Source organism: Apostichopus japonicus, chromosome 1, assembly GCF_037975245.1.
Source record: "Apostichopus japonicus isolate 1M-3 chromosome 1, ASM3797524v1, whole genome shotgun sequence".
NCBI lineage: Eukaryota > Metazoa > Echinodermata > Holothuroidea > Aspidochirotida > Stichopodidae > Apostichopus > Apostichopus japonicus.
This window is the reverse complement of record NC_092561.1, coordinates 3,172,632-3,294,527: the sequence shown is the minus strand read 5'-3', so window position 1 is coordinate 3,294,527 and position 121,896 is coordinate 3,172,632. Positions and strand designations below refer to the sequence as shown.

General features: G+C 36.5%; 2 protein-coding genes and 1 long non-coding RNA gene across 17 annotated transcripts in view; all 3 read left to right on the top strand.

The window, feature by feature from the left end:
- The first annotated feature begins 718 nt into the window (after positions 1 to 718).
- LOC139982412 (uncharacterized) lies at positions 719 to 60,631 on the top strand. Of its 14 annotated transcripts, XM_071995375.1 has the most exons (10): positions 1,355 to 3,987; positions 4,304 to 4,375; positions 7,277 to 7,419; positions 8,207 to 8,381; positions 10,331 to 11,524; positions 12,055 to 12,144; positions 54,597 to 54,884; positions 55,565 to 55,636; positions 55,766 to 55,858; positions 56,878 to 60,631. In XM_071995375.1, the coding sequence occupies exons 7-10, from the start codon at positions 54,740 to 54,742 to the stop codon at positions 57,081 to 57,083; spliced, it is 516 nt and encodes a 171-aa protein (XP_071851476.1). In that variant the 5' UTR covers positions 1,355 to 3,987; positions 4,304 to 4,375; positions 7,277 to 7,419; positions 8,207 to 8,381; positions 10,331 to 11,524; positions 12,055 to 12,144; positions 54,597 to 54,739; the 3' UTR covers positions 57,084 to 60,631. The 14 variants fall into 14 exon arrangements, with proteins under 14 accessions (XP_071852267.1, XP_071852188.1, XP_071852032.1 ...); XM_071995662.1 differs by having other exon boundaries at positions 1,345 to 3,987; positions 7,277 to 7,443; positions 10,331 to 12,144; XM_071995489.1 differs by having other exon boundaries at positions 1,351 to 3,927; positions 10,331 to 12,144.
- Positions 60,632 to 100,748: 40,117 nt separating this feature from the next.
- Positions 100,749 to 108,937, top strand: LOC139983088 (uncharacterized). The gene is made up of 2 exons (XR_011798507.1): positions 100,749 to 102,330; positions 102,405 to 108,937. It is a non-coding gene; the product is annotated as an uncharacterized lncRNA (long non-coding RNA).
- Positions 108,938 to 117,340: 8,403 nt separating this feature from the next.
- LOC139981788 (interferon-induced very large GTPase 1-like) overlaps positions 117,341 to 121,896 on the top strand; it is an 11,251-nt gene continuing 6,695 nt past the window's right edge. The window contains exons 1-4 of one of the 2 annotated variants that reach the window (XM_071994348.1): positions 117,341 to 117,466; positions 118,947 to 119,056; positions 119,731 to 119,988; positions 121,013 to 121,896. The exon at positions 121,013 to 121,896 is cut by the window's right edge and continues 6,695 nt beyond it. In XM_071994348.1, the coding sequence (XP_071850449.1) occupies positions 118,990 to 119,056; positions 119,731 to 119,988; positions 121,013 to 121,896 (1,209 nt within the window). In that variant the 5' untranslated portion in view covers positions 117,341 to 117,466; positions 118,947 to 118,989. Of the gene's footprint in view, positions 117,467 to 117,886; positions 118,027 to 118,946; positions 119,057 to 119,730; positions 119,989 to 121,012 lie in introns of those variants that run through there. The other variant, XM_071994316.1, reaches the window with a different exon arrangement.

Sequence of the window (121,896 nt, the reverse complement as noted above, 5' to 3'; positions counted from 1 at the left end):
CCGCTTCCTGTATAGTCATGATTTGGTTTTAATTCCATCAATGCAACTTACACTTATCTAGCGTCATACTTTCATTGTGTTAGTATATTTTGTACTTTTCATTCGACTGCCAAGTATTGCTAACGAAGGCCCCAAGGTGACCGAAATTCTAATATATTTTCTAAAACTTTACTCCTTATTTTTCAATTATGAGTCATATCTTATTTCTCTGGTTTTCTATAATAATAATAATAATAATAATAATAATAATAATAATAATAATAATAATAATAATAATAATAATAATAATAATAATAATAATAATAATAATAATAATAATAATAATAATAATAATAATAATAATAATAATAATAATAATAATAATAATAATAATAATAATAATAATAATAATAATAATAATAATAATAATAATAATAATAATAATATATATATATATATTTATATATAAGTATATATATATGTATATATAAATATATATTTATGTATATATATATATATATATATATATATCTGCAGCCTTATTTTCAATGAAATGCATCATATATTATTAATGCAGCTTATTTGTTATTCCCACCCATCCATACCTATACACGTACATGCATTGCATACATACATACATACACGCATGCACACATGCATACACCATGGAGGGAAAACTGTTTTTACCTCCATGGAGGTTAAACTGTTTTTTACCTCCATTTTACCTGGGTTTTTTTACCTGTTTTTGACCTCCACGCATACACATACTGGTAGGTATATAAATGATCCTATTCGCCAAACACACTGTTTTCTTTATTTACAACTATAGTTCTAATTAAAGGCTAAGGCCATGGCATGTCGTCAACTTAAAAAACGTTAACCTTCATTTCCTGTGTGAGAGAACGCAACGTGATAGGAATGATTACGTAATATCATCTTTCATCGGCCCTCTCGATGTTGACCGCAAACGTGGAGATGTTCAACCAGACTTTGTTGTCTTTTTTCTACCACAAACATCCGCACTATTATTTGATATCGTAAATTTTCACTGTCGTACTTGCATACACATACGTATACGTTTGTTAGACCAGGGAGTTGTTCAGACCACCAACGTATTTGTACCCTGACAAGGTTAGACTGCTCATGCACGGATGCACCAAACGCAAAATCGTAGAGCCGAAGTTGCGAAAAAGTTCGAAACGCCTAAATAATAATTTTATAAAATGACGAGACCAAGAAATTGGTGTGTGGCAGAGGAAGACTGAAGATTTTTCTTTTTTCGGACTTGTCCGAAGTCTACTTTTGGAACCAAAGAGCCCTTGTCAACAATTACATGAAGATTCGAAATATACCGCCGATCCCAAACTGCATTAAGGTGAGGAAAATTTTTGGACTTATTTCCGTATAATGAAATATATTTTGTGTTAAGAATAACCAAGTGGAGTTTTTGGTTCTTGCATGTATATGGGTATGCTTTTAAAATAAATTGAAAGTGCATAGCCAATCTCCCCAAATCATAGCACGCTAAAATTGCTAGGCGTTTTCAAAAAGCAGTGGCGTAGGAAGGTACTTTTGAGTGGGGGGGGGGGGGCTGAAGACTGATGGCCGGCCTGGGGTAGGGGTCTAAGGAGAGGGGGTGTCCCCCTCCCCTTTGGAATTTTTTGCATTTCCAGGTAGCCTCAGATGCAATTTGGTGCAATATAGCACACTTCAACACCTACTCCATTTTGTAAACTTAATTTTGTATTTTCACCAGGCCTTAGATGCAATTTGGTGCTCCAAATGAGATTTTTTTCTCATTTGGAAATGAAAAAGGGGTTTTCTGACTTGCGAAGCGGGGGGGGGGGGGCGGAATGATACTTCCGCCCCTCCACATTTTTCACTGGGGGAGCTGGCCCCCCCCCCCCCCCCCCCCCAGCCCCACGGTTCCTACGCCCTTGCGGAAATGAACAAGCGCTTCTCCACAGAAAACTGCCAGATCATGAGAGGGATCCAATCACTGAATCCAGAGAGTATATAAGGATTTCCTCTCGATGGAAAGCGTCGAACAGTTTGGCCAAGTTTTCGATGCGAGCATGGAAGACCTCAAACACGAGGTTCCGCAAGCACAGAGACTCCTCCAGCGCTAGTTCGCTAACACGGGAGAGACGCCACCACCCAACCTTCTGTCGCTGACATCGTTTCTGGAGCCATATAATAATGTCTTTGCAGAGCTGTTACGCCTTTGTAAAATTGCCATTGCGATTCCGGTATTGAGTGCTGGATGCGAGCGCAGCTTCTCAACATTGAAGCTCGTCAAAACCTATCTGCGGAACACAATGTCAGACACTCGCCTTAGTGATCTCGGAGTTTTACATATCGAAAGGGAACTGTCCGAGGGGATCAATTTGGACGAATTCGTCGCAGACAGTCATCAGAATAGGCGAATTAACCTTCGCTAAACTGTTTGAGTGAGCCCTAGACAGTGCAAAAGAAGGGCCCGAAGGGGGAATGATAACATCTTTTGTTGATTGGGGAGGGGGGGGGGTGGTTACACTCCCAGGCCAGTCAGATATCATGCTGATCATCTTTGAATACTGACAGAAAGAGCATAGTCTATTCAGATTTTTAAAGAGAACTATCGATGACTTTTTCAGTGATCTGTTTTATCGTTAATAATACCTATGTGGAAATAACATAAAACGTCAGCTAACTAGAGTGACCATCTGTGCCCTACATTGCTGACACAATACCCGATTTGCCACAGTTTGTCATGCAAACTGTTTGGTATGTCTTTTGTACTAGCTTAGTCTGCCCCACCAATCAGACCCTTCGCCCCCTCCCTTTGCCCCCCCCCCCCAGATGAAAAAGTCTGGCTACGCCACTGAAGCACGCACAGCGTAAGTAAATTAATGATTATGTTAATTCATGAAAATACGATAAATCTTTCAATAGTGCAATCGTTAACTTGTCTGTGCTTGTTGATTAGTCACTATGGCTTATATACATTCTCGTTAAAGTTTGAAATGCAATGCAGATACGGTCATAAGCAATGTATTTCATATATTTTCCGAACACATTTGACAGTTCATGAAATGTCATTAAAAGTTGCACATCGTGCAATTTTTAAACATTGTTATAGTTTTATAAACCTTTTTACACTTTCCTTACTTATCCAAGTGAACCAAAAACGGATACTGGCTATTAAATTTATTTATATTATATTAATATCATTATAATTGCTTTTATAAAGAACACTGATTTGTGTACCATTCCGCTTTGAGGAAATACAGACAATTTTCAGATACATTTCTTTAGAGCAATCATTTGCATGTTTATGTGTTTATGTTAGAAAGCAAGGCACATCCTGTTGTGAATTCATCTCATAGTTTACCTTTCTTGCAGTGAACTACAAACTAATAAGCTGCGTGTTCTTTCCCCTGATGTGTTTGCACGTTTACCTAACCTGGAAACTTTGTAAGTAATACGTATGTTAACAAACTAAATATACAAAAATACTTATAGGAACAGTGGAGATAAAGAGGCCTATACGGGTCCACAAAATATAAAGAGTTTGACTTTTAAATCAATCAGGATCTTCCTTTAGAGGCAAAGTGGTCAATGCAATTGCAGAGCTACATCAAACCAGTAACAAACCTAGACATGTCCTTCTGGAGCTTCATCAGCGGCTATACTTAGTTGTTGTTGTTTTTTCTTCTGATATTTCGTTTCTGTATAATCCCTAAACTATCTCCCTTGAATTGTCAAATATTTGGCTGCATTCCTTGTAAGCCGGATACAGCTTTGCAATTCTCACATATCTATTTATTATTACATATCAAATATAAGGAAGTATTACTCATTTCCGTGACGTGATTCAATTCTCAATCCCGTTGCTAGAAGCTAATGTTATTTTACTCAGTCGCAGAACGGTCCAACATACCAAAGCATAAAGTTACCTCAAACAAAGTAATTCATTTTGTGCGTTCATACTGCGAAATCCTGTATTTGAATGTTTGTCAACAAAAGGTCACTCATAGATTTAGACATTTTTTTAACAACAATAATATTTAATTTTTCAACAAATGGAGTCTTTTTTACAATAAGGGTGCACTTTTGAGGGTAACGTGCTCCTTGTGCACCCCCTCCCCTCCTCGCTTCTACCGCCTCTGTATGTGTCTTAACAAAACCGGTGGGTGTGTTAAGAACAACTCCTAGATCATATATAGAATGCCAAATCAAAGGTGCACAGTCAATCGCTTCAAATGGAGTAATAACATGTTTGAGGTCGCTTTACGTTTGCATTACAGATATAAATAATTTGCTTTCTCTTTCTTTGTTGCAGGCGATTGGACCACAACCAACTCCAGTCACTTTCTTCCAACATCTTCGAAAACTTAACAAACTTGAAATACTTGTAAGTACATTCCATCAGCATAATATGTAGTTGATGTTACCATAGCTCTCAGTGGCGTAGGAAGGTACTTTTGAGTGGGGGGGGGGGGCTGAAGACTGATGGCTGGCCTGGGGGAGGGTCTAAGGGGAGGGGGTGTCTCCCTCCCCTTTGGATTTTTTTTGCATTTCCAGGTAGCCTCAGATGCAATTTGGTGCAATATAGCACACTTCAACTCCCACTCCATTTTGTAAAGAATTTTGAATTTTCACCATTTTTGGCCTTAAATGCAATTTGGTGCTCCAAATGAGATTTTTTTCTCATTTGGAAATGAAAAAGGGGTTTTCTGACTTGCGGAGCGGGGGGGCGGAATGATACTTCCGCCCCCCATATTTTTCACTGGGGGGCTGGCGCCCCCCAGCCCCCCGGTTCCTACGCCCTTGTCAAAAAGTACTTTCCTGGAAGCATTCACTCTCCATTTGTTCTCAAATATTCTAAATGAACACCCAAAGCCATTCTTACCAAGGAAGTGATACTTCCCATGTTCGTACACTACTTGCAGGTACAACTTTCTCAGACAAATTATTCCATAACCCTCTGAGAATAAAAAGGAGTTTTGACAAATATATGGTACTTATAACTTCTGAAGTTTAAGACATTGATCTCTGGTAATTCTGCTTGGCAAACCTGAAAACAAGGTCAGTGAAGGATAAAATGTCTAAACCATACCATTCTTGAAAACCCGAATCAAGTCACCGCGTAATTAACCGACCTATAACCTCCATTGTGGTGGGTTAACTGTCAGAATGCACATTATCAGTGTTTTTTATCTTCATACAGAACTGACATCAACAGTGAATACTATTGTTCTCTGACTCGAGTCAAAGGACGCTTGAACCGCAGTGTGCTAATGTAACTGCCAAGCGTAACTTATTTGTGATTGCAGGTGTCCAACCGCAGTGTAGACAAGCATTTAACGTTATACCTTGAATTCGAACTTCTTCATGATCTGTCGTCATATTTTGTGTATTACTATTTTTAAGTTGTTCATGCAAACACATAATGAACACCCTATACATTGCTCTAGACTGACTTTCAAGAAAAAACCGTCGGTGTCATGTAGTGTGGCTTGTCTACAACCCAAACTGATTAGAAAAGATATTTCAATCAATTCTGACTTGATTGTGAGTGAAAAAATGCTACTTGAAGCAAGTGCAATAACAAGCAACGCTGACAGCCATTTAACAAGTCAACGAGTGACACTCCTGACGGTTTCTACTACTACAATCTGTTTCTGTGATATTTTCCGACGAACAAGAAAACGGCGACCACAGTCGCGTAGTAACATACAAGTGCTACCTCCTTAAGCTTATATCAACGAGGTAAATGAATCTGGAGAAACTATCACACAGTAAAAAAGCGCGTACGCGCGTACCATGTATGGAGGGTCATGTGATGTGTTCCAGGGTGGTACTAATATACTACTCTCCCTATTACGCATGATGATTTCACCCAACTAGTGCGTAAATGTGTTTGTGTGCTTAGAGCAGCAGACGACACCCGTTACCTAGCAATAACCGTGCCTGTAGCCTAACGTGATAGCTATATTCCCGTCGAGCAGCATTAGGCTCTGTTCCATGGAGAATTCCGTGGTTGCATTGAACTAAACATTTCCCCACATTTCCCATTTCTACATTCACTTATAGCGTGTAGTAATAACGTTAGGCCATATGAGACAAAGCTTGCCCCTAGAGCTGTATTAATAAGTAAGATTATGTAGAAAGCCTGCCTTCATTCAAGAGAATAAGGTTGAACGTTAGCATATTAGCACTATTTCGTAGGCCTGAAGTACCAGTACCTTCTTATGCCGTTAGTTCCCATGTCCGAACCGACCAATCTTTCAAGAAGTCAATAACACTGTTCTCGAACTGCTACAGAGAAATATCAGTATAGTACCACCCTGGAACACATCACATGACCCTCCATACATGGTACGCGCGCACCCAATTGACATGAATCCTCCAGATTCATTTACCTCGTTGGCTTATATTATGTACGTACGTGAATTTGACAAAAACTTGAGGGTCAAAGGTGAAAAAGTGAAGTACACTACATGATGCGAGTTAGTATTAAACGTTAGGCCTACTTCAAGTTGATTCAATGACTAGGATATACCGGCATTTTAAATTTATTATTCCTCTCGACAATTTACGGTACAATTAAAGGCAGGAGCCCAGGAAGTTATTGACCAAGCGATTTTGCCAATTTTTTGACAAGTTCGGTTCGTTGTAATACGCCTCAAATAGAACTTAGAAGAAAAGGGGCCTCTACGGGCTCTAACTTAGGCCCTAGGTAGCGTGCACACTATTTCTAGACTGAAGTCTGTGTTGATTAATTCGATTGATGCTTCATGTTCCTTAACCTTCAGCTTTCATTTAAAAAAAAAACGTGTGTCTTTGTTGTTTGCACCTACAAATCTGTTAAAATTTCGTAGAAAATAACATTGTCACGTCCAACTCCAACTTAGCAAGAGCTAGGCCGTAAGCCTATTTAATCAGTGAAGCCAGGATAGTGTTAACATATTAACATTGTTAAAACGTGAAGTGCTCCTAAATCCTAATTTCGTTCCTGTTGTCGGCTACTCCAAAATCCTAAAATTTTATGGCAACTATATAATTAGTTTTGAATCAATATAATATAGTAACAAGGAATATTATTGCTTCAGAGACTGACATGCACCAGTGCAGTAAAATGCTTACAGTCTTCAATTTCATGGGGGTGAAAGCCTCATGTGTACCCCTTCTCCCCTCTGGGTCAGACATTGGGCCAAGATTGGGGTTGATATATTGGAGTCCAAGGAGTCAAAGGACACTAGCATATTATCATATTCAGGTTTACTAACTGCTCTTTTCCACTTTAAAACAGACCTTCAACATCAGGAAGTAAAGAGAAAAGAAAGGCTTAGCACAAGTTACCTGTGCTTCACAAAAAGAGGAAGAGTAATAAGGATCAGCCAGTTGTCAGCCCTTTAGAATTCATCAAGAAGGAAGTCAATGCAGCATTCTTAGGTGAGAACCCTTAGAAGCTGTCAGGTACGGAAGCAGTACAATATACTGCCTCAGGAATTGGAATTGTGGTTTTAGAACAGGGGGCCCCTACTAGCCAGATTGAGCATGCCAGACAATCTAATCTGGCCCACCAAAAAACAAAGGGAAAAAAAACCCAAACTTTTTGGTTCACCAATTTACTGAACAAAAAAAAAAATTGAAGAGAATTTGAATAAGCGTTAATTTTCAACACGAAAAAACATTGATCAAAGTTTGTCATAAATGCTAAAACAATCATCTTCCATTTTCAGCAATCTATTTTTGGCCTTTTGTTAGTCAAAATTTCTTCCTGTGGCTACCATGGTGGGCCCGCATACTGTATGAGTAATATTCAGCAGCCCACAACTAAACGGACAGTAGGCAGCTGTTAAATTCATTTTACACCAGTTTCTGTGCAGTGTCCTTCATACTGAGCCATCTGTATACCTCCTACTGCATGCCCATTAAGAACTGCCTCGACTGTTGACTTTTCACCAGAAATTTACAACATCAATAGAAGTATCAGTTTTTATTTGAGTGTTATCGGGGAGGGGTCAGAACCCCATTAATAATGTGTTCATTAATTGAACATTGCTTCTCAACATACTTTAACAATCATTATAGTCACTGTGTACATTTGGTTTGAATAGTATTTTTAGCTTTACAAAGTTTACGGAAAACCTTTTGCATACCTACAGTGTGGCATTCCCCTGTCAGTTGATGTTAGCTTTGCAGAAATTTACTTACCATCGTTTTTACTTCTCCACAGGTGTTGCAAATATTGACATAGAAAATCTAGAAGTTGGTTGGAAGTTGAGAGAAGTGAATGTGTAATTTCTCACCAAACTAAAAGAGGCTATGTTAGATTTTAACAACCACAATATCAACCACTGACTGTTATAGCAACAACTTTGGAAAACTTGGAGAATTTTTCAGAACCCACGGTGAGTAATCAGCACTTGATTATAAAGTGATTTTTGTATGGAGTGCTTCATAATTGTTTATCAAAAACCATGCAGCAGTGACTGCTTGTGTGTGCATATGTGAGAGAGAGATGCCTTAGCTCAAATTTTGAAAACTTTGATAATTCAACAAGTGCAATATGCATGAAGTTCATACTTGGTAGAAAGCTACCCCTTAGCAAATTCTCAGCTGCAATTGTTATTTAATTGCCAGTGGTCAACCGTAAAAAACCCTATAAATGACCTTACTGAAGTAAAGGTTAAGTGAAATTAGTATGCTTATCCCTCAACCGAGTTCTTACCACTTGCTGTTACTTAGTACGTCAAAAATTGTTTGAGGTCCACACCACCTAAAAATCTGAAACTTTGTTAACAGGTTATCTCACCATGTACAGCTTACATAAAGTTCACACTTTGAACAATTAGAAGAATGTATTCGGTATCTACCACCTTAGTAAATTCTTCACTGTTATTGCTTTGGGAGGGGCCAAAGGTCATATGAGATAACCAATGGTCTAAACCTGAAAACTTTGTGAATGAGCTAACTCAAAGAATAAAGCTACATAGAATGTCAAATTTGTTCCTCTGATTGAATACTTGCCATCTATAATGTTAACTTTTTTTGAGGTCAAATGTCATTTGAGGTCAATTTTAGTTAAATTCTGAAGACATATCTCACTAAGTACAGCTTGCATGAAGTTAATGCTCAGTATGAAGACACTCTTAGTAAATACTCAGCTGATAGTGTGTTGGGAGAAGTCAAGGTCATTTGAGGTCACTAGCAGGGTTCTGGTTAGTAGCCGGGACCCGGGGCAAATGACTCGCTTACTGCACGTACAGGACCCGGCTACTTTGCAACGCTCAGTAAAAAAAAAAATTAAAAAAAAAAAAAAAAATTAGACGCAAAAAATCGAGAGAAATAAATACTATATAAATACTAAATTCTATCACAGACCTAGTTGGGTATTTTTTGGCAGTAAAATCCTACTCACTTTGTAGGTACCGTAGACCTATTATCATTTTGTTATGATGGCACTTCATTTAATGCAGCAAGTGCGTCACACCCTTGCTAAGTTCGGTTCAGTGGCATAGCTACCTCCCTAGGCTCCATGACCCGAGTGTTAATAAAAAAATTCAGGAGAAAAAAAGAAAAATAGGACAGAAGAAAGGGGTGATTGGGAGGGGGCAATATCATTGACCAAACAACTGTATATTGCACCATTTTGCATCTAGAGACTTTTTAAATTGCAATTTTCCGGCAAAGGGGAGGGGGAGGGTTAGACCCCTCCCCCATGTCCGCGTACAGACAGTCCCGCCTACTTTTCAACTTGACCCATCTACTTCATTTCTCAACAAAAACCCTGACTAGTAGTCAACAACTGACAACTTTTCTAGCTGAAGAAGTGAAGTTTTGGTAAATTTCAAATTTGATAGGAATGAAGCATTTGTCTTCTATTTTTTTGGCTGTTTCGGTCAAGGTCACTCAAGGTCAGTTAATTTCAGTCTGAAAAACTTCTTAAACATGGTACCTCACCATGCACATGGCAATATTAGCCCTAGACAAGAAGAACAACATGAACAGATCTTTTACTTGACATGTGGATTCCTACACACATCATAATATTAAAAAATTTGAAAACATGATAACTCAGGGTTGTCCACACCATATCATTGAGTACACATTTAGTTCTCCTTTGCTAATAGTTGCAAGAGATTTTTTTTCATTTCACTGTGGATCCCATGTACTCAGTAGAACTCTCCCCTCCAATGCCCTACAATAACAATAGGCAAAGGAATCACTAAGCCCTGTGGCTTTCTGTTTGCATGTCAATTACACCTGATCTTTGAGGACAAAAGTCTGACATTACGCTACTTTGACTTAAGTTACTGATATATTCATTCTCACATTTTGTAACAAATTTTTCTTTCAGGCAAATGGATACCATTATGAAGTTATTGGTGGCATCCACAATCCAGACAAGAATGTAAAGATACAAAACTTTGGTTAGCAAACAAGCACATCAAAATAGGGGAAACCAGGCATCAGATGAGCATTGAGGTAAAGGTGACTACTATGAATGTTGTTTTTGGTTTCTTGCTTTAGCAAAAGGAACCTATGCAGTCAGGTTGGCGTGTGTGTGTGTGTGTGTCTGTGTGTGTTCAAGTTTGATACCTTATGGGGTACTATACGAGTTTCAGCATTACTTACAGGGTACACATTCCTTACGGGGAACAAATTCAGTACCCCGTAAGGACACTGTACATTTTCAATGCAACTATCAGGCTGAAACATCTCTCTGACAACCCCTCTTTGTTAATGCCTGTTCACACACCTCCATACAATTGACCTTCACGCTTGACTGAACTTGAGCAGGTTCTTAATTACTGCCACCATTTTGCCTTGTGCAGTTCTAATCTGCCCCAAACTATTGCTTTCAATGCAGTGTAGAAATTGTGCTGTTGGAATAATGACAGAGGGAAAAGGATGTATTTACTCTGCATCCTTGCTTACCTGTCTCCCCACAACCTTAGCACTAATGCTCTACCATGCCTAGAGTGATCTGGTAACATTTCAAGTTACAACGCAAAGTGTTATAACTTCTTTAGCAACTTTATATAAAGTGCTTTCCAAAAGTCATTGTTTTATAGATCCATACAGCAGAGAAAAAATGTTTATCCTGAATCGGTAATTGGTGAGAACTGGCATTGGTGTGCAGTAAAGAGATAGAAGTAATGTCATTACTGTAACAAGTTACATTTGATGTATATCCTAGACACTAGCGTGGTATTTTCAGCACTTTTTTGTCCTCGCCATATGTAGGCCTGCATCATGTCTGCACTTGGCTTAGGTTGGTAAACGAATGATACACATTCAACAATGATACAACTGGTCATGATTTATTTGTAACTAGTAACATAGCTTGCAAATATAATCAATTAAATTTCCAGAATGTAGGCTTTAACTAAGGCATTTATAAATACATCGGTTCTTCAATACAAATCGTAACTCGAAAACCCCGGGCACTGGTAATTGAGGAAAAGATTAGTGTAATTTGTACACTAATTGCATGGAACTGCCACGAAAAATATACAAGAAAGTATGGGATCATTTTGAAGCTGTGATGGTGAGTGTTCCTCTTATCTTAATTAAGTATGTAATAAGGCCTATTGAACACTTTGGTGAAGTAGGCACTTTGATTAATAGGGAGCTCCAATGATTTGCAGAGATTCATCAATTTATCATTTTAAGTAATTCATATTTTCTTACCTCCAAATGGTTAATTTTGTGGGGCCAAGAATCTCTTCATCAAGTAATTACCCATTCTTTTTCATATGTCTGGCTACTTAACTTGAATATTTTGTTTGAAGAAGTACAGAGCACAATATTGCATAAAACAATAGTTTGCTTTATTAACTCAAGTATGTTTCATTAAGCAGGGAAAACCATTGATCACCAAGCCAATAACAGCAAACTATTATTGTTTATTTAGTATAATACTTCAGTAATTTGTTACAGTAGGCAAAGGACTTAACATTTAGGGGTCTTGCATTATTACAAAAACTGTATGCATCATTGGAATATAATTTTGTATGCACATCACTGAGAATATAGTTATGGATATTGCATTGAAAAATGTTTGTTTGTATTACACAGCCGTGGCAGAAATTTGTTACAAACTGAGAATTCCATTGGTCATCAATTATGAATGGCTGACTACCCACAATTGGCTATAGATATACTCTGGTAAGTCACCTTTAATTGTTATTGATGCATGCACAAATAATCAAGTAGTATGGACATGAATTCACCTGAAAATGTTTTGCCAAGAGTGGTGGCATTTGAGTGGTGTATAGTCAAACCATTTGAAAGGCTTTTGCGGGAGGTTACAGGGACTTTGTGTGTTCAGATTTTAGGTGCATTTCTCAACCATTTAACACCTTGTAAAATGGGTTTTGAAACAGTTGCTCATAAGTAACATTGTGCTATATTCAGAAAGCTATACATACCATATCTATGGATTTTTTAAGCTTTCAACTTTTGGATGTCTAAGTTTATCTATACATTGACTAATTGAATAAAATTCATAATATGACTGTATTGCCTCCAGTTTTGCAAGGCAAGAAAAAGGCTGGATTTAATACTAGGTTGATTTAGTGTTGATATGAAGGCAAAAGATTTTGGGCAGTGTAAAGAAGTTTATAATACAGAAGGTAACATTACCAATGAGAACTACACTGAGGAGTTGACTTCAGCACTTAATTCATTAAAAATGCATTCATGACATTGAGTATAGCTTAAATTAACATACCTAAAAAGGCTAGAAGATTGAGTATTCTGAATTGCACAAAAATGCTCTATTATTGTGACATATCAAAGCAAAACATCAGCTTTAAATTAAAAAAGTGTCTTAGTACATTCTGCTGAATAACTGATTGCTATTTGTCATAAACAACATTTGGGAATGGACCTTTACAATTTATTAATCTACTCACACAATTTCATATGCAACTTGTAGAATTTAATTACACTTTTTCAACATGTCCCAGAGTGGATACTGTATGTTGAAATTGATTGACAAAGTACAAATGTTTATGCAATAGAAAATGTGATCAAGATAGATGTTGGTGTTATAGGTTTCACATTTCACCAATATGCAGGATTTTAGAATGAACTCACTAGCATGTAGTAAATCTGTACATTATTTTATAGCAACAAAATTGTATGACAAACTGAATTTAAAAATATTGTTAAGGGAAGTAGAAAATGAGGTATCAGTTTAATTCCCAGCTCTGTCAAGCAATGCTTACAATTTTTTCATGTAGTTTTCCTACTGGGGCGTACATATTTTTCCAGGTGGGGGGGGGGGGACGCTATAGATGATGAGACTGACTGTTGTGTATGGCCTAGTTAGAAACCAAAATAAATGGGGGAGGTGAGAGCTACAGAAGTCAGGGAGAGGTAAAAGTCATAATATATCCACACATACAGAGAAGTTATATAATCACACCCTACTGTAGAAAAATTATAATTACTGTTGATTTAGTAACTAGAAATGGGATACCTTCATGGTAAATTACATGGAAAGGGTTTAAGAGATGTCTTTGTTGCTTAAGTGGGTCATTTGGGAAGCTGTTGGTAGTAAAATTTGGTGTCTGAGAGTGGGGCCAGGGGTGGGGGGGGGGTAAAGGGTTCCCCTTTCCCCCTTAAGAAATGTTTGGAATTTTTGTAGCAATTAGATGCAATATTTACTGGTTCTCTCTCAGTACAAGTCATTGCATATTTGAAGTTAATATCTGCAGGTAGGGAAACTTGGGGGAGTGGTCCAAGGGGGGGGGGGTAGGGTGTCCACCTCCCCTTTTGGAATGTTTTGGATTTTATAAGGCCCTTGATGTAAGATGTTGCAATGTTTATTGGTCATTTCCCAGTGTTAATTGAATCATTTGAATTTAGTATTTGCAGAGATGTGGACCTTGGGGGGGGGGGGGATGCAGTATTTTGGATTAAATCAGTTGGAAAGTATACAGGGTCTATGTGAACTGCAAAGCAGTATGAATAGTGTTATCCTTATAGGAGGGAAGAATTACAACTGTATGAGTTTTTAACTTTTTTCCTGTAGTTAATAATTTACAAATCATTTGTAAAGCTATCAGTAATCTTCTTCAAAATGGAAAAATAGCCTTCAGAACTATGGGTGCAGGATTTGGTAAAGGTAGTATGAACAACAAAATTGATTCATTGATCCAGTTCCTTCTTAATTGATCAAGTTTCTTCAAGGATTGGAGTAGTGTTTAATCATTGTTATTATTCAGTTGTTTCAAAATACTACTTGAGACAGTACATAACATACCTGTACAAACAGGGGATTCTTGGGGTTCAGACAACCTGCCCCCCCCAAAAAAAAAAAATTGTAATAAATAAATAACAAATAATTAAATAAATAAAGAAATAAAATGATAATAATAAATAAAAATAGCAATTAAAACAATGAAAAGCAAATAAATGAAAATTAACTGAATAAGTATATAAGAAACTTTCCACGTGTTACATTTTGTTCTTTCAAATTGCTTTAAATGTACTTCAGTATGGTTAAAATATTCCATTCTGTGTTTTGCAATAAAGTGCCTCCCAGCTTAACTTAGTTCTACTTTGATGTTAGCCATAATTAGTACCCCGATAATTTAGGGAATGCTTTGAGCTATATTTTATATTTGCAAGTACTGTATGCAAGGGTTTCATTAAAAGCTGCTAACTGGTTATTTTTTGCCTTTTATGCAAAAAACAAGACATAGCAAACCTATGTGATATTCTAATCATTAAATGTAAGTTGTTAGGATAACTTGTGGATTTTAGCATTTGAATGTTTGTAACATATATTTTTTGAGTGCTTGAAAATATAAACACTTGAACAATAGGGAAAGCAAGAAATAAATTTGGTAGAGGCCTATAGCATACTGAAGTATATCTTCTGCCACTTTGCTAATGTGTACGTTTACTAAATTCAGTTCCTCACCAAATTATCAGTTGTATAGGATCCTTGACTTCATTTACATGTCTCTGATATATGTCTAATGACAGTTGGATACAGTATAATGCCTGAAATTGTTAATTTTGTTTCATTGTTTGATATTAGTTCACACTACAATGGACCACTTTAAACTATATGGTGTAAATCTGCTGTCTAAGACTGAATCAAACAGGAAGTAACTTGAATGGTCCGCCGTTATTGCTTTGTTTACTATGGATTAAGACTTAATTGAGATGAAGGTTAATTATAACTTGTCAATGCTTAGCAGTCCTTTTACTGTTAATCCTCCCAATAAATGTCATGTTAATTCTTGAAATCAAATGAAGTTTTACCAGATAATTTATCATTACAAGAAAATTAAGAATAATAGGCATTTAAGTACATTTGCTTTTCCAATTTCTGTTAGGACTTGTACATTGCACTGGTCATCAACTTTTCATTTTCTTACACTGCATAAATATCATGTGAAGGAGCAAAGTCCATCACTGATATATGTTAAAGCAGCTTTTTGAGGTTGATTGTCAAATTACCAAGAATTTTCCAGGCACAATACTTCTGTAATGGTAAAGTGTCCCTCAATCTGCCCTCCTAGAGAGAGTCCCTGCCACATCTGGGTAGGATTAATTATAGGCCTACCCAGAACACCACTTCCCCCCAGTACCATTATCCAAATGCATTTTCCTCGATAGTGCAATTCAATCAAATTGAAATTAGGAGGCAATACAAAGCAATATCTCCATACATCTTATGTACTAAGGACTCGGGCCAGTGTGGCAATATCTTCTTACATTCTACCTATTTAGGCACTGATTTGATTTGATTTATTTTGTGTATGCATGCAAGTACAAATACATAGTTAAGTATAATTAAGCATATATACACAGGTACTAGAAAGACAAATAATAAATGTTTAACAAAGCTAGCAACCTTAACAAAAATTAGGAAATGAGAAATAACAAAAAAACAACACTTGTGATAATGGTCCTATTGCTGTACCTGCTATGTATGTGTTGAGACACTGGCCGGTGTGACAGCACCTCCGTACAGGTTATGTTTAGAGACAAAGCTCAGTGTGACAACATACCCAAGGATGGATACATGTTAGATACAATGGCCATTGTGACAGTATTGTAGAGACGCGCATTGAGTTACAGGTCAGTGTTAAAATACCTCCATACATGTTGTATTCAAACACTGGTCAGTGTGACAGTATCAATATGCATGTTAGTGTATAGAGACAATTAAACCATTGTGACAATTTATCTCTGATACATGTGAGTGTATTGAGATAATAGAATGTCATTATAATTTTAATGTGTTGAGACACATGCCAGTGTTGAGAATTGGCAAATGTGACAATATCTCCATCCATGTATTGAGACAATGACCATTATGATGATATCTCCTCACATGTTATTCTTAAAGACAAAGGCCAGAATGACAATACTGAAGTTAAATGTATTGACACGGGCCAGTGTGACAATATTTTTATTCATGTTTTGAACACAGTTCATTGTCCCGGTATCTTCACACATGTTATGTAGACTGACAGTAAAGAGAGACAAAAGCCAGTGTGATCATTAAATTTGTACAATATCCTCATGCAAGTCATGTATTGAGAACATGGCCAAATTGTGATCATGAATAGTAATTCATTGAGACACATGCCGGTGTGACAATATCACTTTACATTTTATGTATTGAGACACTAGTGTGAGAGTATCTCCAAACATGTTTTGTATTGATCACCCCAACTGTTGATTAACCTTCACTGCTCTCATGTTAAGGCTCTAATGAGCTCCCCTTTAGTAATAATAATAATAAATGAGACTTAAATAGCGCCAAATCAGTAAACAACAGTTACTGCTCAAAGCGCCTTATAAAGAAAGTAAATTAATTTACAAAAGAACAAGTGAAAAAATGGGTCTTTCCCCAAGTCTGGATCCTCAACCCTGACTACATTCTAAAGTACCATAAAAAAGACAACACTGCAGTATTCTGTTTTTGTCTGTTGTCACAGAATTAACATAAAGGAATTATGGTCTCATTACCTCATTTTTCCTGTATACTGTCCTTCAGTGACCCTTTATTTTTGTACTCTCCTGAATTGCAAGAGCAACATGTTAAACATTTATAAAAGTTGTCCATGTATTATCCTCCTCCCCCCTCCCCTGCATGTATTATGTTTTTTTTTGTCACAGAGCATACCCCCCTCCCCTGCATGTAGTATGTTTGTTTTTCACAGAACATGTGGCCTCATTGTGACCTAAATTTAGCTTTAAAGGAGGATAGGTAGTTGAGAGATACATTTGGACTTTCTGTACAGTATACCTCCAAATCAGCTATAAATATGCAACATAGATTAAACATATATTTTTTAAGGTATTCCTCCCTCCCTCCCCTTAAATTGAACTAGAAGATATAAATTGCACCATACTAATGGTAAACCTTGCATAATGTAATTATGCTATTGATCTTTAAAATGATTACATAACAACTGGAAATAGCCCTCTCTATTGTACAGTTCATTTACATTTTGAGTTACAAGCCCTATGGAATCCCTGGGGTACCTTGCACTAGTTATTTGTTATTAAAAATTAATTAACACAAATAAGCAACACCATATGACTTTGAGCTGTAATGAAAGAACCCAGAAACTAGAGTCTTGTTACATGTTAATCTATTTAGTGCAACATGCAAAGTTTGAGGACATATTTTAATGTGTTTTGGTTGATCGATCATGATAGTTCGAAGTACTTAGGTTTTGAGCCTTACAGTAAGTGCTAACAATACATGCAATGGATTGGATCGCACAGATTGCAAGAATTTGATATGAAAACTTGATGTGATTTGGGTCAAAGTCAAAGTTCCAAAAATGTAATATTGACAATGTTTGTTGTAATATTATTGGACGTGAAACAGGACAAGTCAAGCTAATAAGCAACATTGTTATGGGATAAAAAAGGAGTACCAAATATTGAAAACCAACACAAAATGCTCCTTTAAAGACTTTGGAGTCTCTTTTCGCTCAGGCACAATACCTTCTGTAATGGTAAAGTGTCCCTCAATATGCCCTCCTAGAGAGAGTCCCTGCCACATCTGGGTAGGATTAATTATAGGCCTACCCAGAACACCACTTTCCCCCAGTACCATTATCCAAATGCATTTTCCTCGATAGTGCAATTCAATCAAATTGAAATTAGGAGGCAATACAAAGCAATATCTCCATACATCTTATGTACTAAGGACTCTGGCCAGTGTGGCAATATCTCCTTATAGTGTTTGCACGGGTATAAAAGGGATAACTAAAAATAATAATTGCAAGTGGTTTTTAACTAAACGTTTATTCCAAATGTGATCATATTGTGGGAATCACGCAATTGTGTGGCTAACTGTGCAAACCCTGGGCTTGCATAATAGATAGTAGTATTTAAAACTGTTTAAGAGCTAAATTGGATATTTATATGGGAGAGCAAACATAAGTAGCGGCTGCATTGCGATGTTAGTAGTGATGTTAATTTATTAACAAGTTAATGACAGAAACAAAAGCAAATAGAAATTGTTGAGGAAGGTGAAAACATGGTCAGAGGAGAATATAATTCATTTAGTATAGCACCCAATATGTAGTTTCTTGTAAATCGCGATACACAAGGGTAATTTTTTCCCCGGGTACCCGGATACCCAGATACCCGATGGGTAATAGCTCTCGGGTACTCGTTTCCTGATTTTTGGACCCTTGTTAACACTAATATTAACAATCATGGGCGGCGATCATGGGGGGGACATGTCCCCCCAATATTTTAGGTGGGGGATATAGTATCTAATATCCTGCCCAATATTTGATGGCATATTTTTTTTTAAGCATATGTTTTGTATTTTTTTATGATATCAAAGTAATTTCAAAATAGAAAATGCTTAGATGCAACTTACAAGGCCTTGGAAGTGCCATTTCCAGCGATCTGGGGGGCATTTTCGGCCAAAATTTTCTTTTGCGCTTCGCGCCAACTTATGGTGGCGCTACAATTAGAAAGTTTGGGAACAAGCTTTGCCCCTCCCTTGGCAAATTCGTCGCAAGGCGCCTGTCTAACCGTGTCACAATTTGTTACTATATATGACCGAAAGTAGTTTTTACTTTTTTCTCTCGAAATGAATAGCTAGACGGACTGCATCCGTAATGAAATTTGGTTTGCATCTTGTGTATGAGTTAGGCCAAGAGCCTGTCCCATATGATTTCACCCCATTTAGCCCAGAAGGTTTGACCCCTTAAAGTTACTTAGACCATCTAGGTCATTCACAAAAAAATTGTCAGCTCAACCCCAGTGGTCGGGTTCGGACCCCAGACCCCCTGAAAAAGACCCCCCGGGCGGGTTAATTTCACCCCATCTAGCCCATGGACCAAACTTTGTCAGAAGGAAGTAGTATGGTTGTACATTACAAAAAAGGCAAAACTGACAAAATTCCTGGTCGGGAAGGGGTTGTCACACCCCCCACTAAGTCACCCCCAGTCGGGTTGATTTCACCCCATCTAGCCCATGGACCAAACTTTGTCAGAAGGAAGTAGTATGGCTGTACATTACAAAAAAGGCAAAACTGACAAAATTCCTGGTCGGGAAGGGGTTGTCAGACCCCCCACTAAGTCACCCCCAGTCGGGTTGATTTCACCCCATCTAGCCCATGGACCAAACTTTTGCAATACCAAACTTTGTCAAAAGGTAGTTGTATGGATGTACATTACAAAAAGTGCAAAACTGACAAAATTCCTGGTCGGGAAGGGGTTGTCAGACCCCCCACTAAGTCACCCCCAGTCGGGTTGATTTCACCCCATCTAGCCCATGGACCAAACTTTGTCAGAAGGAAGTAGTATGGCTGTACATTACAAAAAAGGCAAAACTGACAAAATTCCTGGTCGGGAAGGGGTTGTCAGACCCCCCACTAAGTCACCCCCAGTCGGGTTGATTTCACCCCATCTAGCCCATGGACCAAACTTTGGCAAAAGGAAGTAGCATGGTAGTATGTTACAAAAATGGAAAAACTGACAAACTTGTTGGTCGGGAAGGTGATGTCAGACCCCCACAAAGTTTACCCTGACCCACCCCCTAAAAGGCGGGTTGATTTCACCCCATCTAGCCCATGGACCAAACCTTGTCAGAAGGAAGTAGTATGGCTGTACATTACAAAAAAGGCAAAGCTGACAAAATTCCTGGTCGGGAAGGGGTTGTCAGACCCCCCACTAGGTCACCCCCAGTCGGGTTGATTTCACCCCATCTAGCCCATGGACCAAACTTTGGCAAAACCAAACTTTGTCAAAAGGTAGTAGTATGGATGTACATTACAAACAGTAAAACTGACAAAATTCCCAGTCGGGGAGGTGTTGTCAGACCCCAACAAATGTCACCCTCACTCACTCCAAAAGGTGGGTTGATTTCACCCCATCCTAGCCCACAGACTTAACTTTGTCGAAAGGAATTAGTATGTCTGTACATTAAAATAAAGGAAAATCTGACAAAATTGCTGGTTGGGAAGGGGTTTTCAGACCCCCCAAAAGGTGCCCCCACCCAGCCAATTCAATTCACGCAATCTAATCATAGACCAGAATTTTGTTTAAAGAAAGTATTCAAGACATTGTATTATAAAACATGGAAAAACTTACCAAATGGTCTGAAAGCAAAGATGTACCCATTCTGGTCACATGGGCCACTTTTGTATTTGTGTAACATAATATATACCGTAAAAGCAAGAAATGGATACATGTAGAACCAGGAACAAATGTTAAATATGAAAAGTTTCTTCACTTGTAAAGCAGATTCCTTTGCATGAAAAATGTAGAAAATAACAACATGCTTTCAACAGGACCAGTCCCAGTTCATGTTGGTAGAATAAGTTTGCTTGTTCAACATGGTTGTTTGGACTGGCAATTACCATACTTGTGTCTTCAATATGACAAACAGTCATGGAAAACTATAATAATTATTATTTAACAAGATAATTTAATTTAGGAAATACCATCCACAAAAGAGGAAATAGTTACAGCTAGAACCCCACCAAACATTGCATTTGAACAAACATGGCGAATGTGGCCTCACTCAGTTTTACGGCCCTTCTGTTATTGGGCACAATGCGCTTTAAAGGTTTTATACAAATGGTTATTCTTAAAAGTCTATATTGTCTTTTTGATTAGTTCCTATGATACAGTACGTCTCTGTCATTGTTCACCATCATGTCACTTGCATAATTCTGTTGTGTCCATCTTATCAATCCACCTCTTCTGCAAATATTTTAAGTAAAGTGTGATTTGTAAACAAATTGCTAAGGTAAAGCTTACCAGTTACAGGATTTTCGACAGATAAACCGCAGTTATGAAGCCCCGATCAAGATTGATTTGCCAAATTTGGGTTCAAAATGTGAAAATTATTAGATATAAAAATAAATGGAAATCCAGATATCTGATTTTTCAGACAAGTAGTGTCTGCACGATTTGAATAATGCACTTATTTTCCAGCATTCTTGTCTGGAACACAACTTTTTTGGGGTGGTCTGAAAGGGGAAGGGTACACCCGCCACAACACCCCCTAAATCAGACACTAAATACAGATCAAATAGTTCAAATATGCTCTTGGTTTTTTTTTTTTTGGGGGGGGGGGGGGGAATACTGCCTTTTCACCTATGATGTAAATCAAATTAAACTTCCAGATTTTGTAAATATTCCTTGATTTCAACCAAATAATCTTTATACTGGCATATGTTACCAATTGTAGGTTTAAAAAGAAACAATATGAGTACTTAATTATTGGTTGCAATAGTACAATGTGAGCTACTATAGAAATCTAACCCATAGGATACATATATATTTAAGGAAATGCCAAAAATGAAATGAAAACAATTGCACAAGGAAAGTATGCATTCGTAACACAAAAACAGCTGATGCAGGGGAGGGGGGCAGCTTCAATAATATAATTGAGTGGTCAAGCCCCCCCCCCCCAATAAACTTCTTTGATTAACCAATTATATACCTGGCATATCTATAACTATTTGAAAAGGCTTCAGAAATTAGAAGAATGTTCCTATTAACGATATCTAATATGCCAAAGGGTCCCCAATATTTTTTTGTTCCACCTCTGCTGTAACACCATATATTATGGGACCAAGCAGATAACTGGGTTGCAGGCCATTAACTATAGCAGGTCTTATTTTTTACATGAATAAAACATGGGAATAGAGCAATTTGGTGAAAGTGGAGGACCAACTATGGTCACATAACAGGATGTGGGCAAGGTTGTACAGTAATACAGACATAAGACAAAGAGGGTCAATGTATTGTCTTATGAATTAAAACATTTCCAGCAAAAGGCAGGAGAAACTCCTCCCACAAGATTCTCATCTATATCAGTATGTTTATTAGGCCAGGGATGCCTACCCATAATTTGCCTACCCATAATAAAATGCCTACCCAGGAATTTTGCCAGTTTTACACTTTTTGTAATGTACATCCATACTACTTCCTTTTGACAAAGTTTGGTCCATGGGCTAGATGGGATGAAATCAACCCTACTGGGGGTGACTTAGTGGGGGGTCTGACAACCCCTTCCCGACCAGGAATTTTGTCAGTTTTGCCTTTTTTGTAATGTACAGCCATACTACTTCCTTCTGACAAAGTTTGGTCCATGGGCTAGATGGGGTGAAATCAACCCGACTGGGGGTGACCTAGTGGGGGGTCTGACAACCCCTTCCCGACTGGGAATTTTGTCAGTTTTGCACTTTTTGTAATGTACATCCATACAACTACCTTTTCACAAAGTTTGGTATTGCAAAAGTTTGGTCCATGGGCTAGATGGGGTGAAATCAACCCGACTGGGGGTAACCTAGTTGGGGGTCTGACAACCCCTTCCAGACCAGGAATTTTGTCAGTTTTGCCTTTTTTGTAATGTACAGCCATACTTCTTCCTTCCGACAAAGTTTGGTCCATGGGCTAGATGGGGTGAAATCAACCCGACTGGGGGTGACTTAGTGGGGGGTCTGACAACCCCTTCCCGACTGGGAATTTTGTCAGTTTTGCCTTTTTTGTAATGTACAGCCATACTACTTCCTTATGACAAAGTTTGGTCCATGGGCTAGATAGGGTGAAATTAACCCGACTGGGGGTGACTTAGTGGGGGGTCTGACAACCCCTTCCCAACCAGGAATTTTGTCAGTTATGCCTTTTTTGTAATGTACAGCCATACTACTTCCTTCTGACAAAGTTTGGTCCATGGGCTAGATGGGGTGAAATTAACCCGTCCGGGGGGTATTTTTCAGGGGGTCTGGGGTCCGAACCCGACCACTGGGGTTGAGCTGACAATTTTTTTGTGAATGACCTAGATGGTCTAAGTAACTTTAAGGGGTCAAACCTTCTGGGCTAAATGGGGTGAAATCATATGGGACAGGCTCCCAGACTAAGTGTAAGTACATACAATCATATATATGATCCACATCGATATGGGTTCACTGGGTTTCCATTTGGCCTGTTTCCTACAAGATTTCTAACTGCAGGTGCGTAGCCAAGGGAGGGGGGGGGGATGAAGGGTGGAGACTGCCCTCCCCATGGAGCATATTTTTTTTTGATATTTTCTAAGATATCGAAGTTTTATGGTTTTAATATTTGTACACCAATAATTTAACTGTGTCTGAATTTTCAAAAATTCCTTGACCAACATTCTTCATCATAGTTCCCTCTACTCGTGCAATTGACCGGTCTATTAGGGGTTGAGGGGGGGTTTTCTAAATTGGTTGTCCATAGATGAAATTTTGTGCAACATTATGGGTATGTTTTGAAGTGAATTTATTATTCAAATTCTGAACAAATAATGGGCTTAAAACCTTGAAAAGTGGGGCGGACGGGTATTGTGAGGTGTTACATAGAATTACCTACAAAGGCAATGATCCACAGGAGATGCAATGAGGTCGAACATGATGTGTGACTGGTGACAATCTTGAAAAAAAGGTTATGAATGAAAAAAAAACCTATTAGGAAAACTTGGTTTTCAGGCAAAAGTGTACATCTGGTTGGTCATTTCCAAGCCCGAGAAGTGCCATTTCCGGTGATTTGGGGGGCTATCAAAACCAGAAATTTTCTTGTACGCTGCGCGCCAACCAATGGTGGCGCTCCGCTTTGATAGTAATTTGCCTGCATCCAAGCAAATGTCCCCCCCAATATTTGAAACGGATCGCCGCCCCTGTTAACAATGATTATTAAACAGTGAAAACCACCAATTCAATTTGGAGTTCTCAAATATTGACTCTGATAAAAACTAACTGAACTTCAATAACATATTTAGTTTTAAGCCATAATTCATTGGGAATAAATTATTGTCCATTTCTCAACAACTCCGTAGAAAACTTGAAATGACCATGTTCATTCACCACATTTGGTGCTTCAAGTTTGACTTAAGTTATACCTTGGTAGCATAATTGTCTACATTATAAGCATGATTATACTGTATGATAACTCACGTAACATGGTAACTCATGTTACCATTTGCATCACCTACCCTACTTAACATAGTGGGGTGCACATCATTTCTTTACTTGTTTCACATTTCGGGGTGATGAGTAGAAACCCAAATCCAATTATGAGATTTTTAGTAGTGTCATATTTGATGTATGGGGAAAAATATTAATTTTGGTTACTCACGTTACATCAGCTAATAGAGGTTTGAATAAAGCAAATATTGATTATTTTTTATTATATATTCAAAAGGTTGGTAGTGATATCTGAAGTTAGTGCACTATGTAAGCAATAAATAAACAAATCAGTTGAGTATTACCATTTAATTTCTTAGGAGAACAAAAACAAATCTGTTAATAATTTGTGCACAAAATTTGCATTACAGCATCCTTCCACTTCATATGCAAAATTCTACAACAAAAAAATCAATATTTAGGAAGGTATCATATTGATTCCACAAACTTGGATATGTTTACAACAACATTTAACCAATGACAAGATGTGACGCAGAATTTATATTTTTAGCCCATGTCCACTTTTTCATGGAAATGCCCTCCTTCTTTAATTCTTTTCTTGAAGAGGGCAAATTTCATCTATTAAGCTCTGGCATCTGGTTCTATCAACGTTGCCTTCACGTAAAGTGTACTGTATACACCTATACTGCGTTTGTTTTCCTTGAGTGTGGTTTTCACTGCGCTGTGGAGATTGCAACGATCACAGATTTTACCCTTCTGTGTTTTATAATGATTCAAGTGCTCAATAGTGTTATGCAATACTTTACTTCCTGCTCATTGGCTGATTGAAATTCTAACGAATTACCAACTAGGCTGATGGACATTGTGTGGAAATTTACATATGAAAATGCCACAGAATTAGTAAATATGCATGAGAAACTGGACAAATAAGTATTTGCTGACAGAGTAGTGATCTAATGAATGCCAGGAACTGCCCTGATAGCATTAAACACTGAATCCTACTGTAATATACCGGAGCTTGCAGCAAATAACTGGAATTTTTCCTTATAATAGGGGTAGGAACCGGAAGGGACGAGGTGGCCCTTGCACTGTACGCCTGTAGGTCCAAATGTGGGCTCCACCTTAAGGTTTGGAGGACTACTTTGAAGGATTACTTGTGCCTAAACTTTCACTCGTCAGCTTAAAAAAGCAGTTTAACCCCACTTATGGGCCCGATACAGGCAATCCCTGTTTTTTTATTTTTCAGTTGGTAAAGATTGCCCGACACCCCCCTTCCCACACCCCTATGTATAATGCTCTGGCAACATCCCTGTGAACCAACTACCAAGTAGTACTGTAAACAAAATAACACTATAGAGATCATTTGTTGGACAATAGCCTACTTATTGACTGGTCAAGCGGTAACGGAGGGACATTTGACTGTATTACTGACACATTTTGTTTCTCTCTGCATTAGCTTGGGTGATTATTTTGCAATTTCTTGTGTGGTTATCTAGACACATAGGCGTAGGAGGCGGGGGGGGGGGAAGGGGGGCTGTAGCCCCCCAACCAAAATTTTTGGAGAAAATTCGGGCAAAACGCTGAGAATTTTCAGGCACCTACTGAAAAAAGAATAATTTGCAGTGTAATTTCATTTTTTTGGGTGAAAATTCGGCAATATGCTGAGGATTTTTCGGGCACCTACTGAAAGAAGCATATTTTGCAATGTGTTTTTCGATGGTTAAACTTATATTCTTATGATCATTGTTGTTGTAACAAATTCCCCAATAATTTTAACAAATATGGAAAGGTAATAAGATGAAAAATGAATGTATGTTATTGGCATGTGATGTTATAACCGATGAATGCCCATATGATATGCACAATAACATGTTGAACGTGCGGAGCGCGCGAAAATTTATATTATTTTTTATTTTATTTTATTTTATTTTATTTTTCGGGCAAGTCTTTACAGCCCCCCAATCGAATTAGGCTACTACGCCTATGTCTAGACATGTAGTAACTTGCTTCATACCCATATATTTAATTCTTGTGGCTGTTACTGTAGGAAAAATATGGCATGAAAAACATCACGGTAACAGAGGGACACGAAATGAATATGTGTTTCACACTTTCTTTTGAAGATGTCAAATTCACTGTTCTTAAGTTTACACTGACAGTGGCGGAGCATCCATACAGTCAGAGGGGGCAGATCCCCCCCCCCCCTTCCACCTGACGGACTCAAATGGACTGCTGGCGCCCTTTTCGGCTTTTTACCACTTTTTACTTATTCGTGATTATTGACTTTATTGCGCTCTCAAATACCAATCACAAAAAAAAAATGACATTTTGTTGGTGGCGATGACACCTATTTATTCTTCGTTTATCTGCAAATTAGCAAGGCCCCCTGGGAAGGGTCAGTTCCGGCGATCTAGGGAGTATCTTTACTCAAAACATTTCTGTACGATCCGCGCCAACCTGTGGTAGTGCTCGCTTAGATAGTGTTGCAAGCACCCCTACAGACCATTCTCGCCCCCTGACCAATACCTATAGCTTCGCCACTGTGCACTGACCATGTAACTGATATCTTGTGTTGGCTGGTGCATTGCTTCACATATACCAAGGGAAAATTAGATGAACAGGCATCAACTGCCAAATCTACATTTGATCTTCTACAGTAATGGAGGGACAATTCTGATGGTAACGAAGGGTCACAAAATATTCGGTGCTGTTTAGTGTAGTCTTTTGCCTGTTTTGCTGCTATAGATTCAATATTTTCATTGCTATTAGACTAACAGTTATATTACTTAGCGAAACAAGGATAAGAGTATTAAACCAATAGCTTTATTCACCAAACCATTAGCATATGTGGTTACTAAAAGATTTAAGAAAAACGTAAAAAATAATAAGAAATTGGTTTAAAGGACAAGTTTAAGCTGAGCACTTTTCATCATTTAACACTGTCTAACTGCATTATGAGAAACTGTGAGGGGGGGGGGGGGCTTGTACAGTTCGAAACAAGTCAATTAATCACGTGTATTTACAGTAGACAGTTCACAGGTACTGCACTGTACCATGTGCACAAATTTGTTTCTGTTTCTTGCCAAGATGCCTACTGACTTCACATTCTGAGGAATCATTTTATGCAAGCTATCGTTCTCTTCACATAAACAGGAAGTCAAGGAATCTATTCAAAGAACACAACAATTAAGTAGCAAGTTAACTCCCAGGAATCCTGTGCACAAGAGCATGTGGTAAACAACTGTCCCTCTGTTACTGGTACGGAGGGACACTAGTTCACTTGTTCTTTACTCTAGCATAAAATTAGCTAAATCCATGGTTTAACATTTCTTGACTGGTTAATTCTAAGAAAGTGTTTTATACAAATTATAAAATTTTCCCAACATTTAATGACTAGGAAATAATATAAAAAAATGTATTTTTTGGGTAACGGAGGGACATGTAACAGAGGGTCAAATCAGGTAATTAGCAATTACTGCTAATTGTCAAGTTATAAACATTGAAGGGGAATTATTCCTGTGGTACGCATAATAATGACCATGACAGATATTGTATATAGATTGTGTACTAGGAAAAATCTGGTTTTAAAAATATCCCTATAATTCAATAATGTGGGGCACAACATAAGTGAAATTGGCATGTATTATATATGTCTATAACTTTTTATTAAATTAGTATATTATTATTATATTTTTGTTATGCAAGCACAGTGGTAAAATATAATTCATTAACTATCTTAACTATCTTAGCCATACCACATTTGACCAAGTTCTGTACATTTCAACCCAAATGTTACATTTCCCTTGACCCTGCCTAGCAGGCAATACAGAAAAGGTAAGAAAGAAAACCTAACGTTTAATTTTAATATTATGAGTTTTAATAGACTGAGGAATGAAAGATAAAGGATAGTGGGGGTTTTAGTAACAGAAGGAGGCTGTATGAGCCTACTACTGGGCGGGATTGCTTGTCTCATAAGCTGGACATGCAGGGGGGACTCCCTGCAGCTTGCTACATACAAGGCATTGGTAAACATAGTTCACCTCCTCCTGCGCCTCACCAATAACTCATCCCGCCCTCCTATAAATACATTAATTAATACACTCCTTTCCAGTAATTGTAGGATTGCCTCCCCTGCAAATTAGGCAATAATGCCACCCCCTTACAAAACAGGTTTATTAAAAATTTGGTATCTACATGGAAAGAATTCAATTTCCTCATTTAGAGATTAATTTGTTAATGACGCCATTGATATTAACAAACCAATCCAGTTTTTGATTGATATAAACACTTAAATACTAGATCAACACGATCGACTCAACAGTTATTAATGTCCGGTGAGGGTCTTATGACGACGAAAGTCTAACAAAGTCCCAATAAAAATACACCTTATAATTAAGTACAAGAACTAGAGAAAAATATAGGGTGAAACAAGTATAAAATCTAACTTTCTTTTCATTTACTGAAATGACCAAGGAGGTGAAGATCTTTAGGATGGTTTTGCAATATGCCCCATTCTCAAACAATGGAAACTTTGGTTTGGCATAGTCCCAGGCATCATGAATGGCTGCTGCCAGACATGTTAAGTGATGGGAATGCTCATCAGACTCGACCCCCAAATGCCCCCCATCTCCAAATATTTGGTCGGGCTGGAAATATTTGGTCTGGCTGGAGAACCTACTGGAAAATGTTTGGCATACAGTTTAAAGTATGTTTATTGTCAACAAATTCCCAATTTCTGGTGGACTTTATTAATTCTGACAATAAATTCACTATATTTGGGTCAAATTTTCCTAACTATTTTGGAATAATTATGGCATTTTCTCAACTCCTGATAAGAGATAGGGTGACATATTTGAGTTGATTTCAACTGCAACTTTTTTTTGGGGGGGTCTATTGATACTTTTTCATGGGGGGGGGTAAAATAATGGTTTCAACACGATTATATTGTTTTTTGGGTGACCACCCCACTCCCCCTTGACACCTATGAATTGCATTGCTGAGATTGGTCACCCATTCATAGATGCTCTACCACTTCCTTAGATCTGACATGGTAGAGCTCAGTATACCTAACACATGTTAGGTCTCAAGTTGTTGTGTTTTGAAGTGAATCCTTGATCCTAAATGGTTCCATGAAAGACATCAGTTAACTCCGATTATGTAATAACTTCAACCGTAAACTGGCTTTAACATAAATAAGATTAAAATGCATTTTAAATCTGTGTTCCGATGTTGCAGGCTTTTCATATGGCTTTTTCCCTAGGCAGTATGCTATGTACCCCCATCCTGCCCTAGTGTGCCTTATATGTCTGGTTATTGATGTAACAATTGTAACCAAAAGTAAATATAAAAGCTTATTAAACTTTTATTTTATGGATGTCTAAATATTTAAAACATGAGATGATGTCAAAATACAGAGGGTTTAGCTGCAACTGACAATGCATGGGAAGTGCTGTTTCTGGCAGTCTGGAAGGCATTTTTGGCAAAATATTTCTTTGTTATATGCTAAAGGCCAACCGATGAAGGTGTTCCACTTAGTTAGTACCACAATGATGGTCAGGGCCTTTTTTGAGAAATTCTAAGTGGGGGGGGTGGCCATTTCACAAAAGGGACCATCTAAGCGAAGGGCCACAATCAGTTGGCGAATATAGTGTACCAAGAAAATCTATGCCAAAATGCCCCCCAGGTGGTGACAGCCCGATATTCATTAGGTTCTATATCCATGAGGTTCATTGTTCATAAGGTTCGCTATTCATAATGAGCCAAAAGGTTCATTGTTCATAAGGTTTGTTATTCATAATGAAAAAAAAGGTTCGTTGTTCACAATTGGTAAAAGGGTTCGATATACATAATGATTAAAAAAGGCTCGTTATTCATAATAGGACGAAGGGTTCGATATTCGTAATAGAGCAAAGGGTTCGTAATCCATAATAGATATATATAGATTCATAATGGAACAAAGGGTCCGTTATTCATAATAGGCATAGCCGAAAAGGTTCAGTATCATTCACGATGAGGAAAAGGACCCCCTTTAGGAAACGTACAAGTTTATGCCATTAATATGTCGAAAATGTAGGTTTTGCTGCAGGGGGTATAGGGTGAAGCATGGTCTTGATAGTGTGTGGCTCATATTCTCTGCAAAATTATGCATCCGCCCACCATCTGGTGGTGCCCCCCATAGGACAGTTGTGCCCCCTGTGTCCCCCCTCTATGAATAAAAAGTATGTTGAGGCCAGTGGTTGAACACTATAGGCGTCTGCGAAAATAGAGGACGTCTTTTGCACTTGTATGATGCACTTCTCTCCTATGATGAATAACGAATCTTTTTTCACATCACAGATTTCGAACCCTTTGTTCAATTATGAATATCGGACCCTTTCTCCTTTTATGAATAACGAACCTTTTTTCCCATTTTGAATAACGGACCCTTCGCTCCATTATGAATATCAGACCTTTCTTTCCATTATGAATAACGAAACCTTTTGTCTATTATGGATTACGAACCCTTTGTCCCATTATGAATAACAAACCTTTTTGCCCATTATGAATATCGAACCTTTGTTTCCATTATGAATACTGGACCTTATGAATTATGATCCCTTTTTATTTTGAATAACGAACTTTATTTCCATCATGAATAGCGAACCTTTTTGTAAAAATAATGCTTGTTATGAATTACGAACCTTATGAACAATGAACCTTATGAATAGCGGACCTTATGGATATAGGGCAGACCCCCCCCCCCCCCCCCCCCCCCCCCAGGTTGCCTGTAATGGTGTTACATGGTACTTCCCAGGCATTGCAAATTGCATCAAAACTTTTTTAAAGAGATGACATGTTTTATGAGAATTTTTGGGATTTTAGAAAGCTCCTAGATGAAATGTGGTGCAATATTCATAGGATATTCCTTAGTACTATGGTTGTGTGTGGGGAGGGGTGTCCTCTGAGAAATTTTTGGATTTTAGAAACCTAGATGAAATATGGTGCAATATTTATAGGATATTCCCTAGTACTATGGTTGTGTGGAGTGGTATGTCCTTTGAGAAATTTTTGGATTTTAGAAACCTAGATGAAAAATGGTGCAATATTTATAGGATATTCCCTAGTACTGTGGTTGTGTGTGGAGATTGATGTCCTTTGAGAAATTTTTGGATTTTAGAAACCTAGATGAACTATGGTGCAATATTTATAGGTAATTTCCCAGTATTTGTTGTGTGGAGAAAAGTTGGGGGAGGGGTGCAAGGGGATTAAGGGGTGTCCCCCTCCCTCTTTGAGAATTTTTGGATTTTAGAAAGCTCCTAGATGAGATATGGTGCAATAAAATAGGTTATAAGACAGTACTGGTTAGGTGTAGGAAACGTGGGGAGGAGTATAAGGGGAGGGATTCCCCTTTAGCACCCCATTTTGAAAATGTTATTTACTAGTACACTATGGTTGTGTGTGGAGAGGGGTGTCTATTGAGAAATTTTTGGATTTTAGAAACCTCCTTGTATTTTGGTGCAATATGTATATTTCCCAGGCCAGTAGTACTTGTTTATTTGAAAATGCCGACTCAATTGTTAAAAAAAAACATCAACTTACAATACTCGCATTTTTATAGTAGTAGTAAAAGCATGCTAGGCGGCCTAGTAATTTTTTTGTTGCGAAACTGAAGGTGGCACTGGAGTGTCATAGTATCATACCGATCTGGAGGTCGATGAGGTTTAGTCATTGTTATGGCAACAACGAAATATTAAAGTTTGCTATGGCATTCTGATGGTAGACATAGCTTATAAATGCCATAAGATGTCATGTGTAAATTAATTCTTAGGTTTGTGTTATCTTTTAAATTTTCTTTTAAATGCCGAAATAGGGACCTTTATTGGGGGTGGGGCCAAATGAGCTGACTGGGGGCCATGTAGGGGACTGGGGGGCCCTGATGATGGTCCCTTTTGTTAATATCTGAGTTTGTGGTGCATGGTAACTGGTTGTTTCCAAACCCCACCAGCTGTCATTGGCACTGGACCTCTTGCAGGAAAGCCCAACTTTAGTATTTTCTTCGTCTGCACTATACCCAGCAAATAATTTATCCAGTATCCCTTCTCATTTTGCTACACAATCTGGTCAAATTCCTACACCAATGGAAAAATTGTGTAGCAGTTTTTTGCATGCATAACCCTAGTGTTTTCAACGATTTTAAGCTAAAGAAATGAAAAACCTCAGAACTGCTACGCAAAATTTGAGCACTAAATTATTCCCTGGTACCCCCATTCTCCATGCTCTAAATATCAAAGCTGTAGTCTGGACCTGAGTCCCGACTCGGGTCCACTTTTGCTGGACTGGGACTCGGGGGGCCTTGGACTCAGCAGTCCACTAAATGAAATGCAAGTACTCAGTTATAATTAATTAATTGTAACAATAATGTTATATCTGCACATCCCACATCAGCACTATAGTAAGCCTATCAGTTCTTCACCAAAGGTATATATAAGGATCTGCATCCATTTATATTAGTACTGTTAATGAGGTTACATCTCTATGTTCTGACATCTCTATGTTCCGACGTCTCTATGTTCCGACAATTTTTTTGGACTCTTAATTTTTTTTACCCAAATTTTTTCGGACTTAACTTTTTTTGGACCCAAATTTTTGACCAACATGTTTTCGGACCAACTTTTTTCGGACCAAAACAAACTCATAACAAACTTTGGGCCCTTCTTTTTCGTGAAAAAAATTGTGGTGCGTCCAAAAAATTGTGTCCCCCAAAAAAAGGTAGGTCAGAAAAAATGTTGGTCCAAAAAAATTGAGTCCCCCCAAAAAAATTGGGTCCCCAAAAATTTGGGGCCCAAAAAATTAAGTCCCCCCAAAAATTTGGTCCTAAAAATGGGGGACCAAAAAGATTGAGTCTCCCAAAAAAAATTGGGTCAGAAAAAATTTTGGTCAAAAAAAATTAAAGAGTCCAAACAAATTGTCGGAACATAGAGACGTCGGAACATAGAGACGTCGGAACATAGGGATGTCACCGTTAATGAGGATAAAATGAACATGCTATGAATTTATCTATGTTTTTCTAGCTCTGCACAGGTTCACTACACTCTTTAACAAATTAATCACTATATACAATTGCTACCATGCAGTACCAGTTAATCTCTTTAAAAATAGGCCTCTGATTCCACTTTAGTCATATATGTACTGTAGTTAACAGAAAGTAATAGCAAGGAACTGAAAAGTCTGTATAGGCCCCAAAGTAAAGCACTCTATAATTGCTAGAAGTTTCCAAAGAGTACATTCCTGGAGGTCTTTACTTGCCAAATTGTTCTCAGATATTTGAAATGAACACATAAGAAGACTGAATGTCCCAGTGAGGTACATTTCCTCCAAGGTGGTAATAAAACAGTTTAAGAATTTTGATCAAATGTGACCATATTAAATATCTGGCATATTTGGGGCCAATACAGCATAACATTAAGAATTTAGAAGATTGGGTTCTGAGAAGATTCTGTGCATCCCAAATGAACACTATAGTAAGCCTATCATTTCTTTGTCATAGGTATATGGATCTGTTTTCAGTGATATAAGTTGGGAAAAGTAAAACATTTCAACAAATATTTTCAAATTATTACACGTCTTAATTCTTTCAAATATTTTAGGCACCATAATACACGATTGTTTGCTTTGAATTTATCTACAGTAAAATCTAGCACTGTACACTATTTAACAAATTATACACTAAACACTTGCTAACATGCAGTACTAGTTAGTTTATCTCTTTAAATATAGGCTCTCACTTTAGTTTTATTGTTGACAGAAAGTTAGCCAGAACTTTAAGAAGCTTAGCAGATTAGTTGTCTGTGAGCCACACTAAATTCAGTAGGGCTAACAGTGGGTTCTTTGTTATGCCTGAATAGTTTAGGACAGGCAATCAATGTACCTATCCATAGGAGCCAGATGAACCTGTAACAATGGAACTTGAACTAGTAAATGGTTGTGATTTACCAGGCTACTTAAAGGTAGTCTGTATAGTCCCCAAATTGTAGCACTCTACTTACTGTAGGATGATCAATGTAGTAGTAATGTTGCTTTAAATGTTGCCTTTATTGCATAGGCGTACAGGACCATTTCAGTTTGGGGGGGGGGGGCAAAAATTTTTGTGCCCGAAAGTTCCTGTGACACTATCTCAGCGGAGCACCACCATCGGTTGGCAAGTAGCGCACAAGAAAATTTTTGGCAAAAAATGCCTCTCAGATTGCCGGAAACGGCACTTCTGAGGCCTTGCAAGTTACATCTAAACATTCTTCATTTTATATTTTATCTCACGTTTTAGAAATTTACACTTCCCCAAAAATTTGGTAAATTAGAAGAATAAAAAATTGTAACATCACTTTGCAGGGGAAAAATAGGACAGTATATTTTTTAAGCTGCTACTTAGTTACCGTATTTATTATTTTAACACAGTACTCAGCTACCTCCAGAAAAACATTCATTGCTCAACAACACGTAGGCAGGATAATGTCGCTGTGTCGGGTGAGACTGAAATTTGTCTAACAAAAAGTATAAAATATAACAAAGAATATGATAATCCTGTACTTCTAGGCTTGTAGGCACCCCCCCCCCCACCATCCATGAAAAAGAAAATGTTTCTTATATACACTCATGTCGGGGATGTCCTGGTGGTTATACAGTTGGCTAGTTAGAAAAAAATTTGATCGTGCAAAAAGTGTGGTAGCCCAGATGAGCTGCTCTTACGGTGGTGTTACACGGAAATATTCGGGCATCATGATGCTAAATAAAGAAAATCATGGAAATGTCGGGCAAAAATTTGAAAAAGATTCAGGCAAGCTACTGCATATTTATATATATATATATATATATATATTTATATATATATATATATATATATATATATATATATATATATAGCAATTTACAGCAATTTTGTCAGATTTTCCTTTATTTTAATGTACAGACATACTAATTCCTTTCGACAAAGTTAAGTCTGTGGGCTAAGATGGGGTGAAATCCACCCGCCTTTTGGAGTGGGTAAGGGTGACATTTGTTGTAGTAGTGTCTGCACGATTTGAATAATGCACTTATTTTCCAGCATTCTTGTCTGGAACACAACTTTTTTGGGGTGGTCTGAAAGGGGAAGGGTACACCCGCCACATCACCCCCTAAATCAGACACTCAATACAGATCAAATAGTTGAAATATGCTCTTGGTTTTTTTTTTTTTGGGGGGGGGGGGAATACTGCCTTTTCACCTATGATGTAAATCAAATTAAACTTCCAGATTTTGTAAATATTCCTTGATTTCAACCAAAATAATCTTTATACTGGCATATGTTACCAATTGTAGGTTTAAAAGAAACAATATGAGTACTTAATTATTGGTTGCAATAGTACAATGTGAGCTACTATAGAAATCTAACCCATAGGATACATATATATTTAAGGAAATGCCAAAAATGAAATGAAAACAATTGCACAAGGAAAGTATGCATTCGTAACACAAAAACAGCTGATGCAGGGGAGGGGGGCAGCTTCAATAATATAATTGAGTGGTCAAGCCCCCCCCCCCCAATAAACTTCTTTGATTAACCAATTATATACCTGGCATATCTATAACTATTTGAAAAGGCTTCAGAAATTAGAAGAATGTTCCTATTAACGATATCTAATATGCCAAAGGGTCCCCAATATTTTTTTGTTCCACCTCTGCTGTAACACCATATATTATGGGACCAAGCAGATAACTGGGTTGCAGGCCATTAACTATAGCAGGTCTTATTTTTTACATGAATAAAACATGGGAATAGAGCAATTTGGTGAAAGTGGAGGACCAACTATGGTCACATAACAGGATGTGGGCAAGGTTGTACAGTAATACAGACATAAGACAAAGAGGGTCAATGTATTGTCTTATGAATTAAAACATTTCCAGCAAAAGGCAGGAGAAACTCCTCCCACAAGATTCTCATCTATATCAGTATGTTTATTAGGCCAGGGATGCCTACCCATAATTTTTACTTAGGTGCTATAGTAAAAAAAAATCAAAATGTTTTAAACTTAACAAAAACAAGAGCATCATTGTGTTTCAGTCACTTCCTTGCCTAGCAACTTTGGACCGCTTGTCACCAAAAAAGATGAAGCAATTAAGAAAGGCAAGCCATAATGGACATTGAAGGCTCTTTTGAATTACATAGAATATCTCCTCTCATAAATATAATCATTAAATATTTATTTTTGTAATAATTATGTTTATATGTTTATCATCTCAGTTCATGGGTAAAAGACACTGGGTTGGGGCTCTTTGTAGGGGTCTGACAACCCCTTCCCGACCAGCAATTTTGTCAGATATTCATTTTTTTTAACGTACAGACATACTACCTTCTTTTGACAAAATTTGGTCTATGGGCTAGAAGGGGTGAAATCAACCCGCCTTTTGGGTTGGGTGAGGGTGACCTTTGTGGGGGTCTGACAACCCCTTCCCGACCAGGAATTTTGCCAGTTTTACACTTTTTGTAATGTACATCCATACTACTTCCTTTTGACAAAGTTTGGTCCATGGGCTAGATGGGATGAAATCAACCCTACTGGGGGTGACTTAGTGGGGGGTCTGACAACCCCTTCCCGACCAGGAATTTTGTCAGTTTTGCACTTTTTGTAATGTACATCCATACAACTACCTTTTGACAAAGTTTGGTATTGCAAAAGTTTGGTCCATGGGCTAGATGGGGTGAAATCAACCCGACTGGGGGTGACCTAGTTGGGGGTCTGACAACCCCTTCCAGACCAGGAATTTTGTCAGTTTTGCCTTTTTTGTAATGTACAACCATACTACTTCCTTCCGACAAAGTTTGGTCCATGGGCTAGATGGGGTGAAATCAACCCGACTGGGGGTGACTTAGTGGGGGGTCTGACAACCCCTTCCCGACCAGGAATTTTGTCAGTTTTGCCTTTTTTGTAATGTACAACCATACTACTTCCTTCTGACAAAGTTTGGTCCATGGGCTAGATGGGGTGAAATTAACCCGCCCGGGGTTTTTTTTCAGGGGGTCTGGGGTCTGAACCCGACCACTGGGGTTGAGCTGACAATTTTTTTGTGAATGACCTAGATGGTCTAAGTAACTTTAAGGGGTCAAACCTTCTGGGCTAAATGGGGTGAAATCATATGGGACAGGCTCCCAGACTAAAACAATCCAAGCATGTTTCTCTGTGTTTACAAGCTGGGTGTCTACCTCATTGAAAGATGGATTCCAGCTATGTGGGCATGTACTGTACTGTGCTTCTCTGTGCTGTGAATGGGGGAGGGGGAAGGGAGGGGGAAACAGAATGTTTGATTGTCACAAGGCAAAACCTTTCACTAAAAGGGTGGTATATCCATGGGCATCCGCAGAAAGCTTGCATGGCAGGGGCAAACACATTTCCAAGGTTAAATAAAAAATGTTTTGACTTATGCTAGCGACATAATGTCATTATCACATTGAGTGTCAAAGGCGCAAAGCCCTTGCGTGGGGACTGGGGGTCCTCCCTGAGAATTTTTTTATAAATTAGATTGCTTCTGTGGCAATTTCCAATGCCAAAATCTTTGTGTTCCAGGATATTTTTAAGTAAACAATATGCCTTTGATTAAAGTTAAATATCAGATCACAACATTTGTGGTACCTTTTGTTTGATTTTGTGGGGGAAGGGGGAGGGGGAAGGGGAATTCCCAAGATGCATTTCCCAAAATGCATTTACCAATATTCAAATGATTAGCAATAAGTGGGAAAAATCAGCCCTTGATGCCAAAAATAGCACCATGTTGCATCTATGCTTCTTAAACATGAAAGAGATTATTCTAAAGGAATACAGACCTTGAAAGTGTCTTCTACAACCTATATTGTTAGAACTACTGTAGGTGAGCATAACATGTGTAATTGTCATAACCCCAAAATGTCTGCCTTGTTCCAGGCGGAATACCAATTAAGCCTAATTTTAATTATATCTTTTCAAATAAATGAAAGGGCATGTATACAAATAAGGGTCAAGAGACCCGGCAGAAGCTCTCATAAAAGGTTAAGTCTATATAGATGATGCTAGGGGCTCAGCGGGCCGTGGACCCTACTGATGCATTTTTCATATATAGTCAAGCGGGGTAAAAAAAACAATTTACCTAAAGTTTGCTCTAAAAATTGATGAGTAAGAGGTACTGTTTCGGTTCCAATGTTCAAGTGTGTGGAGTAGGATTCTCTTAAAGAGAATCTAAAAAAATTCTCTTTGCATCTAACAAAAATTCTCCGCTTCCTGTATAGTCATGGTTTAATTGGTTTTAATTCCATCATTGCAACTTACACTTATCTAGCGTCATACTTTCATTGTGTCACATTTTGTACTTCTCATTCGACTGCCAAGTATTGCTGACGAAGGTCCCACAACTACCTTTTGACAAAGTTTGGTATTGCAAAGTTTGGTCCATGGGCTAGATGGGGTGAAATCAACCCGACTGGGGGTGACCTAGTGGGGGGTCTGACAACCCCTTCCCGACCAGGAATTTTGTCAGTTTTGCCTTTTTTGTAATGTACAGCCATACTACTTCCTTCTGACAAAGTTTGGTCCATGGGCTAGATGGGGTGAAATCAACCCGACTGGGGTGACTTAGTGGGGGGTCTGACAACCCCTTCCCGACCAGGAATTTTGTCAGTTTTGCCTTTTTTGTAATGTACAGCCATACTACTTCCTTCTGACAAAGTTTGGTCCATGGGCTAGATGGGGTGAAATCAGCCCGCCTTTTGGGGGGTGGGTCAGGGTAAACTTTGTGGGGGTCTGACATCACCTTCCCGACCAACAAGTTTGTCAGTTTTTCCATTTTTGTAACATACTACCATGCTACTTCCTTTTGCCAAAGTTTGGTCCATGGGCGAGATGGGGTGAAATCAACCCGACTGGGGGTGACTTAGTGGGGGGTCTGACAACCCCTTCCCGACCACGAATTTTGTCAGTTTTGCCTTTTTTGTAATGTACAACCATACTACTTCCTTCTGACAAAGTTTGGTCCATGGGCTAGATGGGGTGAAATTAACCCGCCCGGGGGTCTTTTTCAGGGGGTCTGGGGTCCGAACCCGACCACTGGGGTTGAGCTGACAATTTTTTTGTGAATGACCTAGATGGTCTAAGTAACTTTAAGGGGTCAAACCTTCTGGGCTAAATGGGGTGAAATCATATGGGACAGGCTCTTGGCCTATTTGGGTTTAATTGTTATTTCAAAATTTCATTAATGTGAAGGTGTGACATTGCAAAGAAATAAAAGACAATTTGCTTTCCTTGTGAGGTTATTTTACAATAAAATGCATAATTGGACTTAACTTACAGAAAATATTTATCATTACAGGCCTTACAAGTAGTTTGTGTCAGTGAAGTTACTTGGTGCATTCAAACTATCCATGGGAAAGGCAATTCTAGGATGAACAGGAAATTTTCCCATTTGGTAGTTATTATGTAGACAACAGTATACTCCCATCTTATAAGGAAGAAACCATGGAAATAGTGCACTTGTTTTCTTTGCAACTTCGAAAGGAATGTATCAGATTTCATTTATAAACATGCCTTACAGCAAGATTGAACTCTCATGAATTCACTGTGTATAGTCATTACAAGAAGACCATAGGCCTATGTGAGAGCTGGATGGGATCATATGTCTTGCTACTGGGAACAGTCACTAGAGAGGAGGAATGCATATATGGTATCACTACAAGCATGTACTGTAGCCCATTTGCACAGTGATAAAGCTTATGCATTTGGAAAGAGTCTGCATAGAGAAAATTCATGCTCTGTCCAGGGAGTTGTTATGGACAACTCCCTGGTTAGACCAGGGAGTTCCATAACAACTCCCTGGTTAGACATTGCAAAGTGTGTGCAAGGTGGGGTGCAAGGGAGGGGAGCATGTAATTGATTAAATGCCAAAGAAAGTGCCTCGATATATATTGCCAATTAAACGTTGCATTTTCTGATGTCCCACTTCTTATATCTCATAAGTAATCTAATTAAAGAAAGCCATCAAGGCTTTTTTTAGCTCAAGTTGTATTTGGGTCACCAACGGTATGAGGATGGCCAGATTTAAGGGGGAAAAGTGCCTCCATGTGCCTCCCCCCTCTCTCCCCCACCCCTCATTGCCACTGACCATATGCACATGACCATTTTTGAATTGTACTGAATTCAGTTCTCCTTTAGTCATTTACAGTGGTCACACTAGCCCAGTGGTGTGTGCAAAGTTGTGTGGGGGAGAGGAGCTGTGGGGCCTTGGCCCCTACCTCCACGGTCAGTATAGGGAAAACTTCAGTTGGGGTAAATCAAGTCTATTGCCTTCAACTAGCCACACCACAGGAGCAAATATAATACGAATCTGGTTCTGTCTGTTGCAGCATTTTTCTGAAAACAATTGATAACAATTGATAACCATTTGGCCATACAAAAGTTACTATATTATATTGTTACCCTGTACGTTTACATTTAATCATTTATCTTGTTTGCCAACTAAACATCTATAATATGGGAAGGTGTGATGGTGGAGGGGGGGGGGGGGAATTGGATAACAGGGGAGGGAGCAGGGGAAGGGAAGAAGGGGTGGGCAATTGCATTTTCACAAAACTAGAGTTTTGTTTTTCCGATTCATTTTATGCAGACAGCATAATTTCAGTTTCAAACACATGGTTAAATCTGGAAAATAAGCTATGGGCACCCCTCTCCCCAGAACCCTCCCCTCTTTCAGACATTAATCCCCTGATGCTCTGTGCAGCTTTATGTGTGATCCATAGAAAACAGCATGCATTGTGCTACACTTAGGTACTTGTAGGTACTTGTTAAGTGAGAAGATTCAAATTCGGCCTCTCCACTTTCTGAACCCACTGCTGAATGTCATCAAGTGATCCAAATAATTCACGAATCTACACAAAATCTATCAATATGAATTATTCCTTAACAATTACCAGCATGAATCTAATCATTGATAGTACCTTTTTGACATTTTGAGTCTATAGCTAGTTTTCCTCAGGCTTGTTGAAAACAATTCTCCTCTCCTTATGACCCTCCCCATTTAGTAGGCCAGCTGGGGCAGGTCTCACCCATCATGCCCAGGGGCCATGAGGCAAGTGCCCATGCAAACATTTCACTAGTGAATAAAATGCTTCATTTTCCTGTTGTGGTGCCAATGAAGAATAAGATTGACGAATTAAAAATGATGATAAAAAAACCTTAATTCTTAAAACTTGAATCTAAAAATGACACATTTGCTAGACATTACGAATGCATATCTTCCATTAGTAACTAAATTGAGTGAAAACCCAATTTTTCCTACTCTATAAGCATGTTATGATTTTGTAATTGTCTAAGGTTAACTTTCTAGCTAGGCTGACTCCTACTGGCTCCTGCTCAACTGAGTGTGTCTTAATTTAACCACATGCTAGAGTAAACAAATTCTTACTATCATACTAAATGCATAAATTCAGCCATTACATCTTAAGAGCAAAAATAGTAGTGTTTCACTAAAATGTCACCAAAAAAAAATTGTGTAAAAGTAAGTTGGCCTGAGGTTTCGATCCTAGCATGATCTTCTTCAAAGGCTAAATGACAAGAAACAGCATGAAGGTAAAAACAGACCTCCATGATAACAGTAACAGAAGGGACTAAAACACGCACAGAATACAGACAGGTTAATGAGCATGGTGAACACAAAGAGAAAGATGTAAGGGAATTAGTAAACAAGGGATGGAGAGAAGAAAGAAAGAAACCAACAGAGGAAGAGGAGAGGTAGGAGATAAACAGTGGAGGGACAAAGAGAGGATTAAGGGAAGGGAGTAGGGAATAAACCAGAGAAGGTCAAAGACAGAAAGGTGTGGAGAAAAAAGGGTGGAAGAGAGCTATGAGAAGAGGAGTGAAGGGGGGGGGGGAAGGGAGAAGGGGGGATACTTATGTTATGACAGTTGCATTGTTTTATTACTGAAACATTTAGGAAAACAAATTATTTATGAGCGAGAACAATTTTCATTTTTCATTAGTATGGACTTCATTTTATAGAAGTACAGATGCCCAGTAACATTATTTTGAATGGTGTCATTTCTATAGATAGAATTTTATATTTAAAGGCAAAGGTTTCTATGTCACAAGCACAATATGGTCCTTTAAGAACGGCCATGTGCTGAAAGAGGACCCTTGCATTACAAAGTAAAGTTTATGATCAAAGTAAAGATTATAATGTGTCTTTTGAAAATTATAAGACTTGACTTTGCCAACTCGTGACATTGAATTTTGGAATAGGAATTCTCTGGTAGTTTGGGCTGTTACACTATATTAACAGGGGTTCTATTAACTTCAACACAGTTTAATTCAAAAGCGATTCCCTTTTTTCCTATATTCTGGTTCTTAATCCCCCAACCCTAAAATTGTTCAGGCCATTTAACAAGCTGTAACCATTTCCTGTTTGTCCCCCTTGACCAACAAAGAGCTTAATTGAAGATGTGCTGGACCCAACTTTAAGCATTAAAGCAATTGCAGTAGCCTGTGTCTGTCAGCCTATGGAAGTATTTCAGGGTAATATCTATAGTCAGCCCACAGTGTAGTTTGTGGATTGATTGATTGACAATGCTCGTTGTTCATTGGTTGAAACTGAGCATGTCAGATCAGGGCCGTCCTAACGCATGGGCCCACTGAGCCCTGGCCCAGGGCCCTGCGATGTCAGGGGCCCCGCAATCGTAGTAACCCCATGTCTTAATCTGAGAGGAAAACTTATTGAATAGGCCATTATGCCTGATTGAATTCGATACTTGACATCTTGTGACGAGAGTTGGTGAAACACTTGAGAGTTTGACATTAAATATTCGAATCTGAGTTGGCAACCCTGGAATATACAATGCCCCGAAGGCTTACAACACCAGACAACTCGGGTCCGCGGTCCGAGCACCAGTCATTTTTTCAATGCAATTCTCACCCAGGAGAATATATCCGGTAAATTGCCCTCCGAATTGTCCTATGCATGATGGTTACAAATTGTAATGGGGAACGTTCATTTTCAAGGTTAAAACTAATCAAGAATAATCTCCGGAACAGAATGGGGCAACGGCGACTTAATAGGCTCTCTCTCTCATGTGCATAGAAAGTGACATCCTCAAAAAAGATTGACTTTCAGCCAATCATACAACAGTCAGGCGCGGCGGAAAGGAAAATTATTGGGGGGGCAAATGTGTGGAGACTATCTAAGTGGAGCGCCACCATCGGTTGGCGCGGAGCGTACAAGAAAATTTTGGGTTTTTCAAACCCCCAGATGGCCGGAAACGGCACTTCCCGAGTGTTTTATGCTGCGAATACCTAGCCCTAAAATATGGGTCTCAAGCCTGCAATTTCTCAGATTGCACGTAAAAATCTGTAAAAGCATTGTAATTTGTATATTCAATGGTGTTTTAAGAGAGTAGCTATTACTCGTAGTGTACTCGCAAAGACGTTTTTGAGTGTAGTAAATTACTACTTGCAATTAAATGCAATAATTTAATAAATGTCATAAGAAAAAACTGAAAGCATTTCTTAATGTCAACAAATGGGTAATTCCAAAACCATGTGCAGTTGCCAACAAATTTCTATGAACCAAGCACTGTCACGAATGCATGTACCCTATACAGTACAGGTGAAATGCTAATATTGTGTTTTTGTTATCACACTTAAGGCACTTTACAAGGATATACCCTACGAAAGATACATCTCCAATTAGAAGGAAATGTCCCTGAAGGATATATCCATGGGAAATGTTCTACCAATAGAAGGCATCCTTCAGAGGATGTTGGAGAACTGGCTGAAATGAGGCAATTAGTCATTGGCCTAAGACGAAGTTGTTTTGTGCTTACCGGTACTCACACTCACTGCTTCCACTTTTCACGGGGAGTGAAGACGCGGTTGGGGTGACAATGTGGTCTATAGCCAGGGGACGGGCCGAGGGTCCCCCCAGCATTTACTAAACTTATTACACCTATATATATAGTATACGTGTGCATCGGACAGATCGACAAGTATGCATTGAAAAATGGGCAGATGCACGTTTCAGAGCCTTGGTAAATATAGGGGGAGGGGCTTATCATGCATTTGCCCCCTCAAATTTTTCATTGGGGGGCTGAGCTCCCCCAAGCCCCCCCCCCCGGTTCCGCCGCCACTGACAACAGTTTACGATCAAGAAATGCCGCAAGTTCCGTTAGTTTCCCCAGTTGAAAGACTCAACACAAGGGTGTTACAAATGGTGAGTCCAGTATTGTTAGGGAAGGGATGGAGGGCAACTGGAAGATTACTCTTCTATAATGTATGAACAGCTTTTAGATATATCACGTATGTTATTCAGCTCAAGTTTTATGCTTTATGCGCGACATAGGGAGGGGTGGTAAATGCAGGTATGTCTATGCTTGAGTGATTGTCAAGGATGTCAATTTTTCACGCAACTTTTTCGAACTCACTTGATTGAGGGGCCCCGCTCCATTGCCGGGTCCAGGGCCCGGTGATCTCTTAAGACGGCCCTGTGTCAGATGCATGTAATCGGGAGGTAAAACTTTTTTGTGTTATATAGCTTGCTCAATTTTTGGCGAATACAGAAACCTTTTTATTCTGGACAAGAGTCGCAACGGATAAATCTCTCCCATCTCATAACTTGTGGAAAAATGGCAAGTCATTCTGAACACAGTTGCTTTTCTTAACTTAATAAAATCTCTTTGCAATATGTTAACCAAAAAAAATCAGTTGCAAAATCAACATACTGTGAGTAAGTTAAAATTGTGAGACACATAAATCACTGGTAGAAGCATAGATCATTAATTAGCCTATTGTAGAAAACTTGGACTGAATAAATACACTGCTTTGGAATTGATGCATCAAAAGAGAAGTTATGACAATAACTTGGAGAGCATTTATTGGAATGTGCTAACAAATATTGAAGATACTTTTCCACAATGGTCATTGTCTTACAGTCAGCCATTATTTGCCTTAATTGTACAAACAAGTATTACTGCACTTTTTACGTTAACACTGAAATAAAATGTTGTTACAATGCTCAATGTTTGTGTGAGTACATATATAGGACTTATCACAAACTAGTATCACATTCTACAGGATTTTTAAAGGTTGTTCTCATTTTTCTTAAAGGTGAAATGATTTTGTTTTATCTGTTTGCAAACTTCTTTCATTTTCAATGTTTTGGGGCACTTTTTTTGCTTTGTTGTATCATATAGGTTAGAACTTTTACCAACTTTTACCATTTTTTTTCAGTTTTTTTTTTTGTACTTTCAATTGTCATTATCCAGTAAATATAGTTAATTATAAAAATGTTGAAAAATAAATATTAAAACCTTGTACAACATGACTTTTGACAACAATATCTTTAATACGTTTTAAAAAGAAAAAAGTACATAATCACTGCCAGTAATACTGGCAAGTTAGCTAATCAGGAAATGTAGGATCTGAAAGATATTGCAGGTCATTTTTTGTCTAATCAACATGAATTATTGTCTGGCAGATCGTCGATTAAGAATATTGTCAAAGACTTATGGTATTTCCTCCCCACCACCAGGTGCCCCTTATTGACAACCACTTAGCCCCTTCAAGTATTTTAGAAAATTCGTAATTTGTTTCGAATGTACTACAGTACTGATTTCGCTTAACTCCCGTTGAAAAAAAATCAACGATCGATAACAAAAGTTAAAAATCGATAAAAAAAGTTGAAATTCGGTTAATTTCGTTGACAAGATTTAGACTACTGCGGGCACGGTTGTCAACGAAGTTTCAACGAAATTTCCACGAAAGTTATCGCGATCAAAAACCGCAAAGGCAATTCTAGACATATCAAGGTTGTGACTTGCGTTGAATCCTTAGTGTAACTACAGCCGTTTTCAGACTCTACCAGAAGTTGCCGAGGAATATTACAAACGTTGCAAAAGTGTGATTGTATATAAGACGGAGTTAGTTCTGTACTAGGTGTTTAAAAAATGATTTGGCTAGGATAATAAAAACTAGTCTTGGTCGATCGTAGCAAGCACATTCTATGACTCTTAAGTTATAGGCTAGTATTAAACTAGGATAAGTTTAAGTTAACTCACCAAGGAACGCAGTGTCAGAAAAAACAAGAAAAAAATATCAACAATGAAACAGTCGTAGCTGGATATCAAAGAGATCTTTATTTCCAAAAAATTCCTGTGTTACTTGACGTACTACGGTACCGTTTACTACAGAACCGCACTCACTTTCAAACTTTTCTGAGAGCGCATTCCGTCCAAAAAATCTCCCCCGACTTCAATGCACGCAAAAAAAAAAAAAAAAAAAAACTTATTTCCCCCCTAACCCGTTACTGTAAGTTGCCCGCGAAAGCAGATGGACTGCCCTGGTAAGGTCGCAGCCTGGGTCTGGGCCACCTGTAGTATGCTGCTTACATGTGCATTCCCTACCCTGGATATCCCCACCACCAAACTTTTTTGAAAGGCTTCGTCCAATCATAAACTTGGCTTTGTCAAATTCACGCCTACCTTATGTAAATTAGCATAGTATTTATCTTCGTGGGGGGTTTAGCACCGCAGAACCTTCATGGCTGGCTGCCTCTAGAAGCAAACATTATTTTACCCCTACTGTTCGTAATGGAATGGATGTTATCTGTTACTTAGTTAATTGAAAACCAAATATTCATTCATATATATATAAGTAGAACAATCCAGCAGGGATAGAAAGTTTATCTTGAATGAACCAATCAAAAGTCGTGCTATTAATAAAACTTGAAAACACCTGGCCAGCAAGAGAGTTGCAAACAATTGTTTCCATGACTACTAAGAAAATAAAGCAGTGTCTTGGGGCCCACGTTGGGTAGATTTCTGTGGAAAATGAATATATTTTCATTGCTTATTTGAGTATTGTATATTGGGAAGAGCTGATCAAACATTACTGGGAAGGGCTTTCAACTGGCCTGACGGCATGTATAAGTTTATTTTAATGAGTAGGGGGAGTTTTTATGAGTCTCCCGGTATGCGTCACATGAGAAGTAAATGTTTTGTTTTTCGGTTTTATCATCGTTTTTCAAGTGGAACAACTCATAAAATCATGTCAAATGAAAATAATATATATTTGAATATCCTTCCTTAGTTTTACTAATCAGGAATGCTTGATAAGGCATGCAATGCATCGTTCGAAAATGTAATTTTAAAGTAGAATTGAAAAATGAACGACATAAAACAATATCTGTGAAGCGTGTGGAGCACAACTTTGAATATTCGTTGTGAAAGAAAACATAATGAACGATGTTTACTGCGTAAATAAATTTCGCGGAACTGGTACAGAGAAATTACGTACTGCAGCTTACGTCAGAGAAGCTCATAAATGACACAGGTGGATAGAGCGCATCAAAATTCGGTTTAGGAAATCCCTATACAGCCGACAAAAGTCGATGTCTCCTTCCGTTTTCGAGTTATAAGCGATTTTGTGTTTTTGCGATATGGTTTTCAGTATATTTTCATTGAATAAGGGCGTTTTGTTGTGTGTGTTTAAATAAGGGTGTGACCTATCAGATATTTCGCTAACCGTTTCACCGTATCCCCTGCCGGTCGGTTAAACGTTTAAACGCCGTTTCCCGCCGTCCCCCTCCCCTTAGACCCCTCCCCCATTTCAGTCACCACTTCCAGATCCGTCGGCAAGTCAAATTTGACTTAAAATATGCACCAGATTGCATCTAAGGACGTTTCAAAACTAAAAATTTTCCAAAGGGGAGGGGGTGTCCCCTTAGACCCCTCCCCCATTTCAGTCACCACTTCCAGATCCGTCGGCAAATCAAATTCTCCACACCCCCCCCCCAACAACAAAAAACCCTTCGCTACGCCCCTGGTCACATACATGATACAGTACCTTACATTTGATACAAAAGTTACTTCAAACAACAGCTTCCCAAAATTTGTGTCGCAATAGGTTAAGATTTAACCACGCTGCGCAGTACCATTCATAATTTGCATATTACACTCGGCGTCCAGATGGCGGGAGAATATAACATCATGTTCAATGTGTTGTGTCGTTCCCATGGTGCGATGAACTTGGGCAAGTTGCCAAGTTCGAATGTCAATGACCTACTTATGTTCTGTGACCAATGTCAGTTGGAATTATGTGTGTAAAAACTCGGGTTTTCCATTTGTTATATATATAGAAGTTTTTCCGTAAGCGGAGCGAATTTTAGGGCGGCTCGTTGATTGTGAGGAAGCACTTATCTAAGCATCAATATTTGTGAAAAAATATCGTAAGTTTTTCAGTTTCATTCATTTTCTTTTATGTTTGCCGCAATCGCGCCCGCAATGCATGCACAGCATAATATCATGTGTGAAAAAATGGCTGTACACGTGCGGACCTGAGAGAGCAAACTGGCCTTGTGTTGTTAATGTTATGACGGTACTTTCTAGAACGGCCATTTGCGTCTTTTGGGGTCAACATATTTTCACACGGGGTTTTCACCATGCCATTGATCGATGTACACGGGTGATATGTCGCAAATATAAACTGAGAAAACGAACTGACGACACTATCATCATGAGCTCATGACTATTGGCCTACTACTTTAGTTATATTAAACACATTATTCATGCCTAAAACATCGTTTTTTTGTTTTTATAGATAGTTTGCAGTACATTACTAAGTTCTTTACATATTTTAAAATAATTTTCATGTTTAAAAGTAAACAAAATAGAAAAAATAAAAAGAGAAAACGCCTTTTCGAAAAATGGAAGCGTCCTCGCAGAATGGGCGGGGCATCTTTATTTTGCTTCAAGTTACATGTTTTCGCTCAGAAACAAAGTTTCATACTCCAACTCTAATAAAAAACCAAATTTACATCTCTAAAAAATAACTATTTTTCGTAATCTGCAAGTAAACCAAGTTTATATGTCCATTCATTGTTATTTAAATGGTTAAACAGCACTCATAATTTATCTGGAAGGGTGCCTCGTGGTACATAGCTTTGACTGCAACCTCTCTTACGTCCTGGCGAAGTTAAGACTTATGTCACTGTGTTTGGGGTTCACAGTTAGAAAACGTCCCCCGTCAGTTTCACTACATGTTTCTTTGAGTGTCACTACTCAGTAAGTACAGGAATGTTCTTGAGAAAATTCCTGCCTTCAAACGACTGTTCTAAAGTCTAATCAATACTAATAAACGAAGTTGCTCGTTTTCCGACGTTTCTCGTAACCACACACTGACCTTCTATTTCGTTTAAAAAAGAATTTCAACGTATCGTTGAAAATTCCACGAAGGAAATGACCGAAATAACCAATCGTTAAAATTCGTGGAATTTCGATAAAAATCGGGGAATTTCGATGACAAAACGTGGAAATTCGGTTATTTTCCTTTTAACGAATTTTAACGGGAGTTAAGCGAAATCAGTACTGTACATTGGCGTTTTCCTGCATATTTATTACCCTTCTTTTGTGGATGTGATTTCAAGTCTCAGCTAGACACCTTATTGGTTGTTGGGATTGATGGAGTGTGTACATCAATAGCCTGTGCTGTCTTAAGTAAATTTTTCGTGTGAAACATGTCCTTTATTACAGGTTTTTATATATCATAACAATGAAACTAAAACTTCAGTTGTTACTGAAATCACAAAAAATGTATGCACGTTGGTGACCCATATTTGGCTTTCACCACTTCTCAGCAATATCGTACCTATGATATTCCGCTCTAAATCTGCTTAACATGCCATTTGTCACAAATATTTGAGTGTTATTCCTAATATAACAGCATTTGGCAATTTTCGAAAGTACAAATTTGAAAGACAAGAGGGGGCGTCGGCGAACTGCTAGGTACTTGAGGGCACAAAAGGATTTGTAGTTGGGAGCAAACTGGTTGGGGACAAACTGGTAGTGGGACAAAATGACCTGTTACCTTTTCAAAACTGCCAAAATGTTGATGAATTAAAACATAGTATAGAAACTTAGAGCTCTTAAATGCATTTTTATATATTTTGATCATTACTTCAAGAAAATGTAACAGTATCTTCCGTCCCACACTAAAACTACAATTTCTTCTCACATTTACTGTGCAAATAATGTTTGTATACAGTTAATTGTCACTTGTATATTCCCAGTTAGTACATGCTGAGTCTCAATAGTCATTACTTTGTTTTGAGGTACCGATCTTGTTAGGTCTGTAAACAATATCTCTACATTTGACAAATTTCACCATGATGTCTCTGTTTGTATTTCAACAAAACTCACAATTTAATTTGAAGCAAAACCCTGCAAAAGATTTTGAAGCTGCAAAAACTTACCTTTTACATAAAGCCAACAGTTTCTGACAGAGAACTGCAATATCAATGTACCTTGAATGTAGGGAGCTACCAAGTTTCTAAACCAGCCTCTTACTGTTAACCTCAAAATAACAAATTAAATGAACTAATCATTCAAATTAACTTATTTATTAATAAAAAAAGTTGATGTGAGTCTTAACTACTCTGGATCACGTTAGTTTGTACCTTTATTTGACAGGCATTATTGAATATTTTTTCAATGATGTGTCTTTCTCAAACTGTTTTACAGTATTTCTTTAAATCACAAAATTATTTAATAAATATTCACTTTGAGAGCATCACATCTCATATGCTAAAAGGAAAAAAAAAGGAAAAAAAATCATACAAGTCATATTTTAGAGTTCTTCTATTTACTTTCTACCTATTATTAAAATAAACAGTTAATTATTTACTTATGGGACATAATCCAGCCGTTTCATTCTGAGAATATTTCTGATAATTAAATGACCATCTATATCACAGTAGTACCTAATTTAAATTGGTGTGTGCATGGGAGCTGGTATGACTGTGACTTTGTGTACTTGACATAGGAATACACTGTATGCCCCCCTCCTACAGTAGTCTCATTTTATTCACAACAAATGGGCACTTTATGAATAAACCATTTACTTTTTTGGGGGGTCATGTTGGGGGTGGAGGGGGGTTTCTTTTAGTTTTGACTTCAAAGGTTTGTTAACTGCCAGGTACATTGTATTACTGTAGCGCTTCCATGGTATTAGCACATACAGTCTGCTTTATAGATAGTCAAGTTATCTGATTAAAATGTGAAACTCTCAGTACAGTCTAAAGAAGAGAAGTTTATTTCACTGGTAGCATTGTATCAGACCTTAAATGTTTTGGTTCCTTGTATATCATATTTATTAACGGGGTCACAGCCTCACAGGGTCAAATGTGTGAATATGCAAATTGTAGAACTGCAAATTTAAGTTAGATTTTAACAGGTACATTACATGATGGTTACATTAAACTTGGTATCATGCATATTACTATTACAGAACTTGAGAAACCACAGTGGTTATTAACCTTTAACACACGGCTAAGTACTGTTGTCTTTGAGATATTGCTGCTCTTGTTGTTTTATCTTATTTATTTTTTGAGTTAGTCATAAACTAACTTTTTTTGTCAAGTTTTGCATTTCCACGGTAATATGTTTTTCGTCTTCTCTTTGTACCATATATTTTACTAACACAACATTACTTCTTCTATAGTAGTTACCACAATGCTGACGGCATACCTAAGTAAACAAAAAAAAAAAAAAAAAATCAAAACTTTGCTTCATGTAGATTGTATAGGGAAAATTGAGTCGGTAACTCACGTACATATCTAAAAGCGCCAAAACTGGTAAACAAATTTTACTTAAAAAGTGTCCTCATACTAAGTGAACTCTAAGACAAGTGAAATTTGGTAGTTATACCTTACCTACTATAGTAAACATATAGGTTGCCAAAAAATTCCTATATCATTGTCCGGTTGCATAAAAATGATGCAAGACACGGTAACTCACGTTACAATTTGTCCACGCATAACAGTTAATAAAAAATAAGTTGCTGACACAATTCAATCTTACTAATTTTTATGTAACAGTTTCAAGCTTTAATAAAATTACTTCTTGTGTTCACTTTGTAACACAGTGTAACTGTTATTAACTTATTTGCAGTTTCATATTATGTAGGAATCACTACAGTGCTCCATATCATTCAACAGTAGAGCCAATGAACACTGGAGGAAATGGCCAAAACAATTGACATCAATGATAAAGTTTGTTAAATTGCAAGTGGCGAGGTTAAATAGGCCCTGTGATAGTATTGAGGAATATTTCATGTTGGATGTATCTATATGGTTATGGGTTACTATGTCTAACACTGTCTAACAGCATTAGCAGCCCCCGTTTCTTATATCTGGCCTAGCTTAATGTACCAAAATCAAAATTCCTTTTAGCATACGAAAGGGTTAAATTGTAAGACATTAACACGCATATTAACGAGTGTTTGCAGGGGTATCCGGGTACCCACCCGTCGTGATACTACCCGGTTCCTAACTTATTACCCGAATCCTATGCAAAGTGTGACATTTTTTTTTGCATACCGATGGTTATGCAAGATTTTCCCATTGACTTAGTGTGGTGTTAGGCTACCATGTGGTCGAAGATAATAGCAATAATATAAGTATTCCATAGATATCTTATAACTGTGTCACAATTTCAGCAAATAAACAGATGGTTAGGCTAGATTACCCGATTGACTTAGTGAGGTGTTAGGCTACCATGTGGAAGAAATTGAAAGAATTTTCACAATTATTATTTTTTCATTCATTTATTTCATAAATGGAAAGACTGACATTTACCAGATGTTATTAATGGATTATAGACGGGATAACTAAAAAATAGTAATAATCGCAAGTGGTTTTTAACTAATTGTTATTCCAAATACGATCAAACTGCGGGAATCACGCAATCGCGCGGCGAACCCTGGGCCTGCATATTAGATAGTAGTGGTAAAAACTGTTTAAGAGCTAAATTGGATATTTATATGGGAGAGCAAACATAAGCAGCGACGGCAGTGCGATGTTAGTAGTGATGTTAATTTATTAACAAGTTAATGAAAGAAACAAGCAAATAGAAATTGTTGAGGAAGGTTTTATATAGGTCTAATCTTACACGTATTTGGACATGAAAACATTGTCAGTGGAGAATATAATTAATTTAGTATAGCATCCAATATGTAGTTTCTTGAAAATCGCGATACACAAGGGTAATTTTTTTGCCGGAGACTCGATGGGTAATGGCTCTCAGGTACCCGGTTCCTGATTTTTGGACCCTTGTAAACACTAATATTAACAATGATTATTAAACAGTGAAAACCACCAATTCAAATTTGAGTTCTCAAATTTTGACTCTGATAAAAACTAACTGAACTTCAATAACATATTTACAGTTTTAAGCCATAATTCATTGGGAATGAATTATTGTCCATTTCTCAACAACTCCGTAGAAAACTTGAAATGGTCACGGTTGTTCACTACTTTTGGTTTTTAAGTTTTACTTTTGAGTTATACCTTGGTAGCATAATTGTCTACTACACTGACATTATAAGCATGATAATACTGTATGGTAACTCACGTAACATGGTAACTCATGTTACCATTTGCATCACCTACCCGACTTAAACATAGTGGGGTGCACATCATTTCTTTACTTGTTTCACATTTGAGATGATGAGTAGAAACCAAAATCCAATTATGAGATTTTTAATAGTGTCATATTTGATGTATGGGGAAAAAATAATTTCAATAACTCATGTTACATCAGCTACAGTACATAGAGGTTTGAATAAAGCAAAAAATATATTATTTTTGATTATATATTCAAAAGGTTGGTAGTGATATCTGAAGTTAGTGCACTATGTAAGCAATAAATGAACAAATCAGTTGAGTATTACCATTTAATTTCTTAGGAGAACAAAAACAAATCTGTTAATAATTTGTGCACAAAATTTGTATTACAGCATCCTTTCACTTCATATGCAAAATTCTAAAATTCAATCAATATTTAGGAAGGTATCATATTGATTCCACAAACTTGGATATGTTTACAACAACATTTAACCAATGACAAAATGTGATTGCAGATTTTATATTTTGAGCCCATGTCCACTTTTTCATGGAAATGCCCAATGGACATTTCTGTAATTTTAGTTGAAGTGGCATTTCTTACATTATTTCAGTACTTCTCACTTAAAAGATGAGCTAGCTACTTGGAACTACATGGAGCCAGTATTGGGTGACGTATGTATAGGTTTATTTCAGGTTAGGATGTCTAAAACATCATTTTGCTTCTGCTTTTAACTGCTCTCAAAGTCATTGCATGTGTTTTCATGATGTTATATGTTTTGTGATGTTATCTCTTTTTGTGTAGTTTCATAAAAGGATCACCCCACACCAGGACTGCGTCCATCATGTTGAACTAAAGTGCGATAAGGAAGGCTTTGAAGTGAGGTACAAGTGTTTGCCCTGGGGGAGCACCAAGCTCAATGGCTTGCTGAGCACTCGGGCCATTCTATGGCTGTTCACCATCAACATTATAGGCTTCCAAGCAGCACCCTAGAAAAGGCAAAAGTAGCAAAACTACTCATGGCAGTCGACTCGGGCAAGTCTTCAAATTTTGTTGGGAGGACCTTAGACGAGATCTCGTTGGACGAAATAGGTATGTTTACAGAAGTTAAAACTGCAGTGAGATGGCTGGGCTGTATAAATAAATCACCGCACGTAGGAGAGCAGAACTACTGCACAACTATCGTATATGTGTAGATTTTGACTCACAGATGAAACGCACCAAAACAAAATATGAAATAAAAGTGACATCATGCAAAAGTCTGCTGACAATGCTGGGGCATTTTGTACTACAGATCTTTGAAGATGACACCACCTATTTGAGAATGTATTTCTGATACTAGTCTTTACCTTGGGTCATTAGTTTTAAAGACATATCCTTCATTCTCTAGATTCAAGTCACTAAACTGCAATATAGATGGTAGCTGCGGGTTGAATTTGTTGTTTGTGTGGAAAATGTATATATAAAAAAAAAAAGCATGTTCATAGGTGCATCTTAAGTTTGCCTAACATTTATGTTTGGATCAATTACTGTTGATGTACTATTGGATTCAAAGTTTGCTAATATGAAAGCTGGGTAAATGTTAAAGAATGAGGGCAGTGAACCAATTAGTCTACTATAAGTATGACATACTTAACAACTCTTATAACATTAGTTAGGGTCTTCCAAATCTTGTATAAAACAATCCTTACATTTTATGAGAAATCATGTTACTTTCTGAGTGTTATGTAGGTTGCTGAGCTAATTTCATAGAAAAAATGTTTCCTCTACAGAACTTACTCAGGTCTTGGAGGAGGAAGGTGAAACAATTGAGCAGAATGAAAAGATGGATAAAATGACTTCAGGTGAGAAATGTCACTTGTTGTGGCTTTGATCTAAAGACCTACTTCATTGAATGAATCAAAGTTTTGATGTGTATTAGTTTTATGTGTGCTGCTGTAAATGTAATGCATAATTTTATTTCTGTTTTACAGAAATTCCTGAACATTCTGAACAGATGTGTAATAGAGCTAAGGATGCTCAGCCAAGTACCTCAAAAACAGAAAGGAAACCAAAAAACACTTCCGGTAAGAAATGTTAGTTGTGGCTTTGATGTATATTGAGTGATGAAGGCTACTGAGTAGACAGATGGACTGTCTGCATACTTTGTATGTTTATGGATTTCTTTCTCACCTGGTGATGGAGAAAAAATGAGAATAACTAACTAACTTTCCAAATGCTCATCTTGGAAACACAAATTGAGAAGCACTAGCACAGCCTAGTTTCATAACAAAATGCTTAAACTTGAGGCATAAAATTTGCTATGGTTGGTGATAGTCGATTGAAACAAACTTATTTTAAGTACATTTATTTTTCTATATCTGTCCTGCTTTTTGAAGAGTGGTTAGCTCCTTTGCAGCAAACTTTAAGCAGCTTTTTGCATTTTGTCGCCATTTTCCACCCTTGTGACATGTCCATCAAGTTTTCTACATGTATCAATCACAAAAAAGCAAACTAAGATATTCAGCAATTCTTTTTCAGAAAATTTCTTTGAGACAATGTTGAAAGTTCTAACTTTTTTCCTTTAATTTCACCATTTGAAGTTAGATTTCTTCTTTTGTATGACGTTATGGCATTGTGAGGTCAATGAGGTTGTGAAAATCATACAAAAGGATGCAGAAAGTTGCAAACTTCTATTACCTAAATATTGATATATTTCTTGTTTTCAAGTATTATATAGATACTGCATACTTACTAAGACATGTCCTTGTTAAGTTTAAATTGTTATCTTGTCCTTTGATAAGAGAATAGTCTATCATATGCGTCCTAGCCACTTCATGTGTTGTTTCTGACAGGAATGTGTCATAAACTATGAATTCCACCTTCTGAAATTGATGAGTATACAGTATGAAAATATTAATATCTCAAAGAGTCAAGGAATTTGTTTTGGTATGTTGCATGACTGATAGAAGTTATCCATTTATGTTTTTTGCAATGCCACAAAAATTTTCGACCTTGAATCACTGTCTAATTTTGAAAATAACAATTATATTGATAAATGAAGTGACTTAGTTTTCCTGTATTTTTGCATTTCTCTCTTTAAAAGGCATTCCAAGAAAGTGGCCAGAAGAAGACAAGGATATTTTAACTAAACACTTCAAGAAATACATCAAGAGAGGGACCCTTCCTGGAAAGGATAAGATTTTAGTATGCATGGAAAATTATCCAGCCAATTTTTCAGGAAGGACCTGGAAAAACATTAAGGATTGCATTAGAAACATTTCGTCATCATTAAAACTGCCAAGCATTTAGACGCCACATTTTTTTATTTTTTGGCTTTGTGTAGATGCCAAAGTATAAGTATTTTCCTAGAGTGGCAATGGTTTATTAGAGAATACTGAGTACACTTTTTGAGTACAATATCTGCTATCTTTCTGCTACATTTTTTCTGTTGAGAAAATAGTCCAGAATTGTGTCTGAGAGTTTGTGGAGGGGGGGGGGGGCGGGGACATTGGGGACAAGTATTATACAAAATTGGGGACAAGCATTATTACAAAATGACAAAAGTCCAGCGTATTTTCATAAAGTGGCAATGCCAGCTGCACTGGCATTATTAGAGAATACTGAGTACAGAGAATATACAGTTATGCATTAAGCATATACACATTCCACCATATTCGTACAAAATGACAAAGTCCAGAGTAGTTTCCTAGATTGGCAATGCCAGCTTCTCTGGCATTATTATAGAATACACAGTAAGGTTTTTTACTGAGTACACTTTCTGTTCCATTTTTTGCTGCAGAAAAAAAGTCCAAAAGTGTGTCTAATCTGAAGTATGTACCTAGACTGGCTATGCCAGCTTCAGTTATAGAAAACACAAGCATTATAGGAGAATATACAGTTTAATGCATTAGGCATATATACACATTCCACCATCTTTTTACAAAATGACAAAAGTCCAGCATATTTTCATAAAGTGGCAATGCCAGCTGCACTGGCATTATTAGAGAATACTGAGTGCACATTCTGAGTACACTTTCTGCTACAATTTTTTGTTCAGAAAAAAAGTCCAGAAGTGTGTCTGATAGATTGATAAATTATTAGAGAATACACAGTTAGGTATTCACTGAGTACACTTTCTGCTGCACTTTTGTTTTTGCAGGGAAAAAATGGCCAGAATTGTATCTGATAGCAGGTTGTGGGGGTGGGGGGGGGGGCATGAGCATTATATAGAACAATACACAGTTGTGCATTTGGTTTTGAAACAACTTTGTTTGTCATGGCTGCACTGCATTGATGTCAAATGGGGTGCCTTTGCCTACCTCAGTATTTGAGACAGTGGTCAGATGCTGGGGTATACACTGTAGTCCGTAGGACGGGGACATTAAATGGCCATCCCGGTAGCAGGAATGGGAGCAAAATCACACACCTGCCTCGTTATCCTTTGAACACTTATCGTAAAGAGAAGGCTTGAAATAAGCCGGTGTTCATCCACGATCTAACACGTATATATGGCCTCAAATAAGCTAATGTCAGGCTTCTTCATCTTTGGTCTCTAAACTAAACTATTTAACATAAACAAGAGCATATACGCTTTCCATTATTTTTGTACTAATGACAAAGTCTAAAGTATTTTCCTGGAGTGGCAATGCTAGCTGCATTGGCATTATTGGAGAATATAATTTTTTCAGAAACAAAGTCCAAAAGTGTATCTGATTGTGTGTGGGTGGGGGCACGATCATTATAGGAGAATATCCAGTAATGCATTCCATATGCATTCCATCATCATTGTGCATTGGCATTATTGGTGATTATAATTTTTTTTTTTTCAGAAATAAAGTCCAAAAGTGTATCTGATTGTGTGTAGGTGGGGGCACTAACGTTATAGGAGAATAAACAGTTATGCATTGAGCATATTCCACCATCTTTGTACAAAATGACAAAATTCCAAAGTATTTTCCTAGAGTGACAATGCCAGCTGCATTACCATTATTGGAGAATATAATTTTTTTGGAAAAAAAGTCCAAAAGTGTATCTAATTGTGTGTAGGTGGGGGCACGATCATTATAGGAGAATATACAGTAATGCATTAAGCTTATATGCATTCCATCATCATTGTGCATCAGCATTATTGGAGATTATAATTTTTTTTCTTCAGAAATAAAGTCCAAAAGTGTATCTGATTGTGTGTAGGTGGGGGCACGAGCATTATAGGAGAATAAACAGTTATGCATTGAGCATATTCCACCATCTTTGTACAAAATGACAAAGTCCAGAGTATTTTCCTAGAGTGGCAATACCAGCTGCACTGGCAATAATGGAGAATATAATTTTAATTCAGAAAAAAGTCCAAAAGTGTATCTAATTGAGCGTAGGTGGGGGCACGATCATTATAGGAGAATATACAGTAATGCATTAAGCTTATATGCATTCCATCATCATTGTGCATTGGCATTATTGGAGATTATAATTTTGCATTGAGCATATTCCACCATCTTTGTACAAAATGACAAAGTCCAGAGTATTTTCCTAGAGTGGCAATACCAGCTGCACTGGCAATAATGGAGAATATAATTTTAATTCAGAAAAAAAGTCCAAAAGTGTATCTAATTGTGTGTAGGTGGGGGCACGATCATTATAGGAGAATATACAGTAATGCATTAAGCTTATATGCATTCCATCATCATTGTGCATTGGCATTATTGGAGATTATAATTTTGCATTGAGCATATTCCACCATCTTTGTACAAAATGACAAAATTCCAAAGTATTTTCCTAGAGTGGCAATGCCAGCTGCACTGGCATTATTGGAGAATATAATTTTTTGTTTTTAGAATAAAAGTCAAAAAGTGTATCTAATTGTGTGTAGGTGGGTGCACGAGCATTATAGGAGAATATACAGTTATGCATGAAGCATATGAGCATTCCACCATCTTTGTACAAATGATAAAGTCCAGAGTATTTTCCTAGAGTGGCAATGCCAACTGCATTGGCATTATTGGAGAATATAATTTTTTTCTGAAAAAAATCCAAACGTGTATCTGATTGTGCGTAGGTGGGGGCACAAGCATTATAGGAGAATAAACAGTTATGCATGAAGCATATACACATTCCACCATCTTTGTACAAAATTCCAAAGTATTTTCATAGAGTAACAATGTCAGCTTCACTTGCATTATGCGAGAATAGACAGTTAAGTATTCACTGAGTACACTTTCTGCTACCATTTTTTTTTGCAGAAAAGATCAAAATCATGTCTGATACTGGGTGATGTGGTAGGGGAGGGGGGTGGGGGACACAAGCATTATAGAAAATACACAGTTCTGTATTGAACATAAGCATATATGCTTTCCATTATTTTTGTACAAAATAACAAAGTCCAAAGTAGTTTCCTAGAGTGACAATGCCAGCTTCACTTGCATTATCCGAGAATACACAGTTAGGTATTCACTGAGTACACTTTCTGCTACAATTTTTTTGCAGAAAAGATCAAAATCGTGTCTGATAATGGGTGATGTGGGGGTGGGGGTGGGGGAAACGAGCATTATAGGAGAATACACAGTTCGGCATTGAACATAAGCATATGCTTTCCATTATTTTTGTACAAAATAACAAAGTACAGAGTATTTTCCTACATTGGCAATGCCAGCTTCACCTATAGAAAACACAGGTATTGCTGTATTTTGTTTCATTTTCCCCTGTAACACAAAGAGTACAATGTTTTTCACATTTGTTATTATGGTTATTATTAGTTATCACTTGTTTGTATTTGCTATTATCAGTTATTTTGGTTTTTATTGAACATAATTGAATATATAATTGAAATATATTTAACATGTGTGCAAAGTAGTTACCACTTCTTTAATGCTTTGTTGTCATCTTTCTATCTCTCAAATGTGTTGAGCTGCTAAGCTATTAATGCTAATTCAAGATTCACTTTGCAACACTGTGTTTGCAACACTGTAAAAGTGTTTAATGTAACAAAGTTAACTGTTATTATTTCTATGTGGTTTTCTGAGTCTAAAACAATTTTGCAGCCGCTCCATTTCTGAACCTTTTATTCTGAAACTAGTACTATGTATTTATGATGAAGCAAAAAGAAGTTACTATTTGGAGTTGATAAATCTGTTCTTTTCTATGACTCTTACACGGTTTTAGGGATCAAATGGCCCAAATCGGGCTCAAACACAGTCTTCATGAACAATATGTGTAACTTCATTTCTATGGTTACTCAAACACATGTTTACCTGCTCGACTTCAGTTGCCCAATCAGATCACATGAACAACTGAAACAAATGTCTACAGGAAATCTGTACACATGGATTATCTGTGAATTCCTCAAATTGCTTTCTGGGATAGCTGACGCATTTGTATCATGCAACCGGTGTCAAAGCTCAACCTCGTAATATTTCAACCAAGTTAGTGTACAAAATGTTAAAACGAAGTGGACTGACAGTATAAATTGAAACATTTCATCATATGGGCTATTTTTTAAAAGTGTGCTTATATTTTTGCCCCTAACCCATAAATAATTCATCAGGGCAATGCAGTGTTTGCAATTCCCACATCTGGCTATGCAATCCCACAAAGAACATTTGTCTGCTGACGAAATGCCCGAACTCTTTTCTTGCATATATGCAATTATTTAATGAGCAACTGATCCACTTGTTCATTAGCCTATATACACATAAAAAATTTTGAAAATTGATCAGTCACACAGAAATACGTCTTAGAAGAAAAGAAGCTTGTTTACATATCTTCTAGTATGGTTAGAAAATTAGACCTCGTTTCTTCAAAATTGGCAACACAATACTTAAGTTCAAGACATAATTAGGTGCAATAACTTTCCCATTCTGAAATACTGTCCAAACTAGTAATGGAGAAACATTTGCAGGAATTTAATGTCTCATAAATGATAACAAGACTGAAGTGAACAAAGCTTTCAAGAAGACAATTACATTTACAGCACAACATGAGACTGATGATAAATAACGCTCAGTGATTTTGTATTATAGAATATTGAGAATCTGCAGCAATTGCTACTATGTTTCCATAAATTGTTTAACAGTCTCATTCAGGGTTTGCCAAATTTAAACTTTGACCATCCCAGTTTATTGCACTGAAATGTCAGTGAAAATAACACATTTCTGTGCATTTTTCATATCAATAGTCATTAGTTTTATTGAGTTATCTGTCGTTAAAAATGCTGAACTGAATAAATGCTGCCATAATTTTTAAGGAGGGTGTAGATTCTACAAACTTCAATCAATATATGCAAGTCCCGCCAAACAGATAACCCGCCAATCAAATCTCTCTGTGTTGTTTATGACCGTTATAAACCTAGGCCTTTACTATCACTTTCATGTTTAAGCTGTTCCTTCTCTTGAAAGGTATCTTTCTATCGGTTTTACCGATGTAGCTTGCAAATTGTGTAATTTGCTTCCATTGCAATGAATACGCAGGTGATTTCAGACGTTTCCTCCGTGGAATTTTAAATAGTGTTCGATACGAATGGGACTGCATTGAAGACTATTTTGTTTACATTTGTGTAATGAACCTTACTAAAATAGGCAGTCACAGTGATATTAGGGTAAATCGATACCGCCATAAGGGCAACAGAAATATTTCTTTCGATTGTGACAGCTTTTCTCCATATACCCACCTGGTCAGAGTGAATTTAGGTTAACAAACATTGAATCTACTTCGGAAGTTTGTTTTCAGAAATTCATAAGCAAACTGTGAATTGGACTTTAATTTGATATTACCAATTGTAAGCTTGAATTGAAATACGATAGGCATGCAGATAGATAATACTGTTCAGTAAAATTAATTCCCAGAGAAAAGTTGTTTGACACAAGCAGGGAGCTGCTAGTAGCAGCTCCCTGACACAAGTACTGTCCACTGCCACACAGTAATACCTAATAAAGTAAAACATGATACGTACCCTCCCACCAGGGAGCTGCTACTCTAACAGCAGCTCCCTGCTCCCACCCTCACCCTTCTGCCAATCAAGGTAGGCCATGTGTAGTTAATTTGAATCCCCTTGCCTACTGAAATAAAGGACTGAAGTCTTTGTGTTTCAGCTAATAAAAGACCTTAGCAGAAAGCTAATCCACCATGAAAGGGTCAATTACTTCCCCTAAGGCAGCTTTAATTGCTGTGTGTCCTTATGTGAGGACATTGCTACCTTCTATATGTGCAATATCAACAAACTGAGTTAAGCCACAAATTTGATTGTAACTTTGTGACTCTTTCAGCTCAAGCTTTTGAATGCCATAAGTTCTATAGGATCTCTGATTGGTCCTTCCTTGGTAGGCATGTACAGGGCAAACAAATGAGATCAGGGGATTCATGAAATAAGAAGAATGCAGTATCGTTGTGAAGAACTCATCACCCCCAGTACCACTGTGGATACTGTTGATAGGCTTGTTTTACATGCAATTTTTATGCACATTTCTAGTTATTAACTCTCACTATTTATTCCCATAGCTACTTTCAGATGAAATTGTTAATACTGGTGGATCCTGGGGGCCACGAGGGGGCTTAGCATACTAAAAAACTACCAAATTTATAGAAAATTCAAACTCTCTTAAATGCAGCAACTTTCCAAGGGGGAAGGATTGTCCCCTTCTCTGAGACCCCTCTTCAGGACCACGGGTAGATACCCCCCACCCCCACCCTCCCGAGGGCAATCAAAATAACTTAAAAAGATTTTTGATTTTGGACTTAACATATTACCAGTTTGCATGTAGAAACCCTGAAAATTATTTCTTGAACAGTTCTGGGGGGGGGGGGTTCCTGCCCCTATGCCCCTCTACCAGTACCTGATCACTATCACTTCAGTTTGGTCTTTTCCAAACGTGAATTCTGGAACCACTGATACCAGGAGCCCTATTAGAAGTGGCCCAATAAATGGGGATTGTGATTATAAAGGAGGCAGTGAGGCCTTGGCCCCAACACTGGTCGGTTGAGGGAAAATCACTTTCAACAGTTGGATAAAAAATATTCACCGGTGGAGGAGGGGGGAGCATGGGCTGAGGTAATTATTTTCTGGATATTCGATTTCACATTCCGCATTACAAACACAACCATTCCCAATGATCTAATTTGCCAAATTTAATGGGTGGAAATTATGCCCCGCCAAAATGTCATATTTAAGGCGCATTTTGTGGTCCATAGCATGGGACTCTCATGCAGAGACTGTTGCATTATTGCATTAGTCTCCGGTTGGCTACATGAAGTTTTCCTTGTTCTCTCTTACCTAGGTAAGATTGTCCTAAATTTCTACCTTTTGGTCAAATTAGGTAATAATAAGCGAACCATAAATGTCTTCAGATCTTAAATGTGCTGGTTTTCTGCTGGTGTATATACTAAATGGTTAGCGAGGCCACAGCTGTGGGGTAATTTATAGTGATGTCACAATTGACGTCACTTCGGGATTCCCCCAAATTGTGTCGTCCAGCCGCTACAGTTTGGCATACTTTGTATGTATGTCTTGGCCACATTTTACCATTCTTCGTTTCTATGATCCAATACTGAAACAAACTGTCGCATTATTGCCATTAGTCACTGTTATTTGAAGATTTCCTTGTTCTCTCTCCCGTAGTGTCCTGACGTAGGAATACGCATCTGACTGTTCGATGCAGGGTTTGTTGCAATTAATACACAATTCATTCTGTTAAGTGTAATTATCTCTATCTCGATATTCAACAATTTCAGTTGATACTATGGTCTTGTACATTTATCAGAAGCCTTCCTTTGATTATGGCAGATTTGCTGCGGAAAAGTGAAGAAGCCAATCAGGTTTGTCAAATGGGCTCATTTCCCCCAATATGGTATCCAAGCCCTCCATCCTCCAGTGAACTATCACTTGGTCTTAGATTGTTTTCTACAATGCAAGACGCATGACGTAGTATCATTGCCAAAACCTACATATAACATATTTCAATCAGAGTTGGCCTTGAATTTATTCCTCCACATGTCCTTTTTCCATAACACTCCACAGGATTTCTTGGTTTCTTCAAAGAAGTAGAATTTTGTTCTTTTCTCTGCGCAACTTACGTGATGCGTACTTAAGCATGCTATCTCATACAGCATGAGAGTAGCTAAACCAATTGTCATGACACAACTGCAGATTGCCAAGGCATAAAGTAAATATTTTTCTGACTTAAGCGACATGTCCGATTGAGGAGGAGATCGATTTTTTTGGGTCAAATTTGGCTCTAACGTGGAATGGCCCATGAAGTCATCTCCAGTTAATACTTTATTTATCAAAGTAATATTTGCATTGTTTGCAAGGTTGAAGGTTAAGGTCATGAGAAACAAATGGAATCTCACTGTCTGTATCCCACAAGGTAAATGAAGGTTTCTACTTTAGGGTGCTATTAGATACATTAAGGTATACTAATATCACATTATAGTTCTGTACCCCACAAGCCATACACTGGTTCTCAAATTATATTTAGGTCCTATAATTATGCAAATAATAAGTATTTTCCTGTACAGATTATCGCTATCAATTAGATGAATTCATATCAAGGAATTTCCATTGTTTGCTGGGTCGAAAATTTAAGTTCTTTAGAGAAAAATTGTAATTTAATTTCACTCTCTGTACCCCACAAGGTATCCTGGCACTCATACAACATGACCAGAATACAGCATCAATAGGTGAATTTTCATATTCCAGTATAAAACCTCGGTCAAAGTTATTGTTTGGCATCTTATAGCAACGAAGGCATCTACTTTAGGCTGCAACTTAGATGCATTAAGGTATACTTATATCACATTTGAATTTTGTACCCCACAAGCTACACTGGTACTCATATAATATTAGGTCCTACAATGCGAATGATAAGTTTTATTCTGTATAGATTATCGCTGTCAATTAGATGAATTTATATTGAAGAGTTTTCATTGTTTGCTAGGTAGAAGGATTTAGTTCTTTTGAGCCAAATTGAAGTTTTATTTCACTTTCTGTACACCACATGGTATCCTGGCACTCATACCACATTACCAGAATACAGTATCAATAGGTGAATTTTCATTATCCAGTATAAAGCCAGGGTCAAAGTTATTGTTGGCTTCTAATAGCAATGAAGGCATCTACTTTAGGCTGCAACAAGGATGCATTAAGGTATATTTATATTACATTAAAGTTCTGTACCCCACAAGCTACACTTGAACTCATATAATCTTAGGTCCTACAATGGGAGTAAAAAAGTATTTTCCTGAACAGAATACAGCTGTCAATTAGATGAATTCACATCAAGGAACTGCCATTGTCTGCTAGGTCGAAAGTTTAATTTCTTGTTAAGTTCTTGAGAGACAAATTGTAATTTAATTTCACAGTCTGTACCCCACAAGGTATCCCGACACTCATACCACATGACCAGAGTACAGTATCAACAAGTTAATATTTATTATCCAGTATATTAAGCACTGTAAAAAATATTGTTGGCTACTCATAGCAATGAAGGCATCTACTTAAGGCTTCCACTTAGATGCATTAAGGTATATTTATATCACATTAAAGTTCTGTACCCCACAAGCTACACTTGTACTCATATAATCTTAAGTCCTACAATGCGAATACAAATTTTACTGTACAGATAACCGCGGTCAATCGGTGAATTCATATCAAGGAATATCCATTGTTTGCTAGGTAGAAGGATTTAGTTCTTATTAAGTTCTTGAGAGACAAATTTTAATTTAAATGTCTGTACCCCACAAGGTATCCTGGCACTCATACCACATGACCAGAGTACAGTACGACAAATTGTAATTTAACTGTCTGTACCCCACAAGGTATCCTGGCACTCATACCACATGACCAGAGTACAGTACAACAACTTGTAATTTAACTGTCTGTACCCCACAAGGTATCCTGGCACTCATACCACATGACCAGAGTACAGTATCAACAAGTTAATATTTATTATCCAGTATATTAAGCACTGTAAAAAATATTGTTGGCTACTCATAGCAATGAAGGCATCTACTTAAGGCTTCCACTTAGATGCATTAAGGTATATTTATATCACATTAAAGTTCTGTACCCCACAAGCTACACTTGTACTCATATAATCTTAAGTCCTACAATGCGAATACAAATTTTACTGTATAGATAACCGCGGTCAATCGGTGAATTCATATCAAGGAATATCCATTGTTTGCTAGGTAGAAGGATTTAGTTCTTGTTAAGTTCTTGAGAGACAAATTTTAATTTAAATGTCTGTACCCCACAAGGTATCCTGGCACTCATATCACATTACCAGAATACAGTATCAATAGGTGAATTTTCATATTCCAGTATAAAACCAAGGTCAAAGTTATTGTTGGCTCCTAATAGCAATGAAGGCATCTACTTTAGGCTGCCACTTAGATGCATTAAGGTGTATTTATATCACATTTAAGTTCTGTACCCCACAAGCTACACTGGAACTCATATAATATTAGGTCCTACAATGCGAATGATAAGTTTTATTCTGTATAGATTATCGCTGTCAATTAGATGAATTTATATTGAAGAGTTTTCATTGTTTGCTAGGTAGATGGATTTAGTTCTAATTAAGTTCTTGAGAGACATATAGTAATTTAACTGTCTGTACCCCACAAGGTATCCTGGCACTCATACCACATGACCAGAATACAGCATCAATAGGTGAATTTTCATTATCCTGTATATAAAGCACTGCCAAAAATATTGTTGGCTACTCATAGCAATGAAGGCATCTACTTAAGGCTGCCATTTAGATGCATTATTTTTAATTTATATGACATTTCAGTTTTGTACCCCACAAGCTACACTGGTACTCATATAATATAAGGTCCTACAATGCGAATGATAAGTTTTATTCTGTATAGATTATCGCTGTCAATTAGATGAATTTATATTGAAGAATTTTCATTGTTTGCTAGGTAGATGGATTTTGTTCTTATTAAGTTCTTGAGAGACAAATTGCAATTTAACTGTCTGTACCCCACAAGGTATCCTGGCACTCATACCACATTACCAGAATACAGTATCAATAGGTGAATTTTCATATTCCAGTATAAAACCAAGGTCAAAGTTATTGTTGGCTTCTAATAGCAATGAAGGCATCTACTTTAGGCTGCCACTTAGATGCATTAAGGTGTATTTATATCACATTTAAGTTCTGTACCCCACAAGCTACACTGGTACTCATATAATATTAGGTCCTACAATGCGAATGATAAGTTTTATTCTGTATAGATTATCGCTGTCAATTAGATGAATTTATATTGAAGAGTTTTCATTTTTTGCTAGGTAGATGGATTTAGTTCTAATTAAGTTCTTGAGAGACATATTGTAATTGTAATTTAACTGTCTGTACCCCACAAGGTATCCTGGCACTCATACCACATGACCAGAATACAGCATCAATAGGTGAATTTTCATTATCCTGTATATAAAGCACTGCCAAAAATATTGTTGGCTACTCATAGCAATGAAGGCATCTACTTAAGGCTGCCATTTATATGCATTATTTTTAAGGTATATTTATATGACATTTAAGTTTTGTACCCCACAAGCTACACTGGTACTCATGTAATATAAGGTCCTACAATGCGAATGATAAGTTTTATTCTGTATAGATTATCGCTGTCAATTAGATGAATTTATATTGAAGAGTTTTCATTGTTTGCTAGGTAGATGGATTTAGTTCTAATTAAGTTCTTGAGAGACATATACCCAGACGAAAATAAATCCTGGCTTTTAAGCAAGAGTCAAGAAAACCCCGGGTTTCCCTGGATATCCAAGCTTTATTCCTGCCTCAGGTAGCCAGGAAAAGCCAGGACTTTGAAAGTCCAGCCTTTTCCTGGCTTCACCCAGCCTAACAAGTCCACACTAGGCAGGAAAAGCGAGGGCAATGCTGTCCTGGCTAGGCAGGAAAAGCCAGGACTTTGAAAGTCCAGCCTTTTCCTGGCTTCACCCAGCCTCACAAGTCCACACTAGGCAGGAAAAGCGAGGGCAATGCTGTCCTGGCTAGGCAGGAAAAGCCAGGACTTTGAAAGTCCAGCCTTTTCCTGGCTTCACCCAGCCTCACAAGTCCACACTAGGCAGGAAAAGCGAGGGCAATGCTGTCCTGGCTAGGCAGGAAAAGCCAAGCTTGCCTTTTACCCAGTATTAGCTAGTTGTAAGATGGTCAGCTCTTACATAAAGTTTTCTTTTGTACCATAGTTTTACTTGTTTATTAGTGCAGTGCTCACTGTACAGAGGGCTATACATTTGTACAGTATATTTGTAAGTTGTTTTGTGGTCGGGGGGGGGGGGGGGGGATTAAGATTTCTCTCTTCTGGGTTGCTAAGCAACTATCTTTGTTCTTCCTGGAAATTAGCTCTCACAGGAAAAGGGGTCTGTGTATATATATTATAGGAACAAAAGAGTTTTGTGAAGGTATAGGGAGTTAGGCAGTTGGCCATGAGTATCTGAGCAAGGCAGTTGCAAAAGACGAGAAATATAGTTTTAATGCTGGATAGTTTGTTTTAAACCTTAATTTATAAAATCAAGTTACTGTAGTCATTATTTTATGGAAGGAGTGATATTCACCTGACAGTCTGGCACGCGTTTTACTATAAAGGACATTATTTACTATAAAGGATATTACTTACTTAGAGGATATTATTTTACCATAAAGGATATTCCGGGACACCATTTGTTATAACTGACATTATTTTACTGAAAGGACACCCTGGGACACTATTGCTTATTAATTAAAGGATACTATTTTGTTGGGATCGGACATTTATCATACAATTTATTCTGTTCAACTATACTGATGTCGTGGAAGATCTGATGTCGTGGAAGATCTGTACCTGATGTCACCAGCACACCAATCACCAGAACAGATTTATAAATTAAGTGTATTAACTTTAACATTTGGGTGCACCTCTCGACTTTAAGTCGTTTTATTTAATTCTTTGACTGGGATCAGATCAGCTGTGTATTGTTTGTTATTCATAATTATAATTTATTTATATTTATAATTTATTTATTATAATTTATTTATGATCCAATCCAGTTGAGTGTTCCATATTTATGTGTCTTGTTCTGTGTTTGGTCATCACACCAAACCCAGAGTTCTCTGATCAAGAACAAACGTTTATTTTCAGTCGCTAACACCCTTACATATACATATAATTCATAATTTTAAAGTTATGAAAATTTCCTATACCACAAACACACTAACCTCCTATAAGCTAAAAGTAACTGCCAACTTAAGCCAGCAAGATAATTTATATAGGGTAAGCATGGACACCTGGCTTTTTCGGTTTAATACTGGGTATGTATACCTGGCTTTTCCTGGCTCCTCACTGATATAAACAGGGACCTGGCTTTTCCTGGGTAATCCTGGGTGTGCATATACCAGGCTTTTCCTGGTTTTTCCTGGCTCTTCACTCACACACTAGACACCTGGCTTTTCCGGGGTAAACCTGGGTTAACCATCCAGGCTTGTCCGGCCTTAACCTGGCTCTAAATGAGTTATATAAACCAGGCTTTACCAGGCTTTTCCTGTCCGAATTACCATTTTCAAGCCCAGGAATTTCCCCGGATTTCCCTGGGTTAAATCCAGGCTTTTCCTGGCTTATATTCCAGGGAATTCCAGGGTTTTCCTGCCTTAAATTCGTCTGGGTTGTAATTGTAATTTAACTGTCTGTACCCCACAAGGTATCCTGGCACTCATACCACATGACCAGAATACAGCATCAATAGGTGAATTTTCATTATCCTGTATATAAAGCACTGCCAAAAATATTGTTGGCTACTCATAGCAATGAAGGCATCTACTTAAGGCTGCCATTTAGATGCATTATTTTTAATTTATATGACATTTAAGTTTTGTACTCCACAAGCTACACTGGTACTCATATAATATAAGGTCATACAATGCGAATGATAATTTTTATTCTGTATAGATTATCGCTGTCAATTAGATGAATTTATATTGAAGAATTTTCATTGTTTGCTAGGTAGATGGATTTTGTTCTTATTAAGTTCTTGAGAGACAAATTGTAATTTAACTGTCTGTACCCCACAAGGTATCCTGGTACTCATACCACATTACCAGAATACAGTATCAATAGGTGGATTTTCATTATCCTGTAAATAAAGCACTGCCAAAACTATTGTTGGCTACTCATAGCAATGAAGGCATCTACTTAAGGCTGCCATTTAGATGCATTATTTTTAAGGTATATTTATATGACATTTAAGTTTTGTACCCCACAAGCTACACTGGTACTCATATAATATAAGGTCCTACAATGCGAATGATAAGTTTTATTCTGTATAGATTATCGCTGAATTAGATGAATTTATATTGAAGAATTTTCATTGTTTGCTAGGTGGATGGATTTTGTTCTTATTAAGTTCTTGAGAGACAAATTGTAATTTAACTGTCTGTACCCCACAAGGTATCCTGGCACTCATACCACATGACCAGAGTACATTACGACAAATTGTAATTTAACTGTCTGTACCCCACAAGGTATCCTGGCACTCATACCACATTACCAGAGTACAGTATCAATAGGTGAATTTTCATATTCCAGTATAAAACCAAGGTCAAAGTTATTGTTGGCTTCTAATAGCAATGAAGGCATGTACTTTAGGCTGCCACTTAGGTGCATCAAGGTGTATTTATATCACATTTAAGTTCTGTACCCCACAAGCTACACTGGTACTCATATAACATTAGGTCCTACAATGCGAATGATAAGTTTTATTCTGTATAGATTATCGCTGTCAATTAGATGAATTTATATTGAAGAGTTTTCATTTTTTGCTAGGTAGATGGATTTAGTTTTAATTAAGTTCTTGAGAGACATATTGCAATTGTAATTTAACTGTCTGTACCCCACAAGGTATCCTGGCACTCATACCACATGACCAGAATACAGCATCAATAGGTGAATTTTCATTATCCTGTATATAAAGCACTGCCAAAAATATTGTTGGCTACTCATAGCTATGAAGGCATCTACTTAAGGCTGCCATTTAGATGCATTATTTTTAAGGTATATTTATATGACATTTAAGTTTTGTACCCCACAAGCTACACTGGTACTCATATAATATAAGGTCCTACAATGCGAATGATAAGTTTTATTCTGTATAGATTATCGCTGTCAATTAGATGAATTTATATTGAAGAATTTTCATTGTTTGCTAGGTAGATGGATTTATTTCTCTTTAAGTTCTTGAGAGACAAATTGTAATTTAACTGTCTGTACCCCACAAGGTATCCTGGCACTCATACCACATGACCAGAATTCAGCATCAATAGGTGAATTTTCATTATCCTGTATATAAAGCACTGCCAAAACTATTGTTGGCTACTCATAGCAATGAAGGCATCTACTTAAGGCTGCCATTTAGATGCATTATTTTTAAGGTATATTTATATGACATTTAAGTTTTGTACCCCAGAAGCTACACTGGTACTCATATAATATAAGGTCCTACAATGCGAATGATAAGTTTAATTCTGTATAGATTATCGCTGTCAATTAGATGAATTTATATTGAAGAGTTTTCATTGTTTGCTAGGTAGATGGATTTAGTTCTAATTAAGTTCTTGAGAGACATATAGTAATTTAACTGTCTGTACCCCACAAGGTATCCTGGCACTCATACCACATGACCAGAATACAGCATCAATAGGTGAATTTTCATTATCCTGTATATAAAGCACTGCCAAAAATATTGTTGGCTACTCATAGCAATGAAGGCATCTACTTAAGGCTGCCATTTAGATGCATTATTTTTAAGGTATATTTATATGACATTTAAGTTTTGTACCCCACAAGCTACACTGGTACTCATATAATATAAGGTCCTACAATGCGAATGATAAGTTTTATTCTGTATAGATTATCGCTGTCAATTAGATGAATTTATATTGAAGAATTTTCATTGTTTGCTAGGTAGATGGATTTTGTTCTTATTAAGTTCTTGAGAGACAAATTGTAATTTAACTGTCTGTACCCCACAAGGTATCCTGGCACTCATACCACATGACCAGAGTACAGTACGAAAAATTGTAATTTAACTGTCTGTACCCCACAAGGTATCCTGGCACTCATACCACATTACCAGAGTACAGTATCAATAGGTGAATTTTCATATTCCAGTATGAAACCAAGGTCAAAGTTATTGTTGGCTTCTAATAGCAATGAAGGCATCTACTTTAGGCTGCCACTTAGATGCATCAAGGTGTATTTATATCACATTTAAGTTCTGTACCCCACAAGCTACACTGGTACTCATATAACATTAGGTCCTACAATGCGAATGATAAGTTTTATTCTGTATAGATTATCGCTGTCAATTAGATGAATTTATATTGAAGAGTTTTCATTTTTTGCTAGGTAGATGGATTTAGTTTTAATTAAGTTCATGAGAGACATATTGTAATTGTAATTTAACTGTCTGTACCCCACAAGGTATCCTGGCACTCATACCACATTACCAGAGTACAGTATCAATAGGTGAATTTTCATATTCCAGTATAAAACCAAGGTCAAAGTTATTGTTGGCTTCTAATAGCAATGAAGGCATCTACTTTAGGCTGCCACTTAGATGCATCAAGGTGTATTTATATCACATTTAAGTTCTGTACCCCACAAGCTACACTGGTACTCATATAACATTAGGTCCTACAATGCGAATGATAAGTTTTATTCTGTATAGATTATCGCTGTCAATTAGATGAATTTATATTGAAGAGTTTTCATTTTTTGCTAGGTAGATGGATTTAGTTTTAATTAAGTTCTTGAGAGACATATTGTAATTGTAATTTAACTGTCTGTACCCCACAAGGTATCCTGGCACTCATACCACATGACCAGAATACAGCATCAATAGGTGAATTTTCATTATCCTGTATATAAAGCACTGCCAAAAATATTGTTGGCTACTCATAGCTATGAAGGCATCTACTTAAGGCTGCCATTTAGATGCATTATTTTTAAGGTATATTTATATGACATTTAAGTTTTGTACCCCACAAGCTACACTGGTACTCATATAATATAAGGTCAGGACTACAATGCGAATGATAAGTTTTATTCTGTATAGATTATCGCTGTCAATTAGATGAATTTATATTGAAGAATTTTCATTGTTTGCTAGGTAGATGGATTTAGTTCTTATTAAGTTCTTGAGAGACAAATTGTAATTTAACTGTCTGTACCCCACAAGGTATCCTGGCACTCATACCACATGACCAGAATTCAGCATCAATAGGTGAATTTTCATTATCCTGTATATAAAACACTGCCAAAAATATTGTTGGCTACTCATAGCAATGAAGGCATCTACTTAAGGCTGCCATTTATATGCATTATTTTTAAGGTATATTTATATGACATTTCAGTTTTGTACCCCACAAGCTACACTGGTACTCATATAATATAAGGTCCTACAATGCGAATGATAAGTTTTATTCTGTATAGATTATCGCTGTCAATTAGATGAATTTATATTGAAGAGTTTTCATTTTTTGCTAGGTAGATGGATTTAGTTCTAATTAAGTTCTTGAGAGACATATTGTAATTGTAATTTAACTGTCTGTACCCCACAAGGTATCCTGGCACTCATACCACATGACCAGAATTCAGCATCAATAGGTGAATTTTCATTATCCTGTATATAAAACACTGCCAAAAATATTGTTGGCTACTCATAGCAATGAAGGCATCTACTTAAGGCTGCCATTTATATGCATTATTTTTAAGGTATATTTATATGACATTTAAGTTTTGTACCCCACAAGCTACACTGGTACTCATATAATATAAGGTCCTACAATGCGAATGATAAGTTTTATTCTGTATAGATTATCGCTGTCAATTAGATGAATTTATATTGAAGAATTTTCATTTTTTGCTAGGTAGATGGATTTAGTTCTTATTAAGTTCTTGAGAGACATATTGTAATTGTAATTTAACTGTCTGTACCCCACAAGGTATCCTGGCACTCATACCACATGACCAGAATACAGCATCAATAGGTGAATTTTCATTATCCTGTATATAAAGCACTGCCAAAAATATTGTTGGCTACTCATAGCTATGAAGGCATCTACTTAAGGCTGCCATTTAGATGCATTATTTTTAAGGTATATTTATATGACATTTCAGTTTTGTACCCCACAAGCTACACTGGTACTCATATAATATAAGGTCCTACAATGCGAATGATAAGTTTTATTCTGTATAGATTATCGCTGTCAATTAGATGAATTTATATTGAAGAATTTTCATTGTTTGCTAGGTAGATGGATTTTGTTCTTATTAAGTTCTTGAGAGACATATTGTAATTTAACTGTCTGTACCCCACAAGGTATCCTGGCACTCATACCACATGACCAGAATACAGCATCAATAGGTGAATTTTCATTATCCTGTATATAAAGCACTGCCAAAAATATTGTTGGCTACTCATAGCAATGAAGGCATCTACTTAAGGCTGCCATTTAGATGCATTATTTTTAAGGTATATTTATATGACATTTAAGTTTTGTACCCCACAAGCTACACTGGTACTCATATAATATAAGGTCCTACAATGCGAATGATAAGTTTTATTCTGTATAGATTATCGCTGTCAATTAGATGAATTTATATTGAAGAGTTTTCATTTTTTGCTAGGTAGATGGATTTAGTTTTAATTAAGTTCATGAGAGACATATTGTAATTGTAATTTAACTGTCTGTACCCCACAAGGTATCCTGGCACTCATACCACATTACCAGAGTACAGTATCAATAGGTGAATTTTCATATTCCAGTATAAAACCAAGGTCAAAGTTATTGTTGGCTTCTAATAGCAATGAAGGCATCTACTTTAGGCTGCCACTTAGATGCATCAAGGTGTATTTATATGACATTTAAGTTCTGTACCCCACAAGCTACACTGGTACTCATATAACATTAGGTCCTACAATGCGAATGATAAGTTTTATTCTGTATAGATTATCGCTGTCAATTAGATGAATTTATATTGAAGAGTTTTCATTTTTTGCTAGGTAGATGGATTTAGTTTTAATTAAGTTCTTGAGAGACATATTGTAATTGTAATTTAACTGTCTGTACCCCACAAGGTATCCTGGCACTCATACCACATGACCAGAATACAGCATCAATAGGTGAATTTTCATTATCCTGTATATAAAGCACTGCCAAAAATATTGTTGGCTACTCATAGCTATGAAGGCATCTACTTAAGGCTGCCATTTAGATGCATTATTTTTAAGGTATATTTATATGACATTTAAGTTTTGTACCCCACAAGCTACACTGGTACTCATATAATATAAGGTCAGGACTACAATGCGAATGATAAGTTTTATTCTGTATAGATTATCGCTGTCAATTAGATGAATTTATATTGAAGAATTTTCATTGTTTGCTAGGTAGATGGATTTAGTTCTTATTAAGTTCTTGAGAGACAAATTGTAATTTAACTGTCTGTACCCCACAAGGTATCCTGGCACTCATACCACATGACCAGAATTCAGCATCAATAGGTGAATTTTCATTATCCTGTATATAAAACACTGCCAAAAATATTGTTGGCTACTCATAGCAATGAAGGCATCTACTTAAGGCTGCCATTTATATGCATTATTTTTAAGGTATATTTATATGACATTTAAGTTTTGTACCCCACAAGCTACACTGGTACTCATATAATATAAGGTCCTACAATGCGAATGATAAGTTTTATTCTGTATAGATTATCGCTGTCAATTAGATGAATTTATATTGAAGAGTTTTCATTTTTTGCTAGGTAGATGGATTTAGTTCTAATTAAGTTCTTGAGAGACATATTGTAATTGTAATTTAACTGTCTGTACCCCACAAGGTATCCTGGCACTCATACCACATGACCAGAATTCAGCATCAATAGGTGAATTTTCATTATCCTGTATATAAAACACTGCCAAAAATATTGTTGGCTACTCATAGCAATGAAGGCATCTACTTAAGGCTGCCATTTATATGCATTATTTTTAAGGTATATTTATATGACATTTAAGTTTTGTACCCCACAAGCTACACTGGTACTCATATAATATAAGGTCCTACAATGCGAATGATAAGTTTTATTCTGTATAGATTATCGCTGTCAATTAGATGAATTTATATTGAAGAATTTTCATTTTTTGCTAGGTAGATGGATTTAGTTCTTATTAAGTTCTTGAGAGACATATTGTAATTGTAATTTAACTGTCTGTACCCCACAAGGTATCCTGGCACTCATACCACATGACCAGAATACAGCATCAATAGGTGAATTTTCATTATCCTGTATATAAAGCACTGCCAAAAATATTGTTGGCTACTCATAGCTATGAAGGCATCTACTTAAGGCTGCCATTTAGATGCATTATTTTTAAGGTATATTTATATGACATTTCAGTTTTGTACCCCACAAGCTACACTGGTACTCATATAATATAAGGTCCTACAATGCGAATGATAAGTTTTATTCTGTATAGATTATCGCTGTCAATTAGATGAATTTATATTGAAGAATTTTCATTGTTTGCTAGGTAGATGGATTTTGTTCTTATTAAGTTCTTGAGAGACATATTGTAATTTAACTGTCTGTACCCCACAAGGTATCCTGGCACTCATACCACATGACCAGAATACAGCATCAATAGGTGAATTTTCATTATCCTGTATATAAAGCACTGCCAAAAATATTGTTGGCTACTCATAGCAATGAAGGCATCTACTTAAGGCTGCCATTTAGATGCATTATTTTTAATTTATATGACATTTAAGTTTTGTACCCCACAAGCTACACTGGTACTCATATAATATAAGGTCCTACAATGCGAATGATAAGTTTTATTCTGTATAGATTATCGCTGTCAATTAGATGAATTTATATTGAAGAGTTTTCATTGTTTGCTAGGTAGATGGATTTTGTTCTTATTAAGTTCTTGAGAGACAAATTGTAATTTAACTGTCTGTATCCCACAAGGTATCCTGGCACTCATACCACATGACCAGAGTACAGTACGACAAATTGTAATTTAACTGTCTGTACCCCACAAGGTATCCTGGCACTCATACCACATTACCAGAGTACAGTATCAATAGGTGAATTTTCATATTCCAGTATAAAACCAAGGTCAAAGTTATTGTTGGCTTCTAATAGCAATGAAGGCATCTACTTTAGGCTGCCACTTAGATGCATTAAGGTGTATTTATATCACATTTAAGTTCTGTACCCCACAAGCTACACTGATACTCATATAATATTAGGTCCTACAATGCAAATGATAAGTTTTATTCTGTATAGATTATCGCGGTCAATTAGATGAATTTATATTGAAGAGTTTTCATTGTTTGCTAGGTAGATGGATTTAGTTTTAATTAAGTTCTTGAGAGACATATTGTTATTGTCATTTAACTGTCTGTACCCCACAAGGTATCCTGGCACTCATACCACATGACCAGAATACAGCATCAATAGGTGAATTTTCATTATCCTGTATATAAATAAAGCACTGCCAAAAATATTGTTGGCTACTCATAGCTATGAAGGCATCTACTTAAGGCTGCCATTTAGATGCATTATTTTTAAGGTATATTTATATGACATTTCAGTTTTGTACCCCACAAGCTACACTGGTACTCATATAATATAAGGTCCTACAATGCGAATGATAAGTTTTATTCTGTATAGATTATCGCTGTCAATTAGATGAATTTATATTGAAGAGTTTTCATTGTTTGCTAGGTAGATGGATTTAGTTCTAATTAAGTTCTTGAGAGACATATTGTAATTGTAAATTTACTTCGTTCCCCACTTACCTGTCTCCCCACAACCTATGCACCGCATTCTACCGTGTCTAGAATGCCCTGGTAATCTTTTAACACTGTACACCCTCATTGGCCCTAATGGCCTTCCTTCATTTTTCTACCCACAAAGTGTCTCAATGTGTTTTTTGGAGTTAAAAAATTTTTCGCGATATTCGCCCGGATTACCTTGGATTTATACTCTAGAAGTTTCCTATCAGGACTTCTGCACTTCCAAGGATCTTTTCCAGCCTGATAAGTATCCTTTTCTTGTAGGGAAGGGTGCTTTTGGGGGCTGTTTTTAGTGTACACTCTCGCCCATGCGTTCGTTTTTTCTTACGTAACGTTTTTAGGGTAACAGGTAGTAGCTCTGCGAGACTACTTCGTGAGAGACAAATTGTAATTTAACTGTCTGTACCCCACAAGGTATCCTGGCACTCATACCACATGACCAGAGTACAGTACAACAAATTGTAATTTAACTGCCTGTACTCCACAAGGTATCCTGGCACTCATACCACATGACCAGAGTACAGTATCAACAAATTGTAATTTAACTGTCTGTATCCCACAAGGTATCCTGGCACTCATACCACATGACCAGAGTACAGTATCAACAAGTTAATATTTATTATCCAGTATATTAAGCACTGTAAAATATTGTTGGCTACTCATAGCAATGAAGGCATCTACTTAAGGCTTCCACTTAGATGCATTAAGGTATATTATATCACATTAAAGTTCTGTACCCCACAAGCTACACTTGTACTCATATAATCTTAAGTCCTACAATGCGAATACAAATTTTACTGTACAGATAACCGCGGTCAATCGGTGAATTCATATCGAGGAATATCCATTGTTTGCTAGGTAGAAGGATTTAGTTCTTGTTAAGTTCTTGAGAGACAAATTTTAATTTAAATGTCTGTACCCCACAAGGTATCCTGGTACTCATACCACATTACCAGAATACAGTATCAATAGGTGAATTTTCATATTCCAGTATAAAACCAAGGTCAAAGTTATTGTTGGCTTCTAATAGCAATGAAGGCATCTACTTTAGGCTGCCACTTAGATGCATTAAGGTGTATTTATATCACATTTAAGTTCTGTACCCCACAAGCTACACTGGTACTCATATAATATTAGGTCCTACAATGCGAATGATAAGTTTTATTCTGTATAGATTATCGCTGTCAATTAGATGAATTTATATTGAAGAGTTTTCATTGTTTGCTAGGTAGATGGATTTAGTTCTAATTAAGTTCTTGAGAGACATATTGTAATTGTAATTTAACTGTCTGTACCCCACAAGGTATCCTGGCACTCATACCACATGACCAGAATACAGCATCAATAGGTGAATTTTCATTATCCTGTATATAAATAAAGCACTGCCAAAAATATTGTTGGCTACTCATAGCAATGAAGGCATCTACTTAAGGCTGCCATATAGATGCATTATTTTTAAGGTATATTTATATGACATTTAAGTTTTGTACCCCACAAGCTACACTGGTACTCATATAATATAAGGTCCTACAATGCGAATGATAAGTTTTATTCTGTATAGATTATCGCTGTCAATTAGATGAATTTATATTGAAGAATTTTCATTGTTTGCTAGGTAGATGGATTTTGTTCTTATTAAGTTCTTGAGAGACAAATTGTAATTTAACTGTCTGTACCCCACAAGGTATCCTGGCACTCATACCACATGACCAGAGTACAGTACAACAAATTGTAATTTAACTGTCTGTACCCCACAAGGTATCCTGGTACTCATACCACATTACCAGAATACAGTATCAATAGGTGAATTTTCATATTCCAGTATAAAACCAAGGTCAAAGTTATTGTTGGCTTCTAATAGCAATGAAGGCATCTACTTAAGGCTGCCACTTAGATGCATTAAGGTGTATTTATATCACATTTAAGTTCTGTACCCCACAAGCTACACTGGTACTCATATAATATTAGGTCCTACAATGCGAATGATAAGTTTTATTCTGTATAGATTATCGCTGTCAATTAGATGAATTTATATTGAAGAGTTTTCATTGTTTGCTAGGTAGATGGATTTAGTTCTAATTAAGTTCTTGAGAGACATATTGTAATTGTAATTTAACTGTCTGTACCCCACAAGGTATCCTGGCACTCATACCACATGACCAGAATACAGCATCAATAGGTGAATTTTCATTATCCTGTATATAAATAAAGCACTGCCAAAAATATTGTTGGCTACTCATAGCAATGAAGGCATCTACTTAAGGCTGCCATTTAGATGCATTATTTTTAAGGTATATTTATATGACATTTAAGTTTTGTACCCCACAAGCTACACTGGTACTCATATAATATAAGGTCCTACAATGCGAATGATAAGTTTTATTCTGTATAGATTATCGCTGTCAATTAGATGAATTTATATTGAAGAGTTTTCATTGTTTGCTAGGTAGATGGATTTAGTTCTAATTAAGTTCTTGAGAGACATATTGTAATTGTAATTTAACTGTCTGTACCCCACAAGGTATCCTGGCATTCATACCACATGACCAGAGTACAGTACGACAAATTGTAATTTAACTGTCTGTAGCCCACAAGGTATCCTGGTACTCATACCACATTACCAGAATACAGTATCAATAGGTGAATTTTCATATTCCAGTATAAAACCAAGGTCAAAGTTATTGTTGGCTTCTAATAGCAATGAAGGCATCTACTTAAGGCTGCCACTTAGATGCATTAAGGTGTATTTATATCACATTTAAGTTCTGTACCCCACAAGCTACACTGGTACTCATATAATATAAGGTCCTACAATGCGAATGATAAGTTTTATTCTGTATAGATTATCGCTGTCAATTAGATGAATTTATATTGAAGAGTTTTCATTGTTTGCTAGGTAGATGGATTTTGTTCTTATTAAGTTCTTGAGAGACAAATTGTAATTTAACTGTGTGTACCCCACAAGGTATCCTGGCACTCATACCACATGACCAGAGTACAGTACGACAAATTGTAATTTAACTGTGTGTACCCCACAAGGTATCCTGGCACTCATACCACATTACCAGAATACAGTATCAATAGGTGAATTTTCATATTCCAGTATAAAACCAAGGTCAAAGTTATTGTTGGCTTCTAATAGCAATGAAGGCATCTACTTAAGGCTTCCACTTAGATGCATTAAGGTATATTTATATCACATTAAAGTTCTGTACCCCACAAGCTACACTTGTACTCATATAATCTTAAGTCCTACAATGCGAATACAAATTTTACTGTACAGATAACCGCGGTCAATCGGTGAATTCATATCAAGGAATATCCATTGTTTGCTAGGTAGAAGGATTTAGTTCTTATTAAGTTCTTGAGAGACAAATTTTAATTTAAATGTCTGTACCCCACAAGGTATCCTGGCACTCATACCACATGACCAGAGTACAGTACGACAAATTGTAATTTAACTGTCTGTACCCCACAAGGTATCCTGGCACTCATACCACATGACCAGAGTACAGTACAACAACTTGTAATTTAACTGTCTGTACCCCACAAGGTATCCTGGCACTCATACCACATGACCAGAGTACAGTATCAACAAGTTAATATTTATTATCCAGTATATTAAGCACTGTAAAAAATATTGTTGGCTACTCATAGCAATGAAGGCATCTACTTAAGGCTTCCACTTAGATGCATTAAGGTATATTTATATCACATTAAAGTTCTGTACCCCACAAGCTACACTTGTACTCATATAATCTTAAGTCCTACAATGCGAATACAAATTTTACTGTATAGATAACCGCGGTCAATCGGTGAATTCATATCAAGGAATATCCATTGTTTGCTAGGTAGAAGGATTTAGTTCTTGTTAAGTTCTTGAGAGACAAATTTTAATTTAAATGTCTGTACCCCACAAGGTATCCTGGTACTCATATCACATTACCAGAATACAGTATCAATAGGTGAATTTTCATATTCCAGTATAAAACCAAGGTCAAAGTTATTGTTGGCTTCTAATAGCAATGAAGGCATCTACTTTAGGCTGCCACTTAGATGCATTAAGGTGTATTTATATGACATTTAAGTTCTGTACCCCACAAGCTACACTGGAACTCATATAATATTAGGTCCTACAATGCGAATGATAAGTTTTACTCTGTATAGATTATCGCTGTCAATTAGATGAATTTATATTGAAGAGTTTTCATTGTTTGCTAGGTAGATGGATTTAGTTCTAATTAAGTTCTTGAGAGACATATAGTAATTTAACTGTCTGTACCCCACAAGGTATCCTGGCACTCATACCACATGACCAGAATACAGCATCAATAGGTGAATTTTCATTATCCTGTATATAAAGCACTGCCAAAAATATTGTTGGCTACTCATAGCAATGAAGGCATCTACTTAAGGCTGCCATTTAGATGCATTATTTTTAATTTATATGACATTTCAGTTTTGTACCCCACAAGCTACACTGGTACTCATGTAATATAAGGTCCTACAATGCGAATGATAAGTTTTATTCTGTATAGATTATCGCTGTCAATTAGATGAATTTATATTGAAGAATTTTCATTGTTTGCTAGGTAGATGGATTTTGTTCTTATTAAGTTCTTGAGAGACAAATTGCAATTTAACTGTCTGTACCCCACAAGGTATCCTGGTACTCATACCACATTACCAGAATACAGTATCAATAGGTGAATTTTCATATTCCAGTATAAAACCAAGGTCAAAGTTATTGTTGGCTTCTAATAGCAATGAAGGCATCTACTTTAGGCTGCCACTTAGATGCATTAAGGTGTATTTATATCACATTTAAGTTCTGTACCCCACAAGCTACACTGGTACTCATATAATATTAGGTCCTACAATGCGAATGATAAGTTTTATTCTGTATAGATTATCGCTGTCAATTAGATGAATTTATATTGAAGAGTTTTCATTTTTTGCTAGGTAGATGGATTTAGTTCTAATTAAGTTCTTGAGAGACATATAGTAATTTAACTGTCTGTACCCCACAAGGTATCCTGGCACTCATACCACATGACCAGAATACAGCATCAATAGGTGAATTTTCATTATCCTGTATATAAAGCACTGCCAAAAATATTGTTGGCTACTCATAGCAATGAAGGCATCTACTTAAGGCTGCCATTTATATGCATTATTTTTAAGGTATATTTATATGACATTTAAGTTTTGTACCCCACAAGCTACACTGGTACTCATGTAATATAAGGTCCTACAATGCGAATGATAAGTTTTATTCTGTATAGATTATCGCTGTCAATTAGATGAATTTATATTGAAGAGTTTTCATTGTTTGCTAGGTAGATGGATTTAGTTCTAATTAAGTTCTTGAGAGACATATTGTAATTGTAATTTAACTGTCTGTACCCCACAAGGTATCCTGGCACTCATACCACATGACCAGAGTACAGTACGACAAATTGTAATTTAACTGTCTGTACCCCACAAGGTATCCTGGTACTCATACCACATTACCAGAATACAGTATCAATAGGTGAATTTTCATATTCCAGTATAAAACCAAGGTCAAAGTTATTGTTGGCTTCTAATAGCAATGAAGGCATCTACTTAAGGCTGCCACTTAGATGCATTAAGGTGTATTTATATCACATTTAAGTTCTGTACCCCACAAGCTACACTGGTACTCATATAATATAAGGTCCTACAATGCGAATGATAAGTTTTATTCTGTATAGATTATCGCTGTCAATTAGATGAATTTATATTGAAGAGTTTTCATTGTTTGCTAGGTAGATGGATTTTGTTCTTATTAAGTTCTTGAGAGACAAATTGTAATTTAACTGTGTGTACCCCACAAGGTATCCTGGCACTCATACCACATGACCAGAGTACAGTACGACAAATTGTAATTTAACTGTGTGTACCCCACAAGGTATCCTGGCACTCATACCACATTACCAGAATACAGTATCAATAGGTGAATTTTCATATTCCAGTATAAAACCAAGGTCAAAGTTATTGTTGGCTTCTAATAGCAATGAAGGCATCTACTTAAGGCTTCCACTTAGATGCATTAAGGTATATTTATATCACATTAAAGTTCTGTACCCCACAAGCTACACTTGTACTCATATAATCTTAAGTCCTACAATGCGAATACAAATTTTACTGTACAGATAACCGCGGTCAATCGGTGAATTCATATCAAGGAATATCCATTGTTTGCTAGGTAGAAGGATTTAGTTCTTATTAAGTTCTTGAGAGACAAATTTTAATTTAAATGTCTGTACCCCACAAGGTATCCTGGCACTCATACCACATGACCAGAGTACAGTACGACAAATTGTAATTTAACTGTCTGTACCCCACAAGGTATCCTGGCACTCATACCACATGACCAGAGTACAGTACGACAACTTGTAATTTAACTGTCTGTACCCCACAAGGTATCCTGGCACTCATACCACATGACCAGAGTACAGTATCAACAAGTTAATATTTATTATCCAGTATATTAAGCACTGTAAAAAATATTGTTGGCTACTCATAGCAATGAAGGCATCTACTTAAGGCTTCCACTTAGATGCATTAAGGTATATTTATATCACATTAAAGTTCTGTACCCCACAAGCTACACTTGTACTCATATAATCTTAAGTCCTACAATGCGAATACAAATTTTACTGTATAGATAACCGCGGTCAATCGGTGAATTCATATCAAGGAATATCCATTGTTTGCTAGGTAGAAGGATTTAGTTCTTGTTAAGTTCTTGAGAGACAAATTTTAATTTAAATGTCTGTACCCCACAAGGTATCCTGGTACTCATATCACATTACCAGAATACAGTATCAATAGGTGAATTTTCATATTCCAGTATAAAACCAAGGTCAAAGTTATTGTTGGCTTCTAATAGCAATGAAGGCATCTACTTTAGGCTGCCACTTAGATGCATTAAGGTGTATTTATATCACATTTAAGTTCTGTACCCCACAAGCTACACTGGAACTCATATAATATTAGGTCCTACAATGCGAATGATAAGTTTTATTCTGTATAGATTATCGCTGTCAATTAGATGAATTTATATTGAAGAGTTTTCATTGTTTGCTAGGTAGATGGATTTAGTTCTAATTAAGTTCTTGAGAGACATATAGTAATTTAACTGTCTGTACCCCACAAGGTATCCTGGCACTCATACCACATGACCAGAATACAGCATCAATAGGTGAATTTTCATTATCCTGTATATAAAGCACTGCCAAAAATATTGTTGGCTACTCATAGCAATGAAGGCATCTACTTAAGGCTGCCATTTATATGCATTATTTTTAAGGTATATTTATATGACATTTAAGTTTTGTACCCCACAAGCTACACTGGTACTCATGTAATATAAGGTCCTACAATGCGAATGATAAGTTTTATTCTGTATAGATTATCGCTGTCAATTAGATGAATTTATATTGAAGAGTTTTCATTGTTTGCTAGGTAGATGGATTTTGTTCTTATTAAGTTCTTGAGAGACAAATTGTAATTTAACTGTCTGTACCCCACAAGGTATCCTGGCACTCATACCACATGACCAGAGTACAGTACGACAAATTGTAATTTAACTGTCTGTACCCCACAAGGTATCCTGGCACTCATACCACATGACCAGAGTACAGTACGACAACTTGTAATTTAACTGTCTGTACCCCACAAGGTATCCTGGCACTCATACCACATGACCAGAGTACAGTATCAACAAGTTAATATTTATTATCCAGTATATTAAGCACTGTAAAAAATATTGTTGGCTACTCATAGCAATGAAGGCATCTACTTAAGGCTTCCACTTAGATGCATTAAGGTATATTATATCACATTAAAGTTCTGTACCCCACAAGCTACACTTGTACTCATATAATCTTAAGTCCTACAATGCGAATACAAATTTTACTGTACAGATAACCGCGGTCAATCGGTGAATTCATATCGAGGAATATCCATTGTTTGCTAGGTAGAAGGATTTAGTTCTTGTTAAGTTCTTGAGAGACAAATTTTAATTTAAATGTCTGTACCCCACAAGGTATCCTGGTACTCATACCACATTACCAGAATACAGTATCAATAGGTGAATTTTCATATTCCAGTATAAAACCAAGGTCAAAGTTATTATTGGCTTCTAATAGCAATGAAGGCATCTACTTTAGGCTGCCACTTAGATGCATTAAGGTGTATTTATATCACATTTAAGTTCTGTACCCCACAAGCTACACTGGTACTCATATAATATTAGGTCCTACAATGCGAATGATAAGTTTTATTCTGTATAGATTATCGCTGTCAATTAGATGAATTTATATTGAAGAGTTTTCATTGTTTGCTAGGTAGATGGATTTAGTTCTAATTAAGTTCTTGAGAGACATATTGTAATTGTAATTTAACTGTCTGTACCCCACAAGGTATCCTGGCACTCATACCACATGACCAGAATACAGCATCAATCTAGGTGAATTTTCATTATCCTGTATAAAGCACTGCCAAAAATATTGTTGGCTACTCATAGCAATGAAGGCATCTACTTAAGGCTGCCATTTAGATGCATTATTTTTAAGGTATATTTATATGACATTTAAGTTTTGTACCCCACAAGCTACACTGGTACTCATATAATATAAGGTCCTACAATGCGAACGATAAGTTTTATTCTGTATAGATTATCGCTGTCAATTAGATGAATTTATATTGAAGAGTTTTCATTGTTTGCTAGGTAGATGGATTTAGTTCTAATTAAGTTCTTGAGAGACATATTGTAATTGTAATTTAACTGTCTGTACCCCACAAGGTATCCTGGCACTCATACCACATGACCAGAATACAGCATCAATAGGTGAATTTTCATTATCCTGTATATAAAGCACTGCCAAAAATATTGTTGGCTACTCATAGCAATGAAGGCATCTACTTAAGGCTGCCATTTAGATGCATTATTTTTAAGGTATATTTATATGACATTTAAGTTTTGTACCCCACAAGCTACACTGGTACTCATATAATATAAGGTCCTACAATGCGAATGATAAGTTTTATTCTGTATAGATTATCGCTGTCAATTAGATGAATTTATATTGAAGAGTTTTCATTGTTTGCTAGGTAGATGGATTTAGTTCTAATTAAGTTCTTGAGAGACATATTGTAATTGTAATTTAACTGTCTGTACCCCACAAGGTATCCTGGCACTCATACCACATGACCAGAATACAGCATCAATAGGTGAATTTTCATTATCCTGTATATAAAGCACTGCCAAAAATATTGTTGGCTACTCATAGCAATGAAGGCATCTACTTAAGGCTGCCATTTAGATGCATTATTTTTAAGGTATATTTATATGACATTTAAGTTTTGTACCCCACAAGCTACACTGGTACTCATATAATATAAGGTCCTACAATGCGAATGATAAGTTTTATTCTGTATAGATAATCGCTGTCAATTAGATGAATTTATATTGAAGAATTTTCATTGTTTGCTAGGTAGATGGATTTTGTTCTTATTAAGTTCTTGAGAGACAAATTTTAATTTAACTGTCTGTACCCCACAAGGTATCCTGGCACTCATACCACATGACCAGAGTACAGTACGACAAATTGTAATTTAACTGTCTGTACCCCACAAGGTATCCTGGTACTCATACCACATTACCAGAATACAGTATCAATAGGTGAATTTTCATATTCCAGTATAAAACCAAGGTCAAAGTTATTGTTGGCTTCTAATAGCAATGAAGGCATCTACTTTAGGCTGCCACTTAGATGCATTAAGGTGTATTTATATCACATTTAAGTTCTGTACCCCACAAGCTAAACTGGTACTCATATAATATTAGGTCCTACAATGCGAATGATAAGTTTTATTCTGTATAGATTATCGCTGTCAATTAGATGAATTTATATTGAAGAGTTTTCATTGTTTGCTAGGTAAATGGATTTTGCTCTTATTAAGTTCTTGAGAGACAAATTGTAATTTAACTGTCTGTACCCCACAAGGTATCCTGGCACTCATACCACATGACCAGAGTACAGTACGACAAATTGTAATTTAACTGTCTCTACCCCACAAGGTATCCTGGCACTCATACCACATGACCAGAGTACAGTACAACAAATTGTAATTTAACTGTCTGTACCCCACAAGGTATCCTGGCACTCATACCACATGACCAGAGTACAGTATCAACAAGTTAATATTTATTATCCAGTATATTAAGCACTGTAAAAAATATTGTTGGCTACTCATAGCAATGAAGGCATCTACTTAAGGCTTCCACTTAGATGCATTAAGGTATATTATATCACATTAAAGTTCTGTACCCCACAAGCTACACTTGTACTCATATAATCTTAAGTCCTACAATGCGAATACAAATTTTACTGTACAGATAACCGCGGTCAATCGGTGAATTCATATCGAGGAATATCCATTGTTTGCTAGGTAGAAGGATTTAGTTCTTGTTAAGTTCTTGAGAGACAAATTTTAATTTAAATGTCTGTACCCCACAAGGTATCCTGGTACTCATACCACATTACCAGAATACAGTATCAATAGGTGAATTTTCATATTCCAGTATAAAACCAAGGTCAAAGTTATTGTTGGCTTCTAATAGCAATGAAGGCATCTACTTTAGGCTGCCACTTAGATGCATTAAGGTGTATTTATATCACATTTAAGTTCTGTACCCCACAAGCTACACTGGTACTCATATAATATTAGGTCCTACAATGCGAATGATAAGTTTTATTCTGTATAGATTATCGCTGTCAATTAGATGAATTTATATTGAAGAGTTTTCATTGTTTGCTAGGTAGATGGATTTAGTTCTAATTAAGTTCTTGAGAGACATATTGTAATTGTAATTTAACTGTCTGTACCCCACAAGGTATCCTGGCACTCATACCACATGACCAGAATACAGCATCAATAGGTGAATTTTCATTATCCTGTATATAAATAAAGCACTGCCAAAAATATTGTTGGCTACTCATAGCAATGAAGGCATCTACTTAAGGCTGCCATTTAGATGCATTATTTTTAAGGTATATTTATATGACATTTAAGTTTTGTACCCCACAAGCTACACTGGTACTCATATAATATAAGGTCCTACAATGCGAATGATAAGTTTTATTCTGTATAGATTATCGCTGTCAATTAGATGAATTTATATTGAAGAGTTTTCATTGTTTGCTAGGTAGATGGATTTAGTTCTAATTAAGTTCTTGAGAGACATATTGTAATTGTAATTTAACTGTCTGTACCCCACAAGGTATCCTGGCACTCATACCACATGACCAGAGTACAGTACGACAAATTGTAATTTAACTGTCTGTACCCCACAAGGTATCCTGGTACTCATACCACATTACCAGAATACAGTATCAATAGGTGAATTTTCATATTCCAGTATAAAACCAAGGTCAAAGTTATTGTTGGCTTCTAATAGCAATGAAGGCATCTACTTTAGGCTGCCACTTAGATGCATTAAGGTGTATTTATATCACATTTAAGTTCTGTACCCCACAAGCTAAACTGGTACTCATATAATATTAGGTCCTACAATGCGAATGATAAGTTTTATTCTGTATAGATTATCGCTGTCAATTAGATGAATTTATATTGAAGAGTTTTCATTGTTTGCTAGGTAGATGGATTTTGCTCTTATTAAGTTCTTGAGAGACAAATTGTAATTTAACTGTCTGTACCCCACAAGGTATCCTGGCACTCATACCACATGACCAGAGTACAGTACAACAAATTGTAATTTAACTGTCTGTACCCCACAAGGTATCCTGGCACTCATACCACATGACCAGAGTACAGTATCAACAAGTTAATATTTATTATCCAGTATATTAAGCACTGCCAAAAATATTGTTGGCTACTCATAGCAATGAAGGCATCTACTTAAGGCTGCCATTTAGATGCATTATTTTTAAGGTATATTTATATGACATTTAAGTTTTGTACCCCACAAGCTACACTGGTACTCATATAATATAAGGTCCTACAATGCGAATGATAAGTTTTATTCTGTATAGATTATCGCTGTCAATTAGATGAATTTATATTGAAGAGTTTTCATTGTTTGCTAGGTAGATGGATTTAGTTCTAATTAAGTTCTTGAGAGACATATTGTAATTGTAATTTAACTGTCTGTACCCCACAAGGTATCCTGGCACTCATACCACATGACCAGAATACAGCATCAATAGGTGAATTTTCATTATCCTGTATATAAAGCACTGCCAAAAATATTGTTGGCTACTCATAGCAATGAAGGCATCTACTTAAGGCTGCCATTTAGATGCATTATTTTTAAGGTATATTTTTATGACATTTAAGTTTTGTACCCCACAAGCTACACTGGTACTCATATAATATAAGGTCCTACAATGCGAATGATAAGTTTTATTCTGTATAGATTATCGCTGTCAATTAGATGAATTTATATTGAAGAATTTTCATTGTTTGCTAGGTAGATGGATTTTGTTCTTATTAAGTTCTTGAGAGACAAATTTTAATTTAACTGTCTGTACCCCACAAGGTATCCTGGCACTCATACCACATGACCAGAGTACAGTACGACAAATTGTAATTTAACTGTCTGTACCCCACAAGGTATCCTGGTACTCATACCACATTACCAGAATACAGTATCAATAGGTGAATTTTCATATTCCAGTATAAAACCAAGGTCAAAGTTATTGTTGGCTTCTAATAGCAATGAAGGCATCTACTTTAGGCTGCCACTTAGATGCATTAAGGTGTATTTATATCACATTTAAGTTCTGTACCCCACAAGCTAAACTGGTACTCATATAATATTAGGTCCTACAATGCGAATGATAAGTTTTATTCTGTATAGATTATCGCTGTCAATTAGATGAATTTATATTGAAGAGTTTTCATTGTTTGCTAGGTAAATGGATTTTGCTCTTATTAAGTTCTTGAGAGACAAATTGTAATTTAACTGTCTGTACCCCACAAGGTATCCTGGCACTCATACCACATGACCAGAGTACAGTACGACAAATTGTAATTTAACTGTCTCTACCCCACAAGGTATCCTGGCACTCATACCACATGACCAGAGTACAGTACAACAAATTGTAATTTAACTGTCTGTACCCCACAAGGTATCCTGGCACTCATACCACATGACCAGAGTACAGTATCAACAAGTTAATATTTATTATCCAGTATATTAAGCACTGTAAAAAATATTGTTGGCTACTCATAGTAATGAAGGCATCTACTTAACGCTTCCACTTAGATGCATTAAGGTATATTATATCACATTAAAGTTCTGTACCCCACAAGCTACACTTGTACTCATATAATCTTAAGTCCTACAATGCGAATACAAATTTTACTGTACAGATAACCGCGGTCAATCGGTGAATTCATATCGAGGAATATCCATTGTTTGCTAGGTAGAAGGATTTAGTTCTTGTTAAGTTCTTGAGAGACAAATTTTAATTTAAATGTCTGTACCCCACAAGGTATCCTGGTACTCATACCACATTACCAGAATACAGTATCAATAGGTGAATTTTCATATTCCAGTATAAAACCAAGGTCAAAGTTATTGTTGGCTTCTAATAGCAATGAAGGCATCTACTTTAGGCTGCCACTTAGATGCATTAAGGTGTATTTATATCACATTTAAGTTCTGTACCCCACAAGCTACACTGGTACTCATATAATATTAGGTCCTACAATGCGAATGATAAGTTTTATTCTGTATAGATTATCGCTGTCAATTAGATGAATTTATATTGAAGAGTTTTCATTGTTTGCTAGGTAGATGGATTTAGTTCTAATTAAGTTCTTGAGAGACATATTGTAATTGTAATTTAACTGTCTGTACCCCACAAGGTATCCTGGCACTCATACCACATGACCAGAATACAGCATCAATAGGTGAATTTTCATTATCCTGTATATAAATAAAGCACTGCCAAAAATATTGTTGGCTACTCATAGCAATGAAGGCATCTACTTAAGGCTGCCATTTAGATGCATTATTTTTAAGGTATATTTATATGACATTTAAGTTTTGTACCCCACAAGCTACACTGGTACTCATATAATATAAGGTCCTACAATGCGAATGATAAGTTTTATTCTGTATAGATTATCGCTGTCAATTAGATGAATTTATATTGAAGAGTTTTCATTGTTTGCTAGGTAGATGGATTTAGTTCTAATTAAGTTCTTGAGAGACATATTGTAATTGTAATTTAACTGTCTGTACCCCACAAGGTATCCTGGCACTCATACCACATGACCAGAATACAGCATCAATAGGTGAATTTTCATTATCCTGTATATAAAGCACTGCCAAAAATATTGTTGGCTACTCATAGCAATGAAGGCATCTACTTAAGGCTGCCATTTAGATGCATTATTTTTAAGGTATATTTATATGACATTTAAGTTTTGTACCCCACAAGCTACACTGGTACTCATATAATATAAGGTCCTACAATGCGAATGATAAGTTTTATTCTGTATAGATTATCGCTGTCAATTAGATGAATTTATATTGAAGAATTTTCATTGTTTGCTAGGTAGATGGATTTTGTTCTTATTAAGTTCTTGAGAGACAAATTTTAATTTAACTGTCTGTACCCCACAAGGTATCCTGGCACTCATACCACATGACCAGAGTACAGTACGACAAATTGTAATTTAACTGTCTGTACCCCACAAGGTATCCTGGTACTCATACCACATTACCAGAATACAGTATCAATAGGTGAATTTTCATATTCCAGTATAAAACCAAGGTCAAAGTTATTGTTGGCTTCTAATAGCAATGAAGGCATCTACTTTAGGCTGCCACTTAGATGCATTAAGGTGTATTTATATCACATTTAAGTTCTGTACCCCACAAGCTAAACTGGTACTCATATAATATTAGGTCCTACAATGCGAATGATAAGTTTTATTCTGTATAGATTATCGCTGTCAATTAGATGAATTTATATTGAAGAGTTTTCATTGTTTGCTAGGTAGATGGATTTTGCTCTTATTAAGTTCTTGAGAGACAAATTGTAATTTAACTGTCTGTACCCCACAAGGTATCCTGGCACTCATACCACATGACCAGAGTACAGTACAACAAATTGTAATTTAACTGTCTGTACCCCACAAGGTATCCTGGCACTCATACCACATGACCAGAGTACAGTATCAACAAGTTAATATTTATTATCCAGTATATTAAGCACTGTAAAAAATATTGTTGGCTACTCATAGCAATGAAGGCATCTACTTAAGGCTTCCACTTAGATGCATTAAGGTATATTATATCACATTAAAGTTCTGTACCCCACAAGCTACACTTGTACTCATATAATCTTAAGTCCTACAATGCGAATACAAATTTTACTGTACAGATAACCGCGGTCAATCGGTGAATTCATATCGAGGAATATCCATTGTTTGCTAGGTAGAAGGATTTAGTTCTTGTTAAGTTCTTGAGAGACAAATTTTAATTTAAATGTCTGTACCCCACAAGGTATCCTGGTACTCATACCACATTACCAGAATACAGTATCAATAGGTGAATTTTCATATTCCAGTATAAAACCAAGGTCAAAGTTATTGTTGGCTTCTAATAGCAATGAAGGCATCAACTTTAGGCTGCCACTTAAATGCATTAAGGTGTATTTATATCACATTTAAGTTCTGTACCCCACAAGCTACACTGGTACTCATATAATATTAGGTCCTACAATGCGAATGATAAGTTTTATTCTGTATAGATTATCGCTGTCAATTAGATGAATTTATATTGAAGAGTTTTCATTGTTTGCTAGGTAGATGGATTTAGTTCTAATTAAGTTCTTGAGAGACATATTGTAATTGTAATTTAACTGTCTGTACCCCACAAGGTATCCTGGCACTCATACCACATGACCAGAATACAGCATCAATAGGTGAATTTTCATTATCCTGTATATAAATAAAGCACTGCCAAAAATATTGTTGGCTACTCATAGCAATGAAGGCATCTACTTAAGGCTGCCATTTAGATGCACTATTTTTAAGGTATATTTATATGACATTTAAGTTTTGTACCCCACAAGCTACACTGGTACTCATATAATATAAGGTCCTACAATGCGAATGATAAGTTTTATTCTGTATAGATTATCGCTGTCAATTAGATGAATTTATATTGAAGAGTTTTCATTGTTTGCTAGGTAGATGGATTTAGTTCTAATTAAGTTCTTGAGAGACATATTGTAATTGTAATTTAACTGTCTGTACCCCACAAGGTATCCTGGCACTCATACCACATGACCAGAATACAGCATCAATAGGTGAATTTTCATTATCCTGTATATAAAGCACTGCCAAAAATATTGTTGGCTACTCATAGCAATGAAGGCATCTACTTAAGGCTGCCATTTAGATGCATTATTTTTAAGGTATATTTATATGACATTTAAGTTTTGTACCCCACAAGCTACACTGGTACTCATATAATATAAGGTCCTACAATGCGAATGATAAGTTTTATTCTGTATAGATTATCGCTGTCAATTAGATGAATTTATATTGAAGAGTTTTCATTGTTTGCTAGGTAGATGGATTTAGTTCTAATTAAGTTCTTGAGAGATATATTGTAATTGTAATTTAACTGTCTGTACCCCACAAGGTATCCTGGCACTCATACCACATGACCAGAATACAGCATCAATAGGTGAATTTTCATTATCCTGTATATAAAGCACTGCCAAAAATATTGTTGGCTACTCATAGCAATGAAGGCATCTACTTAAGGCTGCCATTTAGATGCATTATTTTTAAGGTATATTTATATGACATTTAAGTTTTGTACCCCACAAGCTACACTGGTACTCATATAATATAAGGTCCTACAATGCGAATGATAAGTTTTATTCTGTATAGATTATCGCTGTCAATTAGATGAATTTATATTGAAGAATTTTCATTGTTTGCTAGGTAGATGGATTTTGTTCTTATTAAGTTCTTGAGAGACAAATTTTAATTTAACTGTCTGTACCCCACAAGGTATCCTGGCACTCATACCACATGACCAGAGTACAGTACGACAAATTGTAATTTAACTGTCTGTACCCCACAAGGTATCCTGGTACTTATACCACATTACCAGAATACAGTATCAATAGGTGAATTTTCATATTCCAGTATAAAACCAAGGTCAAAGTTATTGTTGGCTTCTAATAGCAATGAAGGCATCTACTTTAGGCTGCCACTTAGATGCATTAAGGTGTATTTATATCACATTTAAGTTCTGTACCCCACAAGCTAAACTGGTACTCATATAATATTAGGTCCTACAATGCGAATGATAAGTTTTATTCTGTATAGATTATCGCTGTCAATTAGATGAATTTATATTGAAGAGTTTTCATTGTTTGCTAGGTAGATGGATTTTGCTCTTATTAAGTTCTTGAGAGACAAATTGTAATTTAACTGTCTGTACCTGAAAAGGTATCCTGGCACTCATACCACATGACCAGAGTACAGTACGACAAATTGTAATTTAACTGTCTCTACCCCACAAGGTATCCTGGCACTCATACCACATGACCAGAGTACAGTACAACAAATTGTAATTTAACTGTCTGTACCCCACAAGGTATCCTGGCACTCATACCACATGACCAGAGTACAGTATCAACAAGTTAATATTTATTATCCAGTATATTAAGCACTGTAAAAAATATTGTTGGCTACTCATAGCAATGAAGGCATCTACTTAAGGCTTCCACTTAGATGCATTAAGGTATATTATATCACATTAAAGTTCTGTACCCCACAAGCTACACTTGTACTCATATAATCTTAAGTCCTACAATGCGAATACAAATTTTACTGTACAGATAACCGCGGTCAATCGGTGAATTCATATCGAGGAATATCCATTGTTTGCTAGGTAGAAGGATTTAGTTCTTGTTAAGTTCTTGAGAGACAAATTTTAATTTAAATGTCTGTACCCCACAAGGTATCCTGGTACTCATACCACATTACCAGAATACAGTATCAATAGGTGAATTTTCATATTCCAGTATAAAACCAAGGTCAAAGTTATTGTTGGCTTGCTCAATGAAGGCATCTACTTTAGGCTGCCACTTAGATGCATTAAGGTGTATTTATATCACATTTAAGTTCTGTACCCCACAAGCTACACTGGTACTCATATAATATTAGGTCCTACAATGCGAATGATAAGTTTTATTCTGTATAGATTATCGCTGTCAATTAGATGAATTTATATTGAAGAGTTTTCATTGTTTGCTAGGTAGGTGGATTTAGTTCTAATTAAGTTCTTGAGAGACATATTGTAATTGTAATTTAACTGTCTGTACCCCACAAGGTATCCTGGCACTCATACCACATGACCAGAATACAGCATCAATAGGTGAATTTTCATTATCCTGTATATAAATAAAGCACTGCCAAAAATATTGTTGGCTACTCATAGCAATGAAGGCATCTACTTAAGGCTGCCATTTAGATGCATTATTTTTAAGGTATATTTATATGACATTTAAGTTTTGTACCCCACAAGCTACACTGGTACTCATATAATATAAGGTCCTACAATGCGAATGATAAGTTTTATTCTGTATAGATTATCGCTGTCAATTAGATGAATTTATATTGAAGAATTTTCATTGTTTGCTAGGTAGATGGATTTTGTTCTTATTAAGTTCTTGAGAGACAAATTTTAATTTAACTGTCTGTACCCCACAAGGTATCCTGGCACTCATACCACATGACCAGAGTACAGTACGACAAATTGTAATTTAACTGTCTGTACCCCACAAGGTATCCTGGTACTCATACCACATTACCAGAATACAGTATCAATAGGTGAATTTTCATATTCCAGTATAAAACCAAGGTCAAAGTTATTGTTGGCTTCTAATAGCAATGAAGGCATCTACTTAAGGCTGCCACTTAGATGCATTAAGGTGTATTTATATCACATTTAAGTTCTGTACCCCACAAGCTACACTGGTACTCATATAATATTAGGTCCTACAATGCGAATGATAAGTTTTATTCTGTATAGATTATCGCTGTCAATTAGATGAATTTATATTGAAGAATTTTCATTGTTTGCTAGGTAGATGGATTTAGTTCTAATTAAGTTCTTGAGAGACAAATTGTAATTTAACTGTCTGTACCCCACAAGGTATCCTGGCACTCATACCACATGACCAGAGTACAGTACGACAAATTGTAATTTAACTGTCTGTACCCCACAAGGTATCCTGGCACTCATACCACATGACCAGAGTACAGTACAACAAATTGTAATTTAACTGTCTGTACCCCACAAGGTATCCTGGCACTCATACCACATGACCAGAGTACAGTATCAACAAGTTAATATTTATTATCCAGCATATTAAGCACTGTAAAAATTATTGTTGGCTACTCATAGCAATGAAGGCATCTACTTAAGGCTTCCACTTAGATGCATTAAGGTATATTTATATCACATTAAAGTTCTGTACCCCACAAGCTACACTTGTACTCATATAATCTTAAGTCCTACAATGCGAATACAAATTTTACTGTACAGATAACCGCGGTCAATCGGTGAATTCATATCAAGGAATATCCATTGTTTGCTAGGTAGAAGGATTTAGTTCTTGTTAAGTTCTTGAGAGACAAATTTTAATTTAAATGTCTGTACCCCACAAGGTATCCTGGCACTCATACCATATGACCAGAGTACAGTACAACAAATTGTAATTTAACTGTCTGTACCCCACAAGGTATCCTGGCACTCATACCACATGACCAGAGTACAGTATCAACAAGTTAATATTTATTATCCAGTATATTAAGCACTGTAAAAAACATTGTTGGCTACTCATAGCAATGAAGGCATCTACTTAAGGCTTCCACTTAGATGCATTAAGGTATATTTATATCACATTAAAGTTCTGTACCCCACAAGCTACACTTGTACTCATATAATCTTAAGTCCTACAATGCGAATACAAATTTTACTGTACAGATAACCGCGGTCAATCGGTGAATTCATATCGAGGAATATCCATTGTTTGCTAGGTAGAAGGATTTAGTTCTTGTTAAGTTCTTGAGAGACAAATTTTAATTTAAATGTCTGTACACCACAAGGTATCCTGGCACTCATACCACATTACCAGAATACAGTATCAATAGGTGAATTTTCATATTCCAGTATAAAACCAAGGTCAAAGTTATTGTTGGCTTCTAATAGCAATGAAGGCATCTACTTTAGGCTGCCACTTAGATGCATTAAGATGTATTTATATCACATTTAAGTTCTGTACCACACAAGCTACACTGGTACTCATATAATATTAGGTCCTACAATGCGAATGATAAGTTTTATTCTGTATAGATTATCGCTGTCAATTAGATGAATTTATATTGAAGAGTTTTCAGTGTTTGCTAGGTAGATGGATTTAGTTCTAATTAAGTTCTTGAGAGACAAATTGTAATTGTAATTGAACTGTCTGTACCTGAAAAGGTATCCTGGCACTCATACCACATGACCAGAATACAGTATCAACAAGTTAATATTTATTATCCAGTATATTAAGCACTGTAAAAAATATTGTTGGCTACTCATAGCAATGAAGGCATCTACTTAAGGCTGCCATTTAGATGCATTAAGGTATATTTATATCACATTAAAGTTCTGTACCCCACAAGCTACACTTGTACTCATATAATCTTAAGTCCTACAATGCGAATACAAATTTTACTGTATAGATAACCGCGGTCAATCGGTGAATTCATATCAAGGAATATCCATTGTTTGCTAGGTAGAAGGATTTAGTTCTTGTTAAGTTCTTGAGAGACAAATTTTAATTTAAATGTCTGTACCCCACAAGGTATCCTGGCACTCATACCACATGACCAGAGTACAGTACGACAAATTGTAATTTAACTGTCTGTACCCCACAAGGTATCCTGGCACTCATACCACATGACCAGAGTACAGTACAACAAATTGTAATTTAACTGTCTGTACCCCACAAGGTATCCTGGCACTCATACCACATGACCAGAGTACAGTATCAACAAGTTAATATTTATTATCCAGCATATTAAGCACTGTAAAAATTATTGTTGGCTACTCATAGCAATGAAGGCATCTACTTAAGGCTTCCACTTAGATGCATTAAGGTATATTTATATCACATTAAAGTTCTGTACCCCACAAGCTACACTTGTACTCATATAATCTTAAGTCCTACAATGCGAATACAAATTTTACTGTACAGATAACCGCGGTCAATCGGTGAATTCATATCAAGGAATATCCATTGTTTGCTAGGTAGAAGGATTTAGTTCTTGTTAAGTTCTTGAGAGACAAATTTTAATTTAAATGTCTGTACCCCACAAGGTATCCTGGCACTCATACCACATGACCAGAGTACAGTACGACAAATTGTAATTTAACTGTCTGTACCCCACAAGGTATCCTGGCACTCATACCACATGACCAGAGTACAGTACGACAAATTGTAATTTAACTGTCTGTACCCCACAAGGTATCCTGGCACTCATACCACATGACCAGAGTACAGTACAACAAATTGTAATTTAACTGTCTGTACCCCACAAGGTATCCTGGCACTCATACCACATGACCAGAGTACAGTACAACAAATTGTAATTTAACTGTCTGTACCCCACAAGGTATCCTGGCACTAATACCACATGACCAGAGTACAGTATCAACAAGTTAATATTTATTATCCAGTATATTAAGCACTGTAAAAAATATTGTTGGCTACTCATAGCAATGAAGGCATCTACTTAAGGCTTCCACTTAGATGCATTAAGGTATATTTATATCACATTAAAGTTCTATACCCCACAAGCTACACTTGTACTCATATAATCTTAAGTCCTACAATGCTAATACAAATTTTACTGTACAGATAACCGCAGTCAATCGGTGAATTCATATCAAGGAATATCCATTGTTTGCTAGGTAGAAGGATTTAGTTCTTGTTAAGTTCTTGAGAGACAAATTTTAATTTAAATGTCTGTACCCCACAAGGTATCCTGGCACTCATACCACATGACCAGAGTACAGTATGACAAATTGTTATTTAACTGTCTGTACCCCACAAGGTATCCTGGCACTCATACCACATGACCAGAGTACAGTACAACAAATTGTAATTTAACTGTCTGTACCCCACAAGGTATCCTGGCACTCATACCACATGACCAGAGTACAGTATCAACCAGTGGCGTAGGAAGGTACTTTTGAGTGGGGGGGCTGAAGACTGACGGCCGGCATGGGGGAGGGGTCAAAGGGGAGTGGGTGTCCCCCTCCCCTTTGGAATTTTTTTGCATTTCCAGGTGGCCACAGATGCAATTTGGTGCAATATAGCACACTTCAACACCCACTCCATGTTGTAAACTTAATTTTGTATTTTCACCTGGCCTTAGATGCAATATGGTGCTTCAAATGAGATTTTTTTTTCTCATTTGGAAATGAAAAAGGGGTTTTCTGACTTGCGAACCGGGGGGGCGGAATGATACTTCCGCCCCTCCACATTTTTCACTGGGGGGGCTGGCGCCAACCCAGCCCCCCCGGTTCCTACGCCCTTGGTATCAACAAGTTAATATTTATTATCCAGTATATTAAGCACTGTAAAAAATATTGTTGGCTACTCATAGCAATGAAGGCATCTACTTTAGGCTGCCACTTAGATGCATTTAAAGGTATATTTTTGGCTAGGTAGAAGGATTTAGCTCTTGTTAAGTTCTTGAGAGAAAAATTTTAATTTAATTTAACTGTCTGTACCCCGCAAGGTATCCTGGCACTCATACCACATGACCAGGGTTCAGTGCGACAAATTGTAATTTAACTGTCTGTACCCCACAAGGTATCCTGGTACTCATACCACATGACCAGAATACAGCATCAATATGTGAATTTTCATATTACAGTATAAAACCAGGGTCAAAGTTATTGTTTGGCTTCTTAATGGAGTTATCTACTTTAGGCTGCCACTTAGATGCATTAAGGTGTATTTATATCACTTTTAAGTTCTGTACCCCACAAGCTACACTGGTACTCATATAATATTAGGTCCTACAATGCGAATGATAAGTATTTTTCTGTATAAATTATCGCTGTTAATTTGATGAATTCATATCAAGGAATATCCATTGTTTGCTAGGTAGAAGGATTTAGTTCTTGTTTAGTTCTTGAGAGACAAATTTTAATTTAAATGTCTGTACCCCACAAGGTATCCTGGTACTCATACAACATGACCAGAATACAGCATCAATAGGTGAATTTTCATATTACAGTATAAAACCAAGGTCAAAGTTATTGTTGGCTTCTAATAGCAATGAAGGCATCTACTTTAGGCTGCCACTTAGATGCATTATTGTATATTTATATCACATCAAAGTTCTGTACCCCACAAGCTACACTGGTACTCATATAATCTTAAGTCCTATGATGCAAATTATCAATTTACTATACAAATATCCATGGTAAATTCTTTGAATTCATATTGAAGGATTTCCATTGTTTGCTAGGTAGATGAATTTAGTTCTAATTAAGTTGTTGAGAGACAAATTTTAATTAAATTTAACTGTCTGTACCCCACAAGGTATCCTGGCACTCATACAACATGACCAGAGTACATTACGACAAATTGTAATTTAACTGTCTGTACCCCACAAGGTATCCTGGCACTCATACCACATGACCAGAATACAGCATCAATAGGTGAATTTTCATATTACAGTATAAAACCAGGGTCAAAGTTATTGTTTGGCTTCTCAATGGAGGCATCTATTCTAGCTGCCACTTAGATGCATTAAGGTGTATTTATATCACATTTAAGTTCTGTACCCCACAAGCTACACTGGTACTCATATAATATTAGGTCCTACAATGCGAATGATAAGTATTTTCTGTATAGATTATCGCTGTCAATTTGATGAATACATATCAAGGAATATCCATTGTTTGCTAGGTAGAAGGATTAAGTTCTTGTTTAGTTCTTGAAAGACAAGACCACATGACCAGAGTACAGTACGACAAATTGTAATTTAACTGTCTGTACCCCACAAGGTATCCTGGCACTCATACCACATGACCAGAGTACAGTAAGACAAATTGTAATTTAACTGTCTGTACCCCACAAGGTATCCTGGCACTCATACCACATGACCAGAGTACAGTATCAACAAGTTAATATTTATTATCCAGTATATAAAGCACTGTAAAAATTATTGTTGGCTACTCATAGCAATGAAGGCATCTACTTTAGGTTGCCATTTAGATGCATTAAGGTATATTTATTTTACATTTAAGTTCTGTACCCCACAAGCTACACTTGTACTCATATAATCTTAAGTCCTACAATGCGAATAAATGTTTTTACTGTACAGATAACCATGGTAAATTCTTTGAATTTATATTGAAGAATTTCCATTGTTTGCTAGGTAGAAGGATTAAGTTTTTGTTATTAGTTCTTGAGAGACAAATATTAATTTAATTTAACTCTCTGTACCCCACAAGGTATCCTGGCACTCATACCACATAACCAGAGTACAGTATCAACAAGTTAATATTTATTATCCACCATATAAAGCACTGTAAAAAATATTGTTGGCTGCTCATAGCAATTGAGACATCTACTTTAGGCTTCCACTTAGATGCATTAAGGTATATTTATATCACATTAAAGTTCTGTACCCCACAAGCTACACTTGTACTTATATAATCTTAAGTGCTACAATGCGAATAAAAATTTTACTGTCCAGATTACCACGGTCAATCGATGAATTCATATCAAGAAATATCCATTGTTTGCTAGGTAGAAGGATTTAGTTCTTGTTAAGTTCTTGAGAGACAAATTTTAATTAAATTTAACTGTCTGTACCCCACAAGGTATCCTGGCACTCATACAACATGACCAGAATACAGCATCAATAGGTGAATTTTCATATTCCAGTATAAAACCAAGGTCAAAGTTATTGTTTAACTTCTAATAGAAACGAAGGCATCTACTTTAGGCTCCCACTTAGATGCATTAAGGTATACTTATATCACATTTTAATTTTGTACCTCACAAGCTACACTTGTACTCATATAATCTTCTGTCCTACAATGAAATTAATAAATTTACTGTACAGATTACCACTGTCAATTAGGTGAATTCATATCAAGAAATTTCCATTGTTTGCTAGGTAGAAGGATTTAGTTCTTTTGAGCCAAATTGAAGTTTTATTTCACTTTCTGTATGCCACAAGGTATCCTGGCACTCATACAACATTGCCAGCATACAGCATCAATTGGTGAATTTTCCTTATCCAGTATACAGCAACTGTTGAAGTTATTGTTGGCTTCTAATAGCAATGAAGGCATCTACTTTAGGCTGCAACAAGGATGCATTAAGGTGCATTTATATCACATTTAAGTTCTGTACCCCACAAGCTACACTGGTACTCATATAATATTTAGGTCCTAGAATGCGAATGGTAACAATAACACAAGAAACATGACTCAACAATATACAGTTGCGTGTGATAGTAATTAGGTAATCTCCTTCCAGGCTACACAGTAAAGGTTAATCTCATTTACTTGAAGGGATCAATATATCCTAGCTTACCTGGTAGCTCCTAACTTTTATACCTTTATTTGTTTAGATTCTTATGGTTTTCATTCCCCGATCCGTAATATAAAGCAAGAGATGTAGTGTAACCTTGAACTTAATTAGTTTTTGTTTTCACCACAATCATCATATGTTTTGTTCATGGAACAGCTTAAAACCCTTTCTTGTATATTCAGTTGAGCTACAGCAAATCAGGATTAAATAACACCACACAATACAACACGATCCTTAAAAGTGTCATTTATTTAATTAACTGTCCAATTAATTAAGGAATAATTAAAACACTAATGTGTATGCTAGCCACCATTGTTCCTCACAAGGTATCTTCATCCTCACTGTTACCCCTAAGGTATCCTCACGCTCATTGCTGTTCCTCACAAGGTGTTCCCCATAAGGTATTAAGTGTGGGTATGTGTGTGTGTGCATCTGTGACGCTTGCTTGGGTACGCTCTATCTCAATAAGGGAAAGTTGGATTGAGGCCAAACTTGGACTATAGATCCGCCATATGGAGAAGGTGTGCCCATTTGTTTTTGGTGCCCACAAAGGTCACCAAAGGTCAGTTATGGTCAAAAAACCGAAAATATTAAACCTGCAATAACTCCCAGTGCCAATGTGTGACAAGATTGATATTTTGGGACAAGTTGTGAACTGGTTAGGGGAGCATTTTCAAACTTAACGGTCATGTGATCCGAGGTCACCAAAGGTCAATTAATGATAAAAAACTAGTATTTTTGTGATAACTTGAAAACAAAATGTCCGTTAGGGTTGGGAGTTGCTTCAATGTTATCCTTTTGTTGACCCGCATCTTGGTGACCCTTGACCTCAATTTGACCTCTGGTGACCTTTACATGTTTTTGGGGATTTTTACAGTTTTGATGCTATTTTCAGATGTCAAAGGTACCTTCTGATCATAAATGTCATCAGGTTGACCCCGTGTGACCTTTATATGCGAGGTTATATGGGGTCAAAGTTTTTCGGTCGGAGTTAGGATGGTTGTACAGACTTGTCGTTTTGTTTTTTGGAATCAGGAGATTAAACTACATTTGAAACCAAGGTCAAAAGGTCAAAGGTCACATTAGAAAAAATGTGCTTATTTTGGGAGGAAACGAGCAAAAAAGAAAATGTTTGGTTTTGATGCTAGATTTGGATCTCAAAGGTACCTTCCGATCAAAAATGTCAATTGGTTGACACCCGTGTGACCTTCGTGTGCGAAGTTATACGAGGTAAAAGTTAATTTTCAGACATTTAATGCAATAACTCCCAGTTCCAAAGTGTGACATGGTTGATATTTTTGGACAAGTTGCAAATGGTATAGGGGAATATTTTCAAACTTAACGGTCATGTGATACGAGGTCACCAAAGGTCAATTAATGTTAAAAAACTAGTATTTTGGGGATAGCAAATGGGCAAAGAAAAAAATGTTTGAATTTGTATAGTTTGATGCTCTAATTTAGGTCTCATCAATCAAAAATGTCAATAAGTTGACCCAAGGTGACCTTTGAATGTTAAGTTATATGAGGTCAAAGTTAATTTTCAGACATTTAGTGTAATAACTCCCAGTACCAAGGTGTTACACAGTTGATATTTTGAGACAAGTTGCAAATGGTATAGGGGAATATTTTCAAACTGAATGGTCATGTGATCCGAGGTCACCAAAGGTCAATTAATGATAAAAAAGTAGTATTTTTGCGATAACTTGAAAACAAAATGTCCGTTAGGGTTGGGAGTTGCTTCAATGTAATCCAATTGTCGACCTGCATCTGGGTGACCCTTGACCTCAATTTGACCTCTGGTGACCTTTTCGTGTTTTGTGGATTTTTACAGTTTCGATGCTATTTTCAGATGTTAAAGGTACCTTCTGATCATAAATGTCAATGGGTTGACCCCCGTGTGACCTTCGTGTGCGAAGTTATATGAGGTCAAAGTTAATTTTCAGACATTTAATGCAATAACTCCCAGTTCCAAGGTGTGACAAGCTTGATATTTTTGGAGTAGTTGCAAATGGTATAGAGGAATATTTTTAAACTTAACGGTCATGTGATACAAGGTCACCAAAGGTCAATTTATGATAAAAAACTAGTATTTTTGCGATAACTTGGGAACAAATTGTCCGTTAGGTTTGGGAGTTGCTTCAATGTAATCCATTTGTCAACTCGCATCTGGGTGACCCTTGACCTCAATTTGACCTCTGTGACCTTTTCGTGTTTTGTGGAATTTTACAGTTTCGATGCTATTTTCAGATGTTAAAGGTACCTTCTGATCATAAATGTCAATGGGTTGACCCCCGTGTGACCTTCGTGTGTGAAGTTATATGAGGTCAAAGTTAATTTTCAGACATTTAGTGCAATAACTCCCAGTTCCAAGGTGTGACAAGCTTGATATTTTTGGAGTAGTTGCAAATGGTATAGGGGAATATTTTCCAACGTAACGGTCATGTGATACGAGGTCACCAAAGGTCAATTAATGATAAAAAAAACTAGTATTTTTGTGATAACTTGAGAACAAATTGTCTGTTAGGGTTGGGAGTTGCTTCAATGTAATCCATTTGTCGACCCGCATCTGGGTGACCCCTGACCTCAATTTGTTCTCTGGTGACCTTTTCGTGGTTTGTGGAATTTTACAGTTTCGATGCTATTTTCAGATGTTAAAGGTACCTTCTGATCATAAATGTCAATGGGTTGACCCCCGTGTGACCTTCGTGTGCGAAGTTATATGAGGTCAAAGTTAATTTTCAGACATTTAATGCAATAACTCCCAGTGCCAAGGTGTTACAAGGTTGATTTTTTTGGACAAGTTGCAAATGGTATAGGGGAATATTTTCAAACTTAATGGTCATGTGATCCAACGTCACCAAAGGTCAGCTAATGTTAAAAAAGTAGTATTTTGGGGGGGGGGGAGAAAATGGGCAAAGAAAAAATGTTTGAATTTTTACAGTCATGCTCTATTTAGGTCTCACCGATCAAAAATGTCAATTGGTTGACCTCCGGGTGACCTTTGTGTGTGAAGTTATGTATACAAGTTCAAAGTTAATTTTTTGACATTTAATGCAATTAAATCTCAATGCCAAGGTGTGAAATGGTTGATATTTTGGGACAAGTTGTGAATGGGGTGGTGGAACATTTTAAAACTTAAAGGTCATGTCATCTGAGGTCACCAATGTTATCATATCTGTTGACACGCTTGTAGGTCTCTTATATTTCTTACATTTCCGACGCCATATTTAGATCTCAAAAGTGTCTTTTGATCAAAAATCTGATCACATTTTGTGATCATAAAAGTGTTGTCTATAGTGTTGGTTACTTTATGGGAACATGTAGGACCACAATTACTTGGACTATTTGAGCCCAATCTTGCTTGATAATATTATGTGTATTGTCATATACCCCAAGCAAGGAACCACAGTGCCCTTGGGCTCTTGTTATAGAAGAATTTCTGCCGAGCAGTTATTCATCTCATTCCTCCATATTGTATATTCAGGTTGCAATGACCTATGCATTAAGACATTGAAAGTGTGTATGGAAAGTCCTTGTCTACACATAACACATAACTTTGTGTTGTGCACACAGAATCGCTCTCTTACAGTATGTGAATTTTCAAATAATTGTTATCTAATCACTCTCATAGGGAGGATTAGGTACAATATTGTAGTTCCTTTGCCAGTTGGACCATTAACAGTATTACGCAACAGTTGCCATGGTAGTGGTTAGTTTTCCCAATAGGGGTCATTCATTGTGGGGTATTGCATGGTCACCGGAAGTGTTTGACTGAGGGAGGGGTAAAAGTTGTCTGTGTGGGGTGTCCAATTTTATGTCAAACAGTCCTCTTAAATGGCTGTGTTGATTTTCTTAAAACTTGGTATGAAGGTGTTTTAGGGTTAAAGTCTATGTCTAGCAGACCCCCCAGAAACATAGGTCAAATGTCACATCAAATTAAATTCAATGTTTTAATTCAATATTACTCCAAGGGGACACATTACATTCAAATGAAATCTTCACTTGTATAATGGGAACAACATGTAGGCTACTAATACAGGCAGACATGTGACCTCTGTCATAGTATTAATCAGATTGTAGAGGACAGCAGAGTGATAGCACTGCAATCATATGACAGTATAGTCCTGCTAACTTATCATATCAAAAAAAAACATTTGCAGTCTTTGTTCATTTGTTTTTTTACTATCAATGCAACAGATAAAAAATAAATAAAATGGTTAGACTGTCAGTGTAGAATAAAGTTTTATTTCTCTCTTTTTTTCTGAAGATGACACAGAAATGCTCACACTGAGTCTGTTTGGTCTGGCCATTGCGTTCAAGAGGAAAACCATTGCAAGGAAACTTTGATGGGATGATGGCACAGAACTTACTGTGCCTATTGTTGCTAGGGATGATCCTAGATCACAGAGGATGAAAAAAATGTGTATAGCACTGATTAAAAGAAGCGTATTGAGTTTGGTGAAGGTCAAAGGTCATTTGGGGACAACAGGGAGGTTAATTGTCTTGTAGGGTATATGTGTTCATCTTTAGGAAGTGGCAACACTGGAACAGCCACATGGTCTTCTACTCTGCAAATCCTAAAATGCTTGTTTTAAGTGTGTGTGAAATAAAAAGGGGGGGGGGGGGGGGTGGGAGGGTTGGGTAAGGTTACAGTGACTTCTCTTATTGTACTTTTTTGGTATAAAATTATTAGTAGGGGTATCAGTATGCCCATTAGAGCAATCTGAGGGTCTGAATAGTACATCCTTCAGAACTGCATTGTAAGCCACTTATTGTTGTTATTAATGATGTAATTTCTTATTGCTAAATGACACTCCGAGCAGTAGGGGGTGTATCGGTACGGACTTCAGAACTGCATTCTTAGCCACCTAATGGTGTTATTATGTTATTTCAGAACTAATGGTGTAACTTCTTGGTGCTAAATGACACTCCAACCATTAGCGGGGCGTTTTGGTACACCTCTCAGAACTGTTTTGCAAGCCACTAAATTTTGTCACTTCTTGGTGCTAAATGACACTCCAACCAGTAGCGGGGCGTATTGGTACGCCCCACAGAACTGTATTGTACGCCACTAAATGTTGTTAATTCTTGGTGCTAAATGACACTCCAATCAGTAGCGGGGCGTATTGGTACGCCCCTTAGAACTGTATTGTAAGCCACTAAATGTTGGTACTTCTTGGAACTAAATGACACTCCAACCATTAGCGGGGCGTATTGGTACGCCCCTTAGAACTGTATTGCAAGCCACTTAATTTTGTTACTTCTTGGTGCTAAATGACACTCCAACCAGAAGCGGGGCGTATTGGTACGCCCCTTAATGGTGTTACTTCTTTGTGCTAAATGACACTCCAACCAGTAGCGGGGCGTATTGATACGCCCCTCAGAACTGTATTGTAAGCCACTAAATGTTGTTACTTCTTGGTGCTAAATGACACTCCAATCAGTAGCGGGGCGTTTTGGTACGCCCCTTAGAACTGTATTGTAAGCCACTAAATGTTGGTACTTCTTGGAACTAAATGACACTCCAACCATTAGCGGGGCGTATTGGTACGCCCCTTAGAACTGTATTGCAAGCCACTAAATTTTGTTACTTCTTTGTGCTAAATGACACTCCAACCAGAAGCGGGGCGTATTGGTACGCCCCTTAATGGTGTTACTTCTTTGTGCTAAATGACACTCCAACCAGTAGCGGGGCGTATTGGTACGCCCCTTAGAACTGTATTGCAAGCCACTAAATTTTGTAACTTCTTGTTGCTAAATGACACTCCAACCAGTAGTGGGGCGTATTGGTACGCCCCTCAGAACTGTATTGTAAGCCACTAAATGTTGTTACTTCTTGGTGCTAAATGACACTCCCTTGCAGTTGTGGGGTGCATTTGTTTCACTGATTCACTTTTGTACAGGGACAAGAGGTATTTTTCTTCCTTTTAATTCATGTAAGAAATTAACGTACTAAATTTCAGTTTATGGTCATGTAGATAAAATATAACATGAAATACATAAGTTGGTACAAACAAAGAATAATTTTCTCATTGTGTTATTTTTTGTCTCAAATTTATGTATCTGCAGTATGATTACAATGCATTTGCCTTTTTAACTCACATTTTGAAGGTTTAAAGACAATGACAGTCATAGCGTAGATTTTTCCCTTATATATACCATATTTTTATACCCGGATGCAAACGTCATTAAAAGCAATATCATTTCTGGTAAATTTATCAATGTTGAACAGAAAGTTTGTTTTTTCTTGGATAAAAGTCAGGTTTAAATAGTTCCTAGAAACCCTAAATGTTTCCTAGCCTCTTTAACTTTAAGTTCCGTTCGACTTCAGATATACTTTTTCGGTTAAACTGTGCATCACTTCTGTTTATTATATTTTATTCATCATTCTGAAGTTACACGGTAATTAGAGAGTAAATCACAAAAACTTGAGTTATCTTGTGTTTATTTCTCTGTGTGCCCGTTTCATTGTGTAAAGCAAAGGAGGACCCAGGCTGACAATACCATGGTACCTATAATATTATCGTGGGAGATATGAACACAATTTTCATATTGCTACTGGATATATTAATACAACATATTTGGTGCTCCCATGTTCCCCAACGTGTGTTTATTTCCATGCACTACCTTTATCCGCACTACCCAATCCCTCCATCTCCGCCCCTCAAAATTTTAAAGTACCTCAATAATGATAGATGAAGGTGTTCTTATTTAGGGTGAGTTCATGAACACTCTGGCTGAAAGGGAAAGAAGCAAGTAGCGGGGGGGGGGGATGGGGGGCGCGGGTCCAATGGTACAGGAATGAGTGAAAGCTCTTGTAAATATTAAATAGGTGTTGGATAGGATTTTCACAAAACCGGAAGAGGGGCACGTTCTGGCAACTTGACATTTATAATAAGCTATTTCTTGGAAGCGTGTTGCCATCAATGAACTGTATTAGCTAATCATTAGCATATAGACAGCAACATGACCCGGGAAAATAATCTTATGTTTTTTTAGGTGGCATCAGGGTGATACATCATTTCTTAAATGTCATTTCTTGTTCGCTCTTTTCTCTCCCTCTCTTCTCTGCCCTTCGCCATAAATACAAAATTGTGGTTTGACCTCACGATACAGAAATTACTAGCAATGTAGTGTGGTAATCGTTTTCAGCCGTGGTATATCCCTTTATTAAAGTTACCACTGTTTATGTCACCAACTATCAACTAGTTTTCCACGAACATAATAATAATAGATGAGTTCCCAATATAGGGCGCATTCCTTTACCCAGGGGCTGGAAACAGATAGAAAGGCACGATCGTAAATGGGCAATTGAAAGAGTGCGAAAGGGGCTCTTGCGATTTGTGAAAAGGGCGTTATACGGGGGTTTCCACAAAGTTTGAGTTTAATTTATTTCATCATAATATAAATAAATTGTGAATACCTAAATTTAAAGGTGGTGGAGGAGGACTGAAGAAGCAGAGCTTTTACGAGCAGTCCCCATTTACGAAAGCAATAAACGAAAGAATAAATAGGATAAGTAAGAGGAAGAAGAAAAGAGAAAAGAACCAAAAACAAAAACAAAGAGCAAAGATCAAAGAAAAAGCAAGAAAGAAAGCACCACTGCTTATAATGACAATAATCGTTAAGTAAAAGCATTGAACACATTGGATGTTTTTATTGTGTTGTCTTATACTATTCCAGATTGTAACTCCAGAATTGATAAAAAAAAGTGGATGAGTCCTCTCGGATGTGATCAAATTGTAAGGAAGTTTTGACAAAAGCGTGTCGAGAAAAAGAGTGGCTCAAATATAGAATTTCATATATTAATATTGTCATTATTCTCTTCGTTAGAATTTTTTCACCAAGCAAATTGTTTGTGAGGAAAATAGTTTTGTAAATCTCCCTTTTCAACAAAAAACCTTTCTCATGCTCACTTGCCATAATGACGTCACCAACCCTGCTGCTGTGCTATTAATTCACACAATATTTTAACAATATGTGTCCCCACAATGTGTAAACACCTTCAAAATCAAGTAAGCGATGCACTTGAGAATTTCTGAAAAATGCATGTGATCAACTAGTAATCATATACGCATATTTGGCTACTTCATGATAATTCTGATGACAAAGTTAAACCACTGAACACTTAAGTGGAAAATACATTGAATGATGTACTGAATATTTTGCTATGTTTCTGCAATGCTGAATATGCTAATCAGTTTACAAATACCGCCATCACAACATTCACGGAGAGTCAGACTATGTCATTCAGTTAAAGAAAGCAAAGACTATGCATTAAAGTCTAGAGGGAGAGTCACACAATGTCATTCAGATAACGAACCCAAAGACAGGTCCGATGACGGAGCCACTCAAACCCGTTTGGAGTTGATGCATGTATCTACAACAGCACTCGGGATGAAACAAAACATAACATACCAAACCAAAACAATTTTTAATATAAAATAAAGAAAATTTCATCAATCCATTTTATTTACTTTCCTGATACAACGAGATATTAAATAAATATAAAAATGTAAAAAAAAAAAAAAACAGTATAGTATCGTGTGAACACATAAAAATTTTCACCTGCAACATTCGTGCTTTAAAAGAAAAAAGAATAATTTCATTATTTATTGTGAGATATTAATACTGATAAAACTAGATTACATCTTATAGGTGTATTATTTTATCATTTTACAGTTTCCACAATGTATAATGAGACCTGTATGCTCTAACATAACACAAAAAAGCATTCAGTTTGTGTTTCATTTAATTTGAGTGATAATTTTGGCAGAAACATACAAATTTGGACTCGTATTTACAAATCATTGAAATTGTAATTAATTTGTTTTTGTAGTTCCTTGTACCGTGGGCTCCTTTTTATTTGTAGATTATATTCGTACACAACTCATTGTAGTTGTGAACAGCTAGGGAATACTTTTCTTGACATGTATTTATGAAGAAAATAACATTTTTACAAAAGTATTTATAACGTATTGTTCTATTTTATTCTATTTTTTCATTATGTTTTTTTGTACATATTATAAGTCAGAGCTATTAAGATATTGGAATGATACAAAGCGCAATTATTACCATTGGACAGACATATAACCATAAGCCTATAAATAGTAAGGTAGAAAACGTTGCTTTCACGTTCATCCTTGGACGTTATAAAAGACATCTGAGCTGGGTTTGAAATTTCATGCCTACCATGTTTACTTACCAGGAACTCATACTGTAATATAGGCTGGGGAAAATTCGGTGATATACCTTTTGCGTAATATTTTATTAGTCATGCGGTTCCATTCTTTTATTACCTTATATTTTATATTTCGTTTTGATGCATCGTTGCACATTAGTGAAGCTCCATTGTGATACTGTTATTAAGCCTTTGCGCTGTATGTATACACAGTGGTTACACACGTATAGGCCTCTACATAACCGTTTGCCATATCCAAAAGAGATGTGGATCAGCAATACACGGTTAAAGAAATTCTAAAGTGCGTCTCAAGGGAATCATATTTTTAATGCAAAAAAACACCAATAATGTCATCAGTCAAAGCATTTATCCGATAAACTGCTGAATATTTCTGTGTGGTATATATTACTTTTAAAGTAGCAGTAAAATGCTTGCTAAAGTTTGAGTATGGGTGACAGTTTCTTTGGTATACTAAGAAGACAATATACGAAACAAAGCTATTATCTGAGTCTTGTGCATCTATACCATAGTATCACAATATGCCACTTGACAAGGATAAAGCCTCAAATCTCGTAACTCATGAATCTTTGATAAGGTGAAAATCAGGATATGTGGTTACCTACAGATATGTTCATATCAGCTAAGTTAGAACGATAAATTTACAGTTGAGGAAATACTGACAAACTTCTCACATTAAAACTGAAGCACACGTTGTTGTAAAATATTTACGTGGCCTTTTCTAACAACGGTTTAAAAATGCTTGGCAGAATTTAATAGAAATTACTCATTTCTGTAAGTCTCTATCAGTTGTGTCATATCAGGAATAATAATATTAATGGAAGTCTATATTTTGATATTTCGAGATTTCCTTTATTCACTTTCGCCTTTCATTCAAAACTATGCGTTTTAAGTTTTACTTGCTACTATTGAATCTCCAAATTTCGGAATATTTGGAATCAGTTATGCTCATGAGGATTCCATTCTCTGCGAGTTACATTCCAATTAGTGTACTGTTTAAAAATAATTGACAATTTATATATTTGTAATCAATATCAATATGTTCACAATTTGCTAGTTATGAACAAAGAAATTAATCAATTAAAAGCATTTTCTTTCTGTGACGTATTGATCCGACCTCAAATTTTGTTAAAATAAACCAAGCATCATCCGCTTAAGGAGAAATTATGATAAAATTGTTAGCTACATTTATTTAACATCATTTCAATATCATGAAACAATATCATACGTTTCGTGGGGTTGATTAATTTGAAATATCCAACAAGCTCCTTGGAGTTTATATTGACAAATATCTCTCTTGGAAAGATCACAATATGTATATCTCCATTAACATTTCAAATTGTGTTGGAATTATAAATCGCCTTTTTTACCTGCTACCTAGGAATATTCTTATTGTCCTTTACAGAACTTTTATTCTACCTTGCCTATCGTATTTAAATATTATTTGGGGCAGTACATATGCTTCTAAAATCCAACATATTTTTATCCTCCAAAAAGGGCCATTCGTTCTGTTTTAAGTAAAAAATATGTTCATCATCCAACTATGGTTTGTTTTTGTTTAAATGAACACCCTTTCAGTATGTGATATTAATCGTTACCACACTGGTGTTTTTATTTAAAACTGTTACAAGCTACTCTTCTTTCCATGTTAATAGTTTCTATAATGTATGTAATGACAGACACGTATTCGTATCCTACCCGTATACATGTAATTTTATATCGATTCCACGTTTTAGACTCACTTCCTTGCAACACAGTGTTCGTGTCCAATGACTTAATATCTGGAATTCACTCCACGATAATGTTATTAAATGTCTCCCAAATATTACTTTCTAAAGTGCCCTTAAAACATCATCTTAGTACCAAAAAGCTGTGTCTAACAATTTCTTGGTTCTGTTTTATAACATTTTACCTCTTAAATAGCTGTGATCCTTTCCTTTGTTTTTTTTTTCACTCGCTCTTGTTTTATTGTTTCATATTGAGACGTATTTTATTTTGTAAAGGGGTGTTCACGTTTATAGGCTTCTCCAAGCTTCTTGTGGGTACATGTCAGTCTCTTTCTCTTTAAAATTACTATGTTCTATGCATTCTTATATTGTTTATTTCAAAAGGGACAGAAATAAAGTTTTATGAATAAAGATGAATGAACAGGTACTTGCTACTAATTCATAAAATCTCCATATCATTGTTAAAGTTTGAAAAATATGAGTTTTGCTTGTCCCCGTCTTCAACACCTTCTGAGTTCTCTACTGGAAAGCTGTTGCTTGAACATTCGATCTTTGCCATACTAATTGCGAAATAATCTTATAAAACCAAGGTAAAGATTTTGAACTAATTAAGGCAGCAACAAGTATTTGTTGGTTCACAAAGGAGGCAACGAATTAACATTTCACAATTTTCTAACATTTCCAACATAAAGCATCACTCATGCTTGATCATTAAAGTATATGCTTTTTTAAGACTCATTCATCATGTTTGCATGATACAGTTTTACCGAGATAAACGTTCAAAAACATCAAATGACCAGAGACGCCACACGTTATCATGAATGACAGTCTAGACCGATTGGTTCTCAGAATTTGAATATCCTGTTTACTGTTGCAATATCGATCTATATGATCTTAAAATTTATACCAGTAAATCTCATAATACTGTTGTCTCTTCTGTTCATGGACCAATACCAGTTATATTCATGTTGTGACCATTATACTTTAGTGTATCCAAATATGATAACACGGTTTTAGCTCTCTATAACAAATTGTAAACGGAAATACCTCTTCATGTTCTTTAAAAAAAAAACTTTACAGTAAGAAACCCGCAGTGTTAGAGTAGCATCCAAAACTACAATCCCAAAGTGAAGATTACCGGTGTCGTCATCTAAATTAGCCACACTTTATTTAAATCTGTGGATAATTCCTAATTGTCTGACAACATGCTAGAATAACTAATAATATACATATTCATCTATTGAAAAAATACAAATATATGATACATAAGATTAACGTAGTCAAAGCAAAACAGGAAAAATAAGTCAATCAATAATATGAATGAAACTAAGTTAAAGACAACAAAAGATCAGTCATGATAAAAGATGATTCTTTAAGTTGGGACGTGAAAAAAAAAACCGAAGATATTAAAATAAGTACCAGCGGCAGGGCGTTCCTATGGTACGCCAAAACCGACAAAAATGCAAAAAACTGTATATAAACTAAGTCATTGTGTGTATCATTTTAATTTATAAATAAAGCAAGCTAGCCATTTATAAAGGTGGAGAATATATTATAATTAATAACAGATCCAAATTTCTGCCTAAAAAGGTGTAAAAGTAAGTTGGCCTGACGTTTCGATCCTAGCAGGATCTTCTTCAAAGGCTTTTAGCTTTGAAGAAGATCCTGCTAGGATCGAAACGTCAGGCCAACTTACATACACACATTTTCCTACAAGGGCTCTCTATAGTGGATAAGCAGTTTGCTATGTAGTTTTATTGTATTGCAGCCAAGCAAGAATGATCAGTGCTGCAGCTTTTATTGTGCAGGCAATATTTTCAATGTTTTGTAGAGATGGCAATAATGCATAGAGCACAATTTGGACGATAGTAGACACATTGTTACAGAATTGATCATCCAGCAAATTATTTCATAGCCGGTTCGTTACATTGTGACAAATAAGATTTGATGAACCGTGTCGATTGTTTACTCTTGCGTTTTGAACTTGTGTTGTATACGTATGACAAATGGGTTGCACTTGTATAACTGCACACACACATATGTAGGCTACACCGTGGACTGTTCGGTGTACCTTGCAATAAGGTGTTGTTTAACTCAGCATGCTTAATGACTATTGAACCAATGGTGGTAATATAGGGTAGTGCTTACAAAAATCTGACGGAAGAAATATCACTATCCATCGAATATGTCTAAAAAAATCGTGGTGAGTTTAGCTGGATTTTCTTTTCTAGACGTTCCTACATATACGTTTGTATAATTTTAATAACTTTGATAATTTGAATGATCAGTGCTGCAGCTTTTATTAAGCAGGCAAAACAATTTTCACTGTTTTGTAGAGATGGCCATAATGCATCAAGTACAATTTGGACGATAGTAGACTTATTTTTACAGACTTTTTCATCCATTAAATTATTTAATAGCCGGTTCGTTGCAATGTGGCAGATAAGATTTGATGAACCGTGTCGATGTAGCCTATATGTTTACTCTTGCGTTTGAACTTGCAAAATTTTGCTGGGTAAATATGAACTTTGAACGATAAATTCAAGCTACATTCTACTCACGTATGACAAACAGCTTACACATGTATAACTGCACACATATAAATAGGTTACACCATGTACTGTTCAATATCCCTTGCAATAGGGTGATTTTAAATCAGCACGCTTAATGACTATCGAACCAATGGTGATATTATAAGGTATTGCTTACAAAATCCGACGGAAGAAATATCACTATCTATCGCATAGGTCTAATAATATCGTGGTGAGTTTAGCTGGATATTCTTTTCTGGAAGTGCCGTGTTTAGTTTTAATATCTTTCGATCATATGAATTTGATCCGTTGATATAACTGTAAGGAAGATATGACTTGTAATCAAACCGAGAAAAGATCCATTAATATGTGAGAGGTTCCATAAACGTGGACGCCGGTTACGAATATTGAAATATCGAAACTTGGAAAAGAAATATTGAAGACTTTAAAATTACGTTATGGTAGTTAAACTTCGGGACAAAGAGAAAATTTCAATTTGGTATCACGTCATGAGACCTCAGATGCGCCATTTTGTTTTCGTAATACTGTGTAACGGATGATTGCTTTGCGGGGTATGATGTTTAGCTGCTATACAGTGCGTATTAGCAACGTGCAATTGAAAAAGGAAAACATGTAGGCCTAATTGGATTTTGTTTTGTTCCAAATGTGAGCGCCATTGAATAGTGCGACCTCATTATTTTTCAGTTGTTTTAGTTGTAAATCACCGGACGTATGGAGTCACATCTGTAAAAACAAAAGTTGTGCAATGATTGTTTTGTCAATTTGCCAGTTCGTCATAACGTCTTTATGTAATACATAAGCTAATAGGAACTGTGGAGTCGACTCAAAGAAATATTGAACACGTAATCTGGTTTACTCAAGAGCTATATAAATAACTATTTAATAAATGAAATGGTGACCATATTCTCTTCCGACTCTTCTTGTTCAATCTGTGACAGTTTGGTATAGGTTAATGCTCGTTTATGACTTTTACAAAATGTCAACCAATAAATGCATAGTTTACAATTTTATAGACGTTAATGATTATTTTGGCACCCAATGCGTTCATGGGTACTAACACTATGTAGTGTTGATATTCGGGTTTGGCAGTGTAATAGCATGTCCTAACGTGAAACAATCATCCCTCTGCAGTTGACGCTACACTGGAGTAATCTACACAATCCGTGAAGGGAAGATGGATGGAGAAGAACCGAGTGGAAGTCAACCTGCGAAGCGTCGAAAGACGTTTCACGAAGAGAACAGTATGTTATATAAACATATTTATAATCGGATGCATATGACATTGTGGTTTACCGCTAAGGTTTCAATCACTGTTGTGTTTATATTTCTTTTCTTTATTCCTTTATTAAGGTCCCGTACCAACATATGTCATGAATCTCCTCACTTGTTTTCCACACTGCTTGTTGACGTCAGTTTGCTATACTAACTACACTATAAAGTATTCGATCTTGGCTTTTCTAACGTTATTGGATATTTTACTACTAGAATGTTTCCTAAACTCTGTGATTATCTCTTTCTATGAAGATATGATGTTGAGTAATTTACAATTGGTTTCTGCTCACAAATTAATATAGCTTAATCCACTACCCATTAAATATTTTTTTAAGTCAACCAGGTAAAGTGACGATATTTCTTTTGAAAGTTATAGACTCGAGTTATCAACCATTAAGAACATAATTTTTTAGATCACGAATATTTCCCTGATAGTATAGACTTTACACATACGCAACCAGTCGCTTTTAGTTGCCGGACCTTGCCAAAATTGAGTAATTATCAACTCTTCAATCAACATACTATAAAAAATTAATATCTATCGCAGATGAAAATTGAAAATTATATAACGGGGTTGGTAAGTCATATTTGATCCCTATTTTGAGCTATTTGGCGATTGATAGAACGTTTTTCTTATTTACAGGTTCTCGATATTTGAATATGCTAACTGAAGTTGAAGCTGAACTTAGCACAGAAGATCTGGAGAAATTAGTGGATATAGCAAAACATGAGGATGAGAACTTTAGGTTTGAAGACACGGGTGTACAACCAAACGTTTTGGCAAACATTGGAAACAACGGGTTATTTACAGAGAATGATCTGTCATGGCTGGAAGCTGCTCTGATGAAGGTCCACACTCGTGATGCAGCTAACATTGTATGCAATTTTGCATACGGGAAAGGTAACGAAAACATGTTCAGCACATTATCTTTTTGCCTCGAATTGCCTCGAATCACTAACTTCAAAAGTGACTAGAATAAGCTATTATCCTCATAGAAATTCACCGACTCGATTACCACTAAAATATCGCTTCGAAAGCCATAAAACCCCGTGTAATGGTTCAATATGGTATTGTAATGCGGGGTGGGGAAGGGTATACTCGATACAATATTAGAATCCCGAACGTTTCAATTATTGGATATCACTCTCCGCCGTAACACGAAACAAAAACAGAATTTAAAGTAAATGCCTTCAGAAATAAACTTTGCATATACTGACTATTTGAAGAGAACTATCAGTTTACGTGACATTTTAATTTTACGGATACTTAGCTGCAGGGGCGTAGCCATTCTTTGTGGTGTAAGGGGGAAAGCCAAAGTTTGTTCTCAGTTTAAAAGTCAGGGAATTAAATATTGTACTAATACACATGTCATGACATTGCGACTGTTATGAATTGGAATAGGTGGGGGTGGCTGTCCGACGTCTTTTCTCTGGAGGTTTGTAACGGGAGTTCATCAAGAGGTCCTTAAGAGGGTGAACATGCGAAATGGTATTACCATCTTCGTAAGTTTACCAATATTCTTAATAAGACTTTGCGTGCTTGAGTTGTAAAATGTAAGAAATTTGGCAGAAGTTTGGGAGATGGGAGTATAGGCACGTGTGCCAATGCTCTTAGAAGCCTACGTCCTTTTACATATTAACGATATAAACAATTACAACTACCTAATATTACGTGTGGGTATAGGTGTACGCAGCTAACTCATATCCGACTGTCTTGTATTTATTAATAGCAACAGTCAAGTTGCAACACCTCCACCCTCCTCTGACATCTCCCCATCTCTGGTTTCGCTTCTGCTCAAATGAACAGCTCTAAATCCGTAAAATTGAACTGAATTTGAGCCTAGCCAATATCTATGTATACCTGCATGATTAAAATATAAATAATTGTTTCATAACTTTTTCGTTCTTTTCAATTGCCTATATAGCTGACAGCGACCATGATTTTCCGAGTGAACCAGAATCTTCGAATGATGGAGAGGAAGACGACCTACCAAAAACATTCGAAGATTTACTAGAATGCATCGGTTTAGTTGGTAAACATTATAACAAACTTACTCTGCAAGAGTTTCTTATTGTACGTGATTGTAGTACTAACACCAGTTTAATGCACACATTCTGGCAGAAAATCACTTCACTAGACCACAGGATTGTTTTATCTCAGAATCTTCTTCCAGAAAATATCAGTATGCGCGATTTCATTTTTAGTCTTCTACATTGTTCTGATGACTTTCTCAGACAAGATATTTTAGAGAAACTATCAGCCTGCCAGTTGGCAGTGCCTTTCCTCCTCCAAGGGGTAAGAGAAAAGAAACCTGAAATACTTGGTTGGGCTTGCCGTAGAATCGTCAAAAAATGGCAAGGACAAGATGATTCTATCTCCCTGGAAAAATCCATCATAACTCACCCAACATTTACTGTGGCCATTTTGCGAATTGGCGATGTGTATATCTCTAAGTCACAAATACTTAATCGCATGTTGTCTTTGTGTCAAGGATATGATTTACATCATTTTTTCTTAAATAGCGAAAGTGACAAAGTGAAGCCAAAATATTCACTAGGAACTGTTGAGAGCGTTTGGTTTCTTCCTCGGAAAGGCACAGAGAAAGAAACAATCAAGAATGTAACAACATTTCTAAATTTAAGAGGAGATTGTAAAGCTTTCCCGATCCAAACAGAGTTTTGTTGCAAAACAGCAGACTTGACCATAACATTTGTTTCAGAAGTAAACAAGGTAGATTCTGAAGGGTACGTTAGAAATATTAAAAGCGCGTCAAACAAATCTCTGTTCATCGATGTAACTGGAAAGGAG

Bases quoted from the DNA above. Each gene is read 5' to 3' on its own strand.
- LOC139982412 (XM_071996166.1), top strand. From the start codon at position 54,740: ATGGCTGTTCACCATCAACATTATAGGCTTCCAAGCAGCACCCTAGAA. The intron at 54,885-55,564 runs GTATGTTTACAG...TTTCCTCTACAG, and splicing joins GATCTCGTTGGACGAAATAG to AACTTACTCAGGTCTTGGAG. The intron at 55,859-56,877 runs GTAAGAAATGTT...TCTCTTTAAAAG, and splicing joins GAAACCAAAAAACACTTCCG to GCATTCCAAGAAAGTGGCCA.